At 53.3% G+C, this 140,741-nt stretch overlaps 4 protein-coding genes across 8 annotated transcripts in view; 2 read left to right on the forward strand and 2 right to left on the reverse strand.

Moving 5' to 3' along the window:
* Window positions 1–12,756: 12,756 nt before the first annotated feature.
* On the reverse strand, window positions 12,757–36,811 carry TMCO3 (transmembrane and coiled-coil domains 3). 2 transcript variants are annotated; one of them, XM_079722009.1, is made up of 13 exons: window positions 35,954–36,811; window positions 35,344–35,866; window positions 33,395–33,574; window positions 31,679–31,870; window positions 30,468–30,596; window positions 26,869–26,961; window positions 23,097–23,283; window positions 22,898–23,015; window positions 17,641–17,836; window positions 14,903–15,053; window positions 14,222–14,301; window positions 13,366–13,515; window positions 12,948–13,180 (listed from the first exon to the last, which is right to left on the reverse strand). In XM_079722009.1, exons 2-13 carry the CDS (start codon window positions 35,785–35,787, stop codon window positions 13,067–13,069), a joined length of 2,034 nt encoding a protein of 677 aa, XP_079578135.1. In that variant the 5' UTR covers window positions 35,788–35,866; window positions 35,954–36,811; the 3' UTR covers window positions 12,948–13,066. The 2 variants fall into 2 exon arrangements, with proteins under 2 accessions (XP_079578134.1, XP_079578135.1); XM_079722008.1 differs by lacking the exon at window positions 14,222–14,301 and having other exon boundaries at window positions 12,757–13,180; window positions 35,344–36,811.
* Window positions 36,812–68,516: 31,705 nt separating this feature from the next.
* ADPRHL1 (ADP-ribosylhydrolase like 1) lies at window positions 68,517–80,119 on the forward strand (the record flags this gene model as incomplete). Of its 2 annotated transcripts, XM_079721663.1 has the most annotated exons (7): window positions 68,517–68,730; window positions 71,301–71,465; window positions 75,042–75,167; window positions 76,822–76,962; window positions 77,992–78,119; window positions 79,369–79,501; window positions 79,962–80,119. In XM_079721663.1, 7 exons carry the CDS (start codon window positions 68,517–68,519, stop codon window positions 80,117–80,119), a joined length of 1,065 nt encoding a protein of 354 aa, XP_079577789.1. The 2 variants fall into 2 exon arrangements, with proteins under 2 accessions (XP_079577789.1, XP_079577790.1); XM_079721664.1 differs by lacking the exon at window positions 71,301–71,465.
* Window positions 80,120–105,900: 25,781 nt separating this feature from the next.
* GRTP1 (growth hormone regulated TBC protein 1) lies at window positions 105,901–128,643 on the forward strand. Of its 3 annotated transcripts, none has more exons than XM_079722086.1 (9): window positions 105,901–106,039; window positions 106,301–106,452; window positions 111,850–112,008; window positions 113,270–113,335; window positions 114,720–114,844; window positions 116,796–116,892; window positions 120,764–120,936; window positions 121,012–121,197; window positions 128,413–128,643. In XM_079722086.1, exons 1-9 carry the CDS (start codon window positions 105,993–105,995, stop codon window positions 128,500–128,502), a joined length of 1,095 nt encoding a protein of 364 aa, XP_079578212.1. In that variant the 5' UTR covers window positions 105,901–105,992; the 3' UTR covers window positions 128,503–128,643. The 3 variants fall into 3 exon arrangements, with proteins under 3 accessions (XP_079578212.1, XP_079578213.1, XP_079578214.1); XM_079722088.1 differs by lacking the exon at window positions 105,901–106,039 and adding an exon at window positions 111,389–111,449 and having other exon boundaries at window positions 106,400–106,452; XM_079722087.1 differs by lacking the exon at window positions 113,270–113,335.
* Window positions 128,644–129,933: 1,290 nt separating this feature from the next.
* The window catches only part of LAMP1 (lysosomal associated membrane protein 1), a 14,620-nt gene continuing 3,812 nt past the window's right edge, over window positions 129,934–140,741 (reverse strand). Inside the window, exons 2-9 of the mRNA XM_079721572.1 lie at window positions 138,314–138,435; window positions 136,281–136,497; window positions 136,011–136,169; window positions 132,677–132,861; window positions 131,997–132,119; window positions 131,397–131,463; window positions 131,151–131,321; window positions 129,934–130,885 (exon numbers count right to left, since the gene is read on the reverse strand). Of these exons, the coding sequence (XP_079577698.1) occupies window positions 130,746–130,885; window positions 131,151–131,321; window positions 131,397–131,463; window positions 131,997–132,119; window positions 132,677–132,861; window positions 136,011–136,169; window positions 136,281–136,497; window positions 138,314–138,435 (1,184 nt within the window). The 3' untranslated portion in view covers window positions 129,934–130,745. The remainder of the gene's footprint in view (window positions 130,886–131,150; window positions 131,322–131,396; window positions 131,464–131,996; window positions 132,120–132,676; window positions 132,862–136,010; window positions 136,170–136,280; window positions 136,498–138,313; window positions 138,436–140,741) is intronic.

Below are 140,741 nucleotides of genomic sequence, written 5' to 3' on the forward strand. Positions count from 1 at the left end.
GAAACGGCAGTCGGCGGGCAGGTGGGCCCGGCGCCGCCCGGACCCCGCGGCCCAGACCCCGCGCGCTCGGACCCGCCCCGCTCCGACCCCCGCCGGGTGCGGACGCGGACGCGCGCGCCGTTCCGCCTGGAGGCCGCCCGCAGGCCCCGCCCGGGACCCCGGCCCGCGACCCCGCTGGGCCGGTCACCTGGGCGCCCACGCGGCGGCCCTCGGCGCGCGGGGACCGGGTCGGCGGCGCACGCGGCGCGGGGGCGGGGGGCGGCGGGGTCCGCGGGCGCTCAGCGCGCGCGCCCCTCCGAGACCCCGGCCCGCCGCACCTGGCGGGCGGTCGGCGCGCGGACACCGGGCGCGCACACGCGGGCGGGCGGGCGGAGGGCGGCGGTCCCGGCGGCGCTCGGCCGGGGTCCCTGCCCTGCCGAGGCGCCGGGGCGCGGGGCTCACCCTGCGAGCGTCGGGCGGCGTGACGTGCGCGGCGCGGTGACGTGGGCGGCGGCCCGGCTCCCGCAGCGCGCCTGCGCGCCTTTTCGCGCCTTCGGCTCCCTCCTCCTCCTCCTCCCCCCTCCCCCTCCCCTCCCCCTCCTCCCCCTCCCCCTCCCGCCCGGAGGCCCGCGCTCGAGCTCCGAGGGGATGGGCTGCGCCTGCGCGTGCCCGCGTGTGTGCGCGCGCCGACCGGGGATGGAGAGGAGGGCCTGGCCCAGGACGCGGCGGTGCGCGCGCGGGGGAGTTGGGCCGGGGATGTGTGCACGTGTGCGCACACGGGGGATGGGAGCCGGGGGTGCACGGGCGAATGTACGCACCCGGGGGACAGGGGCTGGGATGTGTGCACATGTGTGCGCATCCGGGAGATCGGAGCAGGGGGTGCACGGGCGTGTGTGCGCACATGGGGGACAGGGACCAGCGTGCAAGTACGTGTGTGTGCACTCGGGGGACAGGGGCCTGGTGTGTGTGGATGTGTGTGCACCCGGGGGACAGGGGCTGGGGGTGTGTATGCACGTGTAGGCACACAGGGAACAGGGGCAAGGTGTGCAGGTCAGTGTGTATGCACACGGGGGCCAGCGATGGGTGTGCACGTGCGTGTGTGCACAGCCAGGGGCAAGGTATACATGCGCACACGGAGGAGAGGGATCGAGTGTGTGTGTGTGTGTGTGTGCGTGCACGTGCAGATGTGCGGACTTGGAGGAGCGGGGTTCCAGTGTGTGCGCAGCGTGTATGTGTACTCACGGAGGAGAAAAGCAGGCTGGGTTTGTGCCCGTGGGCGTGTATGGGCGGGTGCATATGTATGTGCACAGGAAGGAGAGGAGGCCAGGCGTGCGCGTGTGCAGGTGCACGGAGAAGACCGGGTGTGTGCGCGCGCGGCGTGGAGGGCCGTGTCCCCTGGGTGCTCTCCTGCCCGTGCCCTGCCGGTGGCCTCCACGCCCACGGCCGGCCTCTGGCCAGATTCCGTGTCCTCGGGGGCAGAGGGTGCGGGTTTACTCCTTATCGCCCGGGGGACTGGACCTAGTGGACACTGAGCCCTGGACACTTGTCCCTCCTGTAGCCCACCACCGGCAGGGCCAGGGCATGGGGCCCGCTGCCGCAGACCCAGGGTGGGCGGGGCCTGGGAGCCAGTCCAAAGGTCAGGGCCGCTTCAAAGGACTGGAGGGTGGATAGAAGGCCTCTTCCCAGCACGCTAGGGTGTCGCCGCCCCCACCCAGGACTGGGAGCGTTTCACAATTAACCATTTTTATGCTGATCATGCCCACACCAGCTAGCAAAGCCACTCCAGTCTTTTTTTTTTTTAATCTATATGATTGCACGGGGTCTTGGTTGCAGCTGGGCTCCTTAGTTGGGGCACGTGAACTCTCAGTTGCGGCATGCATGTGGGATCTAGTTCCCTGACCAGGGATCGAACCCCAGCCCCCTGCATTGGGAGCGCGGAGTCCTATCCCCTGCGCCACCAGGGAAGTCCCACCGCCCCAGTCTTGAACTGTTAACGCCCTAGTTAGCGTTGGTTTCCCGAAGAGCAGAAATCTTCCCGTTCTTTCTGCCGGTGAGTGCACTGCACTTAGAGAATCAGGGATGGAGAGGAGAAGGGGGGATAGAAGGCTTCAGAGGGACGGTCCTGCTTTCCCGCAGGCAGAGCACCTCGCTTCCCTGTGGTGGAATGCACACAGCTCCCCAGCGGTCAGCAGGGCCCCATGGTGTCGGAACCTACAGCCCTGCGTTCTGTTCCTCAAGTGGTCATGTGTTACTAGCCCCACAGTTCTTTCCCAAGAGTTCTTTCTTGTTTACTGTATTGGAATCTTCACCCCCAGATAGCAGGTGGAAGCCCCCTCCCAGCCCTTGGACCCAAGTGCACAGGCAGCAAGCCTCTTGGTGAGGGCTGGGGGCTCAGTGAGGAAGAAACGCTGGACCAGAGTACGACTCTCAGACCTCTCCCTACAGAGTCAAGATTCCAGTAATTCACCCACATTGACACGGATAACTAGCTCTCATATTCAAAATAATTTCTGCGCAAAAGTCACTAGTGAAACATTCTGAACTCGCAGGAGCTACCGCAGCACTGAGTCTGCTGAGGCCGGTTTGCGTGGAACCTCCCTGCCTCCGTAGTCAGGTGCCCCACAGAGCCCCTGTGCCTGTGGTAAAAGGTAACAATACAATTTGGGGTCGAGGATCCAAATGCTTCTTGCCACTGCCTCACCTTAAAACCCCTAGGCTGGTGTGTGACGAGCCGCACGCTCGTGTGCATCTGATGGCCCCGTATCCAGTCTGCATCGGGGACATCGGGGAGCGTACAGAAGCACAGCCCGCAGTGATGCTCCCATTCAGTGTTCACTCGCTCCTCCTCCCAGGGGCTGCATCGCTGCTGTGTCGTCCAGGACACCACAGGAAAATGGTGCTGTTCTGTGTTTTATTAGAAGGAAGTGGCCAGTCCTTCCCAGGAAAACGGCTCACCTCTCACAGGCTTCCTCTTTCTTTGGGCACCTGCTCTGCTGAGTCTCAGAGTGTGATACAAAGCCTTCCCCCAACCCCATTAAACTCTCCTTTAAAGAGAGAGAAAGTTTTCTAATCCCTTGAAAATCTGAATTCTAAATCTGTTTGTTAGATATCCAGTTTGTCTTCGGTTCCCTTCTCAATGGCTGGCCTTTTCTCCAGCAGTTTTCTGTTTTCCACCTTCTTGGGTAACCATGGCAATGGTGACATCAAGAGGTAGGAAGACAGGGAGGGGGGCAGGGGCTCAGGGGACTTATGGGCAGGGTTCTGCATATGGACAAGTGACATTTTCTCTTTCTTTGGCCAAATATCAATAACGGCATCTTTAGAAAAATTTTTTCTACTTATTTGTGTGTAACATGAAATGTAAGTGAATTGGGTGACTTGTTCGCAAACCTCAGGAAAAAATCCCCTGGTCCTCTCCCCACAGAGGTCGCCACTACTGAGCCCCACCCACCGCCCAGACGCACGAAGACGTCTGTGTTTCTTCCTTCCTTACATCACGACTCCTTTTGAAAATTTCTGGTCAAAGCCAAGTCCCCCTCTGGGAAGGAGGGTCAGTCCTCAGCCTTCTGGCATTACTATGTCCTTAGCATCTTAAACACCTGCACAACCACTTACAGGCTTGAAGCCATGGTCCTTCGAAAAGCTCCCCTTGGATCTGACAAATTTTAGAAGATCACGGCATCCAATTTGACTCAAATTTACTCAAACCCCTTTCATTCCTTTGCCCATTAATTCCGCAATTCACCCCAGTGTTCCTTCTGGGTGACTTGGTGTTGCTCCTGCTAAGATGACATCCAGGTTGTTTTCCACGGAATCCTACAATGTAAGGTTGAAGGTCCACCTCTCCTATGTCATTTCCTTCCTCAATAGAATCTATTACCATCAGCCAGGAGGGAGAGAACCAAGAGCCCACAGCACAGTTTTAGGAAACTTCACTTTGTGTCGAACCAAAAGCCTTTGGTCATTTCCCCACTGCTGTCCACTTACCTTGCTGATTCAGAGAAGGCCCTACAGCCCAACCTACTACGATGAAGCTGAGACGAAGGGAAGTCAAATGACCCTGGACAAGTAATCTCAGCCTCTCTGATGCTCAGATTCCTTTAGCTGAGAAATAAGTAGATAAAAATATAGTTCTTTGATAAGAAGACAAGCCACAATTTCAAAAGCTTTACCTGTCCTACATTCCTCACTCACCTAACAGTTCTGAGCCTGAATATGTGCCAGGTGGTATCCGAGTGCTGACGCTGCGCAGATTAATAAGACAGAGGGCTGGAAATTCCCTGGCGGTCCAGTGATTAGGATTCCGTGCTTCCATTGCAAGGGCGGGGAAGAGTTCAGTCCCTGGTTGGGGAACTAAGATCTCTCAAGCTGCATGGCACGGCCAAAAAAGGAAGAAAGAAGATACAGGATTGCTGAGAGTCAAATGGGAGAGACAGACTGCCGCAAATCAAATACAATGTACGGGGGCAAGGCTCTCTTCATGATTGGAAACTGGAATTGTGGAAGCACAGAGCAAGGAACAATTATGTCCCCTGCAGGCAGTCAGGGACTGCTTCACAGCAAAGGTGGCACGGAGATGGGCTATGACCAGCTGAGGTATGTGTGTGCGAGCGTGCATATGCACACACGTGAGTATGTGTGTGTTCCTGCACATGCAGAAAAGGACACATCTTGGAAAATGCCTGTAGCTGCTTCCATCTGTGTCTCAGGCAGGGCAGCTACAACCAAACACGACAGACTGGTGGCTTATAAACAACAGAAATTATTTCTCATGGTTACGGAGGCCGTAAGTCCAGAATCAGGGTGCCAGCCTGTGCCGTTCTGGTGGGACCCTCTTTCTGGCTCACAGACAGCTGCCTCGTTTTACCCTCACAGGGCAGACGAGGCGAGCTGGCTCCCTAGCCTATTCTAACACAGGCACTAATCCCATTTGTAGGGCTCTGCCCCATGACCTACTTACCCCCTAAAGACCCCCACCTCCAAACACCGCCTGTAGCAAAGAAAAATAAGTTCCCCTCTATTCTAAGTTCAGGCTGTGGCCCTTAGACAGATCAACAAGGGAAAAGCAGAAGGTGAACGTTTGTACCTCGTGTGTACAGGGGAGCACCCAGGGGAAGATGAGTAACTCCCAGAGTGGCTTAGAACTCAGGCTTAAAGACCACGTCTAGCTAAAGACAAAAGAAAGAAGGGTGTGTGGGAGGTGACAGGGAACGCAGAAGACGAGTAAGGTGCCTGTGCAGGTTACACCCCAGTCCTCTTCACTGACACGCATTTCTCCTGATTTCCTCATCCACGTCCTCCTGGGACAGAGAGAGTTCCTTTATGCATGTAGCTTTCTCGTGTGAAAGGGTAAGCCTCTGCCCTGTTCCCAGAGCTTCTCCCGAAGGAGTGGCATGTCCTGTCACCTTTCACACCTCACTGGGGCTGCAAACATTCAGACCATAACAGTCCTACTGGTTTAGCTGGGGCCACACCTGGCTGTAAGTGATGCTAGAAATGCAGTTATCATTCTGGGTCCTTCACCTGCCTAAGCATTTCAAGCTCTACAAAAAAAAGGGGGCAGAGAGCGGGCGTTAGGAGACAATTATCAGTTTGTTCTGAACGATGAAGAGAGATTTGTGTTTCAGAGAAATAAGGCACGTGGTGGGCAGAGGAGAGGTTGTAGAGCACAGCTCTGGGGACTGACCAAGAAGGGCCACAGAGTCAGGGGTCACTTGAGGTCTGGACTCAGAAACAACAACAAGGGCCGAGGAAGCTGGGCGCCCACAGATGCCCACCCAGCGGCACCGGTGCACAGATGGGGCCGCGGAGGCTGGAAGGGCTCTAGGCGGCACCCAGCCGGAGCTCCTGATCCAGAGTCAGGCCTGTGCCCGGGAGCCTCGGCCTGGGCGGGCCTCCTCCACTCTCCAGCTCCTGGTGGCGGTGCCTCTCGGGCTCCCAGGGTGGGACGTGGCACCCGCCTCCGGCCAATGTTAATGAGGGCACATGTCCTCACTATAGGGAGTTGCTTCAGACACCAACAGCCTCCCAAATGCAAGTGTTTGCTACCACGAGCTGCACGGGTGGGTGCTGAGGGAAGGGGCAGGGGCGGCCCCCGGCCCGAATCCACAGGCGCCAGGCGAGGCCCGGGAAGGTGGGTGTGGGCGGGCTGGGCAGCTGGACAGGTGGGACGGGTCAGGGGGGTCGGGGCAAGCGTTCCTGACGGTCGGGTTGCAGAGGAACACGGCAGTGAGACATGGTCAGACGTTCAGGGCGCAAGACCGGCACCCGGACACGCGCGGGTTGAAAACGTGCCCGCACCGTGGGCGGCGTGCAGAGGCTGGGGTGCTCTGGGAGCTCAGTCCCCAGAGGAAGACAGAGGACGCACTCCCGGGAAAGGAGACCTGCTGGTCCTGCCCCACCCCCACCTGGTCCCTGGAGGGCTCTTCCCACCCTCCCCCACCCTGACCTGTCAACCTGCGGTCACTGGATTGTCCAGAGGAGAGAAAGGCAGGAGGGAGAGGCTGGTCCGCGTGGCCCTCTTCCTCCCTGGCCGCGCTGGCTGGTGGCTGCATCCCGCTCTGTCCACGGCTCCCGCCGGGCCCCTCAGCTGTGCCTCTTCCACGGGCCCAGGCCGGGTGAGTAACCTCCTCCAGGCACCCACCACCTCCTACTGCAGTCGGGACCACCACCCACAGCTCTGCACACCTACCCTCGCCCCTCACTACACACAACGGCAAGTAGCTCGTGACACTCCCTGCTTAAAATTCTCCAGTGGACTGCCCTGCTTCCGAGCTGGTGAGAAACTAGGGGCGCCTGAGTAAACAGACTCCGAGTGCGCCGTATTCTTTAATGCACTGCTATCTCACAAAGTGGAGGCAACGTCTCCAAGGACCCAACTCTGGAGAATCACATTAATAGAACAATATATACACACACACAAGTATATCTGTTAGATACGTGTATGCTCTGACCTGTACACTGGACTCGTCTGTGCTTCCTCTACTGAGGGCCATGGGGGGTAGAGGACGTTCTCAGGTTGTGCCTTCGCTGTTTGCTTACATATCCACGCAGACTATCCCAGAGGGTTACGTTAAAGCTGACGGCATATCAGTGCCCTCAACAAGGTAAAAACTTCTCTCTTCCGTGTGGGAGTCTGGCCAGACTGCTAAGGGCTGGTATGATGCTACATGGTCACACCTTCCCCTCTGATCTAAGTGCTCATCACGCCTGGGGATCCTGCCGCAGCTAGTCTTTGTTCTGTGGTTGTGGCTGTTGTCTTATTGAACACCACGATGTTAGTTCCAGGTGCACAACATAGTGACTTGATATTTGTATGCATTATGAATTGATCACCACTATAAGTCTAGTTACAACCTGTCACCAAAGGTATTACATAGTTATGGACTATATTCCCCACACTGTACATTTCATCCCCGCGACTCACTGATTTTATAACGGGAAATCTGCTCCTCTTGATTTCCGTCACCTATTTCACTCATTCCCTCCCACTCCTCCCCTCTGGCAACCTGTTTGTTCCCTGTATTTATGACTCTGTTTCAGTTTTGTCATGTTTGTTCATTTGATTCATTTTTAAAGTCCACATATAAGTAAAACCATACAGTATTTGTCTTTCTCTGAGGTATTTCACTCAGCATACCCTCTAGTTCCATCTGTGTTCTCACTAATGGCCAAGATTTCTTTCTTTTTATGGCTGAGTAGTATTCCATTGTATATAAAAACAACACATCTTCGTTATCCATTCATCTATTCATGGGCACTTAGGTTGCTTCCACATCTTGACTATTGTAAATAATGCTGCAATGAACATATGGGTGCATGTATTTTTTTGAATTAGTGTTTTGCTTTCTTTGGTTACATACCAAGAGTAGAACTGCTGGGTCATATGGTAGTTCTCTTTTTAATTTTTTGAGGAATCTCCATACTCTTTTCCATAGTAGCTACACCAATTTACACTCCCACCAACAGTGCACAAGGCTTCCCTTTTCTCCACATCCTCACCAACATTTGTTATTTGTAGTCTTTTTCACAATAGCCATTCTGACAGGTGTGAGATGCTATCTCATTTGTGGGTTTTTTTTTTTTTTTTTTTTGCGGTACACGGGCCTCTCACTGTTGTGGCCTCTCCCGTTGTGGAGCACAGGCTCCGGACGTGCAGGCTCACCGGCCATGGCTCACGGGCCCAGCCGCTCCACGGCATGTGGGATCTTCCCGGACCGGGGCACGAACCTGTGTCCCCTGCATCGGCAGGCGGACTCTCAACCACTGCGCCACCAGGGAAGTCCTCATTTGTGGTTTTGATTTGCATTTCCCTGATGGTTAGTGAAGTTGAGCAGCAGTGCCTGCTGGCCATCTGTATGTCTTCCTTGGAAAAATGTCTATTCAGATACTCTGCCCATTTTTTAATCTGTTTTTTTCTTTTTTTTTTTTGATGTTGAGTTCTATGAATTCTTTGTATATTTTGGAATATTAACCTTTTATTGGATACATTGTTTGCAAATATCTTCTCCCATTCAGTAGGTTACCTTTTCATTTTGTTGATAGTTTCCTTAACTGTACAAAAGCTTTTTAGTTTCATGTAGTCCCATTTGTTTATTTTTCTTTTGTTTCCCTTGCATTGAGACAGATCAAAAAATTATTGCTGAGACCAATGGCACAGAGTGTACTGCTTGTTTTCTTCTAGGAGTTTTATGGTTTCAGGTCTTACATTTAAGTCTTTAACCCATTTTGAGCTTACTTTTGTATATGGTGTAAGAAAATGTTCTAATTTCATTCTTTTGCATGTAGCTCTCCAGTTTTCCCAACAACCACTTATTAAAGGGGCTGTCTTTTCCCCCTTGCATAATATATTCTTTCCTCCTTTGTCACAGATGAATTGACCAAATAAGTATGGGTTTATTCTGTTCCACTGATCTATGTCTGTTTTTGTGCCAGTACCATAATGTTTATCGCAGCTTTGTAATACAGTTTGAAATCAGGGAGCATGACACCTCCGGCTTCGTTCTTCCTTTTCAAGGTTGCTTTGGCTATTTGGAGTCTTTATGTTTCCACAAGTTTTAGAATCATTTGCTCTAGTTCTGTAAAAAAAAAAAAATGCCATTGGTATTTTGATAGGGATTGCATTTAATCTGTAGATTAACTTCGGTAGAATGATTATTTTAATATTAATTCTTCCAATCTATGAGCATGGAATATCTATTTGTGTGTTGTCTTCAATTTCTTTCATTAATGTCTTATAGTTTTTCAAGTACAGGTCTTTTATCTCCTTGGTGAGATTAATTCCTAGGTACGTTATTCTTTTTTGATGTAATTGTAAATAGGATTGTTTTCTTAATTTCTCTTTCTGGTAGTTCATTGTTAATGTACAGAAATGAAACAGATTTCTGTATATTAATTTTGTATCCTTCAATTTTAGTGAATTTGTGTATGAGTTCCAATACGTTTTTGGTGGAATCTTTAGGATTTTCTCCATATAGTATCATGTCATTTGCAAACAGTGAGAGCTTTACTTCTTCCTTTCCAATTTGGATGCCTTTTATTTCTTTTCCTTGTCTGATTGCTGTGGCTAGTACTTCCAATACTACATTGAATAAAAATGACAAAAGTGGGCATCCTTGTCTTGTTCCTGATCTTAGTAGAAATGCTTCCAGCTTTCACCATTGAGTATAATATTAGCTATGGGCTTGTCATATATGGCGTTTGTTCTGTTGAGGTATGCTCAATCTATACCCTCTTTGTTGCTCAATCTGTACCCTCTTTGTTCAGAGTTTTTATCATAAATGGATATTGAATTTTGTCAAAAGCTTCTTCTACATCTATTGAGATGATCATGTTTTGTGGGGTTTTTTTATTCTTCAATTTGTTAATGTGGTATATCACATTAATTGATTTAGATATTGAACCATCCTTGCATCCCTGGGATAAATCCCACTTGATCATGGTGTATGATCCTCTTAATGTGTTGTTGAATTCATCTGCAAATATTTTGTCCAGGGTTTTGCAAATTCATTTGCAAATATTTTGTACGGGATTTTGCATCTATGCTCATCTGTGATATTGGCCTGTAATTTTCTTTTTTTGGAATATTGTTGTCTGGTTTTGGTACCAGGGTGATGCTGGCCTCATAGAATAAGTTCAGAAGTGTTCTCTCTCTCCAATATTTTGGAATACTTTGAGAAGAATATGTGTTCTTCTTTAAATGTTTGTTAGAATTCATCTGTGAGGTCATCTGGTCCTGGATTTTGTTTCCTGTGAGCTTTCTGATTACTGATGCAATTTCATTACTGGTCATCTGTCTTTTCATATTTTCTATTTCTTCCTGATTCAGTCTTGGGAGAGTGTACCTTTCTAGGAATCTATCCATTTCTTCTAGGTTGTCCTTTTTATTGGTGTATCATCATTTGTAGTCACCTCTTACAATCTTTTGTATTTCTGTGATGTTGGTTGTAACTTCTCCTTTTCCATTTCTGATTTTATTTGGGCCTCCTCTCTTTTCTTCATCTTTTCTTCTGTCTCTCTTTCTGCTCTTTTTCTTTCCTTCTACTAGCTCTGGGGTTTGTTTGCTCTTTTTTCTAGTTCCTTTAGGTGTAAGGTTGGATTGTTTATTTGAGATTTTTCTTGTTTCCTGAGGTAGGCTTGTATCACTTTAAACTTCCCTCTTAGAATTGCATTTGCTGCATCTCATAGATTTTTGGATCATTGTGTTTCCACTTTTATTTGTCTGCAGGTATTTTTTTTTTAATTTCCTTTTTGATTTCTCCAGTGACCCACTGGTTTTTTAGTAGCACATTGTTTAGCATCTGTGTGTTTGTGTTTTTGCAGTTTTTATTCTCATGGTTGCTTTCTAGTCGCATACTGTTGTGGCTGGAAAAGATGCTTGATATGATTTCAATTTTCTTAAAAATTTGCAGACTTGTTTTGTGGCCTAGCATGTGATCTAAATTGGAGAATGTCCTGATTATCTGCAAAACTTCATTTCTCCTTCAAATCTGAATAACAGCCTTACTAAGTAGAGTATTCTGAGTTGTACGTTTTTTCCTTTCATCACTTTAAATATATCATGCCACTTCCTTCTGGCCTGAAGAGTTTCTGCTGGGCCACACACAGGCCCAGAGGAAATGGTGATGGGTCAGTGCTGGTATCTGGGAGGCAGGTGATCTGCAGCCCCAGGTGTGGGGGTTAGAAGGGCTCTGAGCCTTCTGCAAGTCTGCATGGTGAGGGGAGAAAGAGAACAGGGGTTGAGAGAGGGCTCTGTGAGTTCACCATGGGGGCAGACTGGAGCAAGTTTACAGATGATAAGGACCAAGAGAGGTGAGGGTGAAGACACCAGTGAGTAAAAGGTGACGAGGCCAATCCCAGGGCTGGAGCAGAGTGGGCCTGGTGGGGGAAGCCCCCATGGCTTTGGGGAGTCCTGATGGTCGCGGCCTCTCCAAGGAGCAAGGCTTTTCTAACAGCATTTCCTCTTGTCACGAAGCGTGCATCTTTATTAATTATTTCAGTCTCACAGAGTGATATTAGTTCCACATTTCAGGGAAAACCTTATGTCAGCATATCAGATAGGTTTCATTCAACAAAATTTAAGAGGTCCCAGCTCTGTTGTGGGTGCTGGAGATACAAGAGAAAACAGAACAACGCCGGAGGGAGAGGCACACGGACAGACACGGTGCAGAGTTACAGGCAAGGCAGGAGGGCCTTGGTGCCTCAGGTAACACCTCCCACTCCGCCCAAGGATCCGGAGGGAATGGCACCGTGTGGAATGGTTTACAAATGAATAAAACCAATGCTAGTTTCTAAAAATAAGCACATTTACATAATTTCTCCATTGATTTACTTCAGACTAGATACAATTTACTTCACCTTGATGTGTTTTAGTTATTAGTATTACTGCAACCCATAATTTACATCTGCGACCCGTAATCACACCTAACATCTCTGTCCCTCTACACCAAGTGTTCTGGACAAATCATTGGGCTCTTAAAGGCAGTATTGATAGGAAAACTCAACTTAGGTACCCCTTAGGGAAATGTGTGTAAGGATCAGATCTTCAGCTGTGTGGGCACTTCAGCTAAAATGGGGCACACTTTGGCCGCAGCTGTGGCTGTCTTGCCGTTTTCAGAGCTGGGAGACGAGGAGGCTGTTGTAATTGCTGACCCTGTGAGCATGTGAGACTGGATAATACATGGAATGCAAAAAAAAAATCATCAAAAGTAAAAAAAAAAAAGGGCACATAATCACCAATACACTTTTAGAATTCAAAGTCAGAACTTAGCCTATACAAATAGCTCTGCATTCATTTAGTCTCTATAAAAGTGAGGTAATAGGTGACACACCTTAATTTTCCTTTTCTTTTGTTTTTCTTGGCCGCACCACGCTGCAAGCGGGATCTTAGTTCCTTGACCAGGAATCGAACCTCCACTCCCTGCAGGGGAAGCATGGAGTCTTAACCACTGGACCGCCAGGGAAGCTCCCCCCAACCTTTTTTTTGCATCTTAATTTTAAAAACTGACAAAGATTAGTTCAATACAAAAATCTAATTAAAAAAACAGGTTTTCAATAAATTTCAAATAATTACACTGATCATAAATGATTTTTATTAAGGAATGCATAGTCTTGTGATTCAAAACCAAATATTTTAAAAGAATGATTTACCTGATAAAAACTGACATGAAAGTGCTGTTTAAAGTTGTAATAAAAAGCAAAAGACATTTAGAAGAACTTGTCTCATTTTAGAAAACATAGACTTTAAGGATTAAAAGTAACTTTCCAAACACATTGTGAGAATTAAAAGCTCACGTCACAGAAACGTTTAATAACAAATATCGACCAACGGTTTACAAGTTGTACAATAAATAAAAAAGCCTCCTAACTTTTTTCTTTACCAAAAAAACATGAACTGATGAAATAACAATAGAAAGTTAACATTAATTTCTGAAGAAAAGGCACATCCAGGCAAAAGAGTCAAGGCGATTTGTAAAACGCAGAGTTACATGTACACGGTGCATAATCACTGCACGCAGAGGCGGGCTCCGGGAGACTCTGAGATCCGGGAATGCGGTGCCAGCTCCGGCCGGTCGCCTGGCCGCGGTCCTCAGAGGCTGGACCTTCTCTCGGGCCGGGGCGCACACCTGGCGACGGCCACTCGCCAAAGCAGCGGGGCCAGGAGGAGGCTGAGCGTGGTCACACTCAGGATGAGGAGGTACACCTGCCGGGGGCGGGGCATCAGCGTGGCTGGGGGCATGTCTCCGCATCACAGTGTGTGAGCCTCTGGTGCCTGGCCTGGAGGAGGGTGCCCCCTCCCCCAAGAGGCCCCGGGGACTGGGGCGCCCCCCCCGACCCCAGCCCTACTCCCCCTAACAACCACGCTCCGCCAGCCGCGCAGAGACTCACCTCCCGAGAGATGACACGTGCTCTGCGCGCCCGGCTCCCCAGGACCAGAGAGAACTCGCTGACCTGGGCCAGCCCCGCGGCCACGATCCACTTGACGTACTGGCTGGTCTTGGGCAGCAGCAGAGACAGGACCAGGGCTGCCAGGGCGAACTGCCAGAGCGGCAGGTCACGCTCAGCCAGGCTGGGCCCAGAGCACCGCCCACAGGAAGCAGGGCGGGTCCGGGGGGGCCGCCCCAGCACCGCGCGGGAGGACACACGGAGACCCCCCCCCACCCCCCCCCGCCGAGGAAAACCAAGGCCCTCCCGCCAAGCGAATATCGTGCAGCGTTCAGAATGGAAACTTTGTTTTTAACGAAACGTAAAGAAAGCGCGGAGGAAAGCAGCCTGCAGCGGGCAGTGCGGTTCAGCCATCATCGGGGCGCCGCTCCTTCTCATCCGCAAAGCCAGCGGCCACCGCCCAGGCCACGTCCACTCCCAGAATCCCACGCTGACATGGGCACCTCAACAATTTGTAGTCACAGAGATCAGACAAGTGGAAAGTGGCAAACTAGTTCTCAGTGGCCGTTAAAATGTACGTTTGCGTCACCAGAGCCGGGTTTGCGGTTCTTTAGACTCACTTAGAAGTCAAATTACAGAGCAGGGGTGTCACTGGAGGATCCAGAGAGCGGTTTCTCCAGCCCCAGCTTCTGAAACCCCCATTTTCAACACAAACTCTGAGACAAAGGGCCATCCCGACCCGAGAAGCCCCAGCTGCCCGGGCTGCGCTGGGCGGGGGGTACACACAGGCAGGAAGCGAGGCGCATGGTGTGACAGGTGAAACCAAAGGCAGGGTGGACTTCGCAAGCAGGGGCCCTACCTTCATGACCACCACCGAGAGCGTGAGGGCCAGCAGGACGGCAAGCTCGTGCAGCACGAAGGTGGGGAACACGTGAAGGCCTGCGGGACGGGGACGGGCGATCGTCCGGGCCGGGCGGCCAGCCTCCCTGCCACCCCTACATCCACAGGCTCCTCCACCAGGACAGGAAGGGGCCCGGTGTCTCCCACCCACTCCACCCCGAGACCCCGAGCAGAGGGCCGGGCGACTCAGTGCTCCCCGCCCTGTTTCCACGGGCTTCAGAACCTGCCCCTCGAGGCACCCGGAGTCTCTGGGGCTCCTGGACCCACTGAGCAGTGCAGGGTGTGAGCGAGAGGCCAGGTGGCCGTGCTGTGACCACGAGCGGGACTGCTCCCCTCCACGGGGACATTCCCAGGGCAGCAGCCTCGACACACCAGTTTGATTTTTTGTATTAAAATTAGAATTTCTTCCTGCACTTGATGTGGACGTGCTGAAGTGGGCCTGCCACCCTGCTGAGTGGTGGACCCTCAGGACCACCAAGCAGGAGCCCCCATCCCTCAGCTCAAACCTTCCCTCCTTCTAAGGGAGAGCCCCTCAGACCCTAGTCACCATGGTAACTGTTTTCGCCGCACAAGCTAAGTAGAAACACGTGTGAGCAGATGAGACCCAGTGGGAGTGTCACCCCTGGAGGAGGAGGGTCACCTATGGATGCGAAGAACACGATGGCCAGGAAGTCGCGGACGGGCTCCACATAGGACATGACCTCCTCAGCGACCACGTGGCCCTGGGAGGACACCAGGGCTCCGGCCAGGAAGCAGCCCAGCTCCATGGACACGTCCAGGAGCTCGGTGACCTGAGGGGAGGAGGACACAGGTCACGCCGGGTGCACCCGCCAGCGTCTCTGCTGAGGACACACGAGAGGGCCTCTCGGACGCGGCAGGACGTCCCAATAAAACCTCGACAAGCCAGCTTCCCTGCCCCTGCCCAGGCCCCTGCGGTGTCCTAGGAGAACCCCGCAGAAGGCACGGCAGTGGACGTCAGCTCACTGACCACGAGCGAGAGGAAACGGTCATACAACAGTTGCAACCATCGGTCGTGTAGACTGCTGTGGACGTTTTGAGTGAGACTATTTTCCAAGATCTAAGCATTTGTGACACACTTTCTTTACCCTGAATCAATAAACCGCCCGACTCCCCTGGCATTAAAAACGTGGCGCACAAAACTATTCCCCCCCAACCCCGCCGGCGCCTAGAGGAAGGAAGTGGACATGGCGTTTAACTTGAGGAGGTAAATCCAGTGATGAGAGCAGCACAGACAGACGGACGACATTCCAGGAAGCCCCGCTGACGACCGTGTCGGAGCCCATAAGACGCCTGGGAGCGGATCCAACACAGCGCTCGCTGCCGCCACACACACACGACACATGCCGGGCAGCGTGGACACGGACGCGGGGAACCAAGGGCGCCTAGCGTTACGGGAACAGTCACAGGACTCCCTGTGCGTGGAAGCCGACCAGCCGACCAGCTGTACCCACCCCCATGACCCAGGAGACCACGACCAGACAGCCTGCGGAGAGGAGGCCGGCGGGCCGCCCGCCCGCCTGGGGACAGCAGGGCGTCTGGGTCACCCATGCTCGGCCACTCGGCTTCTGTGCTGTGACCTTTGACTTCACGGGGCTGAGGAGACGCTCGTGGAGAACAGGTCCTGGCGACGGCCACCCAGCCCGCGCTAACTCGCCTCCCACGGATGGAAGGTCTCAGTGAGAAAAGAAAGCAGTATGTTTCCAGAGGACAACACAGAGCATCCCCGTGACATGGGGCCGGAAAACGTGTGTCACACAGGATCCTGAAGTGCCGCCCTTAAAGAATGATCACGGCACTATGCTAAACCTAGGAACTTCCGTTCAAAGAAACGTCGTCAAGAGAGTGAAAGACAAGTCACAAACTGGAAGATATGAGCAAACCTGTATCTGACAAGGAATATTATTCAGCCGTGGAAAGGAATGAAGCACTGACACGGGCTACAGCTTGGGATCAGCCTCTGAAATGTGCTGGTCGGGGAGAAGGGCATGGCCACCTGGGGAAACCAGCCGCGGTCACGTAGGCCCACACAGCCCGGGCCTAGACCCGCACGTGCAGCCTCACTCCCACGGCCCGGAATGTCTAAGCACAGACGGGGCGAGTGAGCGGAGGCCTGGGCGCTAGACGCCTTCCCCAGAGCCCGGCACCCGCACCAGGTGCTCAGGAGACACGGCCGCAGAGCGAGGCTGCTTGGGCTCAAGGGCCGCTGGGTGGCAGCACGGAGCGCCGGGTCGGAGCGCTCTGCTGGGTGTCATTCCAGAGAGGACACTCCGGATGGGGTGGAGCAACGCACAAAACTGAAGTCGGTCACATACAGAACGGCTTTGAGCAAAAGCAAACCTTAGTCTTCTCCCAAGATTACGAGATACTAGCAGGCAACGCAACTGTGTAAGGAAGTTATTTTCCTCAGTTTCCTTTATAGGATTAAACTTTTCTCTTGACCTAACTGTAGGCTCACGTGCAGTTCTACGAAGTCATCCAGAGACCCCGGTACCTTCCCCTGGGCTCCCCCACGGCAGCATCTTCCCAAGTCACAGCACGAGTCCCGTGGATGTGACACCGTGGAGCCACGTGGGCCGCCCGTGACCTCCAGGTCCTCCCCACCCCCCTCCCTCCTCAGCACCCGGCCAGCGGCCTTCCCCCATCTCTGATCTGTCTTCACGAACTGCACGGAAGTGGAGTGACACAGCTCCTGACCTTGGGGACTGGCTTTTCGAGTCAGCACAGCTCTCCGGCGACTCACGGACCCGCAGTTCAAAGCTGGGTGGCCACCCTGGCGTGGAGGGCCGTGGCTGGCTGAACTACGCGCCTGAGGAAGGCCATCTGGGCGGTCTGGGCCGATGGGAGCACATCTGTTGTCACGCTCACGCGTCAGTTTCCGCGTGAACACGGGTCTTCACTTCTCCAGCGCACGTCGAGGGGCGCAGCTCTTCCGTGCAGGTGATGCCCCCAGAGCTGGGACTGTTTACGGGGTCTCCGGCCCCTCCCTTAACTGGGACAACTGCCTCCAAAACAAGCCTCTGTGGTGAGCTTTCACGTTACAGCGAAAGAAGTTACGCTGCTGACTAGCTTGTTCTCAACAAACAGAACGAAAAGTCGTTTTAAACTGTGATTCTTGCTTCTGATGCAAAGCGTCTAAGACAGGCTCGCACGGTTTCACACTCACAAACACCATCCCAGCAGAGAGCCTAGAGCGCGGGCAGAAGTGCCAGGCAGCACGACTGTGCACAGATAAAAACACCAACAAGTGTCTCACGTATGCCAACTGTCAGTAAAATGAAAGAAAAAGGACCCATCACAAGCTCTCGGTGAACAGAGGCTAAGTCAGACGAAGTACGTGGCGGGCATTTGGGGCCTTACCGTCAGCATGAGGAAGGTGAAAGCGGAGATTCCCAGGATGAGGATCTCCTTGTTTCCCTTGCTCTCCGCGTGCAGCTTCCGGCAGTACGGCCCCACGAGGTAGGTCCTCACGACAAGACAGAAGAGGAGAACCGCAGCAAGCGAGAAGAGGACCTGCCCGACCAGGCCCAGGACCCGCAGGATCTCCATGGCGACGCTGGGAAAGAGACGGAGACGCCTGATTCTCCTCAGAATACGCTGAAGTCTAACGACATGACCTTCCATTCCTTTTTAACATTACAAAATAAATGACCCAAATCGCAGACATTTTCATTTCTAAATGTTAGAATAAAATCCATCAAACATTAACCTCAGAAATTAAGTTACTTGAATCGAATATAGAAGCTGAATTGTGTTGCAATTAATACTTTGGAGTAAGTACATTTTATAGGATGCAGTGACTCGTGACTGACAGCTTATGTGTCTCCATCGATGACAGATGACAAAAGTCCTCACTAGGAATTAACCCCCATTTGAAATTCTTCGTAAGGAAACAGTCGCTCTGTAACACGACACGGCAGGCTCCCCACCAAAGCATGGCTGGGGGATGCCAGCGACTTTCAGAAAAGCCTTCCCTTACCCCAAGCCATAACTCTGAATTTTCTGTTATTTAGTCATGGAGAAAAGGGCTCTGCACGAAGCCCTTTTTAGAATATGCTATTCAGATCTCAATACATTGTTAAGATCTCCACCTAATGACTTTCACAAGACAGGCACTACTGTGTATCTGTCGTGTTTATGGTAACATACATATTTTTTAACCCCAATTCCCCATCACATTTAGGAAACCCTTCAGTCCAAAATTCTGGTTTAAAAGCTCCTGATGGAAGAATATAAATCAGGTGGCTAAGAGAGGATTCACCCCTGCAGCCAAGCCTAGACCAGCAGCCCAGACACATCCCAGGGTGTGTGTGATGCCTTGGGGCATCAGAGCAGTCTCTGTGAATATCCCTTCGGCTAAGGCTCAGGATGACAGCCCAGGGGAGAAGCCGGGGTCTGTGGCCTCGGCAGGAAGAGAAACCTGCTCGAAGTCCCAGCCAGGCCCCCAGAGCCCAGCAGCTGACGCCGAACTCCTCACCCACCGCCCGCGACCCGGACCCGGGCCTCAGGGCCGGCACCAGGCACCCCTTCCCCAGCTGCCCTCTTCTCCCTGTACCCCAGTGACCCCTGACTCATCCCATTCAGTTGGCTGCAGAGGCCAAAGCAACACGTGGGGATGCTGTCTGATGCCCGTGACCCGAGGGCCAGGGCCACGTCTCCTGGGCTGGACCCGGGAATGGGTCGCCCAGGCTCAGCCACACTGGGGGCGGCCTGTGGGGGAGCTCGTGCACCGTCCAGGTCCACCCTTGACAGACGGCCCCGCCCAACAGGGAGAGGCGTCCCGGACTTCCTTCCGTGGGGGGCAGGGGGCGGGGTGTTCTCCCACCAGCTTGTTGCTGAGTTAGCTGCTCCCAGCGCTCACCTATCTGTAAACTGCGTTAGTCTCACTTTTCTCATTGATTTGTAGATCTTCATGAAATGAGAAACTTAACCCTCTGTCTTAAAATCAACTATACTTTGATTTTAAACAATAAGACAGAACGTGTACACACATCTCTTTCCCATTTGTCTTTGGCCTGCTTACCTAATGTGTTCCTGTACATGTATGTGCACGTATACGTGTGTGCACACATGTACGTGTGTATATGTATGTGTGCAGGTCTGTGTGTGTGTATCCATGGATGTGCGTGGGTGGATGTGTGTTTGTGTGTACATGGACATGTGCGTGTATTTAAACATTCAAAGTATGAAACTTTAGTGACACTGATCACATTTCTTGTCCTTTATGGCTTCTGGAATTTGTGTTCTGCTTGAACATCTTCAATATTCAGTAATACATTCATCCATACTTTCTTCTAGAACTTTCATGGTTTTGCAAGATTTTAATTCTAGTAATTTGAATTACTTTATTTTTTTTTTATCATAGTCCCTGTGTTCTGTTCTTTACCTGTGAAATATTTGGAGGGAAGAAGATAATCTTTTCCTTTAGGAAAGATCGAGATGAATTCTGAATAAAGCTGAATTAAGAGGCAAAGCCTATATTAACATTATTATTGATTTTATTTAATACTTTTTACTATAAATTTTCCCTGGTTATCAAAATTGGAAAAGAGGTTTTTCCCAAATTATACAGAAAAGTAAATAAACAGTAAAATTACTGTAATCTACTCCGCTACTACTAGAAAAATCCTGAACACTCTGTAATACACATTTCTAGCCTCCATCTTCTCCTTTATGTAGTTAAAATAACATTGTGTGTAATTTTTAACAGCTTTATTAATACGCCTCATTTCACACAATTCACCCGTTTAAAGTATATAATTTAACGGCTTCTAGTCACAAAGTTGTGCCACCACGACAGTCTCAGAACGTACTTCATCCTTGAGAGAAACCCTGCGCCCCTTACACTCACTCCCCAAGCCCAGCCCCCGGCACCACCAACCTGCTGTCTTCTGCCTGTTCTGGACGTTTCATATAAACAGAATCGCTTGTGGGAACCACGGTGTGGCCTTTGGCGTCTGTCCTCAGGGCTCATCCGCGCTGTAGTGTGTGTCAGCGCGTCATTCCTTTTTATGGCTGAATAACATTTCACTGTATGTTTTATTTATCTGTCCATTAGCTAATGGATATTTGAGTTGTTTCCACATCTTAGCTGTTATGACTAATGCTGCCATGAACATTCACGCACAAGATTTTTTTTTACTGTGGTAAAATATTCGTAACGTAAAATTTACCACCTTCCCCATTAGTGTGTAACTCATGGCACGAGGGGCATTCACGTGGCTGTGCGCCTTCGCCCCCACAAAGGTGACACCTGTGACAGGTGTTCCCATTCCTGTGGGGTACACACCCTGGAGCAGAAGGGCTGAGTCATGTGGCAGCTCCATGTTTCTCCTTCTGAGAAACACTATATGTGGTCTTGACTCTGTTTTACAACCTAACACAATGTAGGGCACTTTTCCACGTCATTAAAATTCTCGGTAAACATGGCTTCTCATGACAAAACGGGAATGAAGTCAACAGGACCAGTACCAGTACTGGATGAATTTTTAAATTAGGAAGATAAAAAGAAAAGCTTTCCAAGTCTTCTGCCTGAGCCGTACCTGTCTACCTGGCAGGGGGCCTGGTTCCCAGGTGATACCCGTCGTTCCCAGGGGGCCCGGACACTCTTGGCCGCGGTTCGGATTCTGCCCGGGAGAGCGGGTTCCCGCCTCTCCCGGGAAGGACTGACCGCACGTCCCAAACAGAACTCAAACGACTTTCGGCTAAAGTTACAAATCCTTTTTCTGTCTAAATGTTTGTTCAGTTACTTACCCTGAAAATCTGTAGCCAGAAGGACTAATGCGACAAAGCATTGCTTTTCTGACAGTTAAAGACCTTTGGATCAAAGAAAAATGACAGACAAAGGGCCTTCCTGACAAACGGCCTTTAACAGCTGCACATACGAGGGGCGTGTTAGGTGCCTTACGAGTCTCTCCTGTCGACAGCCAGCACACTGTCCAGGTTCCACCTTGTTCCCATCCTACAGGTGAGAACACAGCCTGCAGGGCTGGCAAATGGAGAGCTGGGGCTCCAGGGTGGCCGCACACCACGGCCGGAGCCTTCACCTCTGGGAATCTCACTTAAAAACCATTCCCTCCTTCTACTTTCCCCACCAGGCTGAGCTTCCTGAGAGCAGAGAAGAGATCTTGATCACTTTGGACTGCTGAAACTTAATACCATATCTGGCGAAAGGCAAATACTAAAAATACAAAACGCTTCCACCCCGCCGGTCAGCAGTGAGGCAGGCTGTCCACGCCCCCCGGACGGGGTTCAGCAGGAAGAGGAACACACACCCCCAACCACGCCTCAACATGGGGCTGCTGGCTTTAAAAAATAATTAAAGGATCCAGAGACTCATATTATCCGATATAAAATGTCCAGGATACGACTGGAAATCACTCAGCACACCAAGAATCAGGAAAACCACAACTTGAATAAGACTCCAACATCAAGACCGGTCATCATTAGGATTATCTGACAAAGATTTTAAAGCAGCCATCGTAAAAATGATTCAATAGCACTTAAAAAATTCTCTTGAAACAAGTGAAAAAATAGAAAATCTCAGCAAGAAACAGAAGTTATAAAAAGAAGAATCAAATGGAAATTATGCAACTAAACAACATAATAACCTGAGCAAAAATCTTGCTGGATGGGCTGAATAGTAGAGAAATGACAGAGGATGGGACCAGTGGACATGAGGACAAACGGACAGAATTTACCCAGTCTGAACAACAGGCAGAAAACAGACCAAAAAAGAAGCGTCTCAGAGACCCGGGGGACAACAGAAGAGCCATGTTTGCATCACTGGGGTCCCAGGAGGAGGGGGCAGGCGGGACTGAAAAGAAAACACCTGAGGAAACAATGGCCGAAACTCCTAAACTAGGAAGAGACAAGAGACACAGAGCTGCAGCTTCAAGATGAACGAACGCCATACAGAACAAGCCCAAAGGTATCACGGGCCAGAGGTGTGTGTGCCCCCAGAGTCATCTGGAGGTGGGGCCGGTGCTGGAACCAATGGCCTTTATAAGAGAGACCGGAGGGCTTTGCAGCCCTCCACCTCCCCTACCGTGGAGACACAGGAGAAGACAGCTGCCTGAGAGGGCACCAGCACCCTAATCTCCGGCGCCCAGCCCCCGGGACTAAACGTCTGCTGTGTAAGCTGCCGCATCTGTGGTGTCTGCTGTAGAGCCCGAACTAAGACACCAAGACACAGCGTCATTAAATTTCTGAAAACTAAAGGCAAAGTCTTGAAAGCAGCCAGAGAGGAGCCATGCGTTACTTGTGGAGAAACACAGATCTGAATGACAGCCGGTTTCTCACTGAAGCCGTCGGAGGCCAGGGAGAAGCAGCACAGCATTGCCAGGCACTGGAAGAAAGAAACGTCCGCTGCGGACTGATGCCCGGTGGCCACGTCCTCCAGCGGGAAGGGAGATAAGACTCTCAGATAAGGAAACCGAGAGAACCTGCTGTCGGCAGCAGACTAACCATGAAAGAATGACCAGAGCCCTCTAACAGAAAGGAAACAGAGCAGAAGAAACCTTGTACTTGAGAAGGAAAGGAAGGTCAGTATTTCAATAAACAAATGACCTGAAGCCAGAAAAACAGACCGTGAACTGAAGTACGGCAGCAACCCTACCTGGCGTGTGCGCCGGCTCCCGCCTGGATGAGCGTGGGCAGGACAGCGATGAACAGTCCCAGCTGCACGTCCTGCGTCACCAGCATCCCCAGCAGCACCGCGCCGTAGTCGATGTCGCCTGCTTGGGGAGAAGTCACTAAGAGCGCGTGGACTCAAGTCGGTTAACCTCAACACACGCTCAGAACACGCTGCCACCTACCTTCCTTGTCACTGCGGGTGCTGCCCACAAGGAACTTGGACACCAGGGGTGTGCTCGACAAGGACAGGCAGGTGGAGATAAAGACACTCTGGGTGGGTCTGATCTGTAGAAGGTGGCCCCAGACCAAGCCGAAGGCCACCATGAGCAGAGTCATGTAGCAGGGCCCCTGAAGGGAGATCTTCCACACCTGGGAGAGAGCACAGGGGAGTGCACACACCTCAGTGCCCACGGCCCCGCAGAGCACGTGCACACCCGCCCAGGAACCGGCTGGCCCCGCAGCAAACACACCAGCGCAACACCATGAAAAGCGGGGGCGGTCACACACGGTCACCGAGCGCTGGACGTGGTTAGGGACGAAGCACGCCCTCCACCCTCTCCGCGTCGTGCACTGCCATCCTCAGGACGCAGCTGGAGCTGGGGACCCCCCGCCCCCTCTTCCAGCGGAAACAGGACACACCTGAGCGGCCCAGGTGATTCACGAATAAACGACAGACAGTCGAGGGCGCGAGCATCCTCAGTGACAAGGCCCGGGAAGGATCTCGCAGACTCGGGCGGCTCTGAACTGTCTCTAATCAGGCCTCTAGGAGATTTCACAGAAGACTGAGAGGGGCCTGCCAGCAACTGCTGATACTTCAAAACCCTACCAAGTAACTTCCCACCGTGACAGGGTCACACGGGTAGCCCACAGGCAGGAGAGCCACCGGTACCTCAGGCTGCGCTAAAGCTGTCAGTCATTTATCGCTGAGAAATGAAAGAAAAATAAACGTGGACCTCTAGTGTAGTTACCAATGGATATAAACTTTCTGCACGCCGAGCCCATGGGCCTGCCTACGAAGGGGCGCGATGCGCTCCTGGTGCAGGTCAAGGGTCAGGGCCGCCAGGTGGGGAGCAGCCAGGCTCGGTGGCGCTCAGGGACATCGGAGCTAGGGGACATTAGAGACCCCAGCTCGCCCCCGACCCAAAGGCACCCAGTAGGGGCCGGTCCCCGCCCAAGCCCCTGCCCTGACTTACAACACACACCTGCTCCCACGAGCCCTGCCTCAGGCTGCATCCCCCGGCACAAGATCCCCAAAGCATCACAGAGACATATCACACTGATGAGGGCACGCAAACATCACGGTGAATGACGGTACTTTCTTATTTAACCCTGAACACCACAGTGCTGGGGAAGATAGTTATGAGACTCTGGACCCAGAGGACACCTGAATCCTCCCAACCCCTCAGAGCCCAGACGAGGACGCGCCAGCTGAGAGGGGGCTGCGCCGGGGACACGGGGGGGCCAGACCCTGACCCTCCTCAGCCTCACCGCGAGGTAACACCGCTGCTGGCTGTGACCGTCTGAACGCACGTGAACACCGAGGGGTCCAGGCTGCGCATTCACAGGGCTGCCTGGGAAGACCCTCCCACTCCCAGGAGACCCCACAGGTCCTCGCCAGGCCCCTCTGGCCCAGCCACAACACACATCTCAACGGAATTAACAGGAAGAATTTGGCCACTTCCCTTAGGACCCAGAGAAGTGGGCAATTTTCTTTATACTTTGGATTCAGAAATTAACACATGGAGGTGATTGTGCCAGAAGGATGAAAAAGATACCAGAACTGACTCAGGTCGCTGTATGAGGAGGAAGGCTGACAGGAAGTGAGGCGTCAGTGGATGGACAAATGGAGCTTTAACAGAAAAAAAGGGGGAGGGACTTCCCTGATGGCGCAGTGGTTAGGAATCCGCCTGCCAGTGCAGGGGACACAGGTTCGAGCACTGGTCCGGGAAGATCCCACACGCCACGGAGCAACTAAGCCCATGCGCCACAACTTCTGAGCCTGCGCTCTAGAGCCCGCAAGCCACAACTACTGAGCCCACGTGCCACAACTGAGCCCACGTGCCACAACTACTGAGCCCACGTGCCACAACTACTGAGCCCGCGTGCCACAACTACTGAGCCCACATGCCACAACTACTGAGCCTGCGCTCTAGAGCCCACGAGCCACAACTACTGAGCCCGCGTGCCACAACTACTGAGCCCACGTGCCACAACTACTGAGCCCGCGTGCCACAACTACTGAGCCTGCACTCTAGAGCCCACAAGCCACAACTACTGAGCCCACGTGCCACAACTGAGCCCACGCACCACAACTACTGAGCCCATGTGCCACAACTGAGCCCGTGTGCCACAACTACTGAGCCCACAAGCCACAACTACTGAGCCCACGTGCCACAACTGAGCCCGCGCGCCACAACTACTGAGCCCACGCACCTAGAGCAAGTGCTCTGCAACAAAAGAAGCCACTGCAATGAGAAGCCCGCGCACCGCAACAGAGTAGCCCCTGCTCACTGCAACTAGAGAAAGCGCGCGCACAGCAACGAAGACCCAACGCAGCCAAAAATAAAAATAAATAAATAAATTTATTTAAAAACAAAAAGAAAGAAAAAAAGGAGGAATTGGGGAAAGGGGTGGGCATGGCCGGGCACAGCTGCTCCCTGATGGCAGCGCAGGCTCAGGCCGAGCTTACTTCCCTTCCTGTAGGAAGCATGCTGGTGGTCAGAGAGGACTTGGAAAGCAGCATCCACGGTTGTTTGGCACATTATTTCCTGTGCTTCTGGGCTCCTTCTGTGTCGCCACAGTCACACTATATGCTCACTTTTTTCTTCTGAAGTTCAGCATTTAACATTTTTTTCTTTGTTATTGCACATTCTTATAATACTTTTAATGGCTACATAATACTCCATCCAGCAGCTACATCAGAGCTTAAACTTTAGACACTCAGGTTGCTTTGGATCTTTTATAAAAATGCTACAATGAGGAGCTGAGGACCTTTTAGGGGCTAGTTTTAAAAACAAAAACCAGAACTTGGGCTTGACTCTTCCCTTTGCCTAGAAACCCAGGAGCAGAACCACCGATGAAAGGATGTGAACCTGGCAAGGCTCCTGAATCAAACTGCTGGACTGCTCCCCAGAAGGGGCACGAGCTGTCACTCTCATCCACCTGGTGCGAGGGCGCCCAGTGACCACCCGCAGAGTCACTGAGACCCCTGCTGACTCGACACTGGTGTCCTAGTTAAGCTGGTGGGCAAAACGGGGCCTGGACGGAGCCGCCCCTTCCTGTAACCAGCAGCTTCCCTGTCATTCCCCACACACCCCCATCTGCTTTCTCATCAGCTTTTTCCTCTTCTGTGACCTGTTCAAACACAAAGTAGCCTTTCATGAATTCACTTCCAACCTAACTCCGTTTCCATTCTCGAATATTCCGGCTTTCAAAGTAATCATTCTAAAAGTCAACAAATTTAGGAGGAACTGTTGCTTCCACTACTTTAACATTTATTCATACATGTGGCCCTAAATACCATTAACCTTTCAGATATTTTCATCTTACAGTGACATAGCAATAATCAAAATTTACCACTTATTTAGGAAAACGAGGAGTTTTTCCCCAGAGTAACACACTGAACGTTCCACCCCTATGATATTTCAGCCTCTACCAGCGTTGGACCCTCTTGGAGGGACTCAAACATCAGTAAGTTTGGACACAGCACTTCTCAGACCTGGTTTGGAATTAGCCACTGAAAGCTAATTCCATTGATTCACTGAATTTTCACTCTTTTTTTTTTAACATTTTATCTTCTGGAGTTTATGTTCCAAAAATAGCATCAAACTACAACACCATATTCTACCCTAAACAGACCTAATCTGCTGGGCAAGTCTCCAACAAATGTAGATGGTGATTGCAGGGCATGTTAATCTCAGTGGGGCGACGACACAGGCACACTGGTGGACTCACCTTTCTCAGTTTCTCTGGGGAAAATTCTAAGCCAACGAGGAAGAGAGTAAAGAACACGCCAAATTCTCCTAACGTCTCCACCTGCACAACTGACTGAAAAACAAGAAAGTTTTAAAACCGTAAAACTTAACATATTTAAGATATCACGTGTACTTCACAGAACCATCTTGTCCTAACATACTCAGTGGGATGCCACCAAAAAGCCCAGTATTTAAAAAAACAAACAAACAAACAATGATCTGAATTTCCTCTATATCTGAGATCCTCTGAACTTCCTGATGGTAGTGACTTCTTTCCTTTTTCTTGATTAGCCGGAGGAATAATTTTATTTATTTTCTAGGAAATAGCTCATGAATTCACCCGCTTTCAAGTTCATTAATTGCCACTGTTACTTCCATTACTTCCTTCCATTAGCTTCCTTTGGGGACGGGGAGGCATTAAACCTCAGTTTAACACTTAACTAACAGGAGTGCTTTACTTCCCTTGGGTCTGGGTGAGACTGAGTGTGGGATTTTCTCCTGGACCCCATGTGGCCACTCCCCACAGGTCCTGACGTACAGTGCCCCTCATTTGCTATTTACCGTCAACGTTCCTGCACTATAGTAGACAGTGTTGTTCATACCAGTACATTTGGTACTACTTATATTATTTACAGTTGAGGTTTGCATTATGGCCACTAACTTTTTGATTTTTTCAATGTTCCCTGAACACGTGAAAATGGAGTCCAGGCCTTCGTGTGTCGGTGTGCCCCCCAGGCCCCACCGTGCACCTCCTCTGTCTCCTGGCTGTGAACACCACTGATTTGCCCTCTTTCTATCAGCACATTTCCTCCTTTCACTCTCAACCTTTTAGTCACTATTTTTATTCAATCTCGTTTGTTGTACTTTTTTTCCTGACACCATCTGCAAACATGTATCTTCATAGAGAAGTTTGTTCCACATATATTTGCTATAAAACAACATGTTTGCTCTCAGTTCTTTTATGTCTTCTGCTTTTTATGCTTCCTTACTGCTACTATTTTTTTTCCCTTTTGAAAATTAGGCTGCAACCTGACTTCAAAGTAACACACTTAAACCTATACTTGTTGACTTAGAAAATGAAAGCCTGTTACTCCCTACGAGGAAAAGATAAATACTGAAGTACAGTTATATACAGTTAGACTCTCTCCGTTAACCACTCCCACTTCTGGCTAGTATGATCTTGGATTTTTATTTTGGTAATTTTATCTTGGTATTTTTGTTCGTTTGTTTGGGGTTTTGTTTTTGATTTTGTTTTTTGTTTTTGGCCACACCATGTGGCATGCAGATCTAGTTCCCCGACCAGGGATGGAACCTGGGCCCCCTGCATTGGGAGCGCAGAGTCGTAACCACTGGACCACCAGGGAAGTCCTGATCTTGGTATTTTTATCTACTGTAATTATATTATTTTTCCATGGTATACATAATTTATTAAGAAATACAATATTCATAGTATCCAGTTGGATCTATTACCTAGTTATTTAGCCTTAATTCTTTGCTTATGAGCTATCTTGGCTGTTAAGTAAAAAGGAAAAGGAAGATACATTTGTGTTTTCCAGGGTTTGCAAATGTTCTGGAAAGGGAGGGATGGGACAAGGTCAGGCAAAGATTTTTCACCTACAGCTTTTTATACTGTTTCAATCACATAAAAACTACCTATTCAAAAAGCTGAGAGAAGACCATAATTCACAATGTTCTTTTCAGCACTGTTTACAATAGACAGGACATGGAAGCAACCTAAGTGTCCATCGACAGATGAATGGATAAAGAAGATCTGGCATATATATACAATGGAATATTACTCAGCCATAAAAAGAAATGAAATTGTGTTATTTGTAGTGAGATGGATGGACCTAGAGTCTGTCATACAGAGTGAAGTAAGTCAGAAAGAGAAAAACAAATATCATATGCTAACACATATATATGGAATCTAAAAAAAATGGTTCTGAAGAACCTAGGGGCAGGAGAGGAATAAAGACGCAGACGTAGAGAATGGACGTGAGGACACGGGGAGGGGGAAGGGTAAGCTGGGTCGAAGTGAGAGAGTGGCATGGACATATATACACTACCAAACGTAAAATAGATAGCTAGTGGGAAGCAGCCGCATAGCACAGGGAGATCAGCTCGGTGCTTTGTGACCACCTAGAGGGGTGGGATAGGGAGGGTGGCAGGCAGACGCAAGAGGGAGGGGCTATGGGGATATATGTATATGTATAGCTGATTCACTTTGTTATACAGCAGCAACTAACACACCATTTTAAAGCAATTATACTCCAATAAAGATGTTAAAAAAAAAAAGTTGAATTAAAACCAGGCTTCCCAGAGGCCACCCTGCTGGGTGGTGGCTACACTCATCCTCCTCACCAAGGTCCAGGCTCTTAGCCTGCAGCATCCAGGTACTTCCCACCTGGCAAAACAGTCTGCTGTGAGGATCAGTCATTGTGAAGGCTGCCTCTACCCCCGTGTGTTGTCCAGTGGGGGGAACCCTCAGGACCCTCCAGACCCGGTGCAGGTGGGCTAAGCCGAGGAGGGGATGAGGCTGCAGGTGGAGCCCCCGCTTCACCGACTGCCGTTCTACCCAAAGGGGAGCGTCAGGCAGGGCGGGGCACACCATGGCCCCTTCCCACACCCTGCACTCCAGGTTCCTCTGGGGTGGGACCAGGACACCTCTACGTGGCATTCTCTTTCCCTTTGTCCACATTGCGTTTTCTTTTCAAGGACCCAGCTTGAAGCCCACAAGGCTTGGGACTCTTTCCTCACTGTCAAAAGCACCACCAACACAGGACAATGCTCCCCTCAATCTGCTCAGCAAACAGCCTTCAGCAAGAGCAGCCTCAGCACCCACATCCTCCCAGGCCTCCAGACACCCACAGCCAGGCTGGGCCACTGCTCACTACTTTACCAGCTTCTCAGGGTGTTAAGCGTGGGTTTTTGTTTTTTTTTAATTTTTATTTATTTTCTCGCTGCATTGGGTCTTCGTTGCTGCGTGCGGGCTTTCTCTAGTTGTGGCGAGCAGGGGCTACTCTTTGTTGCGGTGCGTGGGCTTCTCATTGCGGTGGCTTCTCTTGTTGCGGAGCATGGGCTCTAGGCGCACGGGCTTCAGTAGATGCAGGGCGTGGGCTCAGTAGTTGTGACTCGTGGGCTCTAGAGTGCAGGCTCAGTAGTTGTGGCGCACGGGCTTAGTTGCTCCGCAGCACGTGGGATCTTCCCGGACCAGGGCTCGAACCCGTGTCCCCTGCCTTGATAGGTGGATTCTTAACAACTGCACCACCAGAGAAGTCCCAAGCATGTTTTAAAAATACATTTAATCCAGGATTTTTAGTTCCTTTCAGTGTCCAAATAATCCAGTCCATAATATTACTGCAAACAGAATCTTTAAAACTAATATAATTTTAAAGACACAAAGAGGATCATTTTGTCTGGTCAAGCTGCTCACTCATTAATGAACAAAATGACTTTCTTACGCTTTAGAGATTCCTCAGGAAACTTTAAAAGACATCTTGTTTGATGTGATTTATAAGAAACTGCTACCTTCATTAATTCAAGTTCAACAGACACTGAACAGTTCAGTTTTGCTCTTACCTTAATACTGTTGAGTCCGGAGGGCCCCAGAAGCACGCCGCAGATGATGTAACCAAACATGGTCGGCAGTCCTATCGCGGTGCAGAGCCAGCCGCACGGCAAGGACAACATCCCTATGGCGACGATGTCCTAAAAGAAAGATAAACAGACAAGAAACACACGTAAGGTAACAGGCAGCAAGAGAAAGGAGAAGGCAGGGTGGGACGGTACCCTGACCTCACTGAGGGGGAAGAAAGGCAAGTGAGGGAGCCGAGGGAGGGTTCTGGCAGCAGGTGAGGCTCGCTCCTCAGCGTCTAACGATTACAATCGTGTGTCTGTTTCGCGTAGAGCCCATAACAGTCCTCTGAGAACTGTGAGTACGAGGACTCCCCTCAGGGCTCGAGTCCGGGCACCCTTCCCCACTGCGTTCCCATGGCACGAAGACGATCTAACCTTCACGGTATTAACCGGTCCAGAAGAGACTCGTGGACGGTGCTAAGGCTGCTGGCCCGAGGGTGGCGGGGAACGGGGTACTCACGTGGCCTCAAGACGCCGCCCCAGAAGCTACGCTCCGTACAAAGGGGAAGGGGGGCGACTGCGCAGTGGAGGCCCTGCCCCTGGCAAAGGGCACGAAGTCGCGTTCTCAGACTCAGCCCCTCCCAGTCCCCACCTGGTCAAAACCAAGGAAGGCCACACACGTGCTGTCTTTTACCTCTCGATTCAAGACAGCAGTTCAGGGATCAGCCCCTCACACGGGACAAGCCCGTGGGGACCGCTTATCTATCTGCCCCTCGGCTGTCTGTCCTGGCAGCACCTTGAAGACTGAGTTCTTTGCCTCGGTCTCTTCTCCTGAACAGATGCCAGCGTCAGGGAGTTTAGCTGGAGACCCAGCGACTGATGTGGACCCTGCGCAGGCTGCACCCCGTCACTCGCACACCTGTCACTCACACGGGCCAAGTCCGAACAGTGATCCCGAACCACAACCCTGCCAACCTCGAGTCAAGAATTCCACGTCCTCCCACTAGACCGGCTCCCTCCAAGGGTGCAGGTGTGCACCTCAGGCCGCCTGGGGCGCCAGCCAGCCGGCGCTGGAGAAGGCGGCCGCACCCCACGTCGACACAGGCCACACGTGAAACCACAGCCAAGCCCTCCCTGCCCCTTGAGAAGGAGCTATTCTAGCGAAGGCAGCTTTTAGGCAGCGGACGTGGGTGCCAGGCGGAGGCGCGGGCTACCTTTATGAGGTGGGGGTCTGCCCGCGGGATGGTGGCGTCCCTGGGCTTGGTCAGGATGTACTGGTTATTCTGCGAGTCGATGAGCATGCTCAGGCCCAGGTCCTCCTCTACCTCCCGGTTCGTGAGGTTCTGCTTGGAGCTGGCCTCTTCCTCTTCCACCCGCAGAACTGCCTCAAAGTTGACCCCTCTGACCTGTAACAATGACCAGTGTTGTGTCACTACAACCAAGTAGACGTGTTTAAGTTCAAGGTCAAATGTTAGAGAGTAAGTCCCGCACAGAAGAACGACAGGAAGGTTTTCAGCATTCTGTCAGGTGTGACGGAAGACCAATAAATTAGAAAATTCAAAGAAGTTTTCCAGTTGAAAAGTGACTTAAGGATGGAAGTGCTCAGGATCTCTACCACTTCCAAACACCTACTCTACCTGATTCAGGGCGCGGCACTGTGATCTGCAACAAGAAACACACATGTGGTCTTAGACCCCTTTCCCGCTCACAGCCCCGAACCCGCGGGACTTCCTGAGCGATAATGAGCGACGCAAACATCTTGTCCTACATTTGGTCTTTTGGCCTCAGCTCCTGAAATCGCTCCAGAGCAGCAGAGGTGAAAGGAGTGTGCTGTCCTTCATAATAAGCCCCTTGCGACCTCACCTGCCCCCGGGTGAGTGAGGGGTGGCGGAGAGCCCCCGGGTACCCACGGGAGGGGCTGGTCACCAGAGGAGCCGGGCACGTGACGAGGGCTGAACTTGCAGCTCCACCACGGCCTCTGCGAGGGCAGAGGGGCTGAAGGCCGAGTTTGTCAGGAGCCTAAATCACGAAGCCTCCGTGAAGACCCTTCAGGCACGAGCTCCCGAGAGCTTCCAGGCTGCTGAACGTGTGGGGGTGTCTGGGGGAGGCCGCCGTCCCCCACGCCCTGCCCTGTACCTCCTCCAACTGAGCTGTGTCCTTCGTGCTGACCTGCCAACCTAGCAAACGGACTGAGCTCTGTGGGCAGCACAGCAAACGCGCTGGCATCTGGAGTGGGGGCCGCCTTGGGCTGGGCCTGTCCCCACAGGGTCTGCGCCAGCCCCATGGGGCCGGTGCCAGGCTGAACTGAACCACAGGACGTGGCTGGCATCCCAGAGGACCCGGGGAGGGCCAGTGTGGAAGAGCCCGGAGCCGTGGAGGGCAGGGTGCCTGGTGAGCGGGGTAAAGGCAAGGACACTCTTCCCCAGGCGCACGGCCCTCACACACCCAGAGCCTCCCCCGCCCCGGGGTCACTGAGGGCCCCACTCCCCTTCCCTCTCCAGCCTTGCTCTGGTTTGCGGTCATTACCTAACCCTTTCCTGAGTCCGTCCCAGGACTCACAGTCTGACATGCTGCTTGGGACCCAAAGGTGGTTTCCTGTAATGAGCGAGCCTCTCCCCGGGCAGATCTGCACCGAAACGTGGCCGTCCAGGGCCAGCTTCCTGAGATCGGAGCCAAGGCCGGGGAAACACATGAGCTGCTGGGGGCGGGGCCGTCGGGGATGGGGGCGCTGACCAAACACGGGGCGGGGCGGGAAGCAGAGGAAACCGGGCACATCTTCAGGGCCACACAAGTTACTTGCTACGGCACACAAGTGCTTTAGCCTCATCTTCATTTTCAGCCTGCGCTACCGTACACCGCAAACAATTCCAAGTGCACATCCTCTCAGTGGCTCGGCAGGCGGAGAGGACCTTGCCGTGGATGCTACTCACCGACTTGTTGTCATCGAACGCGCGCTCCTCCGTCTCCTTCTCCAGACGGTCGGCCGCCCTCCTCACATCCTCGAGAATTTCATCCAGGAGGGATAAACTTTTGTTCCGATGCTGCATGCTTTTAAGAGCTTCAACCTGATGTTTTTCTGCTGCCAGAAGTTCCACATATTCCGCCTCTTCCTATTCATTTGTAAGAAATGAAGATGGTGTTTATTACGAAGGAAACCTGGATAACCTGCCCACACCGCGAACACGGCAGGGGAGGCCGGGTGCACCAGGGCACTCAAACTTCTCAGAGCAAACCCTGCAGGAAGGCTACTTACACACACATGAATGTAACACACAACCGTAAAGAGACGCTCAAGGTCCTCTCTTCACACGAAAACCACCCGCTGACCCTGATGCTGTTCCAGCCACTGTGCCTACTGCATGTGGAAGCCCAGCTGTGGCACTTGATTATTTAGCTAGACATTTCTAAGCGGAATACACAGTCGAATTCCAAGTTACCAAGGGGAGATGTTCCAGGAGAAGCTGACAGCATTACTTACTTGCACAGGTGATGCGTGGTGCTGGGAACAGAGTTTAACACGTGTACGGCACACAACCGTACTCAAGCTTGAAGGATCTCAGATGAAATCCCTACCACTTGCTCACGTTTGAGGCGGAGTGGGCGCCGAGCGGAGGGCGGCCCCAGGCACAGGCTCGGCCGTTCTGCGGCCTCTACTCAGCGCCCCCAGCGCCTGAACCGCCTCAGACCCGTGAGGCCAGAACCAGCAGATAGCAGGCGTGCGGGGTCAGTGCCACTCAAACTCATGTTTGTTCTCTGTTCTACCGTAAAACTACCACAAACCGACACCCCTGCGACTCCCTCTTTAACGCCAAGGAGTTTAATGTCCCACCCGTGCGAAGGACCTGGTGAGGCGGTGATCCCGCTCGGAGGGGGCGGTCTGTTTCCAACAACAGGCAGGATGCCCGAGTCCAGGGGGCTACTGACTCCATCACCATATTCCTACCCAAACTACCACACTTGGGTAAAACAAAGTTTAATAATTTGTATCTTCTTTACTTTTTAAGCTGTATAATATTGCCATAGCCTTTCCATGAAGACGAAATGATACTTCGTATATTTAAAGTGCCTGGCACATAACAGATGGCTTAAATGATAGCTTTAAAATGTTATATAACTATCACAGCTGACGTAATAATAGTTTCTTCTCATCATTTTAAAAGTATCCTTCAGGGGCTTCCCTGGTGGCGCAGTGGTTAAGAATCCACCTGCCAATGCAGGAGACACGGGTTCGAGCCCTGGTCTGGGAAGATCCCACATACCGCGGAGCATCTAAGCCCGTGTGCCACAGCTACTGAGGCTGTGCTCTAGAGCCGGCAAGCCACAACTACTGAGCCCATGCACCGCATCTACTAAAGCCTGTGCACCTAGAGCCCGTGCTCCACAACAAGAGAAGCCACTGCAACGAGAAGCCCGCACACCACAATTAGAGAAAGCCCGCGCACAGCAACAAAGACCCAACGCGGCCAAAAGACAAAAATAAATAAATTTATTTAAAAAATAATAAAAATTAAAAATAAAATAAAAGTATCCTTCATCAAAATCCTTAATTCAAATGTATACGTTTGTTTAAAACTACCTTTAATATTTTTGTTTTCAGCATGTGGGCCTTGAAGAAAGTCTGCCTTCACGCTAAAAGTAATTCTTATCAGAAGCTCAAAACCTGGACAGCAATTACAATGGGCTTATTTCCACGTCAGTTCACTGGGGGAACATGAGTAACTCTTTTCAGTGCCCAGGGATTTCCACCATGGAGAAAGCATGAGAGGCCCCTAGAAGTGCTCAAATGTGGCTCTGCTAAGTGACTGTGCAAAGGGACCGGCTCTCCCGCACCTGCCGAGCCGCCCTCCGCTGGCGCACCCCGCCCCCGCCCTGGGCCCACCTTGATGGCTGCCTTCCGCAGGGCCTCCAGGCGCTGCCTGCTGCTCTCCTTCACGTTGACCACGTCCCTGTAGTCGCCCTGCAGGGCTCTCTGGAGTCCGTGGATGGCCTGGAAGACTGAGTTTTCACTTTCATTCAGCTCTTTCTGGAAAATTTCAAACATGTGCACCTGAAACAGCTTCTCTTCGTCCGAAAGGCTGGCATCTTTTTCCACTGCTCTGACTGCACTTTTCAGTTTGTTAAGAACCACAGCCTTCTGGCGAAGAAGCCCGGAGAGCTTTCTGCAACCGTCCAGGACCCACTGTCTCCTCTGGGTGACGGCCGCCCCTTGGCCCCGGCGCAACTCGATGGCGTGTCTCACCACTTCTTCGGGCTCCGCGCCGCTGGCCAGCAGGTGAAGGAATGGGAGCCACACCCAGAGGTGGCTTTTCCCCGGCACCTTCATGATCCGATTTTAGGGACAGGGCAAGGCAGTCCAAAGATTCCTGCTAAGTTGGGCTTGCATTTGAGATATGCATTTTCAGCTGAAAAAGAGATTTATTGACACATATAGTTGAATGATGACTCATTGCTATTGAGATTAAAGTTTTAAATAATTACTAAAAACTCACTTTTCCGAGGAAAATGTTATTTTTCGTAGATCAACATCTGAACTATCTGCTGCACTTAGATTACAATCAATTACTGAATTTAAAGTATGGTGCCTGATGAAGAGCTGAGATTAAAGATTACATCTGAATTTTTTTTTTTTTTTTTTTTTTTTTTTTTTTTTTTGCGGTACGCGGACCTCTCACTGCTGTGGCCTCTCCCGTTGCAGAGCACAGGCTCCGGACGCGCAGGCTCAGCGGCCATGGCTCACGGGCCCAGCCGCTCCGCAGCATGTGGGATCTTCCCGGACCGGGGCACGAACCCGTTTCCCCTGCATCGGCAGGCGGATTCTCAACCACTGCGCCACCAGGGAAGCCCAATTACATCTGAATTTAAAAGCAATTTTTTAAAGTGAAACCCGGCCTCATATATCTACTAAATCTACCATGTGCAAAAGACAAAAACCAATTCCATTTAAGAGGGTCCACATATCAAAGGCTGGGAAACACCACCTGCTTCCCCCATCACAGACGAGGGGCCCTGGAACCAGGTCCGAGGGGCTGGGAAATGGAGCCGAACTGCTATGAGCTGGCTGGGCCGTACCGTCTGCTTTCCTGAGTCACCTGGAATTCCGTCAGACTTCCAATGTCAGTCTACCTTTACGTGCTAACGAGAGGTCAAGGAGAGAAAAGAAACCACACACTACAACCACACTCAAACGCTTTCCGTCGTGCAGGTTCAGGCTCCTCCTCCTCTCCCTTAAGGAAGACTTCAAGCAGTGCCTGTGAGCTCATCCTGCCGGCGGGGCGCAGACAGGACCCCGGCCCCAGTAGCGGGGGGAGCTGCAGCTGTGTCGCTCAGAGGAGGGCTGATCGAGGCGCAGGTGGAGGCGGGGTCAGCAGGGTCACCAAGAAAGAATGACCTCGGAGGCAGGAAGATAGAGAACAAAGACGGAAGAGGTGACAAATGCAGGAGAGCCTAGTAGGATGCGCCCTGAAATACACACACTGAGCCTGGCAGCTAGGCCCAAGTCCTTATGCCAAAAAGAAAACAAAACAAAACCAAACCCACCGTTTCCAAGGAATCAGGTTATTCTAGAATGTATATATTTTCATTTCACTGGTAATCCCAATTCTAATGAGTTTAATCTGGTTTCCCAGGTAAAGCAGATTAGCAAAAATAAGTGTGTGCACTTCTGGAGGTAGAATCCTGACCAAACCAAGGAACGACAGCCAACAGAAAGTGGACCCCGACAGAGCTTACAAAGACACATGTGGGGACGCAGCAAAGAGCAGCAGCCGGCGGTGTGGGGGGGTGACCGCTCCATGCACCTCAGCAGACCCTGAAGAGGCGACCGCTGAGGCCAGGAGAGCCACCCGTGTTCAGAATGACAACCAGAAGTCACCCACGAAAGACCGCACACTGGCTCACCATTCTGGGTAAAAAGTCAGGAAACTGTCCGATTTCAATACTTGTTTAGATACTCTGGGTCCCAGCCTCTCCCGGAGGATCCACGGATGCAGGACAGCACGCTTCCTAATGAGGTGGGAGAATCGAGTAGGGCTGAGTTACTGAGTTCACTGGCACAGTTTTTTGTTTTTTGTTTTTTTTTTGCGGTACGCGGGCCTCTCACTGTTGTGGCCTCTCCCATTGCGGAGCACAGGCTCCGGACGCGCAGGCTCAGAGGCCATGGCTCACGGGCCCAGCCGCTCCGCGGCATGTGGGATCTTCCCGGACCGGGGCACGAACCCGTGTCCCCTGCATTGGCAGGCAGATTCGCAACCACTGCGCCACCAGGGAAGCCCTGGCACAGTTTTAATACAACCTTAAGTAAACGTTACCACCTTAAGCAAACAAACCACCGATCAGTCACACAGACAGCTGGCAATATCGCTGATCTGTTATTTTATTGACTCAACTGCTAAGCTCCTACTGTTGTAAGGGAAAGAAAGAATTCGAGCACTACTTCAGACGTGCACACATTTAATATTCTTCAGAACCGAGACACAAATTTCAGGTGCTCTGTTAACTGCACAGACCTAGACACACACATTTTCTCCAAAAGATCTCAGAAAGTGATTCTTCTACAGATTTCAAACTTCAGGAAAATAAACTGCTGCACAGCTGGTATGTAACACCCCTCCGTCCATTGCGGGCCCCTCCCCCGGACAAGTTCCTGAAGTTAGCTATCCCTATCCCCAAAACACCGAAGACAGCTATTCACTTTTATGAAAAACCTCTGAGAATTTTAGTTGTAGTCATACTAATATTTCCACTGAAAAGAGCTTTTACCATGAACATGAAGCTATTTACAGACCTTAAGATATGAACCACTCCTTTTTCATAAACATCTCATTTTACCTTCAAACTCGGCTACCAAATCCTAGAGACTACTAAACTGTAACATGTTTTTTTCAATAAATAGTGTTATTTTGTTATTGTTATTTTTAATTATTAAAAAAACACTCTGGATTTGTTGTGGTTTTATAACGAATTCTTAAAATTTCCACATCTTGAACGACTGACGCAGTAACCCAGGTGACCTCAAGGCCGAGGAGAGCCTGCCACGCTCATGCATGATGCCATTTACACAACTTCTTTTCTTTCTTCTTCTTTTTTTTGGCCGCGAGGCTTGTGGGATCTCAGTTCCCAGACCAGGGACTGAACCTGGGCCCTGGCAGTGAAAGTTCAGAATCCTAACCACTAGGCCACCAGGAACTCCCTACACAACTTTCTTAAAATGACAAACTGCAGAGACGGGGAAGGGACAGTGGGGGTCAGGGCCCAGGGAAGGGGGAGGCGACGGCTGTGTACGTAACAAGGCAGCAGGAGGGACCCTGTGGGGTGGACGTGTTCTGTGCCCTGACAGTGGTGGTGGCCACACACGTGTGCACGTGTGACAGAATCACACAGATCTACACACAGAGTGTTTGCATGTGCCCTGGTGCATCCGGATCAGGCAGTGGGCTGTATCTCTCCCAGCTCCTGCTTATGATAGTTTTGCAGGAGCTCCCACTGGGGACACTGGGTGAAGGGTCTATAGGATTTCTCTGTATTTTCTGAATTTATCGAATTTTTTAAAAATTATTGGAGTATAATTGCTTTACAATGTTGTGTTACTTTCTGCTGCACAATGAAGTGAATCAGCTATATGTATACCTATATCCCCCCTACCTTGGACCTACCTCCCACCCCCGCCATCCCATCCTTCTAGGTCATCACAGAGCACCGCGCCGAGCTTCCTGCGCTTTATAGCAGGTTCCCACTAGCTATCTATTTCATACATGGTCGTGTATTTATGTCAAACCTAATCTCCCAATTCATCCCACCCTCCCCTTCCCCCACTGTGTCTACATGTCTGTTCTCTACGTCTACATCTCTATTCCTGCCCTGCAAATAGGTTCATCTGTACCATTTTACTAGATTCCACATATATGCATTAATATACGATATTTGTTTTTCTCTTTCTGGCTTACTTCACTCTGTATGACAGACTCTAGGTCCATCCACATCTCTAAAAATGACCCAATTTCGCTCCTTTTTATGGCTGAGTAATATTCCATTGTATATATGTGCCACATCTTCTTTATCCATTCCCATGTCCTGGCTATTGCAAATAGTGCTCCAATGAATATTGTGGTACATGACTTTTTTTTTTTTTTGCGGTACGTGGGCCTCTCACTGTTGTGGCCTCTCCCATTGTGGAGCACAGGCTCCGGATGCACAGGCTCAGCGGCCATGGCTCACGGGCCCAGCTGCTCCATGGCATGTGGGATCTTCCCGGACCGGGGCACAAACCCATGTCCCCTGCATTGGCAGGTGGACTCTCAACCACTGCGCCACCAGGGAAGCCCTACATGACTCTTTTTGAATTATGGTTTTCTCAGGGTATAGGCCCAGTAGTGGGATTGCTGGGTCATATGGTAGCTCTATTTTTAGTTTTTTAAGGAACCTCCATACTGTTCTCCATAGTGGCTGTATCAATTTACATTCCCAGCAACAGTGCAAGAGGGTTCCCTTTTCTCCACACCCTCTCCAGCATTTATTTTTTGTAGATTTTTTGATGATGGCCATTCTGACCAGTGTGAGGTGATACCTCATTGTAGTTTTGATTTGCATTTCTCTAATGATTAGTGATGTTGAGCATCTTTTCATGTGCCTCTTGGCCATTTGTATGTCTTCTTTGGTGAAATGTCTATTTAGGTCTTCTGCCCATTTTTTAATTGGGTTGTTTGTTTTTTTGATATTGACCTCCATGAGCTCTTTGTATATTTTGGAGTTTAATCCTTTGTTCGTTGCTTCATTTGCAAATATTTTCTCCCATTCTGAGGGTTGTCTTTCCATCTTGTTTATGGTTTGCTGTGCAAAAGCTTTGAAGTTTCATTAGGTCCCATTTGTTTATTCTTGTTTTTATTTTCATTACTCTAGAAGGTGGGTCAAAAAAGATCTTGCTGTGGTTTATGTCAGAGTGTTTTTCCTATGTCTTCCTCTAAGAGTTTTATAGTGTCCAGTCTTAACATTTAGCTCTTTAATCCATTTTGAGTTTATTTTTCTGTATGGTGTTAGGTAGTGTTCTAATTTCATTCTTTCACAAGTAGCTGTCCAGTTTTCCCAGCACCACTTATTGGAGAGGCTGTCTTTCTCCACTGTATGTTCTTGCCTCCTTTGTCATAGATTAGATGATCATATGTGCGTGCATTTATCTCTAGGCTTTCTATCCTGTACCATTAATCTATATTTCTGTTTTTGTGCCAATACCACACTGTCCTGATTACTGTAGTATAGTCTGAAGTCAGCGAGCCTGATTCCTCCAGCTCCATTTTCTTCTCAAGATTGATTTGGCTATTTGGGGTCTTTTGTGTTTCCATACGAATTGTAAAATTTTTTGTTGTAATTCTATAAAGAATGCCATTGGTAATTTGACAGGGATTTCATTGAATCTGTAGATTGCTTTGGGTAGCATAGTCATTTGCACAATAATGATTGTATATTTCTCCATCTGTTTATGTCATCTTTGATTTCTTTCATCAGTGTTTTATAATTTTCTGAGTACAAGTCTTTCGCCTCCATAGGCAGTCTTATTCCTAGGTATTTTATTCTTTTTGTTGCAATGGTAAATGGGATTGTTTCCTTAATTTCTCTTTCTGATTTTTCATTGTTAGTGTATAGGAATGTCAGAGATTTCTGTGCATTAATTTTGTATCCTGCAACCTTACCAAATTCATTGGTAAGTTCTAGTAGTTTTCTGGTGGCATCTTTAGGCTTTTCTACGCATATTCTATAGGATTTCTCTGTATTATTTTTTAAAACTTTATGTGACTCTATAATCATCTCAAAATAAAGTTTTTAAAACTCTATATAAGTGCTTCCTGTTTCCCACTACACCCCTATTGTGTGTAATGTGCACCGTTTACACTGCAGAGCATGGCAAACATGCCTGTGACATTTTAATATTTTAAAGTAGGAAACGCCCTAAAACCAAAGGTTTTCAGGATGACTCAACTAAAGTGAAACCCAAGGTTACTTTTCATTTAGTGCGATAGCAAAAATCAATACTTTGAGCACAAACCTTCCCTCCTAAAACTTTCTATTTATGCATATTCCAATGTTAATTAAAATATAACTCCCCAACTTTGTCAAATTTCTAGCAGGTTTTGCTTGTTTTTATAAAGGCAGAACAGGAATCCCAAAACTAACTTTAAAATCGATGAGATTATTTGATTAAGAAAAAAAATTGTAATAAATGATTCAGAATAAAAAGGCATATGGGTTCATTATTAAGCCTACTCAAAAACAAAGAAACTTCCAATAATTTTACATAAAAAGTCCAAGATCTGGGGCTTCTCTGGTGGCGCAGTGGTTAAGAATCTGCCTGCCAATGCAGGGGACACAGGTTTGAGCCCTGGCCCGGGAAGATTCCACATGCTGAGGAGCAACTAAGCCCATGAGCCACAACTACTGAGCCCACACACCTAGAGCCCATGCTCCACAGCAAGAGAAGCCACTGCAATGAGAAGGCCGCGCACCACAACGAAGAGTAGCCCCCACTCGCCGCAACTAGAGAAAGCTCGTGCACAGCAGCACAGCAGCGAAGATTCAACACAGCCAAAAATAAAAAAAAATAAAAAAATAAAAAAGTCCAAGACCAGGTTTTTTCAGAGCAAAGTCACCAGTTTAAGATTTCTCTCTCGCCTCCACTCTGAGTTCTATCGAGACTGCAGGGTGTGCAGCACTCTCCTGGGATACTCGCTGCTGGACCACAGAGCTCTAGACCATTGCTGGAGGCCCTCTGGAGAATGGGGGGCGGGGAGGCAGCGCCCCTGTTTTTCCACTTTACACACTGGGCTAAAATAAAATGCGAGAACCTGGCAGCCCTGCCCCCCAGCCTCCTGCACACGTGTAGCCAGAGGCCCCTCCATCTCTCTTCCTCAGGACCTTCCAGACCCACCACCTCAGATTTAGCAGATCCAACTGCTTAAAGTCAGTCTGGTTCATTGACAGCAGCCTCTGTCTGTGGGCAGAGGTCATCAGGACCAGGTGGGACACAGCTCCCGGGACAGCCCACCCTAGGGGCCAGCTGTCTACCCAGCTGAACCCAGACCCTAAAGGGCGGAGGGGGGCTGACCTGGTATGGGAGCTCTAGGCAGGAACTCCAGAGCGAGCTGCTTGGATGGGGCAGGATCAGGGTTAGCAGGTGCAGGACCTCTGGAAAAAGGAAAGCAGGAGGGTTGTTTATAGTATCTCTTCCTGATGCCACCAGAACTTCCAGGCCAGGCACAAAACGGGCAACAAAGGGGGGAACTTGTGGAAAGATCCAAGGAAGCAAAGAAACCCCCAGTGGAAGCAATCTACCTCAATGTAATCTGTGGAGGATTTTACTTGAAAAGCCTATTTTACACTTTAACAAGTTAGATGATACAAAGTCTATTTCTTAAAAGATAAAGCACTTATAACCACTTATAAGCACTTATAATACAATTTATGGTTCACTTCTAATCAGTAAAATTGGAGAATGAGTTTAAAAAAGGGGAGAGGAAGGAAAGAAGAAAATTCTTACGGACAATAAAAAGTTTTAAAGTATTTAATGTTAATTAAACTGTGCAAAAACCCAGTATTCCGTTAATAATCCAATCACTGAGACACTATCTTTTCAAAAATTTATATTATAAAGGAAATTTGGGACCAGTAAGACAGTACGACGCTCTGGCCGAAAAAATGGTCAGAAAAAAGTATAAAAAGGCTGTGAAGTCAGTAACGTTATTCGCCATCCGGTTCCCCCGGCTATGGGGCGCCGAGCGCACACAGCGCAGCCCGAGGGGAGCGCAAACCCAGGACGGGATGAGGCCTGGCGCTTTGGGAAAACAGGCCCTTCGACGGTTACACTTTAGGAACAACATTTACAGACCGGATCCTTGCATCTCCTCACCCTTAGGAAAGCGCTAGAGTCATTCACGGGGATACCTGTCCCCGTGACAGACAGCGACCCTCCACGAGGCCCCCCTCCTCGGAGTGGCTCCCCGGAGCTGGATGAGGGGCTGTCCCCGAATCACGCGGAAACTCAGGGCTCACGTCGTGCGTCCTTTTCAGGGGACCTGGGACCTGGCGGGGCCGCCTGACACCTGGACAAGAGCGTGAACGGGGGCCACGGGTGAGGTCCGACGGGAACCGGGGAGCGGCGCGCAGAGCCGGAACCCCGAGGGGCTCGTGGAGCGGCGGCTCCTCCGCAGATCTGACCCGAGGATCAGGCGCCGGGAGAGTGTAGACGGTCCAACCGAGTGGCCCGCAGCGTCCGAAGCCTCGCCAGCTCCCGCCCGCACCCCCATCGCGCCCTCCCCGCAGCCCCGGGGCCGCCGCCAGGTGCGGGGTCCGGTAAAGGGCGCTCAGGTGCAGCACCGCTCTCGGCGCAAAGCCCGGAGGAGGAGAGAGCGGGCGGGGGCTGAGTAAGGCCGAGGGGACGGAACATCGGGAGAAGGGGGGGAAGGGGGAGAGACCCCTGGGAAGGAGAAGGGGAGACCTCTAGGGAGGGGAAGGAGAGACCAGACACAGACACCCCAGGGAGGGGGAGAAGACATCCTCGGGAAGGGGAGACCCCAGGGGCAGGGGAGACCAGACTCCCGGGGAGGGGGAGAAGGGACCCCCAGGAAGAGGAGACCTTGGGAGGAGAGACCCCGAGGGGAGGGCAGACCCGGGAGGCGGAAGGGAGACCAGACCCCGGGGAGGGAAGAACTGACACCCACGGGAGGGGGAGACCCCCGGGCAAGGGAGGGGAGGAGAGGGAAGCCCCGAGGGCCGCACTTCAGGCCGGACCCGAGGCCCCGCGCCGAACGCTCACCCAGACGTTCCGGCCGCGCCGCGTCCTGGGCCCGGCTTTCCGGAGGGGAGGACCGGGACGCGGCTTATCCGCATCCCTTTCCAGGCGGCGGGGCCGCCCCCGGGGCGGGGACGAGGACGGGGACGAGGACGGGGACGGGGTCGGGCACGGGGAGGGCCCAGGAGGCCCGCAGTGCTCTTTCGAACGCCCTCTGAGCCGACGCGGCCGAAAGGGAGTCGCGGCCCCTTTAAGCAGGCGGGGTTTGGGTTCCTTCCACCCCAGGGCGGCGCGGTGCACGCCCGGGAGTCGGAGGCGCAGCGGGGCCTGCATCCCGGCGGCCCCGGGCGACGCAGTGCACGCCGGGAGTTGGAGTCCCGCCGGCCTGGCCTGACCTGTCGTTACGTTTCGGGCAGGCGGGCGTCCTGCCGGGAGATGCACTGGCCCGGATCGCGCCTGAGCCTTGCCGGTGGTTCAGAGCGGCCGGAACGTGGACTTCAGGGTCGAGAATGGCAGGGCTCCCGAGCAGGGCCTCGGGTTCCCCGCCGAGGAGGGCAGAGTCTCCCAAGAGAGAGCAGGAGCCTGGAAGGTCTTTGAGAAGGAGGCGTGTGTGCGAAGCGGTCAGCTTTTGTCCCGAGGACAGGACTTGGATGGGAGGGGGTCAGGACTGCGGGTAGGGGAGGCCAGCTAGGAAGCGGTGGTAATAGCTCGGCAAGAAGAGGCGAAAACTTGAACGAAGACTGTCGGTAGGAACAAGGGGCATGAGAGGAGGGAAGGGTGGGGAATTTCACAGAGCCGTTCAGAAAAGGAGGAAAAGGAGAAGAAGGGCTCTGCAGGCCCTGGCTGGGGCGTCTGAGCAGACGGTCATGGTATTGACCAAAATAGGGATTGTAGAAGGAAGCGCAGGTTTGTGCAGAAAGACGATGCAGTAAGGAGGGGGAGACAGCGGGATCGTCTAGTTGGTTAGAGACGTAGATCTGGAGACCAGGAGAGGGCGGGCTTTCTGGAAACGTACAGTTACTTTGAAACGTTGTGGAAACCATGGTAATTGAAGGGTTTCAGTGTTCATTCAGTAAATTCAGTGGCTTCTGCGTGCAAGCGAGGTGGTGTGCAAGGTGCCGGGGCTTCGACGCTGAGCAAGGCAGATGTGGGTTTGGTACTGATGGAGACGATGTCCCAGCAGGAGAGACGGGCACTGAACACGCAGCTACGTTATTACAGCTGGGATAAGTGCCAGAGAGAGGCACCGGTTCCAGGCACCCGCAGGGTGGGGTGTGTGGTGTAAGATGCCCAGCCAGTGAAGGCTTGACCGCGGCAGCACGGTGTGAGCTGAGCTGAACTCTCGAGAATGAGTGGGGGTGGGGCAGCCAGATGTGCGCGGCGCACATGGGGGCTGCGAGGGACAGGAATGGGAAGAGGGCCCTGCGGAGCCCAGAGAGCCAGGGAGCAGCCGCGGCGGGACGCTGTGATGGGGCACTCATCTGGTCCCAGGGAAGAATGGCAGCCTTTGTCCTCGTGGTAGTGGGAGGCCGGGGAGAGGCTTTCAGGCCGGAGAGAGATGGTCCAGGAGGAATGTGCCAGGAAGAGGGGAGGCGTGAGAACAAACCTTCTGGGTGGGAAGAGCAGCCAAGAAAGGAGATGGAGAAGCGCCGGTCAGAGAAACGTGAGGGCTCGAGAAAGTCGTCCCAGAAACCAGGAGCGGGCGGTCCGCAGTGCAGCCGGGAGGCTCGTGCCGGCCCCCGGGGCAGCAGCTGCACTGCCCGACCGAGTGCGCCGCCTTGGCCGGCGAGACTACACGCCCCAGCTCTTAAGGGGAAGGGGCTGGGCGGGCAGGAGCCTGACTTGCTGAAGAGGTTGGAGAGGAAGGAGAGTGAAAGGGGGCACTTTGGTGTGACTCCATGCACCATGCCCGCCTGCTTTACCTGAAACCGTCAAGGCGACTGAATTGATGGCACGAACTGGTTCAGTGTGGTTGCCCTGGCAACCCCTTGTAAGTTGACCCTAAGAGGAGATTTTGTTGTATTCAGTGTCTCTGAAAGGGCATTTTAAGGATAACATTTTCATTTTGTATGTGGTCAGTTTTGGTGCCCAGATCACATGGGTGATTTTTTACAAGGTCACAATTAAAATTAAAATGTTTGAGACTTTTTCCAGAGGTAGAGAATTTATCTGATGTTTTTCCTGGATTGTCCAGACTTTTTTTTTTTTTAGTGGTACGTGGACCTCTCACTGTTGTGGCCTCTCCTGTTGCGGAGCACAGGCTCCGGACGCGCAGGCTCAGCGGCCATGGCTCACGGGCCCAGCCGCTCTGCGGCATGTGGGATCTTCCCTGACCGGGGCACGAACCCGTGTCCCCTGCATCGACAGGCGGACTCTCAACCACTGCGCCACCAGGGAAGCCCCTGTCCAGATTTTTATTTCAAGAATTTTGTACATTTTAACAGGGTAAAACAAAGAAATATAGAAAAAGCCCTCCCACTTCCCTTAAAAGCTGCCGTTAATACTTTAATTTCCTTGGCGTGGTGAGCCTTAGTGAAGGCCATCAGAGCTTGAAGGGCAGGCTGTGGCCCTTCCAGGTTATGGACCTTTATTAATTTTAGATGGATTTAGTCCTAAGTAGACCCAGAGCTTTCTTTCCCTGGTAAGTGTTTAGTTTATGAGGCTTTTCTTTTTTTTCTAGAAAGCTTTATGCCAGGTCCCTTTTTTTACGAATTGCAACTTGAATCTCTTTGTCCCTTTTGGGCATGAAGCACATATAGTCTTTAGATTTAGCTATTGGTTATTGTTTTAATCACTGTAGGGGTAACATTGAATCATGGGAACTTTCTGGACCATCCCCTCCCCTTTCATCCTGGCCAGAGACCTGCTCTGGGCTCCGCTTGGACCCACGGCTGCTGCTGCTCATTCAGAACCGGCACCTCTGTGCCACTTCACGGTTCCAGGTGGTAGGATCTGTCTTGGAATAGATTGATCATCTGCACTTCTCCCCACTTTGTAACTCACGCGGTGACAATTTAGGCCGCTCTGGGTGGCCCGGGGCCACGTGCTGCTCCTGCCCCCCTCCTCCTAGGCTTCCCAGAAAGCGTTCCCCTTTATACTGTCGTGTAGCCGCTTGGTCGCGGTTTAGGAGGGGCTGCGGGAGACTGCTGTCAGGAGAAGGACCTCGAGATGGGACCTCGTCCTGTCTTCCAGGTGCTGGGCAGCATCTCCTCGGCGGGGATCTGCCGGCTGAATGGTTGTCACCTGAGCAAACGTTGCTCTGTTGGCTCATCTTGGAGAGCCTCAGGGTGCTAGGGTGGATTTTTTTGAGGTGAAATCACATAACATAAAGTTAACTGTTTCGAAGTGTACAGTCCAGTGGTGCGTAGGACCTTCACCGCGTTGTGCTGCCGCTGCCTGTGTCTAGTTCCAGAACATTTTCATCCCCCGAAGGAAGGCCCACACCTGTCAGCCGTCCCTCCCACGCCTCCCTCCCCCAGCCCCTGGCCACACCGCCCGCCCTCCATCTCAGGACTTGCCTGTGCTGCACGTTTCACGCGAATGGAACCTCACAGTGTGTGACTGTTTGTGTCTGACTTCCTTTGCTCAGCATAATGTTTTCGAGGGCCACCCATATCGTAGCATATATCAGTACTCCATGATTTTTTATGGCTGAATTTCATTGTATGTATGTACCGAATTCTGCCTTTACAAGCCTGACAGAATGTTAAAATCTAGCATTGATGGCAGTTTCCATAGTAAACATGTCATAGTTCTTCTGAACGGTGCACCATTTGGGGGTCGAACACCTGTCACTGTCTTAAGGTGTCTGAGGTAAGCCTTGGATTTGCCCACCTCCCTTGGGGAAGCAATCGGTGTCATCAAAGATGCCAGCATTGTCTTTTGTCAGTTCACTGTCAAAGCATTTGGCATGTGACCGCATTGAGCTGAATTTAATCTTCCCAGAGAATAGAACCTTGAACTCTTTGGTTTTTCTCAAAGGCTCAATTTCAGGAAGTAATGTAGAGAATATGCACTCCACGTGTGCCCCTGGAACCCAGATTGTAGGCTGCAGTCGCAGGGTGGCTGCGGGTCTGTAAATGCAGCCGCGTGGAGCGAAGTTCACCCGCCTGTCTGTGTGGTCCTCTCACTGTGGCAGAGACCAGCACCTCCTGACCTAGCTCCGGGGTTCTTAGCCCAAGTTCCACCTTCCCCCAGCCTCTGAGAAGCCAGGATGGTCCTACAAGGTCCGTGAAAACCCTGAATTTCTGTGCCAAACCGTATGCCCATGTGTGTACCACATACGTTTTCCAGGAGAAAGGATCCGTGCTGTCATCAGATTCCAAAAGGGACCCAGGACCCCAAATGATCAACGGTCATTGTTCTAAGTAGGCAAAATATTAATTCCCTGGGTTACTCTAGATTGGTGTTTCTCAAACTTCTAAGTCCCAGGCCCCCTATACACTTTTAAAAATGATTGGGATTGTAGCCATTGGTATTTACCATGTTAGAAATTAAAATGGAAAGTTTAAAAATATCTGTGTTTAAAAATAACAATAGTAAACCTGTTATATATTCACATTACATTTTTGCAAACATCTTTCATCAAAGTTAGGTTCTCCAATCTTCTGTGTTCAGTCTGTTGTGATGTCACCAGTCAGGCAGCCTCTGGAAGCCTCTGCTATACACCAGTGAGAGTGAGAAAGGTGGGTAACGGCTTGGAGGCATTTGGAGATACTTTTGTGACCGTGGAACCCCTGAGAGGTCTTAGGCCCCCGGGGTCCCCAGCCACGAGCAGTGTGTGTGGACTGCAGTAGCGTAACTCCTGCTCTGTTGTCCTCTGCTTTTCTGGCACCAGCGGGCACTGAGGGAGGCGTTAGGAAACAGCTTTGCTCTGCTGTTTACTGGTGGCATTTGGTAAGGAGCTGGTCTGGTGCAAAGGGGACATTTCGTGTCTCCACTTCCTTCCAGTTTCAGCGCCAGGAGGGGCTGGGCCACTTCTGGGCCACTGGTGGGTCTTTAAATCTTATGAAAACAGCTTTTCCTAACTAATCCTCTTTTCTTCTTTACGTTGGCAACTGAGAAGCTCAGAGCCTAATTTTCAGCTCACTTTCAACTCTTATGTATGCTCTGCGTGTCTGTGTCTTATCTCTGGCTTTTTTATTTTCCTTATTTCCTCCTCTTGATTTCCTCATCTACAGTTTGTTCTCCAGTTACATATTTCCGTAAGTTATAATTTATTCTGTGTGCTTCTATAAACTCATCTTTTTTTTGAACAAGACTGAGTATACATCATTTTAAGTAAAACTTTTCCCCTTATCATATTATTGCGTAAAGTGTCTTTTAAAGTATTAGCATCCAGTAGATTATAGAGTCTGTTTTGATTTACAGAAATTAGTGAATGACTGTCATTTCTGCTGTGGTTTTCATCAGGCTACCTTAGATAAATAAAACCTTAACCATCCAATACCTGGAAACACTAAAATGCTATTTGGTTTCATTATGTACTATATGTAGTGCTGTTACACGGCAGTTCTGTTATTTATTACCTACCGACAGCCTCTGCCCTCTTTTTCCATCTGATTTCTGTCTCATGCACACAGGCATTCTCATTATTAGTATCATCTTCATTTAACTATAACAGGCTTTTTGTGCCTGCTTTTGGAACTTCTGTAAGTTATTTTTCACACAATTCTTTGTTATGTGTGTTTGTTTTCATCAGTCTTCTGCTAATTTTAAACGGGGAAAAACTTAAAATAATGATGTTTCCAACCATGAGGTCCTCCTCCTGGCCATTAGGGCCTGAAATTAATTGAAGCCAAGGAGGACCCACAGGTGGGCTGTGGTGATGTGGTCAGGCCTAGGGTTAGCCACATTTCATCACAGGGTACATATGTGTTATAAAGAGGATTTCACTGAAACTTAGAAAAAAATTAACATCCTACATCATGCAAAGTGAACTAGATAGAGATCAAAATGTATTTTGTATAAAACATTGATTCTTCTAATTTGGGAGAGATGAGACTTTGTATATTTGTTACTGTGTAGATGCTGTCATTTGAATTTTCAGAAGGCTGTGCAATCTTTTTAACTGATAAAGAACAAGGCTTTGTCTTCCTGTTATTCTGAAGTGAAGTCCGGTCACCCAAGGAAAAATTAAGTCCAGTTACAATATAGGAGTTAGTGACAGAGCTGAAACAGCTCTCTGGACTGGCCTCATTGGCTTTCCTGCTTCTTTTGCTTCCCACAGCATAAGCTTAAATCATCTCAGAAGGACAAGGTCCACCAGCTCATGGCATTCACTCAGGCTGGTGAGAGAACTGCCATCCACTGCTTAGCCCAAAGTGAGTGGAAACTGGACGCGCCATGGACAGCTTCTTCCAGAACCCAGCCTCGTTCCACAAGGGCTCCATGAGAACCTCCGTGGACAGGAAGAAGCTGGAGCCGCTGTATAACAGGTACAAAGGTAGGGGGCGCAGTGGCGACTGCGTCCGTCTCCAGGGAGCAGGGTGGCTGTTCTGGAGTCTCTGTGCTGCGTCCCAGGGCCCCCAATGTGCACTCCCTTCCCGTGCAGATGTTCAGCTGCACAAAAGTCTGAGGACTGATGAGCAGCGAGCCCTCCTGCACGTGGCCTGGGCGGAGGCTCGTGTGCCCACGGTCAGGCACAGGCGGTCACTGCTCGGAGGCTTGGTGTCCAGGCCAGGTGGCTACACTCGTTAAGACAGTGCTTTTCCCCAGCACTTCCACGTAGACAGGAATACGTGGTGAGAAGGCCATTTCAGAACGATACCAAATCGTAAGAGTAATTCTGACGTGAGGGTACAGGTATCCTGCCCTTAACACTGTGTGCTTGTGTTGGAGCCCTGGAACAGCTCCAGCTGCAGAAGTTTCTGGAAAAACTCTTGGCAAAAAAACCTTTGTGTTGTCAGTTGGGGACAGTTGTTATTTTTATTGAAATTGACACAGAATGGAGCTTTCCCTATCAAAATACAGTCATGGGCTTCCCTGGTGGCGCAGTGGTTGAGAGTCTGCCTGCCGATGCAGGGGACATGGGTTCGTGCCCTGGTCCGGGAAGATCCCGCATGCCGCGGAGCGGCTAGGCCCGTGAGCCATGGCCGCTGAGCCTGCGCGTCCAGAGCCTGTGCTCCAGAACGGGAGGGGCCGCAGCAGTGAGGGGCCTGCGTACTGCAAAAAAAAAAAAAAAAAAAAAAAAAAAAAAAATACAGTCATGCTGCAAAAATAAGTCTGCATGATGAGTCTGTGCAGATCCAGACTGCTCAGCAGGCTTTAAATTCCACATCAAATGTCAGGTCTGTGCTGTAATAGGAGAGGTGGCAACGATTCAAGAGCTGATTTTTTTTTTCTAGCAGTTTCTAAGGTTAATCTTATCTTTCCAAAACTTAAAAAATAAAATCCCTCATTTAAGCAAGTATTAACACAGACAGAGTAACTCCCTTGGCTTTAAGTTCTTCTTTATTTATTATTTTCATTTTTTACTTTTGAAAATACTGTGTATAATCTGTCTATTTAGATCCAAAAAATCAATTGAAAATTGCATTCCTTTTTTTAAAAAAAAAAATCTTGGTTCAGAAACACGTTCTGTGGTTTAAAAAACAGATTTGTACTTGTTGTAGTTCTCCAAAAATGAACATTGTTTTCAGTATGCTTTAAATTTTTTTGGCTAAGTTAATTACTGAGCTAATTTTGTAAGTCATACGCTATGCAGATTTTTAAAGTTATTCAGATATGTGCAGCTGCCTTTGGAAAAATATTTTTATGTGAAAATTATCTTTAGTCTTTAAGCTTCATCCCTTATCATTTAATTTTATTCATGCAATTCTAGTCATTTAAAGTAGACATATGGTATAATCATTTTGGGCCCTAAACATAGATGTATAGTTCAAAGACTATTGATAAATAGAACAACCGTTGCTACACAATGTATACAAATGAATGAGTGCTTCCAAACTACTTTAAAGCATTCAAAATTATTGTATATGAAGTTTATCAGGACGGTTACTAGGTGAGGGCATCGTAGACCCATTTTTCTCTTATCCTGAAGGTCTGTCGTGTTAGGAGCACAGGCTTGAGTCAGGAGGTGTGTGGGAACCTCTGTCCTATGAGCCCACGGCGGCAGGTTCTCACGGACACAGGAGCATAGGATTGGAAGGGTCTGTGTGATTTTGCTCATTTAAGGTAGGTCAGCAGTTCTTCTTTGGTAGCAACATATGTATATATAAATGTGGCGTTAAGCACTTAAGAGTTCAGTCTTGTGTGATGGAAGAAGAGTTTGTTGCACTTAACCTTCTTTTGCGGGAAGGTGCCGCAGGCCTGCTTCTCGCACCTTCTACGGCAGCAGGTGGGCTGTCATTGTGATGCCGGTCAGGAGACACAGGCTAAGGTCACAGGGCCTCGCTTGGTGAGGCCTTGCTGATTCTTTTAATGGATTTCACGATTTGATTTTCCCATGGAGAAATGCTAAGTTCCTTAATTTTATTTCTAAACTAGAAATTGCCAGGGGATGGGGTAGGGGGAAGCCTGAATTTCTAAGCTGTTAAATGTGGGTGCATAAACTAAATGACTGAAAAATAAGTATTGTGCAGTAGTATTAGTATTAGCACTATAGCAAATGAAATCACTTAAAAAAAAAAAATCTGGGCTTCCCTGGTGGTGCAGTGGTTGAGAGTCTGCCTGCCGATGCAGGGGACACGGGTTCGTGCCCCGGTCCGGGAAGATCCCACATGCCGCAGAGCGGCTGGGCCTGTGAGCTATGGCCGCTGAGCCTGCGTGTCTGGAGCCTGTGCTCCTCAACGGGAGAGGCCACAACAGTGAGAGGCCCGCATACTGCAAAAAAAAAAAAAAAAAGAAAAAAGAAAAACATCTTTCTTTTGCTTTGACAAGGTGGTGATAAAAACTTAAAATATTTTGAATACTTTACAGTGTTTTTCATAGCAGTTTGCCTTTGGGCAAGGTAAAATTCTGTAAACTTGAAATTTTATTTTACTTTAGGGAGATTAATTAATTTTTTCTTAATGATGAAGTCTTCAAAAAAGTTTCAATGATTTTTTCCCCCCTAAAAACCCAGGAACCTAGATTTTAAAAACAAAGAGTATTTTCTGTATAGTATTTTTGTTGCTATTTCTTTCACATATGGTAGAAAATTGCAGTGCATTGACTGATGTATTTGAAACACCCTTGCCAGAACTATGTAGTAGAGGTATGATTCTTACCACCCATTTTAGTAATGCTTTTCAAAATATCCAAAATTTTAACTTCTTTTTCCCTTAACTTTAACTATAGACCCACAAGATGAAAATAAAATTGGAATTGATGGAATTCAAAAGTTTTGTGATGATTTAAGCCTAGATCCTGCCAGTATCACCGTTTTGGGTACAGTGTGGAAATTCAGGGCCGCGACTCTATGTGAATTTAGCAAAAAGAATTTGTAGATGGCATGACAGAGCTTGGGTAAGTAAATTGGTCTCAGTTTAAACTTTTTCAGAAAGGAAAATACTTTCAACATTAATTATGTTTCAGCAACCTGTAAACTTCATATCAGTTTATGTCCTTTGAATATTTTACAAATTTCTTATGCATTTGTACTATCAAACCTTTGGTTTTCTTTTAAATTCCAGTTAAAATTTTGTTCAGTGTTTTTATTCAGATTAATTTCTTTTGTAACACTTTCTCCTTTTTAATTTTTTTCCTTCCAGTTTTGAATTGATGGTAAACATCCAGGTGTTTTCGTTTGTTGTTTTCAGCCATTTAATTTATTTCATAATACTGTATGCTCCATGTATAATTTGTTGTGTTGCTGTATTAAGCATTAATAAAATGTCATTCTGTCTTTTTGCTTGTAACACCTCTCTGTTTTACCTACAGGGCTGGGATAAAAGCTTCATTCATACCTTAACATGTCTCTTACTTGCTGGATGAGTCGGAGAGGTAAATGAAAGCACATAAACATCTAATCACTAAGCTTATTTAACTGTTTCAGGAGGTGTGTAAAACCTGACTTGCTGACTTGCTGCTACTCTGATATCTCAGTGTTGACAACTTAAACTCACTTATTTTTAGCTCCAGAAGGAGCTCGAAAGGCTTAGGTAAACATGTTCTAAGGCTGTGTGGACAGCATGCTTGTTTTCACTAAACCCATGTGTCTGTTGTGATGTTAAACTCTATGAGACTTTATTTCTGATATCTTACCACATTCCTGGTAGTTGAATAAAACCAACCAAACAAAAGGTATCATTGTAACAATTTGTAACAGCATATGTGTTCCACATTCTTTTCACCTAGGAAAGCCTAGATGAGTTACCAGTAGTTTTAGAATAGGAAAGACCTCTTAAAGAAGCGTTCCATTGGCATTGGACTACAAGTTGTCCCACCTGTTAAAATCTCCCCAAAATGGAACATTTTGGAAACAAGTGCTTCTTATAGAGACAAATGATGGCATTTCTTAGACATTGTCTAGAAATATGCTGTACAAGTAAAATTTTTAAATTCCTATTATCCTATGAAGCATCATAACTTAAAATATATATTTTAAAGATTTTGAGAGTGAATCTTCCCAAAATGTTTTAGATAATCTCACGCCCTCTTATCTGGAGTGTACAGAACATAACTCTAGCTTACAACTTAATGATGGTTGGTGGACTGCTCTCTCTCTACATCTCATGGAGCAGTTAAAGGTGAAACTATTTTTCAAAATATTAAACAAAAGTATTATGAATGTATTAGTGAACTATATTGTGGAGATAACCTATGTTTTTTGAGATGTGAAGGACTTTGCTTCTAGTCTAAATAGCACTAACCTCTAAAAACACTTTGGCTTTTGTGTCTGCTCTGTTATGATTTCTTCGCATGTTTTTCTGGCTATTAACTCCTGACTGGTTAGAATACCTGCCTCTAACAGTTAATTCTACATCCTTTCTTTGGGGGCTTGAGGATTCTTAGGTAAACTGAATAAACTTTATGAAATACCTTGACATCTTTTTTAAAACAAAAAACTGTCTTTGTGGATCTTCTCTGTTGTATTCCATGGGTCTTTTTATCTGTCTTTAACCCAACACCACATATTCTTAATTGCTGTAGCCATAGAGTAAGTCTTGAAATGAATTAGTAAAGTCTTCCTACTTTGTTCATCTACTGCAAGATTGTTAGTCAGCTTTTATTATTTCAATGGCAGAAAAAAGAGCCTTTTCAACAAATGATGCTGAAACAACTGGGTAAAGGTGAAAAAATTGAACCTCAGTCCCTCTTTCATATCATACATAAAAATTAATTGGGGCTAGATTGTAGACCTGTACAAGATACTGACAACCATAAAGTTTTAGACAAAACATTAAGAGACTATCTTTGTAACCTTGGGTTAAGTAACACTTTTTCAGGGAAGACATAAAATGCACTAGCCATAAGGAAAAAGTTGATAAATCGGACTCCATCAAAGTTAAAAACTTCTGCTTATCAAAAGATGCTTTTAGGAAAATGAAAAGGGTAAAACAGTGGGAAAATATTTGTTCGCTCTTTGTATATGTTATAATGACTATAAAAACAGTAGGAGAATTATAATTTATATATAATTCCTAAATAAGAGAGGAAGGAGTAAAGTTAGTTTAAAATTCAATCTGAAAGAATCCAAGAAAAAAAAAAGCACACAAGGAAAATTAGTTTATGGCAGGACAAATAGCAAGCACATGATAAAATGGAGGATTTAAGCCTAAAAATGTCAGCACTTACATAATTATATTAAGTGTAAGTGAATTAAATGTTAGATGGATTTTTAAAAATCAACTACCGTGGGGCTTCCCTGATGGTGCAGTGGATAAGAATCTGCCTGCCAATGCAGGGAACACGGGTTTGATCCCTGGTCCAGGAAGATCCCACATGCCACAGAGCAACTAAGCCCGTGCGCCACAACTACTGAGCCTGTGCTCTAGAGCCCACAAGCCACAACTACTGAAGCCCACGTGCCAGAACTACTGAAGCCCACACGCCTAGAGCCCATGCTCCGCAACAAGAGAGGCCACCGCAATTAGAAGCCCACGCACCGAAACAAATAGTAGCCCCTGCTTGCCGCAACTAGAGAAAGCCCGCGTGCAGCAACGAAAACCCAATGCAGCCACAAATAAATAAATAAAAATTAAAAAAAAATCAACTACCATGTGTACTGTCTACAGTAGATACAACTAAGACATAAGGGCACAGAACAGTTTGAAGGACAGAAGCTGATACATTATGCAAACATTAACCAAAAAAAGGCTGATGTGGCTGTTAATATTAAAACAAGCTTTGAAGCAAATAGTAATTCTAGAGATAATGAAGGGCATATCCTTTTCTTTTTTTCTTTTTTTTTTTTTTTTTTGAAAAAAGAAAAGGTGCTTTATTCAGGAAGCCAGCAACCTGGGAAGATGGTGTACTAGTGTCCTCAGACCATCTCCAAGTTGCCGGTTAGGGGACGAAAATTTTAAAAGGGAGTCTCAGGTGTATATAGGCTGGGAGGGGGGGCTACGTGCAGAACTGCACAGTCAGCTCCAACAATCATCTCGAACTGGTCCTGCAGTGGTCTGGTCAGCATCATCTCCATGGTTTTATGCACAATTAATCTTCTATTCCAGGGTGGGTCTGCTCCCACCTTCTTAAGGCCCTGGAATTCTGTGTTCCTGGTCATTTTCAGCTGTGGATGCACATCCCCTGAGTTCTCAGTTCCCCCAACTCCAGCTCAAGGCAGGCAGAGCAGGATGATATTTAGCAACTGGTATCACATTTCCAGAAGACCTCACATGATGTCTCAACTAGAGACATTTTGACAAAGAGGAACCAACCGGTATATACATGGAGGAGACAACAAGGAGGGGAAAGTTATGTGTTAATGAATTAAAGAGCAGAGGAAAGGGGGAAGGAAGGAAGGGGGAAGGAGAGGAGGGAAGGAAGGGGAAAGGAGAGGAAGGAAGGAAGGGGGAAGGAGAGGAAGGAAGGAAGGGGGAAGGAGGGAGGGAAGGAAGGGGGAAAGACAGGAAGGAAAGAAGGGGGAAAGACAGGAAGGAAGGAAGGGGAAGGACAGGAAGGAAGGAAGGGGGAAAGACAGGAAGGAAGGAAGGGGGAAGGACAGGAAGGAAGGAAGAGGGAAGGAGAGGAAGGAAGGAAGGGGGAAGAAGAGGAAGGAAGGAAGGGGGAAGGAGAGGAAGGAAGGAAGGGGAAGGAGAGGAAGGAAGGAAGGGGGAAGGAGAGGAAGGAAGGAAGGGGGAAGGAGAGGAAGGAAGGAAGGGGGAAGGAGAGGAAGGAAGGAAGGGGGAAGGAGAGGAAGGAAGGAAGGGGGAAGGAGAGGAAGGAAGGAAGGGGGAAGGAGAGGAAGGAAGGACGGGGAAGGACAGGAAGGAAGGAAGGGGAAGGAGAGGAAGGAAGGAAGGGGGAAGGAGAGGAAGGAAGGAAGGGGGAAGGAGAGGAAGGAAGGAAGGGGAAGGACAGGAAGGAAGGGGGAAGGAGGGAGGGAAGGAAGGGGGAAGGAGAGGAAGGAAGGAAGGGGGAAGGAGAGGAAGGAAGGAAGGGGGAAGGAGAGGAAGGAAGGAAGGGGGAAGGAGAGGAAGGAAGGAAGGGGAAGGACAGGAAGGAAGGAAGGGGGAAGAAGGGAAGGAGAGGGAGGAAGGGGGAAGGACAGGAAGGAAGGAAGGGGAAGGACAGGAAGGAAGGAAGGGGGAAGAAGGGAAGGAGAGGAAGGAAGGGGGAAGGACAGGAAGGAAGGGGGAAGGAGAGGAAGGAAGGAAGGGAGAAGGAAGGAAGGAAGGAAGGGGGAAGGAGAGGAAGGAAGGAAGGGGAAGGACAGGAAGGAAGGAAAGGGGAAGGACAGGAAGGAAGGAAGGGGGAAGGACAGGAAGGAAGGAAGGGGGAAGGAGAGGAAGGAAGGAAGGGGGAAGGAGGGAGGGAAGGAAGGGGGAAGGACAGAAAGGAAGGAAGGGGGAAGGAGGGAGGGAAGGAAGGGGGAAGGACAGGAAGGAAGGAAGGGGGAAGGACAGGAAGGAAGGAAGGGGGAAGGAGGGAGGGAAGGAAGCGAGGAGGGAGGGAAAGAAGGAGAGAGGGATGGAGGAAAGAAGGAGAAGCAGGAGAGGAAGGGAAGGAGGGAGGGGGAATCTGAAGGACATTTCTTAATGATAAAAGTTTTATTTCACCAAGAGGGTAATAGTTTATTTAAAGCAGAAGTTAACACTCTAAAGAGAAAGATACAAACTACAAGCAAAGTGGGGGATTCTCACATCTTACCAACTGGTAGAATAAGTAGATGAAAAATCAGTAAGGAAATAGAAGATTTGGAAAAGGAGATAGAACTTTGCCCTTGATGTTGAAGAATACATATTCTTTTCAAAAAGACATAGAACATTTATAAACATTGACCATAAACTGGGTTGTAAAGTAAGTTGCAACAAATTTCAAAGACTTGAAATGATACAGAGCATGTTTTCTGACCACAATAGAATTAAGCGAGGAATATAAGAAAAAGATAGATAGGTTGAAATATGTGTGGATATTATACCTCTGAATAACCCTTGGGTTGAGAAAGAAGTTACAATGGAAATTAGAAAGTATTTTGAATGATAAAACACTACATATGAAAACTTGCAGGATTCAGCTTCTTAAATGCATATTTTAGAAAGAAAAGTTGAAAATCAGTAAGGAAAGCATCCATCTTAACAAGTAGAGAAAAGAGCAGGAAGTTAAACTCAAAGAGTGTTGACACTGGGCTTCCCTGGTGGCGCAGTGGTTGAGAGTCTGCCTGCCAATGCAGGCTACACGGGTTCGTGCCCCAGTCGGGGAAGATCCCACATGCGGCGGAGCGGCTGGGCCCGTGAGCCATGGCCACTGAGCCTGCGCGTCCAGAGCCTGTGCTCCACAACGGGAGAGGCCACAACAGTGAGAGGCCCGCATACCGCAAAAAAGAAAAAAAAAAAAAAGAGTGTTGACAGAAATAATTAATTTTTTTAAACAGGCAGTAATTTCATGAAATTTTTTAAAAGTTGTAAGTAGAAAGGATTTGTAAAGCCAAAAGCTTGTTATGTGAACACTTATAAAGTACTGAATAACAAATAACCAATATAGAATGGAAGGGGGACATCACTATAGACCCTACAGATTAAAGGATAAGAGTATTATGAACAACTTTATGTTAGTACGTTTGAAAACCTGAATGAAATAGAGAAGTTCTTTTGAAAATGACAACTTACTGAAATGGGCACATGAAGAAATAGTTCCATAACTCTTACAGAATCTGAACCCATAATTTAAAATCTTTTCAAAGAGAAAACTCTTGGCCAGAAGTTGTTCACTGGCACATCCTACCAAGCTTTTATAAAGAGAATACCACCAATTTCACACCACCTCTTCCCGAGAATAGTACAGGAAGAAACACTCTGCGATATGTTTTGAGGCCAGCACAACCTAGATAATAAGGCCTAGAGAGGACATTTTGAGAATGGAAAATTATAGGCCACTCTCAGTCATAAGAATCAAAAGATGCATATGATGAACATAAGATCCAAAAATCCTAAACAAAGTTTCAGCAAAATTAAGCCCCCAAAACAAATCAACCAAAAAACCAGGATAATTTGTCATGACAAAGTTTGTTGTAGTCCAGGAATGCAAGATTTTTTTAACATTACAAAGTTGATCAATGTAATTTATCACAGTAACAGAACAGTGAGGGGGTGGATATTATCTCAGTGCATAACATGGGACTTTTCAAGCTACAGTAATTAAGAGTACATGGCATTGGGGGCCAGATTAGGTGAATAGGCCAGTGGAGCAGAATGGAGAGCCCAGAAACAAATCCATGTTTACAGGAACACTTGATTTATGGGAAAGGCGGCCCTTTGGAGAAGTGGAGAAGGGACGGCTTTTCAGTAAAGGGTCCTGGGAGAACTGTCTAGTCGTGTGGAGAAAAATGCGTCTTGATCTCTGCCTCACACCATACATGAAAGTCAGTTCAAGTGGGTTGTAGATCCCAGTGTGAAAGGCTGAAGGCAGAAACCTTTAGAAAATAATGGAGGAGGATATCCTTATGGCCATGCAGTAGGGCAGGTTGTAAAATGCCTGAAAAATCACTGTAGAGAAGACTGTAGAGTGTACTACGCTAAAATAAGAACTTCTGACCAAGAAACAGCATCAAGAAGTGAAGAGGCATCCACGTGAGGGGTGGGGGCCATGAGATACTCAACTGACAAAGGCCTGTGTCCCTGATACATAGAGAATTCCCACAGAACAACAAGGAAAAGATAACCTAATTGAGAATGGGCGAGAGACTTGACCAAGCCCTTCACAAAAGATGTGTTCCACATGGCCAGTGAAAATACAAGCAGGCGCTCAGCCTCATTCATGGCTGTGTGCAAATTAGAATACACATCTCACTCTTCCAGGACAGCTCCAGAACAGCACTGGTGGGCAGTCAGCTTGGAGAACTGTTTAACAAGACTCATGAAATCATGGGTGGGTGTCTGCCTCAACACATTCACGTGTGTGCCAGGATACATGTACAGAAACCTTTTAACAACATTTTTTGTGACCAGAAAACAAGAAACAGCAAAAACATTTACCATCAGTAGCACATAGAAGTTATAAAATATAAATACGGTGGAGTGCTGCATGACAATTAGTCTAAATTAATTACCTAATTTAAAGTTTAAAAATTTACTTTCTTTCTGCATGAATAATTTCAAAGAAATTCAGTGTGTACGGGGTATTTTGACACACTTTTGCAATACGGAGCCTAGTATGTTTAGCCTGTATTTTCTTTTTCTTTTTTTTTTTTTTTGCGGTACGCGGGCCTCTCACTGTTGTGGTCTCTCCCGTTGCGGAGCACAGGCTCCGGATGCGCAGGCTCAGCGGCCATGGCTCACGGGCCCAGCCGCTCCGCGGCATATGGGATCCTCCCAGACCGGGGCACGAACCCGTATCCCCTGCATCGGCAGGCGGACTCTCAACCACTGCGCCACCAGGGAGGCCCTAGCCTGTATTTTAAATAGATCTGCCATAGCATCAGGCAGCACAAAAGGTGAAATTTATAGTTTATCCTGTAATTCCTTTACTGAGAAAAAAATCATTGTCTTACTTATTTTTTATGCCTATAGACACTTAAATAACATGTTTATCAAAAATCATTCACTAGGGACTTCCCTGGTGGCACAGTGGTTAAGGATCTGCCTGTCAATGCAGAGAACACGGGTTCGAGCCCTGGTCCAGGAAGATCCCACATGCCATGGAGTAACTAAGCCCGTGCACCACAACTACTGAGCGTGTGCTCTAGAGCCCATGAGCCACAACTAATGAGCCCACGCACCACAACGACTGAAGCCTGCTCACCTAGAGCCCACGCTCCGCAGCAAGAAAAGCCACCGCAATGAGAAGCCCATGCACCGCAGCAAAGATTAGTCCCCGCACACTGCAACTAGAGAAAAGCCTGCATGCAGCAATGAAGACCCAACGCAGCCAAAAATAAATAAATAAATAAAATTTTAAAATAAATAAAATTTAAAAAATCATTCACTAGAGAATTAGAACAGTTACTGATGTTGTTTCTTTGCTTCGTGAGACTAATTGAAGGAATATAAAATTGTATTAAAGAAAATAATAGCCTCTACAGGAAAATGATTAGATACCTGAACATTTCACGTACATTACATTTTATTTTATGAGGTTTTCTGAGGGCTTTTTAAAAAAAATAAAGCAAGATGAATAATTTTATGGCTGCAGACCCCAAATGGAACAATTGATTTTACAATTTCCAAAGTGTATTACATGGTCTGTCCTCTGAAGGGTTAAATATAAATTAAAGAGATTGATACAAGTGTTAATATAATTCCTAGAAAAAGCATGGACAGCAGTGGAAAGGGGTAAAATCAAAAAAAAAAAAAAAACAACCCACAGACGAACCCTTCCTTTCCTTCAGGTTTGTGTGTCTGCTTATGTGTGTGTTAAGATGTGCATGTGCTGTATTGTTTTGTGTGTGATGATTCCTTAGCCTGTGCTTAACTGATAGGCTAAAAGGAGATAATTAAAGCTCCTTGACTCCGTGTTTTGATGTAAGAAGCTTAGCCTGGTTTTATACTGGCTAGAGTCTGGAATCAGTTGGCTTTGAAAAATCATAATTTTTGAGGAAGTAAAGTTTCATGATTATTAGCTAATTTTTACATCGGCCCAAAGACCCTTTTTTGACAGAAGGAACATCTTTATGATCTAATTCTAAAGGGAGTATCGCAGATAAAAATTTTAAGTAGGAGTACCTTCTAAACATTTTCTTACTCAGGAGGTAGGATTTTTCAGAGGTTATTGGAAAGAAAATAGGTGCTATGAAGATGCCTTTGATGGTCACTGGAGTAGCTTTTTTTTTTTTTTTTTTTTGGCTGTGCTGCGTGGCTTGTGGGATCTTAGTTCCCTGACCAGGGATTGAACCTGGGCCACCGCAGTGAAAGTGTCAAGTCCTAACCACTGGACCGCCAGGGAATTCCCAACAAATCCTTTTTAAAAGACATTTCCCCAGAGTTAAAAAATTAGATTACACACAACTTCAGGAACACTTCTGTAAGCATTAGCCCTCATGTCACTCCTAGGTAAGATTGCTGATTCTTATTAAGTAAGTGAATACCAGTGTGCTGAGAAGTAGTCATTGTGCAGTGGAGAAAGAAATTGGGATTCACTCACTGCTCTTTCTCTTTTTCTGCCAGACTTAGAAATGGCCGTCGCATATTGGAATTTGGAATTATCCAGAAGGCTTAAATTTTTAGATCTTTGGAACATCCTTTTGTTGGTAAGTGTCCTCCTGCTTGCCGGGGCCCTGCGTGAGGGGCCAGTGGGTGCGGTGGCCATCCGTACTAACTGAGGGCCTGACCGCGGGCACTGTGGGGCCAGGGTCTCGCGCAGAGGTCACCAAGGAGCAGACCTGCGGCCACGCTCTGCCACCAGCTGAAAGCGGCGCCCAGGGGCTCTGCCCCGGCTGCTCCGAGGCTGCGTCCTCTGGGCTGCCCACCAGTGGCCCCCCCAGCTGTGTTCACGGGCTGGGACTACTCCTGATGTCCTGTGCATCGCTCGGGAGTGGAGGGCTCAGCTGGCCCCGGGGGAGCGGGTCCTTCGGGGAGGGGTCTCGGCGGCGGCAGCGGGGAGGGTGCAGGGTGCGGGCCGCCCTGACCTCGGGGGGTGGCCGTGCTGTCCTGCTCAGGCCCCCCCCCTGCATGCGAGGAGCAGCGCTTCCACCGGGTGGCGGGGTGGGGGCTGTGTGGGAAAGCCCTCCTGGAGCAGCCTGGGGAAGGACCCCAGAACGCCACGCGGCAGAGGGACACAGGGCTCACGTGGGATGGCAGGTGCAGAAGAGCACGCGTGCTGTGCTGGTCACACGCGTGTTCCGAGGTGTGAGACGAGCTTGCGAGCCGTCTGTGAATCGTGTGCCTGTGACGTGCGCAGACGGACCCACAGCGGCACCTGCTGCCTTATGAGCTGGGAGCCCCTGGGAGATGAAGCGGAGGCCGGGGCCGGGGCTGCCCCGTCAGCTGCGGGCGGGTATCCTGCACGTGTTTGCTGCACCTGGAGTACCGAGGAACAGAGACATTTCCAGAAAAGTGTCCCATCCCACTTCAGAGAACTCCCTGGTATTGGGGAAAATAAATGTATCAGAGTACTACTTGCCTGCACTCTTTCTGAATTGGTTTGGGGCTTAGGTGAAGAGATTAAAAGTGCTGCCTCTCGATTTGAAATGAGTTTATAATTTTTGTATTTTTATAGTTTTATTTTAATTTGTGTTTAAATAAGTCTGCTTTCTACGTCTGCACATTGGCATTATGTAGCTCTTAATGTTTACCCAAAGCGCTATTATTATTTTAACTTTTGACAGTTTTGTTCCGGTACTTATTCCTTATCGAATTCTGTTCTGAGATAACCAGGCCAGTAGAACAGCTGAGAGCTAAGTCTGGATCATAAGTCTGGTGGGTTTTTTCTCTTGTGTATTAGGAGCATCGCAAAAGATCAACCCCAAGGAACACTTGGAACCTTCTGCTAGATTTTGGAAATATGATTGCAGATGACATGTCCAGCTATGATGAAGAAGGTTCGAGAAGTAGCCGGACTTCAGGTGATGGCCAGAGGCACTGACGCGGGCGCACACGTCTCTGCCCCCGGACCACGGGTCAGTGATGGCAGCGCAGGCCCCGGGGCGGACGGCACCTGCTGACTCCTGACCCGACCCCGTCCGGAGACTAGTAGTCACTTTATTATGTCTTGTAAATCGCACAAAAGAAAATACAGCTTCATATTTAGTTAAAGTCAGGAAGACGGTTGTCTGAGCTAAAGCATTTCAGCGTGGATGTGCAGAGGCCCTGAGTCAGACCTCAGGCAGGACAGTCACTGGGGCCCACGGCCCCGCGTGTGGCTGCAGCGGCTAATCCATCGTACTCTGCCGAAACTCACGGAAGATCGCAGCCTCCGTTTGCTCACCTGAGCACGGTCACACCTGCTGCGGCCCTCACCCCAAACATTTCAGGGCTCGGGGAGCATTTGCCTGCCTGCTGAGCTGTGGGCGCTGCCCCGTTAGGGAAGGATGCCCACCCCCCGGCCCCGCCCACTGTCAGCTCCCTCTACCCGGCCAGGAGGTGACTGTGCACATTCCCGGCAGGGTCAAGGGTGGGCGGTCCTCACAGGGCCGGGTCCACACAAGCACACCAGCACTTGCCAACCCTGGTCTGGCTAGAGCAGAAGAGGGTCACTTTAGCTGATTCCTTAAGTGGAGCACAGGCTATAGAAAGTTAAAATCATCTGAGCTCTTGAAATATAAAAGTTGGATTGTGAAAAAATGCTTTGAATATAAAAATATTGCTCTAAATCGTTGACTTTTTAAAAAAAATCTATTTGCTTTTCTTCAGGAGCATGGCCTCTTCTTATAGATGATTTCGTAGAATATGCACGGCCAGTGGTCACAGGTGGTAAAGGCAGCCCTCTCTAGGCAGAAAACCGAGATGGATTAAGATGAAAAGGGAACTGTCCTGCAGGAGACACTGGCCAGCTATGCCTGTTGCCCATTTTGGAAGTCACCCTGACCAGTCGTGAGACCGGAGGCCTTCTCCTGCTGCTTAGAGAAGACACCGCTGACTGTGGATGCCGCACGGAGACCCTCTGAGCTCGCTGCTGGGGCACCCAGAGGCGGGGTCCTGGCTGTTGCTGTAAGAGACCTGTGCATGATTTCCGCGTTTATGGAGGAGCTGGGGCCTGTCTGCAGGCTGCAGGGTCGCTGTTGATCACGACCCAAAGCGAGGCTGTGCTCACGGCACTCGCTGAATTGTCTGTGACCACTCCTGAGAAACAGTACAAGTCAGGCTGCTGGAAACGTGCCCTAAAGAGGATGATTGTCGTGGATGCTGACGGTTTTAAACTTGGTGCCAGGGTTAAGATTTATATTTTTTGAATCATCAAGTGTCTACATTTATCAGCTCTATTTTCATTTCACTTTTCTCTGGATGTTCATCTGGGAATCATTTTACAGGTTAACGCGCCGTTGCAGTTTGCACAGCGATGGTGTCATTGTGATTCCAGAAAAGTGTTCTTTTAAATTGCCTGCAAGTTGGTGGGTCTGCTTTACTTCTGATAATGTCAGCTGGACTTCCTAAGAAGCTTCATAAAGTGTGCTTTTTAAAAAAATGTATTTAAGGGCTTACCTGGTGGTGCAGTGGTTGAGAGTCCGCCTGCCGATGCAGGGGACATGGGTTCGTGCCCCGGTCCGGGAGGATCCCACATGCCGCGGAGCGGCTGGGCCCGTGAGCCATGGCCACTGAGCCTGCGTGTCCGGAGCCTGTGCTCCGCAACGGGAGAGGCCACAACAGTGAGAAGCCCGCATACAGAAAAAAAAAAAAATGTGACCCACTCAGGCCTGGGGCCTGGAGACCCAGTCTGGGCAGGGTCAGCCCGTCACAAAGTGCAGGGCCAGGGAAGTCACCTGATCTCTCCCAGGCCCCGCTGCCCCGTCCTCTACCTGTAAGACTGGGGTTCTAAGAGGCTTTAATAGAAACTTCACCAATTGTAATGCGTCCTTCGAGGCCTCGTGGGTTCTGACATGTAAGAGTTCCGCTCAGAGAGGTTATGGAACCCGGACGGGCCTGTAAGAATCATGAGGTCTGTGGCACTGTTTCATTCTTGAGATTTAAAGTTATGTGGAGAAAAGGTGTTCTATGGAGTTGTTTATCAACAGATACCAAAACATCAGTGACAAAGGCTCTTCCAACACTTGTAGGTTTCCCTTCTATAATAAACGTTTAAGTTGTGCGTGCTGTGAAAGTGCTGAGGACTCTGGAAACACTAAAATTCTCTTCCTGGTGTCATGGTGCCTTTCAGGTCTGTCCTCGGACGCTCGGCCCTGGATGTCAGGGTCCTGGTCCCACGTCAGGGGAGCGGCCACCACACTTGGGACCCTCCCAGCCTGTGTCCAGCCTGCCGCCTTGTTACAGGATCACGTCCCACACGGACGGCCTGGGTCACATGCTTTCCTTTCTAGGTATCACGTAGTATCTGCTAAATACACCTGTTCCATGTGGGCGGTCACAGATCTCATAATACACGAGTTTCCTTGAACTGACGGGAGTTACATACCTAACTGATCCACTGAAATGCACACTATAAATACAGTGAAGACATGCGGATTAACCAAATGTGAGAGGTCTAACACACGTGGGCTCCCCGTGCCTGCCGGGAGTTCCTGGGCTGGACAGCATCACTTCTTCCGTGTTGGTGACATCGTACACGTCAGTGTGTTCTTTTACCTTAGTAAACGCTTAAGTGGGATATTACATATGTCTCCAGCTCCAGGCTCTGTGGGGACAGCCATACCCACGACTCACGGCACACGGCCAGGGCTCGGCAAACACTGCAGGAACAAGGCAGTGGGCTCACCTCACCTCTTCCTCTCGGGTGACATCGGCCAGAAGGTGTGGGGTTGCTCTTAGCGTCTCCGACGACAGTGTCTGCTGCCTCAGATTCAGCAAAAGAGACCAGCCGAAGATGGTACCTCTGCCTCAGTGATAAGCGGTTTCTGCCACATGGTGACTTTCTCCCCACGTGGGTGGCTGTCTGAGGGGCTGCCCTCGGGGAGGGAGCCTGCACCCTAGCAACCCGAGCCAACTGCACTGGTCGTAAAGGACTTTTGCTTCAGGACCTCTCAGAACTGTGCCGGCCGGGGTCGTGTTCCAGAACCTCACTTTTAATAAGTGCTGTGATGATACTACCCATTCATTTACTTTTCTTTCTTTTTTTCTTGCCACGCCACGTGGCGTGCGGGTCTCAGTTCCCTGATCGGGGATCGAACCCGTGTGGAGTTGTAACCACTGGACTGCCAGGGAAGTCCGACCCGTTCATTTAAAGGCATCTTAGTATCTTGTTATCAAAAGAAACTTAAGTTTTATCAGACGTGTTTCTTACATCCCAGCATGACGCCCTCCTGCTCGTCCTGGTCTGATGTGGGACCAGAACCTGGGGGACAAGGGGCCTGGGGACAGAGGTGGTAGCTCTCCTGACCCCTCTTTTCAAGTCAAGGTCCCTGGTTCGCAGGGGTTCCCCCCACTCCCAGCCTCAGCACGGCCGTGAGCATCCTCCCCGTGGAACGGGATAGGCGGGAGGGCGCCCTCGCCGGCCGCTCGGGGCTCCGGGCTCTGCGCACACACGGAGCGGCCGGGAGGCTGGCTGTCGGGGAGCCTTTGCTGACCCTGGGCCGCGGGGACGCCCGTGATCGCGCACGCGGCGGCTCCACGTGCTTTCCCCCTTCGCACGTGGCCGTTTTCTACCATAAACACGCTTTATAATCAACGAGTCCTCCTGAAAACAGAGCCGTGCGTGTGACAGCCAAGTCGCAGCGTGGAGGCCGCCGAGCGCGATCCCGTGTAATTGAAAGTCCCGGAAAGGCAGAGCCACAGAGACCAAGTGGGTGGGCAGAGGCCCAGGGAGCAGAGGGGCCGCGGGGAAGGTCGACGCAGCCGCGTGACTGGACCGAACGCAGTGACCCCGAAGGTGCGCGAATTACACCTGGAAGCTCTAGAGACGCGTGCGTCTCCCCAGCGCGCCGTGCACACCTCCCTCCGAAGCGGTGCTCTGAGCCGCAGGTGCCCCCACGGAAGAGCCAGCTCTGGGCGCACCACGTGGCTGCGGGCTGCGGGCCCAGACGGTGCCGCCCGCCCGGGACAGAAGAGGGCGCCTGGCCGCTCCGGGAGGCTCCCGACGGCGACGCGAGGACCAGAACAGGGGCCGGCGGGGCGGGCTGAAGGCTGGGCGCCCGGCAGCTGCAGGCAGAGATGGAGAAGTTTCAGGCTGCGATGCTGCTGGGGGCCGTGGGCGATGCACTCGGGCACGGACACGCCTTCGGGAAGGCCAGCGCCTCAGGCCCCGAGCTCCAGAAGGAGCCGGGAAAGGTGGGGGGACTGGACCACCTGGTGCTCTCGCCAGAGAGGTGGCCGGTGAGCGACAACACCATCATGCACATGACGACGGCAGGGGCCCTGGTCACAGGTGAGGCTCAGCCCCGGCGGGCGGGTGCGCGGGATCCCGCGGTGAGGGGGAGCCCGGGGGTCACCCGCTACCGCCGCTGAAACTCACTTGTCACACCCGGGTCCCAGCAAACCGGACGTGCCATGGGTTGTGTTCCCACGCAGCCCCTCGGGTGACAGTATCTCTCTGCTCACCTGCAGCCTCAGGTTCTTAAACCAGGACTTTTCACTGTTTTGTAAACATTCACTCGGCGAGCCTCTGTCTCTAGGGTTAAAACCAACCGAATGGCTCGCTTTGGGGTTTGGAATGAGGGCTCAGCTTTGCACTGCAGGTAGTAAGCCTGCTTCCGAGTTTATTTCAACAGTACATAAAATAGTAAGCCAGTTTGAAATTTGGACCCATTACGATGATACTTTGGGGGAATTACTTCTAAATTCCAATGAACTGTGGTTAAAACGCCACCTACCAAAATAGGATTTAGCTCGGAGAGTTGCTACAGTTTCCCAGCTGTCCTAAGAAGATGCTGTGACTTGAGGGGAGACACGTTTCCTTAAGGAGCAGGTTGATTTTAGGAGCAAGCCTTCACTGAATTTCAGAGAAGCAGCGGGTGTCTGTGAGGCGCAGCTGCCCCACAAGTATCGAGTGGTGACACGTCACTGCAAAATTAGAACTTGCGGCAGCTCTGAAGTGGCTGGAATGTACGTGTCACCATGTGCTCACCCCGCGGGGCCGGTGCCAGCAGCCGGGTTTAGCTCTGCTGTCATCGCACAGGAATGCCGTCTGCTCTGCCGGGTCCCAAGTAGCCGGGGTGGGGAGAGCTAAGCCACCTCAGATAAGACAGTGTCACAGCAAGCTGGCGCAGCAAGCGTCCTTCAGAGTCTGCAAACTCCGAAATTGGGGGCAGCGGGGGCTGACTGTGAGGCTTTCAGGCAGGTTCCCGTGTCCCTCTGTGTCAGTCGTGTGCCCTCGTGTTGGTCCTCACCTGGCAGAGCCCACGGTGTGTCTCCGTCCCGTGCGGCAGCCCCCAGGATAGTTCCCGGCTCGGCCCCCAACGAGAACGTGCTCCCCCGGGTTGGATCGAGTCACGTCCTCTTGGCAGGAATAGGGCGGAATCTGCCCCAGGTGAGGACGGTGGCAGTGGGCCCAGTTCCGATGGCTGCGGGTGCAGCTGGACGGACGCACGCCCTCTGGCCAGCGGGTCACCAGGGCGCGCTCGGGCAGGCCTGCGCCCCCAGAAACTCAGCAAGCGAATGTGTTTTCAGCTCCCTAAACATACAAGTTGGAATTTCATTTAAGTTTAGTTTTCAAACAGCCCAGCTTTTTTCTTTAATAACAAACTGCAGCCTGTGGAAGGGGCCTCTGAGCCCCCTGAGTCACAGCGACGGCAGACTCTGACTGTGGCCGGGTGCTGTTCTAACTGCGGGCGGCGTCATCGGGTCCTCACACCGCCCTGCAGGTCGGCTTTATTACGAGGAACCGACGCACAGAGTGTGGTTCCTGTCCACACTCACTCTTTGGCGCTGAGTAACCTGCCCAGCGCCACACAGTGGGTGCGGACTGGAACCCAGACAGCCTCGTGCCTGCATCTGAAGCACCAACCCGCCTGCTGGGGCTGCTGGACACGCAATACTTCAGGGGCCCCGATGGACAGCAGCTCTTCACGCGATTTCCAAAGACAGGCAGACTCCCAGAGAGGAGGGGCGGTCCCCGAGGCCTGAGATGCAGCCCCGCACAGGCCGGGTTCCTGGTGCCCGTCAGCTGTGTTGGCAGGTGCGCCCTGCCCTGCACTGTCCGGTCTGCTCTCCGTGTGACCAGTCACCTTGGGTCCCGACTTTGGAGGGTGTGTGGCCTCTGTACACCACGCGGTAGATTCATTTAATGGCAGAAGTGCTCAGGCTTTGCGACTGAAATCCATTGGCCAGCTCTGGCCTCGACAAGTGACCGCCCCTCGCTGAGCCTTGTCTAGGAGGAAACAGTAGACAGACAGGAGCCTGACCCTGCAGTGGTGGGCGCGTGGCGGGGGGCGGGGTCACGTGAGGCCACACAGTACGGGTCAGCCAAACCCGGTGCCACCCAGGTGACAGCCTGGGCGCCCCTGTCATGTGGCCCATGATCTCCGAGGGACTCGAGACCACACTTGTCCCCAGAACACCTTCCCACGAGGAGGCAGTGGGGACAGTGGGCAGTGGCGACTTGGCTGCTTCGCTGACAGGGAGATGGGAGAGGGTCAGCTCCCTGTACCCTGGACGTGGGTCCCCGAGGGCCTGAGGAACAGGCAGGTTTCGGGCCAGTTGGGCCTCTCACGGATAGAACCGCGAGCCGTGTATGAGGATCCTGGGTTTTTCTAGATTCTGGTGTGTAACTAGAAGAGGCACAGCAGCAAACTACAACACCTGAAATTCAATGAGATCCACAGCGCATTGTTCGTCTGCGGTCAGGTTTCTCCGGGGAGTCAGGGTCCTGTGAGCTGACCCCGGACTCTCCCTCCTCCTGGGGGGATGGGGCCGGACGCTGGTCGTCGCTTCCCTTGTCGCTGCCGTCCACCCGCCCCTTGTTTGACCCTGCCCCCCACACACCCCCTTCTGCCCCAGACTTCTGGTGCCTGGACGACCTGTACCGTGAGATGGTGCGACGCTACGTGGACGCGCTCGAGAAGCTCCCAGGGCAGCGGGTAGACCCGGCCACCGTCGAGGGCTGCTCACAGCTGAAGCCTGACAACTATCTCCTGGCCTGGCACACGCCCTTCAACGAGAAAGGTCAGAGCATGAGGTCCTCTCCCTCTAAGGCCACGGGGCTACAGGGCCCCGCGACACTACCCTGCCTGTCACCCCACTGACCGGCCGCCCAGGAAGCCAGCCAGCCTGGGCGCCGGCTTCAGGGTCACTAGCATCCCCAGCTCCTCTGTCACCATCCCTGATTTATTTTAAGGAACATTTTCCCACTGCTTTCCCTTTAAATGTGTTATTTTTAGCCAGTGCATCAAGGAAAGCATACACCACCTGCATAAACGTCTGTCTCTGTGATGACCTCATGTGTCCTCGGGGTGATGATCTCATGTGTCCTCTGGGTGGTGTTACCAGGCAGCTGCAGTCTCTGCCCCCAGGGTCCTGGACACGCCCTCCGGGTTGACGCTGAGGGCAGACCTGTCCCTCTGGGTTTACCTTGAAGGATGCCGTCAAATCAAATGTTACTGGCACATAAAGAAGCAGGAAACATGGTCCATAATAAAGAGAAACATCAGTAAATCAGAACTGACGAACCCTGACACAGTCGTTAAAGTTACCAGGTAAGGGTATAAAATAGTGTGTATTCTATATTTTTGAAAGGTTAAATAGAGACATGTAGGTATAAAAAAGACCTTCATCACAGTTCTAGAGAAAAACACTACAATGTCTGAGTTTAAAAATTCACTGACTGAGATTAACAGCAGATTAGACATTTCAGAAGAAAAGATTAGTGAGTTTGAAGGCACAGCGATAGAAACTATCCAAAATGGGACATACAGAAAAAAAAAAGAACCCCAGAATGTGAAAAGGGCTCCCAGGAGCCACAGGACAAGTCAAAGCACTAACGCACCTGTAACTGGAGCCCTTAAAAGAGGAGGGGGAACGAAAAAATATGTGAAGAAATAGTGACCAAATTTTTCCAAATTTGATCCAAAACATAAACTCACATGCCCAAGAATGTCAGTAAATTCCAAGCACAAGAAACACGAAGCAAACTACACCAAGGCACATAGCAATCAAACCGCTCAAAACTAATGATAAAGACAGGAACGCGTCTCCCGTACCGACCACCAAGGCAAAGACGGCAGGTTCTCGTCAGAAGCAGAGTCATCCGGGTGCAGAGAAAGCACCAGCCAGACCGACACCCAGAGGACGCCTTCCCGAGTGAAGGCCAAGTGCCCTTTGCAGGCAAACAAGCCGAGGAGTTCATGCCGGGCAGGTGCCCAGGGAGAGATGCCCAGGACAACCTTCAGGCAGGAGGACACCGCCAGTGGGGCAGGGAGTCGGTGGAAACGGTGAGGACGCGGGTGTTGACTTATTATTTAACCGTCTCTAAAGATGTGGCATTAAAAGTAATAACGATGTGCCGCAGCATTTATCAAATATGTCAGAGCAAACGCCTGACACCCCAGCACGGGGGCGCTGCGAGGGTCAGGGTCCCATTCAGCCCTGAAGTGGGTCAGTGTCCTGCGAAGGTGGACCCAGGCAGCTGCTCAGATCCCTGAACAGTGACAACTCGTAAGCCAGCCAAAGACACGAAATGGAACCCTTTCAGTGATGCTCGCTGGGGGAGCAGCCGTCGTGTGACCTGGGCCTCAGCTGGGCCAGGCAGCGCTGACCGGACGGTCCCCTCTGTGGGGCCCAGGAGGAGTGGCCCTTGGCCCAGACGCCCCTTCCCTGGCAGGAGACGCCTCTCCGTTGTGGGTCCGCATGGACGTCCTCAGCCGGCACCATGTCTGCCCCGTGGGGAGGGGACAGGGCCTCCCCCGCAGCCCGGGAGGCTGCACGCGGCCCACCGCCTGGCGTGGGCTCCGGGAGCGACCCGGCCCCGGGAGCGGGGAGCAGAGACCACACAGACCCCAAGTCCTCTCCTCCCTGCGAGGAAAGCCGGCTCCAACCGGTCTGCGTGCTGAATGCTCCGCGGCTCTGACCCCTGTGGCCTCTCCCCGCTGGAGCTGGCACCATGAGGGTCTTTGCTGTCCTCCACCCACGGGAATACTCATCTGGGTGGAAGCGAATCTCCATAATGTGCCGCCCTCTTGGCAGGAAAGAGAGAGAAGGGTGCAAATAACAGGTAGGACAGGCAGGAAACCCAGTACCAAGATGATGACGTCACCTCATCACCAATCATCACAGCAAACGAGAGAGGTCTCGGGACCCCAAACAAAAGGGTCAGACGGGACGAAGAAGCAAGTCCCAACTCTGTGCTGCTTGTAAAGGACGCACTGTAAATACAAACAGGTTAGATGGAAAACGACACGCCGTGTGACACTAATCAAAGGGAAGCTGGAGTGACTCCTTTACACCAAAAGGGAAGGATGTCGCCAGGGACAAAAGGAGGCACCGTTCATCGGGAGAAATAACAAACCTGGAAGTTTATGTGCCTCGTAACAAACCTTCCAAATAGATAAAGCAAAAACTAATAGAGCTGCACAGAGAAGCAGACAAACCCACAGTTACAGGCAGAGATTTTGCAGTAGCAAGTTCTCAAACCAATGACTTCATCTTTACCGTAAGAAACTAGAAAAAGAGCAAAAAGAGCCCAAAGAAAATGAAAGAAAAGGAAAAATTGAAAGTCAGAGCGAAAATCAATGACATAGAAAACAGAAAAATGATAGAGAAAATCAACAAAACCAATAACTGACTCTTTAAGATAAAAAACTGATACTTTTCTAGCCATAATGATCAAGAAAAGAAGAGGAAAACACAAATTACCAGTATCGACAATGAGGGGGTGACGTCCCTACAGATTCTACAGAAATTGAAAGGACAGTGAAGGAATATTATTCAAAGTTTTATACCAATAAATTTAACAACTTAGATGAAATGGATAAATTCCTTGAAATACATAAACTACCAAAGGTCACTCAAGACTAAACAGGTCACCCAGGTAACATTAAATCTATGAAAGACCTTACAAGGAAAACTCTGGGTCCAGGTGGCCTCAGTGGAGATTCTAGAAACAGTTAAAGAAGCAATGGTGCCAACTGTACACAACTCTTCCAGGAAAGTAAAGAGGAGGAATACTTCCCACGTGCATTCTTCTGCCCTCCTGACGACTCTGCTCAGAATGAAAAGGCAAAGCCACATGTCTGTTTATATAAAACGCTACAAAAGGCAAACTAACCTGTGGCCCGTGAGGAGGGCGGAGGGGCACAAGAAGACTTTGGGGGTGACAGATAGGTTTGCAATTTTTATTTAGGTGCCAGGTTCACAGGTGTATTTTGTCAGAACAACTTGCATTCCTTAAATATGTGCAGTTGATTGTATGTCAATTATAACTAAATGAAGCTGCTTTTAAAAAGAGGAAACATATCATTGAAAGCATACTGTGCGTGCAATTCTCTCTCCTACATTTTCCCAGAAGGAGCATTTCCTCATCCCATCAAAAATCCCGTTTTTAATGGCTGCTTTGCAACTTCTTTCCTCTCTTTTCTTTGTCAGGAATGTGGGCAATTTCCCTGTTTTTGACTCATTTAAATGACCCTGTGATAATCATGGTAGCACATAGTTTTTGTACATCTTCATATGGTTCGTGAGAGCTACTGCCAGAGCCGGCATCACTGGCACAGAGGTCTAAGACGAGGTATCCCACGTTCCACGCAGGCTCCGGGTTTGGCGCTGCCACCAAGGCGATGTGCGTGGGCATGCGGTACTGGCAGCCAGGGCGGCTGGAGACGCTGCTCGAGGTCAGCGTGGAGTGCGGCCGGATGACACACAACCATCCCACAGGTGACGCAGCCGCGGGCGGCGGGGAGGCGTGGGGAGGCCGGACGGGAAGGCCTTCTCCCCGCTTCAAAGTCGGTCACGTCACAAGAAAAGCAGGACAGCACCGGTTCTGAACGAGCCTGGGGTCTGGCTGGAGCCCCGGGAGCCAGCACTTCTGCCAGGCTGTCCAGCGGGGAGCCGGCCCCGCCGTCGGGCCCCATGGGCGCTGTGCGCCGCGCCCTGGCCGGGTCCGGTGGCTGTGGCGGCAGACGCCGCTCCCCCCGTGTGTCAGGACAAAGCGGGTCGAATACAGCACCGCTCGGGGTGCGCAGGGGGCCCACACTCCGGGCTGCCCCCCCAGGGTCGGGCTCCAGAGGGAAGGCAGGCCTGCTGACCCAGCGCCCGCCCGTGAGACGTGACCGGGGAGCAGTCAGCTCCAAACTTCAGACAAGGAGAACCCTCCTGAGTTCTGGCTGAGCTTGGCTCCCGGCCCCGGGGTCGAGGGTGCCAGCTACTCTCGGTGACTGTGCTCCTTTCAAGGTCACCTGCAGGGTCTGGGCTTACTGGTGTCGCCCCCTGAGCTGCGAGGGCCACCCTGTGCCCTCCAGGAAGCAGCCGACGTGGGTGCCGTGGCACCTGAGGCCTGGATGTGGTAAAACACGCCACTGAGTCCACAGCAGGTGCGGCCGCTGAGCCACGGACCCCACGGTTGAGCCCGTCAGATCTCTGAGCACAAAGCCATGTAATTCAGCCAGGTGGCAACGTCCGGGCAGTGGAGAGAGGAGTTTGCTAACCCCCGACTCAGCAGAAGTGGATTAAACATAAACAGCCTTCCAACAGGAAAATGTTGAACATTTGGAAACAATGCCATGAGTACGAGAACCTGGGGTGAGAGTTTAAACATCTAGAACATTCGTTAATTTATTGCCCACTCTTGTGGTGGCCTCTCCCGTTGTGGAGCACAGGCTCCGGACACGCAGGCCCAGCGGCCATGGCTCACGGGCCCAGCCGCTCTGCGGCATGTGGGATCTTCCCGGACTGGGGCACGAACCCATGTCCCCTGCATCGGCAGGTGGACTCTCAACCACTGTGCCACCAGGGAAGCCCTGCCCACTCTTATTAAAGAAATGTTGTTTCACACGTTTAAGAGCTGGGTAATTTATATATTTCTAGGCTGGTGACTAGGGTCGGACAGCACACACTTAATACCTGGAAGCACGTTTTAACTCCGCTCTCCTTTGCAATTTTTGAACTGCCTTTGGAGGCAAGTGTCAGTTTTTCTTACCTTTATTGCCCGGGAGCATTGCGTCCCAGATCTGGAGCTGAAGCACCCCGTGACGGGAGGTGGGCGGTGGCAGGTGGTCAGGACAGCAGCTGGACCCCAGGCGCGAGAACCAGATGCTCGTCCCCACCCCAGAAGTGGTTGCGGCTGACGCCTCCCTGGGGCCCCGCTTCCCATGGCCGCTCGCGGGGCAGCTCGGCAGGGGCTCACCTGGGCTTGGATCCCGTGCCCACAGCAGCACTTGGAGGCAGGGATCGTGCTCTCCCCACCCCGCCACTGCCCCCTTGCAGACAGTAACTGAAGGTCAAATTTGCAAAGCTCAGGGGCACAGCGTGTCCAGCACCTGGGAGGGGGCGAGGCTGGTGCCAACCTTCACCCTCTCTCCTGCCACCCCAGGCTTCCTCGGGTCCCTGTGCACGGCCCTGTTCGCGTCGTACGCCATTCAGGGCAAGCGGCTGGAGCAGTGGGGACGAGACATGCTGAGGACGGTCCCGCTGGCTGAGGAGTATTGTAAGAGGACCATCCGGCACCTGGCAGGTGAGCCCGGCCTCCCTCCCGACACCTTCCCCCAGCACCTTAGAAGGAGGTGGGCTCCAGCCACACCCAGAGCAGACTTGGACAGACTGGGGGGGCCGTGTGACAGGCTGACCCCACAAAGGTCTGCAGTATCGCCTGGCCAGAAGGCAGCGGGTCAGGTGAGCAGGGGATCCCTTCTGGGTTCTCGAGACGCGGGCACCCCCCACACACACACACCCCCGTCATCCACTAGCCATTGCAGCTGCTGCTCCAGACTTTGCAGCAGCATCCTCCTAAAATGACTTCAGAAAAGTCGCTTCAGCGCCTTTGGGGCTTGGAGGTCAAGCTGCTAGTTAGGGATAACGAACGTCCTCTCTCCTGACTTTGCAGGCACAGTGTTGAATTAATAAAAATACACAGGTTCAGGGCTTCCCTGGTGGTGCAGTGGTTAAGAATCCGCCTGCCAAGGCAGGGGACACGAGTTAGAGCCCTGGTCCGGGAAGATCTCACATGCCGCGGAGCAACTAAGCCCGTGCGCCACAGCTACTGAGCCTGCGCTCTAGAGCCCGTGAGCCACAACTACTGAGCCCGTGCACCACAACTACTGAGCCCGCGCGCCTAGAGCCCGTGCTCCGCAACAAGAGAAGCCACAGCAATGAGAAGCCCGCGTATCGCAATGAGGAGTAGCCCCCACGCAGCAACAAAGACCCAACACAGCCCAAAATAAATAAAATTAATTTTAAAAAATACACAGGTTCAGAATTTTCAAGAGAAGCCACTTAAAAATACTGCGCTCGCTGCCTTAGTTCAGCACATGGTCAGGCAATTCTTTGGGTTGGTTTCGATCTCCATCTTCCTTGCTGATGTGTCACAGTAGCTACAATGTGAGCATTTTCGAATTTCCCGAGCCATAGCTGAGGCGAGGCGCCAAGCCCTCCTCTGCCCCAGACTGGGCGGAGGGCGTGGCCTCTGCCTCCTGCCTCCCGCCCCCTGCCCACGGCGCCCAGCTAGACGGCCGCCACAGCCCACTCACCTGCTCTTTGTGTGTAGAATACCAGGAGCACTGGTTTTACTTTGAAGCTAAATGGCAGTTTTACTTGGAGGAGAGAAAAATCAGTGAGGACACGGAGAACGAGGCCAGCTTTCCCGACCGCTACACCGCAGAGGAGAGGGACAAGGTAGGTCTGCCGGCGACATGGGTGGCGAGCAGGAGCTGTCGGGGCCGCCGCCCCCGGCTGTACGGAACCCCGCGGTGGAGGTGGGCTGAGGGAGCAGCTGGAAGGCGGCGCCGTGGAAGGCTTCTCGAAGGAAGCCCGTTGGAAATGGATGGTGCTTTAACTTTTCATTTTCTCTGATTATAAGCACGATTTGTGCTAGAAAAGTTGAAAATGTGAAAATAGTCCATCTCACTTCATCTCTTCTAGGGACTGGGGATAGAGGGATGAATAAGTCTGTGCAAACCACCGGCATTCCCCATGCTGAGAAAACCCCCCAAGTGGCTGAAATCATCAGGATCGTGTTTGGTAGCATAAGAGAAACCGCTGTAACTGCGGTTTAACCAAGACAGAAGTTCATTATCCTCACGTCAAGGGAATCAGAGCTGAGTCAGAAGCCCCTTGCAGTGAGGAGCTGAGGATCCTTCTGTCTGGCTGCCCTGCTGTTCTGTGAGCACGCCTCATAGTCCAAACTGGCTGCTCCCACTCCAGCCAGCACATCTGCATTCCAGGTGTCAGGAAGGAAAAGGGGGAGAGGAAGGGTCCACCCTTCCCTCTTTAGGTGCTTCCTACCGCCCTTTCATTTATCTCTCATGGGCCCCCTGATGCAGAAAGACTCAGAAACACTGTTCTTCTTCTTCCTGTGGAGATGCTGTTGCCCCAAACCGACACTGACTCTGCTGCTAAGGCACAGGGGTGTGACCTGCCCACATCCACCTCCCCAGCCCTATCTGGCCCCTGCCCCTCGTCAGCCTTCTCCACAGACCCACAGGGACCTGCTCTGAGCCACCAGCTGCTCAGGCCACCGTGCCCTCCCCCACCGTGTCCTCTGGCCGGCCTGCGGCCCTGACCACACGCGGCACCCCCGCCCGGCCTCGCTTGTCCCTGTGCCCCATGCAGACCACACATCATGCAGTGGCGCCGGCTGTGCTGTCACAGCAGCCCCATCACAGCACTCCAGACCCCTTGATGGCTGTCTCTGTCATAGAGTCTGCTGCCCTGCAGCTGGCGTGTTTGTTTATCTGCGGGACGGCTGGGGTGAGAGACATGGGAAGCCAGTCTTTCCTGCTCAGTGTCCACCCGCAGCCCTGGGGCAATGCCCGGCACACAGGGGCATCACATAAGCGCACAGATGAACCCGGAAGCTCGTGCTCTAACGCACGGGACACGGTTCCCGGCGGCCTGTGCCTCTGACCTGTGGCGCTTTCTCCAGACCTACAGGAAATGGAGCTCGGAAGGTCGCGGGGGCCGGCGGGGCCACGACGCCCCCATGATTGCCTACGATGCCCTTTTAGGAGCCAAGGGCAGCTGGACGGAGCTCTGCCACCGGGCCATGTTCCACGGAGGTGAGATGCGCCTTCTCCCGAGTGTGAAGTAAGAGGCCACCAGCCAGGCCCTCCTGCCGGGCCCGGGCTCCCCACCTTCACTGCTGGGACCTCCGGGTGCCCAGGTGTGGAGACGCGACACCTCCCGGGGCGGGGGAGTGGAGAAGGGGCAGCGGCCCAGGGCCGCGGGCGGACGCGGGGGAGGAGCTGAGAGTCCGAAGCGGGGGCGGTGGGGGTGGTGGGCGGTGCGTGGGCAGGGCCCGCGGGAGGCGGTCGCCCAGAGTGCACCAGGGTGTGCGGCTGTCCCAGGAGGGGGAGGGGACACCCCTGCCCCCTTCCCCGGCACCGCCCGGAGCAAGCCTGGGCTTTGGCTGAGGCCAAGGGCGGAGGCTGAGATGGCCCGGCCTCCTGGCAAGGGGTCAAGGGGGCAGCAGGGGCCAGGGACCGCCGTGCAGCCCTGAGGGCCCGTGCTTTGTTCTAGGTGAGAGCGCGGCCACGGGGGCCATCGCCGGCTGCCTGTTTGGGCTGCTGCACGGCCTGGACGCCGTCCCCTCGGGCCTGTACCGCGAGCTGGAGCACAAGCAGCAGCTGCAGCACCTGGGCGAGGCGCTCTACCGCCTGTCCACGGAGGAGAAGTAAAGCCCCTTCCCCGCCCCCAGCCCCTGCCGGCCCGCCGGCGTCTCTGGGGCCCCGGGGGGCCACCCGCAGCTCATGTGACATCTTAGCTTTTCCTCCCGATTTCAGAGGCCTAACTGCTGTATAAAGCACATCGTTTGTCCTATGAGAATAGTCTTCCCGTCCTGGCCAGGCCTAGTGCCTCACTGACGTCCCTCTGGACTCAGCAGCCTCCACCTCCAAACGCAAGGTCACGAAAGGCCTCTGGGACACTCGGTGTATTTTATTCTGTCGCAAAACTAACGCATTTGCTCACTGATTCCAGTAGCACCCATAACCACAATGGCTCTGCTCGGACGGCCTCCTCTGTCTGCAGGGCGCCCAGCACGGCCTCTTTCTAGCTCTTAGACGTGCGGCCCGACACCTGCGCGCCTCGGGCTCCACAGCCTCACGGGGCCGCACCTGGCACTGCATCTGCGTCCTCACCACCGCGTGCCCAGAGCCGCAGGAAGAGCGGCCAGCGCCGGCGCCTGCGGGGCCACGCACTGTGTTTAAGCTCCAGCCCATGTGTGTCATCTCACTAGATTTAACACCAGCCTCTCTCAGAACGACTAACTGATGAAGCCAGGAAACGGGGGCCTCGTGCGGCCCGCATCCTCCCATGTGCCGCCCTGCGCCGGGCTCGCTGGCCCTGTTCCCCGTGGCCGGGGCTTCTCCACGCTTGCTCTTGTTAAAAATAACCTTGGACACAAATCTCTTTGAAGTAGCCTCTGGTGTAAGTAAAGTAGCGGTTGGTGATTGACGTGTAACATGTGCTTTGGCGGCTTGGCTGGGCCCGTCTTGCGACCGCAGGCCCTGTGTGCTGAAGGCTTTGCCTTGGAGCACAGCCGGGCGCATCCCTGCCGGACACGCAGACACTCAGCCCCGAGGCCGGCGTCCCGGGCGAGGGGACGGGGTGAGCGTGTTTTCCACTGAATCCGTCACGTTGCGCTCCTCGGGCAAGTGCGGCTCCTGGCTGTGCTGGAGAGAAACCGTGGGCCGTCCTGCACATAGTAACACAGTGGGCTCCACGCCATGTGTCTGAATAACTGAACTAACCTTTGCTGCTCAAGATGCTTTTCAGTCAGAAGAGGCAGACGGGGGGACGCTGCACCATGCGGGGTCCAGATGGGTTTAGGGGGGCTGGGAGATTAATGAGAATTGTCTTCCAGGAACAGAACCCAATTAAGGTAAGTCGACACTTTCCCAGACACACACGACAGGTTGGGCTTCCTGTGTGGAGTCTGTCCCGTGTCCCCGGCTTTCCCTAAAAGCGACCCTTCACAGTCTGCTGAGCTGAAGGGAAGTGATCAGAGGAATGGGGGTGGCTGGATTGGAGGCCACTTGGCCTCCACCTTAGTGACGATGTAGGAGAATTAAACCCATCCTGAGAAGCAGGGAGTGAGTCTCCTTATAGACTGATTATAAACTAAAACACATGAATAGAAATTCACCAGCATCATAAAATAAGAGTGAAACTATCTCCCCATTTCTTTTTCCTATTCCAGAGAAAGGCAAAAGTTGAAAAGAAAAACAAAACCATAAAAAGTAATGACGAGAATTCCATACCTACTCAAATTTTTTTTAATTTAACACTTGCTGATTTCATTTTTATTAGAAAAATGATACCTGCACACAGCTTCAGAAAGTCAACCCCATAAATGGGGCGTGTGGGAAGCAGGGTTCCTCCAAACCCTCACCCCGACTCACATCACCAGGCACCAGAGAAACCGTGGGTCACGATTCCTTCATGTCCTTCCAGAAAGTTCTCTACACATATGGCCGGGAAGGGGGGGGGTTTGCATACATGCATTTGTGTGTTACACACACACACACACACACACACACACACACATCCCTCCACAAATAGGAGTAACACATTACATATGATTTGCTTTGGGAATTTTCCACTTGACGGTTTTCTGGATATTTTTCTATGTAGTCACACGTGTCCCCCTCAGTTTTTTTAACTCTTGCCTGAAATTCCATTGACGCATGTGCCATCATGTTGTTTTCCTCCTGCATCTGTGGCCACACCCCCATCTTAGCGGTGCCCGGAGGGAAGGGTTTGCATCCCCAGGGACAGGTGCACGGCCCTGCACTGTGGCGAGTTTCCAGACTAAAGGCCGATTTCAATTAACTCTTGTCCCCAGACTCTCTGGTTAGAGATTGTGCATTAGATTTCCCATCATTTTCCCAGCGTTTTCATGTCTGGAAGCCAGATGATTTCCCCCCCAGCCCCCCGCAGTCGGGGGAGCCACTCCGGGCTGAATCGCGGGGCAGGATCAGAAGGGCCCCATCGGAGGGTCCAGCAGGGTCCAGCGGCCCCACCACCAGGCGTGCCCCTGAACCCGGGCCTCCTTAGCGGGAGGCTCCGCGGCGGTGCTTGACCGCCCCATGCTGTGGGTTCAGGGGTGGGAGAGGCCATCCGACAAGGCACTCCCTGAATGCCCCGCCGGCCTCCCGGACCCGTCGAGGATTCACCACAGCCCCGAATCTGCAGGCAGAGCCCTTGGTGAATTATGAACCCAGCACCCGGAGCGGACGGGATGGGAAAAACGGACCAGATGCCACGTGATGGAGCAGGAAATACCCAGCTTGACGTTTCACCCAAACACGGGGTTTAAAAACCTCATCACCGAAATTCACCCCAAAGGTGGGAGTAACTCCTAGGTAAGAGCGCGGACACCGTGACCACTTGAGTTAAAATCTCTCCCGTGTTGGCTCGTTTCCAGTTAAGAAGTAGAAATACAACGCGAGCACCCCTGGATGTTACAGGGAAAAACCAACGTGGGGGAAATGGCAGCCTCGAAGCTTTCGGGGGCTCCACGTGCCCCCGTCACTAAGGGTGGCTCCGGCACCGGGTCACACACTAGGTTGTGACTTCCCCTGGATGGCGCTCAGGCTCTGGTGCCCGATGACACCCAGCCAGAGCCCATGCCCGGCCCCAGGGGCATCTCCCCTCAACTGCCAGCCCCCTGGGGATTCAAACGAGGAAACGCTCGCTAGCTGGAGCCTGACCACAGGGCCCTCTCAGAACTGCAGCCCCCCTGGGGGCACAGGACCAGGGGAAACCCAGAGACCCCCCCCGGGTCCCAAGTGTCCCCACTGGCCCAGGGCCATCTGTGCTTTCAGGGTGGCTTTGCTTCCTCCCTGTCCCATCTTAATCGTTTGTTTTCAAGTACTTCAAACACACAAAAGTCACAAAACAGCTCAAAGAATCCGTATACCCTTCACCCAGCTTTACCCACTGTTATTGTACTAATACTGGGCCCCGTTTGCTGCATTGCTTTCTCTCCCTCTCACTACACGCAGACACACAGAGACACACATAGACATGCACAGACACAAAGACACGCACAGACACATAGACATGCACAGACACACACAGAGACACATAGACACACATAGACACACAGACACACAGACACAGACACACAAAGACACAGACACAGAGAGACACACAGACACACATAGACACACAGACACACACATACACACAGAGACAAAGACACGCACAGAAACACAGACACGCACAGACACACAGAGACACAGACACACAGAGACACAGACTTGCACAGACACACAGAGATACAGACACATGCACAGACACACAGACACACAGAGACACAGACACACAGACACACATAGACATGCAGAGACACACACAGAGAGACACAGACACACATAAACATGCACAGACACACAAAGACACACAGAGACACAAATAGGCACACAGACACACATAGACACGCACAGACATACACATACTCACAGACACAAATAGACACACACACAGACATGCACACCCAGCAGTGGTTGTCACTAGATATGAGGGGAGGGTCCCCAGAACACTCTGCTATTGAAATTTCAGGTCCTGAAGTAGCATCCAACCCTCCGGGCCTCAGGCAGCCCGGCTGGATGCACGGCCCTCTGTCCACCATGACCAGGGCCAGGTGGGAAGGAGCGGGACCGTGGGCCCCGGCCCAGAGGACGCCCACCAGCCTTTATGCAGGTTTATTTCCAGGAAACACAGAGGTTCAGGTTGTCGACTCTGATGCATTGGCAAGTTTCAGCCGTAGCTCCCTGGTCACTAAAATGTACAGCGCAGTCGATAGATGTGTATTTGTGCTTCGGTGGGGGAACTGCTCCTGATGAGGGATGTGCAAGCTGGGGCCTGCAGTCAGCGCGAGAGCCGCCCGCCAGCTCCCCGCCGACGGCCTGTAGAGACGGGGGACGACAGCCTCTCATCCTTCCCGTCTCTTCCGAGTGGAGGCGAGGCATTTATGGAGCGCCTGCTGCGTGCAGGCCCCGCTTGGCGCTGGGGGAGGGGTGGCTCGGAAGGTCGCTGTCCTCCTGGCCTTCGCGGCTCCGTGGGGACGCGGGAGGAGCCGCAGCCGGAAGGACAGTGTGCGCGAGGTGTCCCCCTTCCGCACCCCGAGTGAGCGGCCACCGTCTCTGCCCCAGGCCGGGAGGACAAGGGGGTGACGTGCCCGTCTCTGCTCCCCGACCCCCAGGCCCACAGCTGGGGGAAGAGTGTTCGTGCGACGACGTTAGACAGCATGGCTGCGTGGCAGGTGTGAACTCACTGTGTGTCCTGGGGCAGCACACGTGCTCTCGGGGCGCAGGGGATCGGCCTGGAGGGAGGTCACGGCCGAGAGCGGGGAAGGGGGTCTCAGTGCCGCAGAGAGTGCCCCTGCCAGGGCGGTGGGACGGCCAGCCCTGTGCCCCAGGAGACCCTGTACCTCAGCGGGGACACGGGGGCCGGGGGACATCCAGTCGCTGCCCCAGGACACGTGCTGACACGTGGTAGAGCAGGCGCAGGCCAACCAGGCCCTCGATGAAGCAGGACAGGCCGCCCCCGTGGAGGGGCCAGGCCCCCGAGGGGCTGGACGCTGCTCCCGTTTTAGGACAAGGACGGAGTGGAGGACCTCAGCCGGGGACGCAGGGTCTGCGTCCTGCCCCACCTGGGACTGCCAAGGGGGTCTGGTTGGTGACCGGGATGGGAGGGGGTGTGTCGCCAACAGTGACTCTGATGTCCCTGTATTTTCAAGTGACCTCTCGGGAGCCAGAGTTGCTGACAGGACTAAATGAGGAACGTTTGCTGCAGCCCTACTGTTTAGATTGGCCCCTGAGAGAAATATGTCCCACTCCTGTCCTGGGATGGGCTCGGTCACGTCCACGCCGCCAGGGGCTGGACATGAAGCCACGGGCCCACAGGTCCTCCAGGCAGTGCTGACCAGGCCGAGATGGGCTGGGCCGACCCCCCCGTGATGGGCAGGAACTCTCACCCAGGCCCGAGGTGCCCTGGGAGCAGGGAGATCCCAAAAGAATGTGCTGGGCCTGCCTTCAAGTCTGGCCAGGCAGGCAGACTTGAAGTCGGGCCAGAAGGACCTCGCCTCCCCAGGGGACCTCGCCTGCCATCCACTCCGACTCAGTGACTTCCGGGTGCAGAGGTCGGGACTGTCACCCTGCGAGGGACACTAAGAGGCCTCACAGGACCAGTGGGGACAAGGCATCCGGGCCACTGGGAAAGCAGGGGCATCAGAACCGGGTCCTGAGGGATGGATAGGAGCTCGTCAGGACCGTGGCTGTGCTGGGCCAGAAGGCTCAGCGCAGGGAAAGTGTGGAGCTGGGACAGAGCCCAGCACGGCCAGAGTTCGAGGGGAGTGGAAGACAGCAGGGCAGAGAGGCTGGCGGGCGCGTGCCAGGTGCAGCGGGGAGAGGCGCTCAGGGATGCACCCGGCGGCCAAGGCCCTTCCACAGGTGCTGCTGTGAGCCCTGGGAAAGCGGGGAAGAGACAGTCTCCCCGCGCGGAGCGGAGCCTGTGTGCTACTAGGGGGCCACGCAAAGCCAAACTCCGCGTGCTCTGTGCTGCACCCAGGCCTCAGGCAAGGATGAGGAGTGCACAACGGGACGTGCTGGGGGCGGCGCCTTGGGGCTGTGTGCTCAGGCGGGGACCCCAGCAGGGGGCACGAGACACCCGGCGCACGCAGGCCCTGGGGCGGGAATGAGCTGGGACCAGTCGAAGGTCAGTGCACTGGAGCCTGGCTGCCCAGCGAGCCCAGGGCACATCCCCCTCTGGCTGGGGCTCAGCACGCCCAACCCCCTCAGATTCTCGGTGCGGCCCCAGATTCAGCTGTCATGTGTTTTCGGCTGTGGCCATCCCGCAGCCGTGCCGGCCCCTGCCACCTCAGAGCTCAGTGGGTTCAGGTCTGGGTTTGTTTGTGGAGCCTCGTCCACCACGTCGGGGTCAAACCCACGGTGGTCTGAGGCTGGAAAGCGCTCGCTCCATCCCGGCCGCTCTCAACGTGGCTCCCAGGGCCAGCAGCTATGGCCACTCAGGGGACTTGCTGCAAATGCAGGTCTTGGGTCCCTGAGACGTCTGAGCTGGAGCTTCTGGTGGGGTCACCTCGCTCTGGGCGCCCAGGTCCTCCGGCATCTGAGGGTAATGGGAGCAGCTGCATTCCGCGTGGGTTCACTGTGTCGGGGTGAATTCGGGGTTCTATGGAAAATTCTGAGGTTACATTCACTCCCCCCCGCTCCTTGAAAGGAGTCATTGTCCGTCCGGGATCCACTCCCAGGCAGTGGACGGGCACCCGGCTCACCCGAGGGGCTCACCTGTCAGGGGTGAGGCCAGCAGGGGCCCCACTGCTGTCCTCCCATCACGGAAGCGCTCCTAACAGCTCTTAAAAGAAGTTTGTGTGCAGCTTCCAGAAACAGAGCAGAAAGAAAAGTATGTTCGCACGTTCGCTTCCAGCCTGCTTTCGGTCTGTGTCTCCGCCGGCTGCGTCCTGAGCACTTTCCTGCTGTAGATTGTCTTCCCTCAAACTCAGATGTGACCTTTTTTGAGGCCCCTGCCCTGTGTCAGGCACTTAGGATGTGTCCCGTTTCCAGTGTCACACGCAGCACACTAATCTGCTCTGTGCCCTGATCGTCTCTTTGGGATAAACAGCTAGCCATGCTGATGGCTGGGCTGCAATTCTGGGCACGTCTCTGCCAAACTACCGTCTGGAGAGGTGGAAGCCCCACCAGGGAGGAGGTTCTGGCTTTGCCAGTGCTCGGCAGACGTGCTCTCAGGGGACAGCCTCTCGGCCTGGACCCTCAAGGTCACAGCCCCGTCAGCCGCTGGGCTGGGGTGAAGGGGTCTCGGGGACAGGGCCATGGAGGGTGAGGGCTCAGGCCCCTCAGCCTCGGGGTTTCTCTGGGAGCATCCCCGGGGAGGCTCGGGAGGGCAGGTCCTGGCCGGTGCCCCCAGCCCTCCTCCCCTCTACTGGGCAGTGAAGCCCACGCCCTCCTGCTGGGGGGGGAGGGCCACGCCCCAGCTCCCGCCCCACAGCTGTCTCCCGCTGCCTGACCGCCCAGGGCCTGGGTGGGGACGGCGCCCTTGGGGCTGAATCAGAATATAATGCAGTGCAGTTAGAGGAAAGCAGAGAACACACAGAGAATGTAAACTCTTTATGCTTTTCTCCTAACTTATGCAAGAAAAACATGCCCACTAGAAAAAAAAATGTAAATACCTTACGCATACAAGTAGTTTTCCAAAGCGCTTTCCCAAAGCCACTTAGTGTCAGCTCTCCAAAGCCCTGCAGAGGGTACAGTTCAGAAAAAATGGCCAGTTAACAGAAAAGGAAATAGTGACCCAAAGTTCTAGGCTGTGGGCGACCCTCACTCTCCGAGGCTACCACAGGGATACACTAGAATCCAAGCGCTTGGCGCCCAGGCTTCTGTTCCTGGACTGCTTGGGCTATTTGAAATGGGATTGTCCCATAAGAAATGTTCCAAGGAGCCACCTTGGAAAAACAGATGATAAAATCTGTGACGATTCATTCTTTTCCCTACAGCCCCAAGAGCGGCAGGATTTGCAGCAGTGAGACGCCCGTTGATGTCCAAGCCCTAAAGAAGAAAGTCAGCAGGGTGACATGCGACCCGGCGGCCCGAGCCATCCTCAGCAGCTTGCTGCTCTACATCACCGACCGCGAGGACGGGCCCCAGGGGCTTCCTCCCGCCAGGAGGACAGGAGGTGGGGTGAGCAAGACCAGCCAGGCGCCGGAGCCCCAGGACGCCCAGCGGCGACCCACGCGCTTCCAGCTCCTCAAGGCCAAGTTCATGGGCACCGGCCGGGAGCCGTGCCTCAAGAGGACCCGGGAGGTGGGGCGGCTGATCTTCAAGGACAGGCAGGGCCCCGGCAGGAGCCTGGTGACGGCCACCATCCACAAGCTCCTGGAGAAGTCCAGGGAGGGAGCCGGCCGCCCCCCACGGGGCCGGGAGCCGCTGGGTCGCGAGAAGCCCCGGGGGCTCCCCGCCGGGAGGAGCTCCGTGAAGAGCATCCTGAAGGTGTTCTTGGCCGCGGAGGAGAAGGAGGCCGCGGAGAAGCCTCCCGCGGAGCCGCCCAAAGCCGCCAGCGGCCCCCTGCCGAAGGTGGGCGGCAGGCGGAGCGCCGCGCTGGCCAAGCTGCGGGAGACGTTTGAGCGGAGCGGCTGCCGCTGTGCGGAGCCCGGCCTCCTGCCGCTGCGCGAGCACGAGCGCAGGAAGAAGCGCCTGCCGCGGAGCCCGCTGCACCGGCCCGAGCGCCGCGTGCTCCGCTGGGCCACCTTGGCCAGCACGTGCATCCGGGCGCCCCCCGCCCGCGTCCTGGCCGGCTCGGCCGAGCCCCTGCTGCCCTTCAGCATCGCCACCGTCGTCTGCGGCCCCCGCAGCTGGATGTCCCACGGCGCCAGAGTCACCCACGCGGATCTGCGCCGCGCGCCCAGAGGAGAAACGGGCACGGCCCCCCGCGCGCGCGAGACGCCCGGTGGGAGCCAAGCACCAGGGTGGGGGCAGCCCCGGCAGCCCTCCACGCCCTGGGCGACCGCCCCCAGGGACGGCCCGGAAACACTGCGCCCAGGTGCGGGGCCCGAGTGTGTCCCCAGGGCAGCCCCCTCTCCCGCCTCCCCCTGGGGTGCAGTTCTTCCTGGCTGTGAGCCCGTGGTGAGCCCACGGGGACCAGCCAGCCCGGGGGGCACGGTGGCAGCGGGAGGCAACAGGACGGGGGCCGCCCAGGGGGTGAGGGCAGCAAGGCTGGGCCCCCCGCCGGGGCTCGTGGTGGGCGGAGCAGGGGCTGCCCCTGAGGTCACCCTGCCGGTCTGCAGTTCAGAGGATGAAACGGAAACAATGACTGCAGACTCGGAGCCAGACCCCCTCCCCGCTGTCCGGGAGAATTGCCCAGAAGAGAGAGCGCCAGGACAATTCCCTCCGCTCGCGGCACATGCAGCCCAGGCCGCGCGGCGCACGCAGCCGGCCATGGAGCCTCTGCAGGTCGCGGCCAGACTGCCGGCTGTCCACACAGTGCCGCCCCCTCCTGCCACCCTGCAGAGGGCATCAGGCCCTGAAGACCAAGGCTGGCGTCTTCTGGGAAGAGAGGGTGTGACTGGAAATACAGGCGCCCCACCTCCCACTACGGCCGAGGGTGGAAGCAGGGGCGCCCCGTGGTCGGCAGGGCCGAGCCCGGCAGGTCTGAGCCCGCCCGCCCTGCCACAGCAGGGCCCAGGGGCACAGCCGACGCTGGCGCCTCCGCAGGGTGCTGCCTCTCATGGTCCAGACGTCCCCGAGGCAGTTCCCACGACAAAACCACAGAAAAGTTCCCCTGGAGGAAAGGAAACCAGACGCAGCCCTGGGACTTCACACAGGCTCCCGAAGCACCAGGACATCTGGGGAGAGAACGCTTCCCAGCTAAGTTCTAAGACGCCTCTGCTGCCAGGACGGGAGGAAAGGCCGGTTGGTGACGCCAGCACCTCATCACATCGGTCCGCGGCCTCGGAAAACCAATGGAGGGGACTCGCCGGCTGTGCCCCTAGCGGTCAGCAAGTGCTGGCACCCAGGGTTCCCAGGAGGAGCGAGGTGAGTGTCTCCATGAGGCCAGAAGCACCGGCCCAGGACGGGAGGAGGCCTGAGAATCTGCCCTTGGTGGACAAGAGCCCCCCGCGTGAGCAGGAAGGACACAGGAGGCCGCCGTCGTCCCCAGAGCCAGCCCGGCCCCCACTGACGGCTGAAGGAAGCACCAGCCATGATCGTGGCGAGAACAGAGGGAGCTCCTTAAATGAACCAACACAGTCGAGGAGTGTCAGAGCCCCCGGGCGGGTGACGGCTGCAGGGGCCTCCAGGAGCCCCCCAGCCCTGGTGTCAGGTGATGCCCTGAGCCCTGGAAACAGGGCGGCCGAGGAGCAGGAGGAAATGGGCGCCGCCCGGCCCACAGGCCCAGGTCTCGCGGCCGAGGAGCCTGATCGCCAGCCCGGGGGCCGCAGCGCGTGCGGAGCCTCGGGGTCCCTACCCGCCCCGCCTCGGGAGGCCACCGGCGCCCAGGCCCTGCCTGTCGAGCCCCGCGTGGCAGCTCCAGGTGAACTGGCCGCAGGCGAAAGGAAGGTGGCAGCTGGGGGCAGAATCTCAGGCGCTGCGTGGCAGAGCCCTCGGGGGGGCAGCCCAAAGCCCCCGACTCCAGGCCCGGATCTCCCGATGCCACAGGGGAGCCACGTGGCGGGGACTCCGAGCCGCGCTTTGGGCACTAGGCCACCGCCTTCTGAGAACCAGCAGGCCAAGGGCGGGACGTGCATCTTACCCGGGGAACAGCTTCCTCTCAGTGCTGGGCCTTCCCACCAGCCTCCCCCCGCGTCCACAGCGGCGGATGGGCCGAGGGCGGACCGGGTGGCCCAGAAGCACCCCGACCTCCAGGCCCCCAGGGAAGTCGCGGGCGGGGAGAGGGCCGGCCTGGGCGGCAGAAAAAGTCACCGTGGGCAGGAGGAGGGGCCCCCGGGGGCTGCGAGTCTGGACAGTCCTGGAAGGACGGGAGAAGGCCTTTGGGGCGAGAAGGCCCGCTCGAGTGGGGCCGAAGAGGCTGTGGACGGTGACCCGGCGGCCCTGGCGGACGCTCCCGGCCGGCGCATTGGGAAGAGCCCAGAGTGGCCACAGAGGCAGCGGGCGAGGCACGCAGAGGGCCCCCCTCGGGGACGTGGGGCCCCGGCTGCAAAGAACCCAGCTCCTCCCCCCCTAGGGAGCCCAGCGCACCCTGCCCAGGCCCAGGCCGGCAGGACGGCCCCCGTTGACTCGGCTCAGCCCGTGAGCAGGGCAGCGGAGGTGGCGCCCCCCGCAGGCAAAAACGAGGTGTCCCGGAGACCAGCAGCCTCCACGGGTGGCCAGGGGGCTCGCGGAGAGCCACGCGGGCAAGGGGAGAGCCCAACGGCCCCCGGCCCTCAGCCAGCGCCAGGCTCTGCGGTGCCCTCGGCCGCGCTAGCGGGCTGCCGCACGGCCCGCGCCCCCACCCCGGGGGGGCCCCTGGACACCCCCGGGGCGGGGAGGGGCACGCAGGGACGCGGACGCGGCGGCAGGGGCGCGCACCGGGCCAAGTACAGAGCCCAGAGCTTCAGCGACCAGAGGTCCTTCGAGCTGTCCTTTAGACCAGCCATCCTCAGGGCCAGCGACACGTTCGCGCTTCCAAAGTGAGGCCCTCACGGGAGCCAGCGGCCCGAGGCCTCACGCCCGTTCCTTCCTCCCGGTGACCCTCGGCTCTGAGCGCCGGCGCCCGGTCTGCGGGGTCGTGTCCTCTGTCGTGAGTGGCCCCGGGAGGACGGGAGCCCTGCGGCCAGCACACTCTGGCCACGTCGGCGACACTCCACCCACACCTGGTGTCTTCACGGGCGTCAGGCTCACGCCCGTCTCCACACAGGAAGCTCTGACCTTCAGTGCTGAACTGCCCGTGCATCCGTCCCGTCCCCTCCTGGGGCGCGGCCTTGGGTTTTGAGGGCACTCTGCCTCTTGCGGGGTCACCAGCAGGTGCCGACGTGACCCCTCCTGGCTCAGACACGGCCAGGGTGGTGAGTGGCCCCGAGTGGCCCTGCCCATCCTGGAAAGAGTCAGAGGGCTTCAGTTTGACATGGCGACCACCGGGGGGCGGCGGGTGGGGGGCTGCGTCCATGACCCCACAACCGCCTGACCGTCAGGGAGACACTGGGATCCGGGTGTGGCCCCTCTGTCCCCCAAGCCTGGCCGGAGCCAGCGAACCAGGGGAAGTCGACTCCAGAGGACAGTGACTGTCAGAGCCGCGAAAAGGCTGTTTTCAGGTGCACGATTCCAAGGACGCTTTTATTCAGAAACTGGTGAGAAAAGTAACCCAGTCTCGTCTGACCCGCCATCATCACAGCAGCCTCCTCGGGGTCTGCGAGTCCTGCAGGGCCCCGGACGGGGCACAGCTCGGTGACGGAACGCACACTCCAGCCCTGCTGCCCTCCCGCACAGCGTCGAGTGTTTCCCGCCAGAGACGTTGCTCAATTCCAGCCCTTTCCGTCACTTAGACGATGCACTTTCTGTCTAGAATATTTGAACACTGTATAGAAGGACAAGGAAGGAAATAAAAACCACTGGTCGGTCATCACATTGCCTGGAGGTGATTTTGTCACTGTCTTGCCGTTAGTTCTCCGAGCGGTTCCCTCAGCCTCTGTCCTGAGGCACAGACACAGGGTCACACGGTGTGCAGCTGAAACCTTAGTCACAGCCATGAAGCAGCCTGAAACCTGGCGTGGGGGGGTGGAGCTTAGTCCAAGGGGCCACGGGGGTCCAGGCCGAGCTGGGTGGGGCTCCCCCAGCGCCCTCGCTGCTTCTGATGCTCTTGATGACGTCCCTCTGCAGAAAGTGTGTTCTGCTCGTTGAGGCTCCACGATGCTGCCGCCCTCACGGCTGAGTGATTCCCCAGAGGATCCCTGCTCGTCCCGGAGCAGCTCCCCTGACGGGTGCCCACCCTCCCTTGCTCTCCGATTTGAAGGTTCACTCGCAGAGACAAGGCTTCTGACCTGAGCTTTGATGGGCGCTGAGTAAGAACCGGCTCCGTCCCGTCTCATCCCAGGACAGGTCTGCCGAGGGGATGAACGGGCGTGGTGGCCCGAGTGACCCTGAGCTCGGCAGGGGGCCAGGCGGAGGCAGGAGGTGTGCAGCCAGCTGTGCTCTGTCCAGGGAGGGGCTCACTCCTGCCGCCCCCCACTTCTCCAACCAGGCCATTAACTTAACATCCAGCAGACTGGAAACGTCCTCAGCGTCAACACTGGGCACGTTTGAGGGTCACTTGGAGGCCTCCCTCGGTCACCCCTCCAGGTATGCGTCCCTCCCTCTATAGAGCAGGCAGTGCTCAGGGCCCAGCCAGGGGTGTCTGCAGCATGAGAGTTACCTGCACCTACAGTGCTGCCCCGTGTCCAGTGTCTGGGCACCTGGATGAGGACCCCGACTTCTGGGATAGGGACCCTGGGGTGGGCGTCTCACCTGTTGAGTTTCACTCCCACCAGTTGAGAGCCGGCGTGGACAGGACCGAGGTCGCTGGCTCCGGGGCCGGCCCACCTCCAGGAGGGTGGTCAGCATGTGGGCTGCAGGGGTCCAGACTGCCCCCACCCCAGGAGTCTCGGGAAGCATACACCAGGCTTGGGGTTGGTGCCCTGGAGCTGCAGAACCCAGGAGGCTCCTTGGACAAAAGCACAGGGAGGGGTCCCAGCAGAGGCCCGGACCCTGGGCCTTTTCCATCCCTCGACCACACCTGCTCACAGCCGGCATCTCTGCTGGAGCTGGACGTTCCCTTCCTGCTGCCGCACCTGGTGGCCCCATCTCATTTATTCTCTTTATTTATTTCTACTTTGTTCCACAAAGGATTTGAGGCAATGTTTGGCAAAGAACGTGATGACAGATGGAGGAGATAAAAGTACTATATTCACTGGGTGTTCCCTTTTTAAAATAAGCAGGAGCGTTTTGTTGCTATTTTTAAATAGACCAGAACGTCCACTGGAGATGCAGCCGGTGGTATCACTTCAGGTGGTGGAAACCACCTGGATCGCAGCCTCGGAAAAGGTGTACACGGAGCTCCCCTCGACGTTGGCAGGCGCAGGGCGAGTCTGCAGCCCCAGGGGCCAGGTTCCACGATTGCGGCTGCAAGTTACACCGCCCTCCGCTTGCCTACGCCCGGCGACCCCACAGGAAAGAACCAAGAGTGACTTTTCCTGAGGATTTACTGGGAGGTCAGCGTGCGTCACATTGTCCTAGACCGTAAAGTCGGAGAGTGACAGTCTTCTCTACAAAAGAAAGACCCTCGAGCCCCTCAGGTTGAAACAACTGTTGCAGAAGTGGGTGGGCTGATGTTTATATCAGCGTTTTAGTGGATGTTCACTTTCGCATATTTGAGTAGCTCGTTGACCTTCACCTCGATTCACTGCTTTACAGCTCCGACTGTTTACAGACCCGTCCACGAGCCCCGCCTGTACAGACGTGCAGCTCACAGAGGAGACACCATCGCCGGAATCACAAGAGTGCGTTTTATTTCAGATGCTCCATCGGGAACAGCATCATTCGGAAGTTTACAAACTCAGCGTCACTTATTTTTGTAATGAGCGCGTCTTCGCCATTTGGTCGTGATCTTTTAATTATTTGATTCCGTATAAACCCGCGGCTGTTGATTCAGTGTTCCTTGTTTTATTCTCCTGTGTGTACAAATAACTCTAAAATGATTCATTAGACAAAAATTACTGAATATATTTTGTGGTATTCTCTCCTTTGAGAGAATTATTATTCAGCTGGACATAACTTCAAGATGGGAAATCAAATGTGTTGCTCGTCACACATCTCGTCCTTGCCTCTTCGAGGGCTGCACAAAGGGGGCAGAATTTCCCGTCAGGAAGCAGCCGTGGGGCCAGGAGCTGCGTGCGGCGAGATTCGGTCAGAGGCCTGCGGGGAGAGCCCCTTGGGCGGGCGTGGGGCAAAGCCAGCGGCCTCCCAGGACGCGTAGGTGCCCGGTGGGCGGGAGCAGAGCTCCCCGGGGAGACGCGGGGCCGCCACGCGGAGAGGAGGCGGGGGGCACGGGAGGCAGGGCCCCAGCACGACCACCCCCGGCGCGTGCTGCCCCCAGGACGTCCAGGGAAGCCGCCGTGCCTGGAGCAGGGCCTGCAGCTCAGCATCCGGGGAGGCGAGCGCGTTGGCCTCCGGGAAGGGCAGGGAGGCCGCCGGCGGGTGAGCCACGCCCCCCAGAGCGAGCGCCGCTCGTGGGGGCGGGGCTGGGGGCGGGGCTGGGGGGGTCCAGGCTCCTCTCCTCCCGACACGCTCCTTGGCACACGGAGACCCAGGAGATGAGGCCACCGTGTCCCCCTCCTTCTGCCCAGGAAGGACTTCTCAGAAGAGCAGACGGGATGATCCCGAGCCCACAGCCGTGTGTTTCCTTGACTGCGAGGACTGGCCTGGCTCAGGTGGGCGCCACTGGATACTGGTTTGTGGATCCACCTTCGACCTGTGAAAGCATTGGGCATTTTTCCTAAAAGAACTAAGAGCCTAAGGAAATCGCCTTTTCTTATGTCGACAAAAAACCTATTCAGTTATTGAGCTAAGAAAGAAATGGAAAATTCTGTGTGAGCCAACCCAGGGGAGAGTCTCAGAAAGTTCTAAAGACTGTGTCTTCTGTTCGAGGTCAAAGCACAGTTAGGTTCGTTTTTGAGATAAAGGGTTAGAGTCGAATGACATATTGACGGTTCACACAGTCCAGGTCTGCACGTCCAAAGTGAGTAGTGGGTCATTGTGGGCCCCTCACACAATCAAGAGGGAAGGTTCTCTCCTAGGAGGTCTGGTCAATGCAGATGCACAGCACAGACTAAAGAGGAGGGAGGAGGCCCAAACGGGCAAAGAAAAATGTTATGTTTAAAGTTTTCTTGTCTTGCCATAAAATATGAATTCTATTATATTTCATCACTTCTTACAACACTCTGACAGCGGACGTGCCCCCTGTTTCCCGGGACACCAGCCGGGTCCTACAGTCAGTTCAGTTTGGACACACCATCCACCCCACAGATACAGGCTCAGCCCCAATCGCAGTGGCGGGTCCCCAGGTCACCCCCACTTCTATCTGATGTGGCTATAAATCGGGGTTCCCACAAGCCCTCCTCGGGTTTGATAATTTGCTATAACTGCTCCCAGCACTCAGAGAAACACATCCCTACTGCTACCAGCTTATTACAAAGCTTACAGATGAACAGCCAGATGAAGAGGTCTGTAGAGTGAGGTCCCGACAGGTCCTGAGTACGGGGGCTTCTGTCCCTATGGGGCGGGGGTGCGCCACCCTCCGGCACCCCGATGAGTCCACCAACCCAGACGCTCACTAAACCCTGTGTCTAGGGTTTTTATGGAGAGTCCCTTACCAGGCAGGGCTGATTAAATCACTGGCCATTGGTGATTAACTCAACCTCCAGCCTCCCCGCCTCCCCGAGGTCGGGGCTGAGGCTAAAGGTTCCAACGCTCTGATGAAAGAAATGTTCACATACTAGGTGTGGGGCGGTCATTCTGGCTTATCCATGAGTTAACATGAATTTTATACAACTAAAGTAGCCTGTTTGTGGCCTATCAAACATACATTGTACATTTGCTTTAATTATTAGAGAACAGGGCACATCGACCAGAAGTCAAGAATGTCCACGTTAAAAATAAAGATTAAATGCCTCCCTTTCTGGGACGCCAGTGCTGGTCCTCCTTGGATGGTGAGAGTCCCTTCCCAGGTGCCAAGGCCACACTGACTTGATGTGCACGTGCTGGTCTGTTGTTTTGGGGTTTTTTCCAGCCGTGAAGGAATGTATCCCTGACTTGTTTGATGTTCTTTGTCCGGACAAGACATAAAACTGTGCTGGCAACCCTGCTTCTCCGGAGCAGATCCTCAGAGTAACCTGCGAGGCTGCCTTCCGGGCCACAGTCCTCAGTGTGGCTCGCGTGAAACTCTCTTCTGTTCCTATTACAGATTGTGTGTTGGTTATTTCGACACCGCTAACCACGGGGTTGGTCTCCCTGGCAATCAGCCCTCACCTCCAGAGTTGCCGCCTTGAGGTCCAAAGGGGCTTGTCACGAACGAGAAGAGCCAAGTCCGAGGGTTGTGGGCACAGAGCCGGGGACCCGGACCAAATACACGCGTGGCGCTTATCGCGTGTTGCAGGCCATGTGGGGTCGTGCTGACAGGCAAGGACCCGCCCTGGGGACTGCTCCACGGCAAGTCGTGTTTTAACCCCAAACCTGAAGGGGGTGTGGACCCGCCAGGAACCCACAGCCAGAGGAGAATTTTAAATCTTTCAGAAACAAGGCTGAAGAAATCAGCCAACAAATGTTCCCAAGCTCGCCCCGTGGGTGGATGACAGTCAGTAATGAAATAAGCAAGTCCTGATGCCTGTGGGCGCTGGCGGCCGCAGCAGCGGCGACAGTAGAGAATTACAGGTACTTTTCTTGTTCTCGTCTTTATGTGTCACTGTTTCCTAAGTTAATCTAAATGCACCTGAGACACTTTTATTCCTGTTTCCAAGCGTCAGGGGACAGGGCAGGAGCTGCCTCGCTCGAGTCCCGGGGACCTGGCCCCAGTCCCCACATGTCCGGGCCGCGTTTGCCCGTCCCCGAGTCGCGAGGCCGAGGTCACCGGGTGGAGGGCTCCAGCCGGCTGGGCACAGACTCGCTCAGTTCTGGGAGTGACGGCCGGCGTCACCGGGGCCACCAGAGGGCACTGCGGGCCCGGGAACCCGGCGCCGGGATCTGCGCCTGCCCGGGGTGTGCAGACCCGGGCCGAGAGCACGGGGGTGGGCGCATGGCTCAGCTGCTCATCACGCCTAGGCACCCACCGTGTGCCAGGCGGGCGGCGGCGCCCCCAGCCTTCCCGCACCAGGACCCGGGCCCGACCCTCCCCTCGGGACCAGGACCGGCTCCCGCCTGGGCAGGGTCCTCCCCTGGGTGGCCGCGGGGCGGGGGGCGCGGGCGCGGGCGGGGTGGGGCCGTGCGCACAGGGAGGCGGAGCCGGGGGCGTCCACGGGCGTCTCGGCCGTGTCCACCCCAAAGGGAGCGTCGCGGCACCCGTCCCTCCACAGGTAGCACAGAGTTACTGCTCCCCCTTCAATCACTGTGGATTCGATTCTTGTCCTTAATCGTCACGTAGATGAACCGTGCAGGATAAACTCGGGTGGGGTCCTCTTACCGAGCACCATGTGCTCAACTGCAGGTTTTAACTAAGGCACATGGGATGCAGCTTACCTAGCAACGTGTATTCCTGGTCTTAGAGGTGGTAGAAAGGGCAGGACGAGTGAGGTTGGGTTGAGGATTCAAGAAACGCTCCAAGGTTATGTGGAACGAGAGCCTATTAAAAAGTGTGTGTGTGTGTGCGCGCGCGCGGTGTGTGCACACGTGTGTAGATGTAGGTTGCGTGTGTACATGTATGTGCACTGCACTGTGTGTGCACACGTGTGTATGTGTGTGTGGTGTGTGTATGTGTGTACATGTGTGCACTGTGTGTGGGGGTGTGCACACGCATGTAGGTGTATGTGTGCATACGTACATGTGTGTGCACGCGTACGTGCTGTTCTATTCCCTGCACAGGTTAGAAGGTCTGGAAGGAGATGTGCACAAAAGTATAACCCGTCGGAGCCCCTGGAAAGCAGGAGTAAGACAGCGTTGTAGAAAACGTAGGACCAGAGCCCACAAAGGGCTGGGGTCTGGGCGTCGGCAGGTATTGGAGGAAGGAAGGTGGTCTCAGAGCTACCAGAAGCTTTAGGCAGAGGCATCGCTCCCCTTGGACCAGGAGTCTGTGCTCCCCAGTAGGGCCGCCCCCCCACCAAATCCCCAAGCGGCACGCCAGCCTCACAGCAAAATGAACAACCAAGAGTCTTCTAGCCCAGAAAACCTGTCCAGAAAGGCGGAAGGCAAAGAGAACAGTTCTCCCCTCCAACGAGCTCTGGGCAGAATGTACGCCTCCCGGTAACCCACTGAGCTCTGGGAAGCAGACCCCAGACGGCACCCTCGACGCACGGCAGAAGTGAAACTCCTGTCTTCTCCACAAGAGGAAGTGGCATCTTGCAAACCTGCTCCTGGCTGATGTTCCCCAGAGGGGACTGTCCTCCACATTCACACTTCAGAGACCGGCCGCAGCCCAAGAAAGGCATCGTGGATGCAAACCTGCGGCTTTAGACTTTTACAACACATCGAAGAGGGAAGGGGTGCACCCTCTTTGCACTAGGGAAATTTTATCTTATTTATTTTGTATTTAAAAAATGTATTTTATGGAAGCATAGTTGATTTACAATGTTGTATTAATTTCTGTTGTGCAGCAAAGTGATTCATTTATATATATATTCTTTTTCATATTCTTTCCCATAATGGTTTATCCCAGGATATTGAATATAGTTCCTTGTGCTATACAGTAGGACCATATTGTTTATCCATCCTATATATACTAGTTTGCATCTGCTAATCCCAAACTCCCAGTCCATCCCTCCCCCACAGGGAAATTTTTAAATTAAAATTTATGGTTTAGATTTGCATTTACCCTTACAGTAATCACAGTGTCTTGAATGAAACTGGGTGAGTAATGCACTGCACACAGAGATCGCTCAGGAGTCTGCTCATGTTTGAATATAATCAAACATGACACCATTCTGGCTCTGGCTTCCAGTATTTATCTTAAAGTTAATATTGTAAAGATCAGGCTCCTAGGGTAGGTTGTTGACATGCATCTCTGTGTATTCAGAACATTTCCCACGGCCTGGAGATCCTACACCTCACCACTTCCTGACCTGGGAAGTCCTGAGGCCTCTCACCCTGAGACCCGGTTGCAGAGGAGAATGGAACCTGCTTTGCTTCTAAGGCGGAGGTGCTGTCAACTCTGGGCAACAGAAGCTGTGCTCAGACTGTCAGAAACAAAGGACGTGATTGTTCTTCCTGGGAGAACAGCCTCGAGAAAAATTCTCAAGGGAAAAAGATCTCCCTACTTCTTGTTCAAAGGAAACCGGGTCACAGTTTCATATAATTTCGGGACAGGGTTGCCAGCTGGAATGCGGTCACATCTGAAGTGCAGACACACGTGAACACTTACACGTAAGTGTAAGCATGTCCCACACCGGGTGCCCCGAGTGCGTATTTTATTTGCTAAATCTGTCAGCCCTGTTTCAGGTGTAAGTGAAGTGGGTTCTCTGGATGTGTCACTTTCGGAACATTTTCTCTTTATATTATTGCTCTTAAATCCCTAAGTTGAGAGTGTTGTTATTTTTCAAGACTAGAAATATTTTTGAACCTGACCATATTTGGAGGCGGGGCTTTTAAAGAGGTGATTGAGGTCAGATGAGGTCACTAGGGTGGCCCTAATCCCACATGACCGGTGTCCTAATAAGAAGAGAAGATCAGGACACAGACACGCACAGGGGATGACCACGTGGGGACACAGGAGGAGATGGCCGAGTTTGGCCCAGACATAGAAGAATCTGTCGCCACTGTGGCCTTGGGCCTCCAGCCTCCAGGACGGGGAGAAATAAACTTCTGTTGTTTCAGTTGGTGCTGGGAAGTGGGGCTTCTGTTACAGAGGAAGGGGGCACCCGCCGGGGAGGGGGCACCTGCAGAGGCTGGCATCCCCCAGTCCTTACCTGCCCGTCTGCCTGTCAGTCCCCCTCAGGACAGGCTCCCAGCTCCCCCCGGGGGCGTCCTGCACCTGCTGCCTCTCCCGTGTCGCAGCGTCTCCTAGGAAACCTTGTTGTGGGGACATCCCTGGACGTCCAGTGGTTAGGACTTGGCGCCCTCACGGTGAGGGCCCGGGTTTGATCCCCGGTCGGGGCACAAGATCCCACAAGCCACGCGGCGCGGCCTAAAAAACAAAAACAGGAACCCTACTGGGGTCACTATACACGCCCGGTGGCTTCACAACCCTTTTTCTTCAAGAGGCTCATTTCATCGTATTATAAAAATATATCTTGTTTACAGGTTACGCTCTCATAAAACTGTCTCCTGAAGCAGACCAGAAGCTTCCTCCGACCCCAGAGCCTGCAAAGCGCCTGACATTTGAAATCTGTATTCAAAGAGTGGGGAGGCCAGACAAACAGCAGGCGTGTGAGGACAAGCGGGCCTCAGACCCGCCCTGTGCTCTGGAACCACGCCCTCCCCTCGGGGTAATCACGGTAATCACCCCGCCCGGAGCAGGAAGACTTTGGACCTGCCATCTCCCTAAACCTGTTTTCTTCTTCAAAGGACAGGGATGTGACTTCCTGCAGGGCACATGGGGCCCCCGGGGGTGGGGGGTCGTCTCAGCACTGACTGAGCAACACCAGCACCAGCTGAGCCCCTGAGGTTTTCTCCCTGAGTTCTTCTGTGCACTGGGTGACACAGCCCGGCCAGGGTCACCCACCTAAGGGGCGAGCCTCTAGGACCCGAGTTCCCACCCCTGCAGCCATGGGGATGGTGGCTTTCCCCTGAAAAGAGGCCCACATAGGGTGATCATGTGGCCTGGTGTTCCTGCGACAGTCTGGTGCCAGCTGTGGTCCTTGCCTGGACCTCACCCAATGGGATAAGAAAAGGGCAGGAGGGATGGAAGGGACGTGATGGTGAAACCGCCCTGAGACCCAGGCCTCCTGCACTTGCTGCCGGCCGGCATGGGAGACGTGAGCATCTGGAGGGGTCACTGGAAATCTCAAGACCTCCCCATGTGGGTCATTTCTATGCCCCGCCCCCAGGTCCTTAATTGTGTACCCTGCACGTGGCCCTGCTTGCTTTCCGGGAAGGGTAGGAGCCGTGTAGGAGTGGATGGCCTTGTGAGGACCCTCTGAGCACACTAATCCTGCTGTGCCCGTGGCGGCCCCAGACCAGGGGGCCAGGCAGCGCACAGCGGGCGGACGGGACAGGACATCTCTCCTTTACCATTTAAAACTAATTATCATGGAAATATTCACACAGGTATAAAAATCCCCCCAGGTACTCAATACCCCTCTTCAGTGATTCTGCCTTTTTTCCCCATCTACCGTGTCCTTTTTCCCCTTTGCTGGAGTATATTTAAAGCCAACTCCAGACTTCATATCCTTTTACGCATAATTACTCTTCTTTAGCCAAATAAAAAACAAACCGGGCTTAGTACTTTACTGGAAAGGGTGTGAGCAGCGCTGCTGCAGTTCGGACCATCCATCCGACTTCCACGTGGGGAGGCCGCAGTGCCCGGAGGCTGGCCCACCCTGACCCTCAGTGGCCACCAGGTTTGGATGTTGTCACCACGGTCCTTTCATTACTCTCAGGTCTTCACGGTGATAGATGACGTTGCCTGGACTTTCCATTAGTCTTGGGGGGGACCGGCACCCCCAGAACTTAAGAGCTCTGATGGCGTGTCTTACTTCAAACGGCAGCCACCCTTACAATCAGGCGACGAGAAAAGGGAGTCCCTGCAGGAAGACGGGCGTCTGACGGGTGGTGAGTGGACGCTGGGCTGGGGGGAGCAGCCTCCCCACAGGAGCCAGGGCCCCTGGGCGCGTAGTTCTCACACAGGGCCTGAAGCTTTAGTGCTGCAAAGCAGGTTCCTCAAGCAGCCTGACGGTGGGCAGCGGGACACCAGGAGCTGGCTGCGCCCCAGCCCGGGCACGCCCTCGCCCTGAGGGGCCGTGCTCAATTTGGTTCCCTTCCTCTGGATGTGACCTGCCTGTGTGGACAGTCACAGGCTTTGGGGGAAGGGCATCTGGCCGGTGACGGTGCCCGGGATGCTCAGGGCCCCGGGCGTCTGGAGGTGGATGGAGGGGCACCGAGCACACAGGGGTCCGGCTGCCTCTTGCTCCCAGGTGGGGGCCTTGGGCAGACGCTGCGAGGCGGGGCCAGCAGCCCTCAAACCGCCCTCTGGCTGCGGACCCTCCCGGCCGCCTCGGACGCGGGTGCTTTCTCCCTGTATCGCTCCTTCCACTCTTCCCGGAGGGCGGCCCCCTCTTATCTCATGCTCGCCCTCGTTTCATGTGGCCCCAAATGCCCTCGGTCGGGGGTACTGCTATCACACTCAAGTCCAAGTGCCCGTATCCGTGGTCTGTGTTTCCTGTTGGGGCCGGGACCAGGGGGCTGTGAGGCCACAGTGGGAGACGGAGGCTGGAAAGCGCCTGAGAAGGGCAGGAGTTAGGAGAGGAGGCCGAGGGGGAGCAGGAAGTGCCCGCCAGGCCCGCCGGGCCAGGGGAGCCGCTGGGCCGGGCCAGGGGAGCCGCTGGGCTGGGCCACTTTGGGGCACGAGAGGAGTGGGGGTAGCCGTACCGGACGTGCTCTCGGAGGCAGGGAGTGGGAAATGTGGTTTGGGCCCCAAAGAAAGGCCAGAACGGGTGGGGGATTCAGGGAGTCAGTCACTTGCCGCAACTGGGAGCAGCCCTGTCCAGGGTGGCAGAGGGGGATGCCAGGGAAAGGGGCGGGGCAGAGACAGGAGGGCGGGGCGCCGGGGGCGGGGCAGGGCTGGTTCTTGATGATTTGTAAGACCGGCACCTGTGGGCGCCGCGTGGACCGAGGGGCCCCCCGCGCTGGTGGGAGGGTAAGTCACCCTGCCTTCGGACTGGAGTCTGCAGAAGGAGGCACCCTGCGGGCGGGAGGGCCAAGGAGGTGGGTCTTGAAAGGGATACTGTGAACTGAGCCGAGGGCTTGGAAAGTCTCCCCAGAACCAGCAAATGGGGGGCATTTGGGGTCATGTTCAGTGGAGCACTGGTTTCCTACAGACTTCCATGGACATGGACAGACAGACATCCCTAGCTTAGGGACAGGTATGTTCCCCAAATTACTTCCCAGGCTCCTTGCTTAGCCCTCAGATGGAATGTTCTGGAAAAACCAGTGTTAAGGGCAAGGCTGGTTCACAACAGCCCAGGTAGATTTGCAGTGGATGCTGGCAATCCCCTTTCCACCACGCCCAGCCACGGCTTATAGGCACTTGTCATGAGAAAGTACATCTAGATCCCCAGTAAGACACTGTCTCCAAAGGTGCCGGGCCCTGGTGGAGTGGGCACTGCACAGCCAGGTGGCCACGTGACGTCTGCAGAGATGATGTCTTTTCTGATTTGCCTGATCTGCCTACGGTCTGAACCCACTTCTTAAAAAGGACCCTTGGCACGTGGAGGGCTGAGGCTAAAAAAGTGCCGTAAATATTAAATTTAAAGAATCTTAAATCCCCTTTTACCTCACCACATTTCCAAGGCAACATTCAAAGTGACAGTTTGGGCAAATTCTCGATGGCCTCCCAAATACGAAAAGTGGTTTAGACATGGTTTTCACACCACGATATTGAAATGTGGGGACAGTGCAATGGTGAACAGGGACCGAGAAAGATGCTGTCCTAAACCAGGGCTGTCCTGCAGTATCAAGGGGAACAGTGGACACACCACATGGTAACCACGGTGCTCACATCTGCTGGTGTTTCCCTCAAACTAAAAGGCACGCAAGGCTGGGATCGCATTTCTCTTCAACCGCGGGCGACGCACAGAGGTGACTCATGCTGCCGAGATGTGCACAGAGGTGGGGAGAGGCAGTGGGAGGAGGGAGCCCCTTTGGGGAGCACAGCAGACGTGTGGGCTGTTGACCCCGGGTCATCACCCCAGATGGCGATCCTGCAGGGCCCAGCCCACCCTCCGTCAGCTGGGCTGGAGGAGCCCCAGCCAGCCAGCTCTTTGGACGTTGTGGTCCCGGCAGGGCTTGGCCCAGGGACAGGGTTGGAGGCAGGTGTCTGTGGAGGGGCTGGACCCCAGCCCCCAGTCTGGTTTGGGGAGGTGGGGAGGGACAGGCAGATTTCCCTGGGGGTGGGGCTGCAGGGATGAAGATCCACTTACTTGGGGCTTCTCTGGTGGCGCAGTGGTTAAGAATCCACCTGCCAATGCAAGGGACACGGGTTCGATCCCCGGACCGGGAAGATCCCACATGCCGCAGAGCAACTAAGCCCGTGCGTCACAACTACTGAGCCTGCGCTCTAGAGCCCGCGAGCCACAAGTACTGAGCCCGCGAACCACAACTACTGAAGCCCGTGCGCCTAGAGCCCGTGCTCCGCAACAAGAGAAGCCACTGCAATGAGAAGCCCACGCACCGCAAGGAAGAGTAGCACCCGCTCACAGCAACTAGAGAAAGCCCGCGCGCAGCAACAAAGACCCAACACAGCCAAAAAATAAATTTAAAAAAAATCCAGTTAATTATGTGTTGTTCTCAGGTCTTAAGTGTAGGTTGAAAAAGATCAAGTAAAAAATAAGACGATCGGGCTTCCTTGGTGGTGCAGTGGTTGAGAGTCCGCCTGCCGATGCAGGGGACACGGGTTCGTGCCCCGGTCCGGGAAGATCCCACATGCCCCGGAGTGGCTGGGCCCGTGAGCCATGGCCGCTGAGCCTGCGCATCCGGAGCCTGTGCTCCGCAACGGGAGAGGCCACAACAGTGAGAGGCCCGCGTACCGCAAAAAAAAAAAAAAAAAGACGATCTTTTTCTGCAAAAAGAACATTAAAATAGCAGTCATGGGTCAGAACGCCGGCCTTTGGACCTGCGGGGCACTGAGGTTTCGAGTGCTGTCACAAGAATCCAAACTGGATTGATCTCCTCCAACCTTTGCTCCAGGCCCGGCAGGCCCGGGGGTGGGGGATGAGGGGTGGTACCCGCCGCACCTGTCCTGCCAGCCTTGCCAGGTTGAATCCCCAGTCCCGCCCCAGTTCCCCCAAATCCCACCCACCCCGGTCTCCCCATCCCGCCCCCGGTCCACCATCCCCCATCCCGCGCCTCCTCCCTCCCGGCCTCGGGGACCGGGTGGCGGCCGAGCTGCGGCCCCTCCCAGGCTCCGGGCTCCAGCTGCTCCTGGCGCAGGAGCAGGTGCAGCCCCTTCCGCCCCCTCATCCCTTCGGGCCCAGCCCCGTCCCTCCCTCGCCAGCCGCGCCCCCGCCCTCCCCTCCCCTGACATTCCCATTCCTACCCCCCGCCCTCCTTCCCCGCCCCTCCCCCGCCACCAGCCCCGCCTCCTGGCGCCCGCGGCCCGGCGGAAAGGCAGGAGGCGCCCAGAGTCCCGGGAGGTGGACTTGGCACCCCCGGCCCCGCGGCCCGGGCGCCCCCTCCCGCCCCTTGCGGCATGGAGTCCGCGGGGCGCGCGCAGGCGGCGCGGGACCGCGTCCCCAGGTAGGCGCGCGAGGCCCGGGCGCCCCTGGCCCAGCCCGGGAAAGCGGGCGCGGGTGCCGGTGGCGTGGAGCTGGCGGGGGCGGTGGTGCCCGGCGCCTGCGCTGCGCACGCGCCCGCGCTCGGCCCGCCGCCCCTTCCTGCACCCGGGAGGGTGGGGGGGGGGAACACGCGCCCCCCACGGGGGGCCCCGGGCGCCGGGCGCCGCAGGTCCCACGTCCCACGTGCGCGCGGAGCTTTACTCTGGGTCTTCTTGTGCCGTAGGATCGATCCGTACGGGTTTGAAAGGCCTGAGGACTTTGATTATGCAGCTTATGAAGAATTTTTTTCCACCTACCTGGCGATACTCACCAGAAGAGCCATAAAATGGTCCAGACTTCTAAAGGGAGGCGGTGGTGTCCAGAAGAGTATGACACGTGAGTTCGGAGCCTGATCCACCAGGCGCGCAACAAGTGACCCGACCGACGGGTGACGGGCGCGCCAGGGAGGTCAGGGCTCGGGGTTCCTTCGGGTCTCGGATCTCGGGGGGAAGGCTGCCGCGAGCCCGGCTCGTATCCCGCGCAGGCTCACAGGTGAGGGCGCTGCACGGTCCAGGTGCAGGCCCTCCTTCCTTCCCTGCGGCGTGAGGCCTGCTTGTGCTTTGAGAGGGATGGAGACCACGGCCTTCTTTCCAGAAGAAGGTGGATTTCCTGGTCCTCCAAATGAGAGTGGCCAGGGCTGTGCCCTTGCGCGCTTCTGGGCAGAGCTCTCCCTGGCCCCCGCAGAGTGACCGCGGGGTCCTTCCTGCACCCCCACCTCTTCCCCTGCTTCTCCTTGGGGTTCTTCGCCAGCCCCAGGCTGTGCCCTCGCCTCCTTCAGGTCTGGACTGGAATGCCACCTCCAGGAGGCCTTCCCGTCTCACCCCACGGCCCCACACTTCCTGTCCTTTCCTTGCCTATTTTCTGTTCCTCCGTGTCTTATGCGGTGTGGGTCATACTTATTTTATCCTTTGTTTCCCCTGCTGGGATCAAAGACCCCTCCCTGCCGGCTGCCTTGGATGTATGATTGCTTCAGTGTTTGTTGAATGAATGAATGGAGTGTTTGCCTGCAGTGTTCCTCACGCTGTGGATAGAGGGCGGACCGTGGGTACCTGCGGGCAGGTGGTGAGGGGTGGACGGGAGTGTGCCCCGGGGAGCTAAGGAAACTCAAGTATGTGGGGCAGAGGGGCTACTGGGGCTTCCTGACATGGGACATTAATGACAATTAAGGGGTGAGGGCGGGGATCCCAGCCACCAGGTACTGAGTTGCGACCAGAGTATTAGGGGTGTGGTGAGGAGGGCCCGGTGGTGGAACAGGGGCCCTGCACCAGGTCACAGGTGGGCACACGTTGCACCACCAGGCAGAGAGAAGTCAGCGTTTAAGCAAGGGGTGACAGGTCAATTTTTGCCTTTAAAGGGGCCCCCCAGTACAGAGGAGATGCTTGGGAAATACTTGTGGGATTAACGCGGGGTGGTGGGGTGGAGGCAGGTGGACCTGGACCTCGGCCTCACCCCGGGCTTCACCCTCAACCAGGCCCTCCCTCCTCAAGGCTGTTACTGGTGGGCAGTGTTTAGTAAAAACATGGGTAAGGGGCTTCCCTGGTGGCGCAGTGGTTGAGAGTCCGCCTGCCGATGCAGGGGACACGGGTTCGTGCCCCGGTCTGGGAGGATCCCACATGCCCCGGTCTGGGAAGATCCCACATGCCGCGGAGCGGCTGGGCCCGTGAGCCATGGCTGCTGAGCCTGCGCGTCCGGAGCCTGTGCTCCGCAATGGGAGAGGCCACAACAGTGAGAGGCCCGCGTACCACAAAAAAAAGAAAAAAAAAAAAAAAAAAAAAAAAAAACATGGGTAAACTAGCGTTTCATATAATCAGCCTGAAGGGACCTCAAAGGTTGACCCTTCTTGCTTTCCAGACCCCGAAGCTAATATCCTGCATGACTGTACGCCGAGGTCCGTCCCTGCGTTGCTGCTGCTGTTAACGTGTTTCCAGCAACGTCGGCTTCATTTTTCCCTTTTGATTTGTTTTTAAACGTTACACACAAGTATATAAAAATAAACTTAATTTTTGCACATGGGAAAACATCTTAATCACACTAAAAGATGTGAATTGAATTGAGTTTCTCTGCTGCCCAGGCCCCAGTCTCCCGTAGAAGTGACTGCTGGTGACTGTTCCACGTCCCCCCAGGAACAGGGTGCACTCTCGGGCTGTCGTTTGCTTTTTTTTTCTTTTTTTTTTTTTGCGGTACGCGGACCTCTCACTGTTGCGGCCTCTCCCATTGTGGAGCACTGGCTCCGGACACGCAGGCTCAGCGGCCATAGCTCACGGGCCCAGCCGCTCCACGGCATGTGGGATCTTCCCGGACCTGGGCATGAACCCGTGTCCCCCGCACTGGCAGGCGGACTCCCAACCACTGCGCCACCAGGGAAGCCCTGTCGTTTGCTTTTTAATGCAGGAGAAGACTTCCTATCCAATACAGACACAGGGGTCCAGCTGACCCAGAGGTCAGTTAATGCAGAGAATCATTGCAAGATGTACATGTGCGCATAAGCCTTTGTTTTTCTATAAAACACACGTGCATGTTTATTCCTCTTTGATTTTGTCATTTGATTCTATCCTGTCGTCTTTTCTTTGAACAGGGAGGGTCCACCAATTCTGTATCTTTCCTGCCGAAACAGTACTTAGCGCGTTGTATCTATTTTCCAGTGTCCGGGTTTTTTTTCCAGGTGGATCGGGAATAAAAGCAATCTGAATGCAGAATCCTTCCAGATCTTTAGTCTTTTCCTCGACTTTTTAGGTTGTCTGATTTAAAGGTTTTGTTTTGCTTTTGCTTTTGCCTTTTGGAGCACTTATCAACTTTTTCTGAAAATTTAACTTGCTTTTATTGAGATAACAATTATTTCTGCTTTAATTTTTTTTTTTTTTTTTTGCGGTACGTGGGCCTCTCACTGCTGCGGCTCTCCCGTTGCAGAGCACAGGCTCTGGACACGCAGGCTCAGCGGCCATGGCTCATGGGCCCAGCCGCTCCACGGCATGTGGGATCTTCCCGGACCAGGGCACGAACCTGTGTCCCCTGCATCGGCAGGCGGACTCTCAACCACTGTGCCACCAGGGAAGCCCTTTTGCTTTAATTTTTAAAAAATATATGCAACGTTCGTTAAACTGTCTGATCATGGCAGCGAGTATACTTGGCGTACAGGTTTAGGAGCAAATATACTTGATCCCTGGTGAGCCTTTGGCCTGAGGACGGGGTTCACTGTCGGGCTGAACTGGAGAGCATAGTGACCTGAAGTTCTTTCAGGAAATCCAGCGAGAGGCATGTGGGTTGCACGGTTCTTTGGGCCAGGGCGTTGCCGCTGGAGCTGGTATGGCTTCCGGTTGTGACGGCCGGGGAGGCTGCAGCACCCACAGGGCTCCAACGGAGGGGCAGTCGGCGTAGACAGCAGTGGACGTGTGACCCAGGAAACGGACATCCAGTTTTTTCCTGCCAGACGTTCCGGGCTGGCCGTAGTGTCGTCGGGTGTGTGGCATCCCAGGGAAGGGAGGCCGTGTGAGGGCTGTGGGGCCCAGCTCGTGCAGTAAGAGCCAGGCAGCTGAGTTTGGAACCCTGACCCTGACACCAGCAAGCGCACCCGAAGACCACCTTTGCTCCCGTGCCTTCATTGCTTCTGGCTTTTTGGGTCCTACTGTGTTTGTTCTTTCTTTGAGAGGACTTCCGTCTTGTCTCCAGTCAGTCACGCGATTACCCACAAATCCTGGCATCCAGCAAGTCTTCAGATGACAGCTGAAACTCACCCCGCTTGGGGACGCTAGCTGTGGATACGATGAAGCTTTTCTTTTTCTTCTTCTTTTTCTTTGTCTGTGGCGAGTATCCACCAGAGCCTGAGATCGCTTGCTCTTGGTGCTCGACCTGGAAGCTATCCTTACGTTCCTTTCCGTCTTGGTGTGAAGGCACTTGGTGAGGGAAAAGCTCCGTCCCGTTTGCTTCTTCTATGTCTCCTCCCCAGTGAGCTAGGGTATTAGCACCATCTAAATGAGAATGAAATTGCAAAACATATTTTAAAGACAAATATAAAAAACCTGGGAATCTGCTTAACTTTTTTGGGGCAGACAGCTGGGAGTTAATTCTTTGCGGTCTAGCTTCTTTTTAAAAAATTGCCAACTGTTTTTACCACATATTTTACACTCCTCCAAATGTCCAGGAGGACTCATGGGTTAGCCCTGCCCTTGGGGAATTGTCAGTCTCTGAGGATGGGAAAGCCGTTTTCTTTCTCTTCCAAAGAAACTTAGTAAATTCAGATAACAAACAACGAAAGTAACAGAAGCCTTTATTCTCTGAAACTTCTGGGTGTTGTTACTGTTCTTACAGCCAGCCGAGAGCCCCGAGTCCTGACTGTATTTCAGGCACTGGGCTGTGCTTTGTTCCCATTTCACAGGTTAAGAGACTGAGGCCTACTCAAGGTCGGGGCTGCTGAGGCACAGTGTGAGGGGTTTAAGCAGTGTGCACTTTCCTTTTTATACTTTATATTAATTTTTAAAAATTTGCAGTGAAATTCGCTCTTCTTGGCGTACAGGTCTATGAGTGTAGACAAATGCACAGTCAGGTAATCCCCGCCACAGGTAAGGTTCAGAACAGTCGGTCGCCTTCAGGAGCCCCTCCTGCGTGATCATGGGCGGCTGACCTGCAGGCCTGGACGTCGGCAGAGGCCTGGGTGGCTGTGGCGGCAGCTACAGGGCAGCGGGAGGGATCCTGAAGGTGTATTGGCGTCTCTCTCCGTTTATTTAGTTCTTTGATTTCTCTTTGCAGATGTTTTGTTAGATTTATACCTAAATATTTCTCCTTTCATTTTTGGTGCTATTGTAAGCGATACTGTCTCAGTGTTTTTATTTCAGCGGTTTGCTGTTCATACGTGGAGTTCCTGTTGATTTCTGCGTGTCCTTTGCTTTTGCTCCGTCCCAGGGGGAATCGTCCCCTCCCAAGTTAGGCCTGACCTGTCCGTCCCCTTGCTGTTGCAAGAAGAGGAATAATCCACTCTGGGCGCTGCTGGTCACGCTGACCCCTGAGGGCTCGTGTAAATCGTACTAAGTTGGAGGTAGACTTAAAAACGTCACGTCCCCATAACAGAATGACCAGACCAAGCCACGCTGGCCAAGACGTTCTGGCCCAGACGTGATCCTACAACACGCTTCTAAACTGGCAAAGGGTTTCTCGAGTTTTCTTTGCCTTTGGCGGCTGGTGTTAAAATCTGTCCTTTCCTTCCTCTGGGCGTCCCTCGTCATCCCGCATCCTTCTGCACACGTTTGCCGTGCGTTTCCTGTCCCACACGCCCTCCCAGGAGCAGGCAGGTGCTCGAGGCGTGGCCTCCAGGAAGCCTCTTTTCAGATGCTCCCGTACAGGTGACCATCAGTTTGAGTTCAAGATTTTAGCAATAGTGCTTTTCTTGACTGTAGCCTATAATCTTTTTCTGTTAAATACGGCTGGTGCCTCGGCGTCCGGCACAGGCCGAGGGGCGGGCAGGGTGGGGACTGGAGGTGACCCTCGCAGCCCGTATTCTTGTGCTGACAGCGAGCTAGAGGTATCAGGGCTGCTGTAGCCTCCGGACTGGGCTCAGCTTGGGGACGGAGAGTGGAATTCTGTAATGAGCGCACGTATCAGTTTGGTGGAGGTGCGTGAAGTTTTGCACCTTTTTTATGTCTGACTGACTGATTGCGGTGAGAGCCAGAAGCAAACCCTGTGGTTTCTGGCCTCGGGAAGCGCCCAGCGGGCTGTGTGACGCTGCCCTTCCCTCCGTTTCAGTGAAGCGCTACATCCGGAAGGGCATCCCGCTGGAGCACCGGGCCCGCGTCTGGATGGGGGTGAGCGGAGCCCAGGCCCAGATGGACCAGAACCCCGGCTACTACTGCCATCTCCTCCGGGGAGAGAGGGATGACAGCCTGGAGGAGGCCATCAGGACAGGTGACGCACGGGGTCCGTCCCCCGGGATATGGGGGCTGGGTGGCACCCCCAGAAGGAAACTGTGTTAGCACCCGGTGATGTTGTGATGTTGATGAGGAAAGTTACGTGGTTAAAGATGCACCAACTGATTTCAGTTTTCTGAAAGGAAAATCAAAACTCAGGCATTCACGAGGGGAGGACAGTGATTTGAACTGGTTCAGAAAATATTTGCGTGTCTAGCTAGGTGGTAAGGAAAATGGTACTAGAAAGACCAGATTTCTTCTGAGAAGAATCCCTCCAGGAATGCGAGGCCGCTGAGCTAGCAGTCAGTACAGGAGGGACGTGGGCTGGGTGACCCCCGCGGACTCACAGACACAGCTGCACACGTGCAGGAAGCCACACACCAGAGCCGTCTCTTTATGTCATACTCTGAGTGTCCAGGGATGCTTGTATTTTGGGCTTCTGTCTTCTTTTTCCTCCAATTTCCTCACTGGTCCCATAGGGATAGGCTCATAGGCTCTTCAAAGTTCTCAAAAAAATGTTTAACCTAAATTGAATAATTAGATTTTTAGGAAATAAATCTGCCTTTCTGACTTGAACAGCTTTTGAGAACTACAGATTTAAACACAAATACTTCATTAAAAATTTTTGATTACTTTAAATGTCAGAGAGGTTGGACTGACTGGTAACATTGAGAAAGTGGTGTGTCCCCAGCGTAAGGAGTAGATCCCAGAGCTGGAGATGGGGTGGGGGGCACTGGGGCGCTGAGCCTGCTGGCTGCATCCTGATGCCACAGCAAACCCTGGCCAAAGGACTCAGAACAGACACTGCCATGACCCTGCAGGCACACGTACGGGGGTCCCTCCGCAGGGCCAGACGTGCTGATTCAGGGTGGGAAGAGACCTCAGGTCCAAGCGAAGGCCGATCGTGTTAAATAAAGTAGACTGTGGCTGTTTGAAGAATGAATTTTAAAGGCTCTGTTTAGTGCAGAGTTTTTGGACACATAAAATGGACCTTTGTGTCTTTCCAGCCTGACCTCTGTCCCCATTAAGCACTAAGTCCCCATCCCCCCTCCGCCTCCCATCATCCACGCTCTGTCTCTATGAATTTGACGCCTCTAGGGACGTCATATGGCTGGAATGATACAGTATTTGTCCTTTGGCGTCTGGCTTATTTCACTGAGCGTAACGGCCTCGAGGTTCGGCCTCAAGGTTCACCCACGTTGACCGTGTGTCGGGATTCCCTTCCTTTCTGAGGCTGAACAACATTCTGTTATGTGTAGAGACTGCGTTATGTTTATCCATCATCTGTCCACGGACACTTGGGCTGCTTCCACCCTCTGGCCACTGTGAGTTATGCTGCATGAACGGGGGTGTGCAAGTAATTCTTAGAGACCCTGCTTTCAGTGTTTTGGGTACATGCGCAGAAGTGGAATTGCTGGGTCACGTGATGATTCTAGGTCTTTTTTTTTTTTTTTTTTTTTTTGCGGTACGCAGGCCTCTCACTGTTGTGGCCTCTCCCGTTGCGGAGCACAGGCTCCGGACGCGCAGGCTCGGCGGCCATGGCTCACGGGCCCAGCCGCTCCGCGGCATGTGGGATCTTCCCGGACCGGGGCACGAGCCCGTGTCCCCCGCATCGGCAGGCGGACTCTCAACCTCTGCGCCACCAGGGAAGCCCTCTAGGTCTATTTTTGAAGAGTCTGGATCAGTCATTTTATAGGGACAGTAGAGCGGGTGCTTCGTGCCACGTAAGTGCAGACCAGACGTCCCGCCGTGTCTGCCTCTGGCATGGCAGTGGGGTAGGAGTAGAGAGATTTCAAAACATGGAGAAACGTCTCACCACGGAAAACATTATGTAGCAATGGGCGCTGATGGGCGCTCTAGTCTGAATTAGTGAAAACCGCTCGTTTCCCTGTGGTGGATGCCAGTTTTTGGAAGGTTCAGAATTCCAGGAAAACACTCTTCTTTGTAAAAAACATACAATGAAAACTTACGTGCTTTGAGGCAGGCAGCGTGCTGTTCGGCTCAGAGCTGGTTTTCGTGGGCAGAGACCAGGCCTGGGCCGGAGCCCGGGGGCAGAATTCCTGCAGCAGTGGGGAGGCCTCCAGCTATCAGCTGTGTCCGAGAGTCCCGCTGCCGCGTGGACACCGCTGCTCTGATCCAAGCAGGGCCACAGCGGTTGTTAGCTGACCCCCGCCCTCCTTGCTGTGACCCCGTCCTCGCTTCACAGGATCGCAGCTCCGTAAGGCAGGCTTCCGGCCCGGGCGGGGAGGGGGACTGTCCTGCAGACGGAAGCCGGAGGCGAGGAGTTTATCTCGTGCTTAGTTTTCCCTTTTGTCTGTTTATCTCTAAACGGGAATCTCGGGGTGTCCTGCCTCCCCATGTGTTCAGTCTTCAGAGCTGGGAAAATCGTCCGAAGTTTTCTGTAACCTGTGCGCCTGTCACCCCACCTCCGCCCCAGCTAAGCGGGGGGCGCGGGGATGGCAGGAGCCACCAGGGCCCAGGCAGCCCGGCCTCACCGCGGAGCCCGCTCTCGTCCTTGCTGACTCGAGAGGAAGGGCTGCCGTGCCCACCAGTGTCCCCGGGCCAGGCTGCCGCGGGCCAGGGGCCCCGGGGGGCCGCCTCTGCGCCCCCGAGGCCGGCTGATGGTGGAGGCCAGGAAGGGTCCGGGTCCGTCGCGGAGCCGTCTCTGTCCCCAGCCCTGAGCGGCCTGCACTGCGAATTTCCTCCCAGACATGAACAGGACCTTCCCTGACAACGTGCGGTTCCGGAAGGGCTCGGACCCCTGCTTGCAGAGGACCCTGTACAACGTGCTGCTGGCCTACGGACACCACAACCGCGGCGTGGGCTACTGCCAGGTGAGCCCCCGGCGCCCGCAGCCCCGGCAGGGACGTGAGCCTGGTCCTGCGCTGCCAGGTCCCCCCCGACACAGGCTGGGACTTCACCGTCTCCCAGCGGTGCCAGCCCACGGAGACGGGGCGGGGGGAAGGGCGAGCAGCTGAGGTGAGCACGGGCTGTGCTGACCGGCACCTTCTCGTCTTGGTGCAGAGGGTGGGCGTGTGCATGTGTGTCTGAGCGTGCACGCGTGCGGTAGGCCAGCCCTTCGAGGCTGTTTCCGGGAGCCGGCTCAGCCGGCAGTGAGAGGTGACAGGGGTCTTGCTTTGTTCCTGCTGCGCGGAGCTGCCTGTCACGTGGCAGGAATCAGTTCTCGTTCCTCCCTGGAGACTCTCCTTCTGGAGCATCGAAGGGACAGTGTTCACGACCCAGAAAGCGAGCGGAGCTGGTCGGGAGCCGAAGGGACCGTGCCCTCCCGCCCCGCACTCCGGAGGCTGCCGGGTCCCGGCGGGTGTGGGCAGGGGCCAGGGGCTGTGGTTGGGGGCTCCTGTCCCTGCGTGCGAGGCCCCTGTGCCCCCCGAGCCGGAGGCCGGGCCAAGGCGTCCCCGAGAGGAAGGCAGGCCCTGGGTGGTAGCACCTACGGTCCCAGGTGGCTCCAGGGCCGGGACCACGAGCGCCGGGCGGGGCGCAGGGGACACGGACGCCTACTCGGGGCGGCCCCGGCAGCTCGTGTCCCGGGTGGACGGCACGTGGTGTGGCCTCGGCTCCGGGGGGACGGGGTGTCGCAGGAAGGAGTGAGGCGGGAGCTTTGAAAAGACCAGCAGCAAAGACACGTGAGGACGCCGTTCAGAGCGGCCGGCGTGATTCCCAGGTGGTTTTCAGGCCGCTGTTCCGCACGGGGTGCCTGTGGGAAAGACACAACTGGGCGGATCTGTTCTTCCGAGGGAATCCCTGTCACTGTCACCTGTTACGACTGCCCTTAACGTCCTGTCCTGGGGCAGGAGCTGGCCTTCAGGAGTCGGGGAGACAGGGTGGCTGAGAAACTGTCCTTAGGTTATTCTAGCTGCTGTTCTTGTGGGTCTTAAAAATAGTGTTAAAAAATAACCCACACAATTTTAAACATGAGCCTGATGCCAAAGCTCTGCTGGCTTTTGGGAAATACACGCGTGTATGTACACACACACACACACACGTATGAGCCTCCTATGGCTGCCGTGACATCGTGCCACCGGCTGAGAGACGCACAGGACAGGAGTCGATCGTCTCTCAGCCCCACAGGCAGGAGTCCGAGGTCCCGGGGTCGGGGGGCTGGCTTCTCCATGGCTGTCTCGCTGGTGACCCGTAGCCTCTGCGGGTGGTGTGTCTGGGTCCAAATTTAACTTGTTGGTTGACGAGAGCTGGATTTTCCCCTTATTGCTAGAGAAATACGTGTTTATTTTAGAAGTTGTAGAGAAGCAGCAAGGAAGAAAGTGGAAGTCACCCGAAACCCAGTCACGCAGGAGGGACGCTGACTCGGCGCTCGGCCACCGCTGCTCCTTCCCGGGTCCACCCGCCCCTGGCGGCTGAGGGTCCTGAGCTGTGTGTATATGGCAGCGTCTGCCCCCTTGGCGCTGTGCGCCCTGAATTTCCCCAAATGGGCTCTATCACGAGATTCCACTTCAACGTCCCCGAGTGTCAGACCACGCGCCTTACCGTTCCTAGGAAGTGTGGTCACTGGTGTAGTTTCCCCCCGATACAGTTTCATGAACACGAGGCCCTGGCTTGTTCTAAGTCAGGAGTCATGGGCCCAACTACACGTGTCACTAGATGGCAGAGCCTTAGACGCTGTAGCTCCACTGAAAGGTCGTTCCAGAATCAGGCAAGTTTTAGGGAAAAGCCAGGAAAATGGAAAGTTAGCAGTTAGCCAGGCGATTACAGAATCTGCAGGTGGTCTAGACCTCAGTGAGTTTCTTTTGTTCTTTTGTCTAATTTCAGGGAATGAACTTTATAGCGGGGTATCTGATTCTGGTGACAAGGAGTGAAGAGGAGTCCTTCTGGCTGTTGGACGCCCTTATTGGCAGAATACTCCCGGGTACGTTGAGTCCTCGTGGTAAGAGCGGAACTGTCGCTTTCTGGTGTTGCTGAAACGATGCCACTGACAAGTCAAGACGTGACGAAACAGAAGGAACTGTCTGAGAGTCGAGGTCGAAAACCTTCCTGCAGTTGAGTTGAGACAGGAGCGCGCAAGATGCGGGGTCCCAGCAGGCGGCGCTGCATCTCGGGGCCTGGACGTGGCTGAGCCGGGCTCTTGGCTCCTCATCCTGGTCTGCGCCGCTGGTGTCTGGACCGCGGGGATTGTCGCGGCTGTAGTGAGCAGACAGGCGAGCGGCCGGGCTTCTGTAGCCTTCGTTGCTGGGCTCGTGAATGGCCGCGAGCGCAGTGACCGTCAGCTGTTGTGGTTACCGCTTTCGAGGTGAAGATCTTTCCTCTCATGCGTTTCTACTTTTCTATTTATTATTGAATGTTAATTGTTTTAGTTAATAAACCACCACCGATTTCTGTGATGCGCCGCGTAGACGGTGAGCTGCAGAGTAGGGTCCCTTTGGGACAAGAAGTGGCCGGAGCCGTCTGGGGTGGGAGAGGACTTGGGCAGATGTGACCCCCCGCCGCCAGCCACAATGGCGGTGACTGGTCCAGCCGCTGGCAAAGTCCTGGTGACTGTGCACGGGCTCTGGCTGCCCACGCGACGAGCCCTGGCGGTCTTGTCTGCTGCGCCCGCCTCCCGTTTCCTTCCCCCTCCTCCCCCACCCGCCTTCCTGGGTCGGGCCGGGCTCAGCCCAGGACCGCCCGGGAGAGCAGCCGCCCCTCCTGGGGGCCGCGTGTTCAGAGGCGAGGGCAGCCGGGGCCCGTCCAGGCTCCAGGCTTGCCTGCACCCGCTCTTGTCTGATCCGTGGAGCAGCCACGCCACGCACGCTAACCGCTGAGTCCCCTTCACGGATGGCGGCATGGGGGCCTGGGCTCAGACCCACAGCTCTGCGCCCCCAGGAGGTGAGCCTGGGCGGTGCCGTGGAGAGGGGGCCTCTCCTCAGGCTTGTGCCGCTGTCAGCAAGGGCTGGGGGGATGCCGCCCGCGGGGACGGAGCGCGGAGAGGGGCAGCTGCCCCGGCTTCGTGGCGGAACCTGAACGGCCGTCAGGGGAGAAGATTCACAGGCTTCCAGAGAAAACGCCCACACGGCTCCGTGGTCACCGTTTGCTCGGTTAGGCCAGAGACCGCATTATGATGAACGTTCCCGCCGTGACCAATTCCAGGTGCTCTTTGGGGGTTTGGGGAACATCAGGGCACAAAGCCTGAAAGCCTGGTGGTGACAGCAGCGGGACCGAGATAAACAGAGGCCCTAAGGGCCGACCTAGGCTCCAGGTGGCCCCCTGGGGGCAGTGCGTTACACAGACTTATTTTTAAGACCATAAAATGTCATTTCTGATCATTATTAGGTTCAGTCAAACTAAACTACGATGCAAATAGGCCCGTCCTTCTGCAAGGACGGCATCGTGGCCGGGCTTAGATCACAGGATGGCCCAGACCTAAAATGGCTTCTTTTTTACGTCAAGAAAGTTACGTCTGGGTCTCTTCCTCCCGGGAACCCCTACCCTATCTGCCCTCAGACTGCTGAGCCTGCAGAGGAGCGACGGGGGCGTGGGGTGGGCTGGGCCAGCTCGGGATGTCACATTGCTGATGAGGCAGCCCAGTTAGGAACGAACACACTTGCGTCCTGAGAGCTGGTCTGACCCGTTTCCCCTTGAGACACAGGGGAGCCGGGCGACGATTGCCCCTCCCGGGAGCAGCCCCACTGAAGTCAGAAGGTGTGGCCCAGACAAAGGCGGGCAGGGCTCATTGTGGGGGCGACAGTCCCCGGGCCCCCCGGGCCCGCCTGCCCCTGCAGCAGCGCTCCCCTCCCCACGTGCTGACACAGCCGTTGGGCTGTTTGCAAAGTGGGGCGACCCCGGGAGAGGCCTGGCTCGGGGAGAAGGTCCTTGGCGTCTGTGCACAGGCCGGCCAGGCTGAGGGGGGCTGCAGGCGGGGCCTGGCCCTTGGGGTTCGCCATCAGCGGCTCACGGCAGACCGGGGCACGGGGTCGTCAGCGACCCTCCTGTGACTGGCTCAGGCCTGTGGCGGGTTTGGGGTGTGACCTTGACTATTTTGGGAGCTGCCCTAAGCCTGTCTGTAACCGAGAATGAGGACGTGCTGTGCTCACGGCTTGGTACATCCGCTGTCTCCGCCGCGCTCTCCTGAGACGGCTCGGCACCCTGCAGGACGGGGAGCGGAGCTCGCCCCTTTCCCCCGGGACCAGAGCCAGAGCGCTGCTAGTTGAGAGGACGGGACAGCCAGCGGCCCTAGGGTTTAGGAACAGAAGTGAGAGGAGGGTGTGGTAGGGAAGGAAGCTTCAGTCCCAGGTATTTATAACTGAACAGGCTTCTAGTAACGGATTTCTGGGGTCTTTAGTACTGAGCGTGGTTTCGCGTGTGCACACGCTCTGAAAACCAGTGGTGTGACCGTGATGTCGTGTTGATACTCATAATGATTCTATTTTAACCCAAATACTTAATTAACAAGAACGTCTTTCCCTTTGCTATGGTGAATGACCAAACTGTGTGGCAGTGGGCACAGAACGCGTACCATGTTTTCCTACTTTATTTTATTATTTTTAAAATTTTTTATTTATTTTATTTATTTATTTTTGGCTGTGTTGGGTCTTCGTTGCTGCGCGTGGGCTTTTCTCTAGTTGGGGCGAGCAGGGGCTACTCTTCATTGCGGTGCGTGGGCTTCTCATTGCCGTGGCTTCTCTTGTTGTGAAGCATGGGCTCTGGGCACGTGGGCTTCGGTAGTGTGGCCTGCGGGCTCAGTAGTTGTGGCTCACGGGCTCTAGAGCACAGGCTCAGTAGTTGTGGCACGTGGGCTCAGTAGTTGTGGCTCGCGGGCTCTAGAGCACAGGCTCAGTAGTTGTGGCGTGTGGGCTCAGTAGTTGTGGCTCACGGGCTCTAGAGCGCAGGCTCAGTAGTTGTGGCACGTGGGCTCAGTAGTTGTGGCTCACGGGCTCTAGAGCACAGGCTCAGTAGTTGTGGCGTGTGGGCTCAGTAGTTGTGGCTCACGGGCTCTAGAGCACAGGCTCAGTAGTTGTGGCGTGTGGGCTCAGTAGTTGTGGCTCACGGGCTGTAGAGTGCAGGCTCAATAGTTGTGACACACGGGCTTAGTTGCTCCGCAGCGTGTGGGATCTTCCCGGGCAGGGCTCGAACCCCTGTCCCCTGCCTTGGCAGGTGGATTCTTAACCACTGCGCCACCAGGGAAGACCCCCTGTTTTATTATTTTATTTTATTCCTGTTTTTATAGCAAAGTTTAAGCATTAAGATTTATTCTAATACATGACATTAAGCTAGAAAATTCCTTGGCAAGAAAGTGTCCCTTCAGAGGACAGTCACGCGGTTGGAAGCGTTGGTCTGTCTGATGCTCTCCTGTAACATTCACCTGCATCTTCTCCACGAGGGGAAAATAGGACACGTGACACAAGAGGGGTGGTGTTCTGTGCTGGGGGGTGCCCAGGACACTTTGGGGGGGCCAGGACGCTCACACGTTCGGTTTTCCCGTCCATCCATAGGCGGACACTTGGTTGCACCCACTGTTGGCTGGCTGCCTGATCTTGGGTTGCAAACGTCCCTGCTTTCCATCAGGTTGTGACAGATGCCCAGTGGGGCATTGCTGTCTGGAGTGCTGGGGCCCGGGGCCCCACTCTGGGCATTGCTCCCAGGAGTTCCTGCATCCCTGTGGCTGGGATCTTGCCCTGGGTCATCCTCTGGAAAGGGTCCCTGGGGGTGGCCCCCCTCACGGCTCAGGGGGAGCGAGGGTCGCGGTTGTCAGGGGCTATGGTCTGTGGGGTCCACGTCCCTGCTTCTCCCCTGTCCCCGTGCAGATTACTACAGCCCCTCGATGCTGGGCCTGAAGACGGACCAGGAGGTCCTCGGGGAGCTGGTAAGGACCAAGCTGCCGGCGGTGGCGGCCCTGATGGACAGTCACGGCCTGCTGTGGACCCTGGTCGTGTCGCGCTGGTTCATCTGCCTGTTTGTGGACATCCTGCCCGTGGAGGTGAGGGCGCCTGGCTCGGACTGGGGCCGACTGGGCGGCCAGCCACGCGCTGACCCGCTGTCTCTTCCTCTGCAGACTGTGCTTCGCATCTGGGATTGTCTGTTCAACGAGGGCTCCAAGATCATCTTCCGGGTGGCGCTGACCCTCATCAAGCAACATCAGGCCTTGATCTTGGAAGCCGCCAGCATCCCCGACATCTGTGAGAAGTTCAAGGAGATCACCAGAGGGAACTTCGTGACCGAATGCCACACCTTCATGCGGGTGGGTGTCAGCGCCCTGCCGGCCTCCCTGCGCGGGCTGCCCGGCCCTCCCCACTAAGCAGCCCAGGGAGGGGCTCCAGCCCTTCCAGGCCAGCTTCTCCTGGAGCCCGGGGCACCCGGCAGACCCAGGGTGCTCACCCGTGCTCCCCTCCTGTGCCGTCAGCCCAGGGGTGGGGCCGGGTGCCACCTGGGGCCCCCCGGGAGCCCCGTTGGATCCACACCTTGGTTTCTCCCGGGCCTGGGAGGTGACCGCCCCCATCCCAGGCTTTCCCGATGACCCAGTCTACACCGGGCCCCCCATTTCTGTTCAGCCCTACGCCTGTCGACTTCTCTCCGGCCTTGGTGGGGTCACGCCTGTCTGTCCCTCCCTACTGGGTCCTGGGCCTGGCGCAGGCCGTGTGGACAACTCAGATCACATGAGTGAACAAAGTGGATGCTGCATCCCACAGGCCCGCGGGAAGGCGTGGGCTGGGGGGAGGGGTTTACGGGGGGACGACTGGGATGAGGGCGTGAAGCCCAGCCCTGGAGTGACCCTGGGAGGGGGGAGCGCTGACCCGGACTCCCGGCCCATTGTGTTCCTCAGCTTCCCATTTGAAATAGCTGCACTGGTGGCGTGACCCCTCCCCCAACCCCCAGGGTACGAGACCCCTGGCGAGGAGGTCCTGCAGCCTAGGGCTGTTTAGGTGTTTGGTTTCAGTAAATGAAGACCCCGGTACAATTCACCCTTTACCTGGAGATTTCAGAGCTCTTCAGTGCCTTCCACTCAGTGGGTGGTGCAGCTGCGTCACTGGGCCCAGGCGTTTTCTTCTCCCCAAAGGGCGCCCCAGCCCCAGCTAATGCCCTGCTCTGTCCCTGTGGCTCGGCCTCCTGGACTTTGGAACAAATAGAGTCAGACAGTGCAACTTTGGCGTCCAGCCCTTGGACTCGGGCTGATGCTTCCGAGGTGGTGCGGGTCCGTCTGTGTGGAGCAGGCACCCGCACACAGTAGGTGCTCAGTTAGTGCAGGCGCCTGGCCTGCTTGTGTGATGGCTGCAGGCGGACGTGTGTCCATGGCGGGTGTAGCCGGTGTTCCGGCCCAAAGGTGTTCTGGGCCCTGTGAGCTGAGTGGACATGGAGGATCGGCGGGGTGGTCTCCCCACACGGCAGAAAAATCACTGTGTAAAAACATGTGCCTGCCCACGACAGGTGTGGCCATCATGGGACACTGGCAGGGAGGTGGCCCTGGTCTTATTTTCTCAGGGGTCTCTACAAAGTTGTATATGCGTTTCAGCAAAACTGTGGTTCATAGGTCAAACCTCTCTGAAATCCTGTGTGACAACATCTAGAATTTCCTTGAGAATGAAAGCCGTGGTCTCATTGGCAGCTGAGAGCAACGTAATGGGAAGAGGACAGCCAAACCCATCTGAAGACTTTGTTCTCAGGTCATTGGCCCGCTGGGCACTTGCTCCCAGGTGCTCCCACCCCACCCCCCAGGCACCTTCTCTCCTCCTCGTTGTGAAGCAGTTTCTCGGTTACTGGAAGCAACTCTGAGACCCTTCCTGCTTCCACTTCTCAAATCTGGTTTCTTCCTTGCTTAGTCTGCTCACCGACGGCCCCGACCGTCTTCTGAGCTGCTGTGGGCAGTCAAAACGAAAAGAGCCCACGCAAGAAGGGCAAAAGCAAAATCAGGGCTTCTGTGCAGCAATGGACGCCGGCAGCAGAGTGAAGAGGGAACTCACAGCACAGGAGAGACTGTGCAAACCACGTCTGCTAAGGGGTCAACATCCAGACACACAGAGACCACAGCCCAACAAGGAGCCAAGGAATTACGTTTAAAAATGGGCAGAGCGGGCCTCCCTGGTGGCGCAGTGGTTGAGAGTCCGCCTGTCGTTGCAGGGGACATGGGTTCGTGCCCCGGTCCGGGAAGATCCCACATGCCGCAGAGCAACTAAGCCCGTGCACCACAACTACTGAGCCTGCGCTCTAGAGCCTGCGAGCCACAACTACTGAGCCCACATACCACAACTACTGAAGCCCGCGCACCACAACGAAGACCCAACACAGCCATAAATAAATAAATTTTTAGAAAAGAAAAAGAAAAATGGGCAGAGGGACTTCCCTGGCGGTCCAGTGCTTAAAACTCCACGCTTCTAATGCAGGGGGCACAGGTTTGATCCCTGGTCAGGGAGCTAAGATCCCACATGCCGCGCAACATGGCCAAAATGTTTTTCTAAAAGTTTTAAGTGGGCAGAGGGCCTGAACAGACCCTATCCAAAAAAGACATACAGATGGCCAACAGGTACATGAAAAGATGCTCAACATCACTCGCCATCAGGGAAAGGCAAGTCAAAACCACAATGAGCTATCGCCTCACACCTGTCAGAATGGCTATCATCAAAAAGACCACAAATAACAAATGTTGGTGAGGATGTGGAGAAAAGGGAACCCTATTCATACATTGTTGGTAGGAATGTAAATTGGTGCAGGCCCTGTGAAAAACAGTATGGAGGTCCTCAAAAAACTAAAAATAGAACTACCATAAGATCCAGCAATCCCACTCCTGGGCATTTATCCAAAGGAAATGAAATCAGGGTCTCTAAGAGACCCCAGCCCGCCCACATTCATTGCAGCATCACAATAGCCAAGGCATGGAAACAACCTGAATGCCCATACAGATGCATGGATAAACAAAATGTGGTCCATCCATGCAGTGGGATTTTATCCAGCCTTAAAAAGGAAGGTCCTGATACCTGCTACCACGTGGATGAACCTGGAGGACATTATGCTCAGTAATTTGTCACAAAAGGAAAAAAACTGTCTGATTCCACATATGTGAAGCCCCTGGAGGAGTCAGATTCATAGAGACAGAAGGGGCGGTGCTGGGGACAGAGTTGGGTTTGGGAAGATGAGAAGGTTCTGGAGATCTGATGCCCAACATGTGAGCATAGCTTACACTACCCAGCCACACACCTGGAGTGGTTAGGATGTAAATTATTGGGTGGGCCAAAAGGTTCATCATTTTCTCCATAAGATGGCTCTAGTAGCACTTAGTTGTCTTTAACTTCATTCAAAACAATTTTGTTTAACAGAGTTTTGGAAGTCCCAGCCACAGCAATTAGAGAAGAGAAAGAAATAAAAGGAATACCAATTGGAAAAGAAGTAAAACTGTCACTGTTTGCAGATGACATGATACTATACATAGAGAATCCTAAAGATGCCACCAGAAAACTACTAGAACTAATCAATGAATTTGGTACAGTAGCAGGACACAAACTTAATGCACAGAAATCTCTGGCATTCCTATACACTAACAATGAAAAATCAGAAAGAGAAATTAAGGAAACAATTCCATTTACCATCACAACGAAAAGAATAAAATACCTAGGAATAAACCTACCTAAGGAGGTGAAAGACTTGTACTCAGAAAACTTTATAAAACACTGGAAAGAAATCAAAGATGACATAAACAGATGGAGAAATATACAGTGTCCTTGAATTGGAAGAATCAATATTGTGGAAATGACTATGCTTCCCAAAGCAATCTGCAGATTCAATGAAGTCCCTATCAAATTACCAATGGCATTCTTCACAGAATTAGAACACAAAATTTTACAATTCGTATGGAAACACAAAAGACCCTGAATAACCAAAGCAATCTTGAGAAAGAAAAACGGAGCTGGAGGAATCAGGCTCCCTGACTTCAGACTATACTACAAAGCTACAGTAATCAAGACAGTATGGTACTGGCACAAAAACAGAAATATAGATCAATGGTACAGGATAGAAAGCCCAGAGATAAACCCACCCACATATGGGCACCTAATTTACGACAAAGGAGGCAAGAACATACAATGGAGAAAGACAGCCTCTTCAATAAGTGGTGCTGGGAAAACTGGACAGCTACATGTAAAAGAATGAAATTAGAACACTCCCTAACACCATACACAAAAATAAACTCCAAATGGATTAAAGACCTAAATGTAAGACCAGACACTATAAAACTCTTAAAGGCAAACATAGGAAAAACACTCTCTGATATAAACCACAGCAAGATCTTTCTTGACCCACCTCCTAGAGTAATGAAAATAAAACCAAAAATAAATGGGACTGAATTAAACTTAAAAGCTTTTGCACAGCAAAGGAAACCATAAACAAGATGAAAAGACAACCCTCGGAATGGGAGAAAATATTTGCAAATGAAATAATGGACAAAGGATTAATCTCCAAAATATATAAACAGCTCATGGAGCTCAATTTCAGAAAAACAAACAACCCAATTAAAAATTGGGCAGAAGACCTAAATAGGCATTTCACCAAAGAAGACGTACAGATGGCCAAGAGACACATGAAAAGATGCTCAACGTCACTAATTATTAGATAAATGCAAATCAAAACTACAATGAGGTATCACCTCACACCAGTCAGAATGGCCATCGTCAAAAAATCTAGAAACAATAAATGCTGGAGAGGCTGTGGAGAAAAGGGGACCCTCCTGCACTGTTGGTGGGAATGTAAATGGATACAGTCACTATGGAGAGCAGTATGGAGGTTCCTTAAAAAACTAAAAATAGAACTACCATATGATGCAGCAATTCCACTACTGGGCATATACCCTGAGAAAACCATAATTCAAAAAGAGTCATGTACCACAATGTTCACTGCAGCTCTATTTACAATAGCCAGGACATGGAACCCACCTAAATGTCCATCGACAGATGAATGGATAAAGAAGATGTGTCACATATATACAATGGAATATTACTCAGCCATAAAAAGAATGAAATTGAGTTATTCGTAGTGAGGTGGATGGACCTGGAGTCTGTCATACAGAGTGAAGTAAGTCAGAAAGAGAAAAACAAATACTGTGTGCTAACGCATATATATGGAATCTAAAAAAAAAAAAAATGGTGTTGATGAATCTAGTGGCAGAGCAGGAATAAAGATGTAGACAGAATGGACTTGAGGACAAGGTGGGGGATGGGGAGGGGAAGCTGGGACAAAGCGAGAGAGTGGCATGGACATATGTACACTACCAAATGTAAAACAGGTAGCTAGTGGGAAGCAGCCACATAGCACAGGTAGATCAGCTCGGTGCTTTTTGACCACCTAGAGGGGTGGGATAGGGAGGGTGGGAGGGAGATGTAAGAGGGAGGAGATATGGGGATGTGTGTATGCATATGGCTGATTCATTTTGTTGTGCGACAGAGGCTAGCGCAGTATTGTGAAGCAGTTATACTCCAATAAAGACATTTTAAAAAAACAATTTTGTTAGATTGTATTGTGACGGCTTTTAAGAAAAGACATCAAAATTGGTGAATTTTTGTGTAGCCATTTTAATATTGAAGATGGAAGGGAAAAAGCAACATTTTCAGCATATTATGCTTTATTATTTCAATAAAGGTAAAAACACAACCAAAATGCAAAAAAAGATTTGTGCAGTGTATGGAGAAGGTGCTGTGACTGCTGGAACGTGCCAAAAGTGGTTTGCGAAGTTTCGTGCTGGAGATTTCTCGCTGGACGATGCTCCCCTGTTGGGTAGACCAGTTGAAGTTGATAGCGATCAAATTGAGACATTAATTGTGAACAATCAATGTTATACCACATGGGAGATAGCCGACATACTCAAACTATCCAAATCAAACGTTGAAAATCATTTGCACCAGCTTGGTTATGTGTATTGCTTTGATGTCTGGGTTCCACATAAGTTAAGCGAAAAAAAACCTTGACCGTATTTCCGCATACAGTTCTCTACTGAAATGTAATGAAAACATTCCGTTTTTAAAACAAATTGTGACGGGCGATGAAAAGTGGATACTGTACAATAATGTGGAATGGAAGAGATTGTGGAGCAAGCGAAATGAACCATCACCAACCACACCAAAGGCCAGTCTTCATCCAAAGAAGGTGATGTTGTGTATATGGTGGGATTGGAAGGGAGCCCTCTATTATGAGCTCCTTCCAGAAAACGAAACGATTAATTCCAACAAGTACTGCTCCCAGTTAGGCCAACTGAAAGCAGCACTCAATGAAAAGCGTCCAGAATTAGTCAACAGAAAACAACACATAATCTTGCATCAGGATAACGCAAGACCGCATGTTTCTTTAATGACCAGGCAAAAGCTGTTACAGCTTGTTACAGTTTGTAAATTCTGATTCATCCTCGGTATTCACCAGACGTTGCATCTTCGGATTTCCATTATTCTCTTAATGGAAAAAAATTCAATTCCCTGAAAGACTGTAAGAGGCACCTGGGACAGTTCTTTGCTCAGAAAGATAAAAGTTTGGGGAAGAAGGAATTATGAAGTTGCCTGGAAAACGGCAGAAGGTAGTGGAACAAAAGGGTGAATACATTGTTCAATAAAGTTCTTGGTGAAAATGAGAAAGTCTTTTATTTTTACTTAAAAACCGAAGGCACTTTTTGGCCAACCCAATATGTGGGTTTTACCACAAAAACAAAGAAACACCAAAAGAATGAAAATTGGACAAGATGTTACTGAATTTTAATTCCAGGAGCTCAGAGCCTCGGGCTTCAGAATCTGAGACATTTTACGGATTGGATTCAAATTTTTAAAGTACTAAACGTGACCCAAGTGTAACGGAGCAAGACCTTGTGGGCCTTCCCAGGGCAGACCCCTCCCCTCTGCTGTGGCTCCTCTGAAGTACCCAGATAATCGTATCTCATGCACGTTTCCTGGGTTTTTCAGATGCTAAAACCAAGGAATGTCGCCCCCAGCCCTTCTGACGCCTGAGGATTGATAATGTGACCCTGTGACCGCACCGACAACCAGAGACCTGTGCAGAGCTGATCACACACCCTGGGACCCCCCTCCCTCAGCTGGTCTTGCAAATGCTTTGCTGAAGCCCTTCCCGGAGTTTGGGCCTTTTGGGGGCACGAGCCTCCTGTTCTCCTTGCTCAGCCCCGCAGCAAACCCTTCTCTGCTCCAAACTCTGGCAGCCCCACCGGGCTCTCCGTGCCCCTGCCCTCCTGGGGTGAAGGTCAAAGGGGCTGTGCGTTCCCAGCGCCCCGGCGGGCCGCGTGGGGAAGCCACAGACTCTTCGGGCCGCGCCTGTGCTGATGGTTGAGTTACTCCGTCACTAACATCCTTTCGGTTCTAAAAAGTGATGGTAACAGGTGACCTTCCTTCGCTCACTGAGCAGCGGGCCTCAGCCCAGCCTTTACCAGGGGCAGGAAGGAGAAACGCACTGCGGCGTCTAAACTAATCCCTTTCTGTTCCAGAAAATCTTCTCGGAGCCTGGGAGCCTGTCCAGAGCCAGCATCGCCAGGCTGAGGGAGCGTTGCCGGGCCCGGCTGCTGGCGCAGGGCTGACCAGCCTTCAGGGCATCGGGCTGCCACCCACCGCCTCCACACTCCAGCCCGGAGCAATTTGTCATTCTGTAACGTAGCTCTTCAAGTCTAGCTCTTCGTGTTTCTAAATAATATATTTTTACCTGAGACACTGATAATATATACGTAACGTGTGCGATTGTGTTTATTCCGTCGGCACCTGTGAGTCTGCATCGGCTCACCAGCCACTGAAAACTAACCCCCAGCGGTGACCTGCGTCAGTGTCGCTGGTGCCGGTACTTACCGTCCTTCCTGCGGGAGAGCAGTGGCCTCCAGGGGAGGTTTGCGCACGTGACCTCGCTGTAGAAGGTAAGTTTCTCAAATGACTTTTTAAATTATCGTGTTACGTGAAGAATAAAGCAGACGTACGTGTGTAAGATTTAAGGACTGCAAGTCAGATCTGGGCTGCGTCATCCCGGACCCCTGGAGGGAGAAGACGCCCCCAGCAAGACCCCTCCCCTCGGGGCTGGAGGCCCTGGACCTCCACCCTGACCCCGTCTCCCTTCCTCTGGGGATTCTAACTCTGGCTGAGAAACCCACAGCCCGGGCAGGCTGTCCTACACGGGACACACGGGGACAGGTGGGCTTTCCCTGGGAGGAACCACGCGACAGGTTCCCCTCCGTGGGAGCTCACCAGCAGCACTGCTAGGGCCTGGGGCGCGTCACTGCCCGGGGCTCCGTGAAGGCAGCTGCACCACTCCACGCTGGGTATTTAACTTAACGTGTTCCTACCCTGTGTGATGCTACAAATCCCACCACGCCTGCCAAGACCTGACCCTGCAGGACAGGCCAGCTGCTGGTCTCTCTGCTCGGGCTCAGGCCTGTACCACCCACACCACAGAGAAGCGGAGATGGACATGGGGGACAGTGACGCAGCTCATGGCACTTGCAGCTGGGCTGCTGCTGGGGGGCCGCGTCCCACCCCACCTCGGCGTCCCTCGCGGGCCCGGCTCCGCTGAGCCTGGTCTGAAGGGACGGTTGCACAGTACAGGCCGCACAGGTCCACCCGCAGGCAGGCTGCACTCATTTGGATTCAAAAATGTTAAAGGCAGATGCACCACCTCCACGCTGGGTATTTAACTTAACGTGTTCCTACCCTGTGTGACGCTACAAATCCTTGCTGAGGCACTTGGCCTCAGCAAGGCCTGTGGGTCCTCCGAGGGCGCGGGTCTCTGCTAGCTGGGGCCCAAGCTCCCCCTCGGCAGTTGCTGACCCGGGGGACATCTTCCATGGGGTGATCTGTCCCCAGAGCCACAGGGCTCCACATGCTGTACCATTACAGCTGAAGACTGGCCTTTCCTCAAGTCGCCACCCAGAGGACCAGCTACACAGCAGCCCCCCAGGCACACCCTGCCCACTGCACGCCCATCGCGACCTCTCGCCGGGAGCCGACAAAAGCATGAGGTCCAGACAGACAAACAAAGAGACATTTTATTAGCATCGTTACGGCAACGCATCCCAGGAGGGGACGATCCTCAGCACACAGCCCACCGAGCTGCAAGCGATGAATCAGAGTGAAACAATTATTATACACAGTGCAGACAAAGGGTCACCCCAAACCTCCAACAGAAGACGGAAAATCACTTTACAAGAAAGTAAATAAAAATAACGCCCATATTTCTATTTTAAAAAGTGCAGCTCTCGAGTGGCAGAGTGTGGAAAGCCCCAGGACCCGGCGCCCAGGAGCCCTGATGCTCCAGGGGCCGGGCCCGCCCCGGCTTGTAAAGCTTAATTGAAGCATCCCAGGTCTGCATCTTCTTACGCTTGCCCTACGATCCTCGTTCCTACTAATTTCTTCGTGTCAGGCTCACAGCTACCAGCCTTCATCAAAGCATTAAGACCAGAGACTCTCCCTTTGTAAGGCTTACGTCTGAGTAAAGAGTGAAGAGACCAAACACCGGAATCTTAAAAGCCAAATGACAGCGGAGCCAGTGCCCATTTAGAAAAGCTCTCTTACCCCCCACCCCTCTTAGAGTCCTACTTTGGTAAATATTAACGTTTAACCAGTCAGCAAAATATTTAACCCAGTTAGCAAAATTAACACCATCATTTCCATAGTTACTCTTTTGTGCATAGTAAATGTGGCCGGATGAACTTCACATTGGACGAAGCAGATTTGAAAACCAGTTTGCAAGAAAGGGTGCCCCCTCAATGGCAGTCTAAGCCCAGGGAACGGCCCGAGGCCGTGCAGCTGCTGCTGGTCCACGGCAGGTGCGGGCGGCCGGCTAGATGGTCTGGTAGCCGGCGTGGCTCCTCTTCCGGCCGATAAGGTAGGCGATGAGGACAATGAGGACCAGCCCTGCCAGGGCGCCGCCCACAGCAATGGGGATCAGCATGCCGTTCGCGTCCAGCTGACACTCCTCCACTGCGGAGACAGACGGCCTGCGCTGCCCACCTCCGCCCGCCACCCGGGGGCCACTGCAACCACGCTGGACGCCGGTGCCCACACGCCCCCGCGGGGCACGGCCTCGCCAGCTCTCTGCTCAAAGGGCGGCGTGAGCACATCCGCAGACGGGCTGGGGCGTGCAGAGGCCAGGTGGCGCAGGTAGGGGAACTGGCGCCAAAATCTCTCTGACTTGAAAGGGGTCCCCCAGCCGTTAGCTACGCGGACCACACCCTCGCCTACTCACCAGGCCCAAACTTGTCCCCGTCCACGCGGAACGCCTGGACCCACACCCTGAATATGTTGAGGAAGAAGGCCTCGGTGACCTGCACGCGCTCCTCAGCGTTGCACTTGTAGGAGTTCCCGGCGGCCGCCTGCAGCGCCCTCAGCGAGCTGTTGGCGGCCTTGAAGGTGGGGTCTGCAAAGGCAGCGGGGATGAGTGCCCTGGGGCACCCGCACAGGCATGCCGGTTGGGGGCGGGGGGCGGTCTTACCTCTGGCATCGGACAGAGTCATAGTCAGCTGGACTCCCTGCAGGAAAACGCGGCTGGAACTTGCATTCTAGGGAGAAGACGACAGTCACGCGGTCACCATCAGGCTTGGGGGCGGGGCACCCGGTGATAAAGGTGACCTCCCGCGCCCGTAGCTTCAGAAGGAAACTGCAGAGCGCCCAGCCCATAAAAGGCAGCCTGTCGTCTCGGGAACATGAATCCTGATCAGCTCCTTACAGACCTTGTTACAGAATCAGACTCTGCTGAGATGCGGACTGAAGGAGCTACGTTCCAGAAAAGTCAACATTTAACTTCCTAGGAAAGTTGAACTTCATCAGGAGAAGCCCAGCAGTTCACCTGCAGAGTGCACCACCAACACCCACCAGGGGCCCTTCCCTTACTCTTCTGCTAACTGCACACGCGGCCCTTCCCAGGCAGGTACGAAGAGCAGAGGGCGCAGAGACGCCGCCCCCAGGACGGGCGGAGGACAGACAGCACCTGAGGCCCCGGGTCGCCCCTGCCCCGCCTGCGGGATAAGCGCGAGGCGTCTGCTGACAGACGAGGGTGGGGCCGAGGGTCTGGGAGGCAGGCGGGGGCCCTCACCATGGCAAACTGCAGCGCCAAGAGCAGGTTCCTGCCGCGGAGCGCCAGCGTCACCAGCTGGGCTGTGCAGTTCCCCCCGAAGGTGGTCTTGTTGGGGTCGATGTTGAACTCTCTGGTCACCGTCTAGTGAGAAGGGCCAAGAGGTCAGCTTCCCCTCCCCTGGGCCCCACGCTCCTGGAGGGACAGAGGCAGCCCAAGAGCAGCGGCTTCAAGGCCACGTTCACGTGGACCCAAACCAGAAGGAAACACGACCAGTTCACACAGGGGCAGACTTCGGGATGCCAGACGGTCCTCCGGGTACGTCGGCTGTTCTCCTGCTTTCACGTCCCCACGGCGGGGGGCGGCCCCTGTCTCCATCCCCAGACTGTCACCCTCAGGGAGAAATGTCATCTCAAGGGAAGAGTAGAAAGACAACCCGAGTGTCGGAGCAGTAAAGCGTCCAAGAAAACCCCACCAGCTCCCAGGCCAGCGCACCCGTCCCGTGGTGACCACACACACTGGAGGCTTTGGGGCTGCAGAACAGCCTGGGTCGGGAGGCTCAACCTTGCCGTTGCAGAGACAGCGGCCCAGGTGGGACGGGGGTCCGGCCGAGCAGCTCGGGACACACAGCACCCGCGACCCAGCCCGGGACACCTGGTCCACAAGGCCCAGGGCGGGGAGAAGGGCTCCGGCCGGCCTACCGTGTTGTCCGTTGTCCTGTAGGTGACATTCAGCTGCAGCCCCATGCTGGCCAGCAGGCAGGTCCCGTTGGCGCCGCTCACGTTGTACTTGGACACCGAGGGGCTCTCGGGCGCCGGGGTAGGCGAGGGCCTGGGTGGCGCCGAGGGGGTGGGCGGCGAGGGCCCGTCTTGCTCGCAGTGCGTCTCTGTGGGGACGGTGGGGTGAGTCGTGCCGCCGCCTCAGGACCTCCAGGAACCCTGGACCCCGGGCCCACCCTGGGCCCCAGTTGACGTTCTCAAGGGGCCCCGCCCCACAGAACACGACCTCCAGGCCTCCAGGGAGATGCGGGCTAACTAACGCTGCTCTGGAACCCTGGACGGGAGCAGGTCACCTTGGCGACGCTCGGCCTGGGCCCGCTGGGGGCCTGGCCCCCCTGCCTCCGCATGCAGCTCCCACTGGACACCCTTCCACCTCGGCCTCGGGTGGCCCCTCGTCCGCAAGGACACCCTCCCTTGCAGGACAAACCTTCCCCCCGTGAGGTCAGAACAAAACCTCAACTCCATCCCGTGCTTTGGGGACCCAGGCCACTTGCAACGGCAACAATTCACATATACGTTCTCCGAGCTCCTGTGCCGGGCGCCGGGTTGGAAATGGTCCCAGAGACAGCAGCAGAGCGGCCCGGAGTGCCTGGGCTCTGCGGCCGTGGGGACAGATGCTGGACACACACACCATCGCCAGCCCGGACCATCGGCGTGGTGCCCGCAGGAGAACGGCAGCGGCCCCAGGAAGGACGGGCACCAGAAGGCCCTACCCGTCAAGGATGGAGCCGAGACTCCGTGCCCGGGGTCAGCCAACTGCTGTGGGCGCTCATCCGGGGCGGGTGGAGGGCCCAGCGAGGGGGAGAGTGGGAGCCCAGTGGCAAGAGACACAATCAGGAGACGGGGGCGGCCCCGGAGGCCCCACTGGGGGTGTGCATACGACCCCGTCCCTCAGAATCTGACCCACCATGACTGCTTACGACAAAAATTTATATTCAAAATCAAAGATGACTGAGGCGAAAGCTGAAAAGTAACTGTACGTGTTCCACAGGGGCTGACAGGCCAGACACGCCTTCTCTGAAGGTTAACGAACGCCCCAAACCCCAGGGCATCCGGCACCCCCAACCCAGGCTCTTCCTTTTACCACCTTGTTTCCGTGGACAGTGAGCAAGCTTAGCGCTAACGGTCACACGATCTGCATCCAACTCCGATCCTTCCCACGGGTCTCCTAGGCCAAACCACGGAAGCCTGCCCAAACCTCCACGGTGGGAGCCGCTCGGGAAGCAGCTGGAACCCGTCCACCACCCGAAGCTCAAGTCCAGCTTTCACTCCTTTCCAGGTGCGGACACCACGTCCACCCCAGAGGACCGGGACATGGGTAACTTAGGCCACCCTGAGGGTCACCTTGCCCCACCGGCCTTCACACAACTTGTAGAGGGAAGTGCTTTATTCTAGAGAAGAAAGAGGGCAAAAAAGAGAAACAAAACCCAAGCTCTGGGAGGTGGGCTCAACTGGGTGAGTGCCCCCGAGATGCCTGGCCCCGGGGGCACCGGCTGGCACTGCCGCCTCCCTCCTGGAGCTAAGCTGCAGGTAGACGTTGGGACACTGGCGCTTTTAAAAGCAGTTTTATCAGTTACTTATCAATTGTCACGGGACACAAATGATTAAATGCACAAACCACGTTAAGACAAACGAGAGAACAGGCCAGTCTCCAAGTCCTTGTCTACCCGACCACTGAGCCACTGTAACGTCTGACCTGCTGTCTCCATGAAGCTCTTACTAACCGCCAGTCAGAAAACCTCAGGAGTTTAGAATGTGTGTGGGTGACAGCGCTCTCCCTTCTACCTGTGTTAACCAGCCTGACACCTACGACAGATACCAACGTCCCTCCCGCAGAGGGCTCACAACCCGAGAGGATCACTCGGGGACGCGCGTGCTCCCCCGGGAAGGCCTCTGGGAGGCGGGGAGCCCACGGGTGGTGGCGGGGGGGGGAGGGGCGGGGCTGTGCACCCTCCCAGCGCCCTTCTCACGGTTCTCAGAAGCTCACGCACCCCGAAGGCCCCTGATGGTCTCCCGGCAGCTGCAGATACTCAGATAAACCTGCACATTGCACCGATGAAGTTTCAAGTGGAAAGAGATGTTTTAGCACGGCCCGCACCTAAGCTAGACTGGGAGTGAGACTCAGGTTCCCAAGGAATGAAAAAGTTAGTAAGGCCAAACTGGGCAGGAGGTGAGACGTGTGATAAACTTCACTGAAAAGCAATTTCTGTTTTGAACTTCTAACAGTCTCAGAAGAGCTAACAAGAATCCACGCATCAAACATGAAAGATGAAAAGATGAACACACGTCAGTCCTGTGGGGGGCCCGGGGCTGGCATCCGATCCTGCCGGACACGGGAGCCCCACTGGCCAGGTGGCTGCAGTGCCTGTCCCAACCTGTCTCTGCCATGTGACAGTGAGAGCGCAGCCACAGGAACGGGTGGGTGATCGTGGCTGTGTCCCACTAAAATGTTGCTTATGATCAGCAAAACTTAATTTTATATCATTTCTATGTGTTGTAAAACGTTATTTTTTAACGTTAATCTATAAGCAAAAACACCATTTTTAGCTGTTGGCTGTGCAGAGCCCAGAAGCCCTTGTCAGCCTGGGGCTGCAGCTGGCCGCATGGAGGGCCGCGGGGTCAGCAGGCACCCCAGCTGCTTTCGAGCCGCCAGGGAAGGCTGCGGGGCAAGGCTTAAACACAGAGAACGACAGTGGGGACACCACCCTCCCCCCCAGGAAATGACAGCGAGCTGCCTGGCAGGATGTGGGGAATTGCAGTCAGAAAACGACACACTCTACCACAGACTCCGGCTGGCGCCCAGAGAAGCACCCGGCAGGAGCTTCCTGCGAGCCCTCACACCCTCCGCAGACAGGTGAGCATCCTCACTTCACAGGTGAGGAAATAAGTGGTCGACTACCTCACCCGAGACCACAGGGCTGGGCTGGTGGGTGCACCCTGGGGCCGTGGTCTCCCTGAAAGGCCCCCCTGGTCGCTCCCACCCCTGCCCCGGGCCTGCCCGAGCTGGACTGAGGTTAGGTGAGGTCTCTGTGTAGAGACAGCGGCTTGAGCTGAAGGACAGCCTATGACCCTGACCCCATCAGCTCTGTAACAAGGGAAGAGAGAGGGTTTGAACTGCTTTGCCCCTTTAGCCTGTTTTAATCCACCCTCACCGAAAGAGGTAACCTTCTCGAAAGACAGAGGGGCAGGGGCAGCTCTCTGAAGACGCGCAGGTCTCCCCGGCACCCATGGGGGCTGGGCCAGGGGCGGTCCTCACCCTCCCTGCTGAAGCTGCCATTGGAGAGGTAGGCCTGAATGGTGGCGTCACGGAGCGTGACGGTCACGTCCTGCAGGCGGACCTGCTTGCTGCTCACACACCTGTACGTTTTATTTATGTCTGCCTTGATGTCCGTTACAGATTCCACAGTCTTGGTTTCTACACGAAAAAAAAATCGATCTTTAACTCCTGGAAGTGCTTACAAGCAATTTTAGATACTCCCCTGACCCAGTTTTCTCCACCCCATAATTGGTCCATATTGGTTCTTACCCTTGGAGCTCGAATCGGGGAAAATCTCTGTATCTGACAAGTTATAAACAAAACGCATCAGCTGGACACTGTAACGTGTTGCATTTCTTGTGAAACTGAGGGTCAGCGTATGGCCTCTTCCAAAAGCGATCACGAGACTGGAGTCAGAAGCATTTCCTTTGCCACAAGAGCTGCTATTTAATACTTCTGCACTGGCCGGGAGCTCAAAGGTCACGCTCTGGAACAAACATGATGACAGTGGAACACAATTAGGGTGTAGGTTACTAAAGGGGCTCAGAAACACCAAAGATCTGACATATGCCCTGACCCCAGCTCCATCTCAGATGTCACTATTAATGCATTCATTTTCAATTAAAAAAAAAACATGAAAGTCAGTATTACATGTCAAGTAATAGACCAGAAAGTAACTCAAGTGCAAGGCAAGGATGACCTAATTATTCACTAATTTAAAACTGTTCTTCATTAACATGATTTAATTTACAAGAGAATTAAAACTACAGTTATCTCAGTAAAGTGAAATAATTCACGTTGGCTTCAGGATGAGCTGATACTCTTATCTGAAAAAAGCCATTACCTCGTGTTTGCCACAGAAAAGTTTATTTAAAGAATATGTCTCTCTAAACAAGGAGAAGGGGGAGTTGACTGCAGAATTGTCTGAATTAACTATTATAAGCAAAACAAACAACTACAAAACCACCAAAGCTCATCTCGATGAACCGGACTGGGTGAAGGACCCGTGGGAAACTGTCCTAGCACTGTCCTGATGGACAGACCACGCCTGTGACAAAGACACACTGTGTGAAGTGGGAAGGCACATTACAGCAAACGGATGTTCCCAGTTGTGTAATGCGATTAGTATATAATGAAACAACGTTTTAAAAAATCCAAGCAAAAAGAAGTGAAGTAGAATATTAGAATAAAAGGTGCCTAGGGGACCTCCCTGGTGGTCCAGTGGTTAAAGACTTCACCTTCCAACGCAGGGAGTGTGGGTTCAATCCCTGGTTGGGGAGCTAAGATCCCACATGCCTTGTGGCCAAGAAACCAAAACATAAAACGGAAGCAATATTGTAACAAATTCAATAAAGACTTTAAAAATGGTCCACGTTAACAAAAATAATTAAAAAATTTTTTTTAATAAATAAAAGGTGCTTGGACAAGTCTTTACACTTGGAGACATTTCTGTGGAATGACGCTTTCCCTGCCTTCTTCTGTTCTGACAGAGGCCACATTTATATCCAGACAGGGCCGATGAACTGAGGAGGCCAGGCAGCTGGCACGTCCAGAGGGCTCTGAAAAGGCCACTCGTCCTCCCAGCAGTCCTGGGCCCCCACTGTCCTCCAAGTGCCAGAAAACAGATATGGTGCCTTGGATGTGGAGACGGGTAAGGAAAAACACCGCTTCAACAAAGCACTGAAAACAAAAGACAAGAGTATGTTTACAAGAACAAATGTTAAATGGAAAGAGAAAGTGAAAGGTCCACTAACAGGTAATTCACGGAGGAAGACGTAACGAAGAAAGGCTGCTTATTTGTTAGGGATCTGGTAAATGCAAAAAGCCTTTCTCATCCTGCAGAGGTGCAAAGCTGTTTTAACAGAACCAAAAGGGACATTCTAATCAAACTAGTACAGTGGCACTGCACCTCGAGCACCTGTTTACACACGATTCTTGGAGCGTAAGTTTACCTAAAGCAGATTCAACAGATCAAAAAAGCTATATTCACAGAGCTGTACACCGGACGTAAAAAGAATATAAGAAAACTTAGTTACAGGGGATGGGTTAGTAAGTTAGCGTGATTAACATAATGAAGTACTACGTTGTGATTACAAAAGATAATCAAGAAGAAAACTGGAAAAATGCTCACAATAAAATAGTGAGCACAAAATGGTTCGTATAATATGACTGCATCCTCAGTATATAAAATGCATAGACTGTTACAGGTATTAACAGCCTATGAGACACAGCAGTGTATAACATACAAGAAACACACACACGTGTAAGACTGTCAAGGCATGAAGGGCCGTGGTGTTTCCTACCTTAGAACCGTTCTTGGTGTCATAGCTGGTCAGGAAGGCGGCAGAGAAGTTGGCCATGATACAAGCTGTCCCATTGCCATCTTTCACCACAAACACAGCTGACGCACCATGCATGAGGCCTGCTAACTCCAGGAAAGACAGAAATGACCACACACCTTTTAGAAAATTTTGGTTGTCTACAGCTGCGGCAATACAGCTGTTATTAGGAAAGCTACTTAAATCGCCGAAGAGCTAGACACACAGATCCCGCAGGTGGGGCTCAGCTGGGCTTCCGTCCCTCCTGGAGACTGGTCTGAAAATGTTCTCTCTAAACCCATCCCATCAGTTTGCCAACCTGTCATTAGCTCTTCAATGCTTTTCTTCAAAATACGTACCGGGAAGTCACAGGTCAATTTCTGAGTCACCCCGAGCCCAGGCTGCCCACTCTCGTTCCCAAGAGGATCTCGGTGACGCGGGGTGGGGTCCTGAAGGCAGGACTCAACGTAAACTAAATGCTGACCTTCTACAGAAACCCTGTGGACCCAAATTGCTACTTAAGAGTCGGCTCGGCTTTTGCCTCTCGTGCACTGGCGACGTGGCAAGAAAAGCCGCAGACTCAAAGATCAGAGCTCTTTGCCCATATCCAGAAGGCCCTCAAAATACAGTAATTCCACTGGACCTGGACTTGGCTGTGTGACCTTAGGACACCACTCCGCCTCTGTAGGTATAGCCGCCAAGTGCCTGAGGCAAGGGGCGGAAGGCAGCTGTCACAGGTCCTCCAACCTGGGAGTGGCCACCACTCTGAGCTAGTTCTCAGGGCCAGGGCCACACCCCGAAACCCCGAGCAGGCAGCTCAGCAGCAAATGCACTCCGACCTGAGTCAGAGAAGGTAAGTGACAGCCACACACCTTAGCACAGGGTTCTTTCACAGACGGGCAGGTGTCCTGACCATCCTAAAGCCAAGCAGCCACCAGCCAGCACCGGGCACTACCACACTCCCAGGAACACACCTCCTTGTTTCGGCAGCTAAGATCCCTGCACGCCCTTCATCAAGCAGTGGCACATCTGGCTATGATGGCTCTAAGGGTACATGGGACCCAGGCAGCACACTCCGAGGACAGCCAACTAGCTTTCATTCCGAAGTCCCTGTTGTTGACGTGGTAAAATGACTCCAGTGAACCAGTTCACTTCACCCTTGGGACCGTCACCAAATAAAACCTTCAGAGCAACTATTACTTAAGCCTAAAGCGAACAGTATAGACAGAAACCCTGCATACCCTCCTGTAAGCCTCAGGTAAAGGAAGTATCAAAATCTGTGTTCATAAAGAAAAACTGCTACAAATGAAGCAACCTAGGGCAGACAAGGAAAATTTTGTCTGTTGCGCTTCGCAAATTTTAACCCCCGCCCCCCCGAATACTGCGGCAAGATTCCACTAAAGTCATTTCCAATGGATGAACGTTCCTTTTAAAAGCCTAGAGAAAATCCCACAATGCATTTTTGACACAGTGAAGTTTTTTTTAAAATTAATTAATTTATTTATTTTAAATTTTTTGGCTGTGTTGGGTCTTCGTTGCTGCGCGCAGGCTTTCTCTAGTTGCGGTGAGCGGGGGCTACTCTTGGTTGGGGTGCGCGGGCTTCTCACTGCGGTGGCTTCTCTTGTTGTGGAGCACAGGCTCTCGGCGTGCGGGCTTCAGTAGTTGTGGCTCGTGGGCTCAGTAGTTGTGGCGCACGGGCTTAGTTGCTCTGCGGCACGTGGGATCTTCCCGGACCAGGGCTCGAACCTGTGTCCCCTGCACTGGCAGGCGGATTCTTAACCACTGCGCCACCAAGGAAGCCCTACACTGAAGGTTTTTAAAGACACGTCTCTGAGAGCGACGGAGTAAGTGCACAAGAGCTACAGAGATGCCAGCCAGGCAAACACAGGTTCGGCAGCAGAAGCAAAAGCCTGGGTGCTGAGGCCAGAGAAACACCGGACGCCGACCAGCTCACAGTGCACACGGGCGCCCCCAGGCCTGAGCTGCCCTCAACGGCCCGGGCGCTGGAGCCACATGCTGTCACACGTGCCACAGCACAGCAGGTCAGGCGGCCACCTCCCATAAGGGCCCGCACAGGCCAGCTCCTACCAAGCCACCCTCCTATAAAATAGGTCCCTAAGTCACCAAAAAACATTCTACTGACTCAAAGCACTTAACTAGAAAACACTTCATAAATAACTTTTCAGTCTATTTTTTCATTTAGTAAACATGCTGAAGGTCGAGCTTTCAAAGGACAACAAACTAGTATTACTAAAACAAACTTAAAATAAGCATCAAGGACTTATCTGGCGGTCCAGTGGTTAGGACTCTGCGCTTCCACTGCAGGGGGCCCGGGTTCAATCCCTAGTCGGGGAACCAAGATCCCACATGCCAAAAGGTGCGGCCAAAAAAACCCCCAGAAACACAAAACAAA

Source organism: Hyperoodon ampullatus (genome assembly GCF_949752795.1).
Source record: "Hyperoodon ampullatus genome assembly, chromosome: 16".
NCBI classification, from domain to species: Eukaryota; Metazoa; Chordata; class Mammalia; order Artiodactyla; family Ziphiidae; genus Hyperoodon; species Hyperoodon ampullatus.

What these genes read in the sequence shown, in the direction of transcription:
- TMCO3 (XM_079722008.1), bottom strand. Translation starts at nt 35,787, where the DNA reads ATGAAGGTGCCGGGGAAAAGCCACCTCTGGGTGTGGCTCCCATTCCTT. An exon ending in CGTTCGATGACAACAAGTCG is followed by an intron (nt 31,871 to 33,394) that starts GTGAGTAGCATC and finishes TCATTGTTACAG; the next exon opens with GTCAGAGGGGTCAACTTTGA. An exon ending in CACGTGTCATCTCTCGGGAG is followed by an intron (nt 13,181 to 13,365) that starts GTGAGTCTCTGC and finishes CGCCCCCGGCAG; the next exon opens with GTGTACCTCCTCATCCTGAG.
- GRTP1 (XM_079722086.1), top strand. Translation starts at nt 105,993, where the DNA reads ATGGAGTCCGCGGGGCGCGCGCAGGCGGCGCGGGACCGCGTCCCCAG. An exon ending in GCTTCCACCCTCTGGCCACT is followed by an intron (nt 113,336 to 114,719) that starts GTGAGTTATGCT and finishes ATTTCCTCCCAG; the next exon opens with ACATGAACAGGACCTTCCCT. An exon ending in GCGGCGTGGGCTACTGCCAG is followed by an intron (nt 114,845 to 116,795) that starts GTGAGCCCCCGG and finishes GTCTAATTTCAG; the next exon opens with GGAATGAACTTTATAGCGGG.